We start from the raw sequence: 106,529 nt of genomic DNA, 5'->3' as shown, positions 1-106,529 counted from the left end.
AACACCTCCTGTGCCCTCAAATATGATTCCGTGTGCCACCCGTGGCATAGGTTTGCCATCACAGCCCTATACCATTCCAGACAAGTGTCTCTTCTCTTCTCTTCAATTCTCTTTCTCTCTCAATTCTCTTCTCTTCTCTTCAATTCTCTTCTCTTCAATTCTCTTCTCTTCAATTCTCTTCTCTTCATTCTCTTCAATTCTCTTCAATTCTCTTCTCTTCAATTCTCTTCTCTTCAATTCTCTTCATTCTCTTCAATTCTCTTCTCTTCTCTTCAATTCTCTTCTCTTCAATTCTCTTCTCTTCATATTCTCCTTCCTTCTCAATTTCTCTTCTCTTCTCTTCAATTATCTCTTCTCTTCAATTCTCTTCTCTTCAATTCTCTTCTCTTCTCTTCAATTCTCTTCTCTTCTCTTCAATTCTCTTCTCTTCAATTCTCTTCTCTTCAATTCTCTTCTCTTCAATTCTCTTCTCTTCTCTTCAATTCTCTTCTCTTCAATTCTCTTCTCTTCAATTCTCTTCTCTTCTCTCAATCTCTTCTCTTCTCTTCAATTCTCTTCTCTTCAATTCTCTTCTCTTCTCTTCAATTCTCTTCTCTTCAATTCTCTTCTCTTCAATTCTCTTCTCTCTTCAATTCTCTTCTCTTCTCTTCAATTCTCTCTCTTCAATTCTCTTCTCTTCAATTCTCTTCTCTTCAATTCCTCTTCTCTTCTCTTCAATTCTCTTCTCTTCAATTCTCTTCTCTTCAATTCTCTTCTCTTCTCTTCAATTCTCTTCTCTTCTCTCAATTCTCTTCTCTTCAATTCTCTTCTCTTCAATTCTCTTCTCTTCAATTCTCTTCTCTTCTCTTCAATTCTCTTCTCTTCAATTCTCTTCTCTTCTCTTCAATTCTCTTCTCTTCAATTCTCTTCTCTTCAATTCTCTCTCTTCAATTCTCTTCTCTTCATTCTCTTCTCTTCAATTCTGTTCTCTTCTCTTCAATTCTCTTCTCTTCAATTCTCTTCTCTCAATTCTCTTCTCTTCAATTCTCTTCTCTTCAATTCTCTTCTCTTCTCTTCAATTCTCTCTCTTCTCTTCAATTCCTTCCTTCTCTTCAATTCTCTTCTCTTCAATTCTCTTCTCTTCAATTCTCTCTCTTCTCTTCAATTCTCTTCTCTTCAATTCTCTCTCTCTTCAATTCTCTTCTCTTCAATTCTCTTCTCTTCAATTCTCTTCAATTCTCTTCTCTTCAATTCTCTTCTCTTCAATTCTCTTCTCTTCAATTCTCTTCTCTCAATTCTCTTCTCTTCAATTCTCTTCTCTCAATTCTCTTCTCTTCAATTCTCTTCTCTTCAATTCTCTTCTCTTCAATTCTCTTCATTCTCTTCTCTTCAATTCTCTTCTCTTCAATTCTCTTCTCTCAATTCTCTTCTCTTCTCTTCTCTCAATTCTCTTCTCTTCATTCTCTTCTCTTCAATTCTCTCTTCTCTTCAATTCTCTTCTCTTCAATTCTCTTCTCTCAATTCTCTTCTCTTCAATTCTCTTCTCTTCAATTCTCTTCTCTTCAATTCTCTTCTCTTCAATTCTCCTTCAATTCTCTTCAATTCTCATCTCTTCAATCTCTTCTCTTCAATTCTCTTCTCTTCTCTTCTCTTCAATTCTCATCTCATCTCTTCACTTCAATCTCTCACTCTTTCACTTCTCTTCTCTCAATCTCTCTCTTCAATTCTCTTCTCTTCAATTCTCTTCTCTTCTCTTCAATTCTCTTCTCTTCAATTCTCTCTCTCATTCTCTTCTCTTCAATCTCTCTTCTCTTCAATTCTCTTCTCTTCAATTCTCTTCTCATCAATTCTCTTCTCTTCAATTCTTCTCTTCAATTCTCTTCTCTTCAAACTCTCTCTTCAATCTCTCTCAATTCTCTTCTCTTCAATTCTCTTCTCTTCAATTCTCTTCTCTTCTCTTCAATTCTCTTCTCTTCAATTCTCTTCTCTTCTCTTCAATTCTCTTCTCTTCAATTCTCTTCTCTTCAATTCTCTTCTCTTCAATTCTCTTCTCTTCAATTCTCTTCAATTCTCTCAATTCTCTTCTCTTCAATTCTCTTCTCTTCAATTCTCTTCTCTTCAATTCTTCTCTTCAATTCTCATTCTCTTCAATTCTCTTCAATCTTCTCTTCTCTTCTCTTCAATTCTCTTCAATTCTCTCAATTCTCTTCTCTTCAATCTCTTCTCTTCAATTCTCTTCTCTTCAATCTTCTCTTCTCTTCAATTCTCTTCTCTTCAATCTCTTCTCTTCAATTCTCTTCTCTTCAATTCTCTTCTCTTCAATTCTCTTCTCTTCAATTCTCTTCAATTCTCTTCAATTCTCTTCTCTTCAATTCTCTTCTCTTCAATTCTCTTCTCTTCAATTCTCTTCTCTTCAATTCTCTTCTCTTCTCTTCAATTCTCTTCTCTTCAATTCTCTTCTCTTCAATTCTCTTCTCTTCAATTCTCTCTCTTCATTCTCTTCTCTTCAATTCTCTTCTCTTCAATTCTCTTCTCTTCAATTCTCTTCTCTTCAATTCTCTTCAATTCTTCAATTCTCTTCTCTTCAATTCTCTTCAATTCTCTTCAATTCTCTTCTCTTCAATTCTCTTCTCTTCAATTCTCTTCTCTTCAATTCTCTTCTCTTCTCTTCTCTTCAATTCTCTTCTCTTCTCTTCAATTCTCTTCTCTTCAATTCTCTTCTCTTCTCTTTAATTCTCTTCTCTTCAATTCTCTTCTCTTCAATTCTCTTCTCTTCTCTTCAATTCTCTTCTCTTCAATTCTCTTCTCTTCAATTCTCTTCTCTTCAATCTCTTCTCTTCTCTTCAATTCTCTTCTCTTCAATTCTCTTCTCTTCAATTCTCTTCTCTTCATTCTCTTCTCTTCAATTCTCTTCTCTTCAATTCTCTTCAATTCTCTTCTCTTCAATTCTCTTCTCTTCAATTCTCTTCTCTTCAATTCTCTTATCTTCTCTTCTCTTCAATTCTCTTCTCTTCTCTTCAATTCTCTTCTCTTCAATTCTCTTCTCTTCTCTTCAATGCTCTTCTCTTCAATTCTCTTCTCTTCTCTTCAATTCTCTTCTCTTCAATTCTCTTCTCTTCTCCTCCCCTCCCCTCCTCTCTTCTTCAGTGATGAAGCATCCACCACTTCATCCCAACAACCCACAAGTCATTCCATTAATTAATTGCTCTTTCAGGAAATATCTCTTTAGTTCTAGGCTGGCTCTCTCCTTGCTTAGTTTTCATCCCTTGTTTGTTGTCTTACCTTCAGGCGCTTTGGAAAATGGGTTCAATAGATCCAGAGGGAATCTGAATAGATCTGGGCAGCTTCAGAGCTCTTGTAACTTGAACGGTTGCTAAGCAAACAGTTGTAAGTTGAGGACTGTTGTGAGCCGCCCCGAGTCTGCGGAGAGGGGCGGCATACAAATCTAAATAAACTAAACTAAACTAAACTAACTGCCTGTATTTGACTTTTAGGTCATGCCTCGCTGATTTGGAGGGTACTCAATACTAAAGCGTCTTGCAAGAGAGCCAATGAGGTGTAGTAGTTAAGGGGTTAAATTAGCAGCCCAACGTATTCTCCCAGGTCAACCTACCTCGTAAGGTTGTTGTGCAGGAAAGTAGAAGGTGTGAGTGCTGTTTGTAGCCTTGAGCTCCTCAACAAAAGGAAAGAAATAATTAAATTTGGAAGTGTTAAACATTCAGACATCAGATTAAAAATAGAATAAAACAATCATCGGGGCAAAGGTTTGAACCGTTCGCATTGGTGGTTAAAGGTTGCTTGGGAGAGCTGAATTTTCCTAAAGCTTCCTTTAAAAGCCAGTGTGGAGGATGGGTCCTGAGGATCAGCAATGAGGATGTGGAAGCCCATCTGCAGGAAGAGGGGGTCTCCTGGGGTGGTCTTGGGAATAACAACCGTACAGGAAGAGTTACAGTATTTGCTTTCAGTTGTACATTCCACAACAGCTGCATTTCTTTAAGAAGTTCAGCTGAACTCTTGCTAAGTTGCATTTTTTAGAGCAAATTCCTAAACTTTGGTATCAAAGTGAGATGAAAAGTTCACCCTGTTGAAAAGTTTAGAGAATCAGTGCAGAGTTTGACAATAGAATGGAAAGGAATGCAATGGAATAAAATATAATTGAATAGAATAGAATAGAATAGTTGGAAGGGACCTTGAAGGCAGTGATGGCCTCCTATGGGTACAGTTAGGTATGCAGAATCAGAAGGAAAATTTTGCATTTTTTTCTTTTCTTTCTCTTCTGGGCTCTGGATATGTTTTTCCTATCACAGTACAGTATTCTCTCACTTTTCGCGGGGGATGCGTTCCGAGACCGCCCGCGAAAGTCGAATTTCCGCAAAGTAGAGATGCGGAAGTAAATACACTATTTTTGTCTATGAACAGTATCACAAGCCTTCCCTTAACACTTTAAACCCCTAAATTGCAATTTTCCATTCCCTTAGCAACCATTCAGATTATTACTCGCCATGTTTATTTATTAAAGTTTATTAAAAAAAAATATTTATTAAAGGCAGACGAAAGTTTGGCGATGACATATGACGTCATCGGGTGGGAAAAACCGTGGTATAGGGAAAAAACCCGCAAAGTATTTTTTAATTAATATTTTTGAAAAAACGTGGTATAGACTTTTCGCAAAGTTCGAACCCGCGAAAATTGAGGGAACACTGTAAATGAGGTTGAATGTGTATAATTTTAGAAGAGCTGTACGTGTATGTACGTAGATAATATACAAACCAGACCACACCAATAGGAACCCACCACTGTCTCCGACTTATGAATTCAAAATTTTCATTGCTAAGCAAGGCAATTGTTAAGTGAGTTTTGCCCCATTTTACGACCTTTTGGCCACAATGGTTGAATTGTGAATTTTGCCAGTTGTTAAGAGAATCCTGCAGTTATTAAGTAGATCTGTCTCCCCGCATTGACTTTGCTTGTTGGAGATTTTCCATAAATCTTCCTAGTTGTCTCATAGGATTCCAAGCTCAAGAGTCCACCCAAACATCTAAAGAAAAATGCAAAGGTGTTTTTTCAAAAGGGAATTGTACTTTGTTTTTCCTTTGTTTCCCTTCTCATCCAAGAAGCTTCTTCAGTTCTGACTGACTTCAGTCAGAACTGAAGAAATTTCTTTGGATGAGAAGCAAAAAGGATTCAAGGGAAAAAAAAATGCAGTTTTCTTTAAAAAAAAAAAAACACTTTTGGGACAACAGTGTTCTGTCTGGGTTCCCCCAGACGTCAACACCAATTAAAAAGAGTATCCAGACACGCTGGTAAAAAGCAAAGTCATTTTATATCTTTGAAAACAAACACAGATAACAAAAACTGTTCTTACAAACTGGAATGCTATGAATCTTCACAGAAGAGTCACGACGGCCAGACAATACAACAGGCTTCTTGCTGGCATACACACCACTGTAGATAATAAAACCCATGCCTCCCCCAAGATTTCAGCCTTCGAGGCCACAAGCCAGAATCAGAGATGCCAAGGATCGAAGCAAGGTCACAGGACTCCCAAAAGATAACTCTCCACAATACAGGAAGGGCGGGTCTGCCTTGTCAACCTTTCTGAGGAGAACCACACCCAAACCCAGCTGTTGCCTATTAGGGATGGAAATACCTGGCTAATTGTCCCCTTCGTTGTGCTGCCCTTCTCTGCCTCATATCTATGATGGCTTGTGCATTCTCATCTAATGACTCCAGGCTACTCGCTGGGGAGAGCTCCCCCCCGGAGGTCTCAGGCTGTTCTCCCTCCTCCTCGTCCTGACATTCCTCTTCCCTGTCTGCCTGGTCCTCCTCCTCCTCCTGTTCCTCGTCCTCCCCCTCTGAGCATGGAGCCGGCAGAGTTCCAGCCATTCCCTGAGGAGCCTCAGGCTGAATCACAACAAACAGTGACTTGGAGGACTGAGAATTTCCATAGACATCAGAAGGCAAAGGTGAAAGTGTTGATTTCATAGGAAATGCTCGAGAATATTTGGGGGTACAGAGAAGATCTTGAAATTAATTCATTTCTCCATTTTAGCTTTGGGCAGCAAAAACCCACGCTCTGCAGGTTTCATCTCTGTGCAAGCTCCCAGGTTAGAATGCGTGAAAATACACTGTGTTTTTCACAAGAGTGAATAAATGTGTCGGCCGGATATGCCAAGCCAAGAAATCTTCTCTATCTAACCGCATTTTATTATAGTGGATCCTTTTCAGAATCCAATTCATGATTAAAGCAGCAGATAATTTTATATTAGGTGCCGCAGGAAACTGCCTAATTCTTATACTGTACAGTATAAGGTTAGATGTGTCATCCGTATGAAGTATATTGTCCTTTTCTAAATTTTTCTCCACCTTAAGATAAAACATATATAAATAACAAAACACAATGCCAATATCCAACCATATACACATGCCAGATTTCCATATCATTAATGTGTTTTAAGGAATTTCTTTACTTTCTACCTTCCCCCTCTCTCCCATAATTCCAACTCTGTATGAAGTACAGTGATACCTTGTCTTACAAACTTAATTGGTTCCGGGACGAGGTTCGTAAGGTGAAAAGTTTGTAAGACGAAACAATGTTTCCCATAGGAATCAATGGAAAAGCGATTAATGCGTACAAGTCCAAAATTTGCCAGCCGAAGTGCCCGTTTTTGCGCTGCTGGGATTCCCCTGAGGCTCCCCTCCATGGGAAACCCCACCTCCAGACTTCCGTGTGGGAATCCCAGCAGCACAAAAACGGGTGGTTCGCTGGCAATGGAAGTCTGGAGGTGGGGTTTCCCAGCGAGGGGAGGCTCAGGGGAATCCCAGCAGTGCAAAAACGGGTGCTTCGCTGGCAACGGAAGTTCGGGGGCGGAGCATCCCAGTGGCAGTGGTGGGTTTGTAAGGTGAAAATAGTTTATAAGAAGAGGCAAAAAAATCTTAAACCCCGGGTTTGTATCTCAAAAAGTTTGTATGACGAGGTGTTTGTAAGACGATGTATCACTGTATGTTGCCCTTTAATGTGCTGCATCTTGTTGTATTTGACAAACAATCGTTAGCTATGACGTTCCTTGTTTTTGGCTTAGTACGATTACAAACCAGGCCATTATGGGTTGATTGAAGAAACCACAGTGAACACCCTAACTTGCCAATTACTGTTGAAATCATTGCACAAGAATGATCCTAGATTTCTCTCTAGTGATATGTTTCAGACTCCAGTGTCCAGATCATAATTAGCCAAACGTCAATCCACTTTGATTGGTGCTGTTTACTTACTTACTTACTTACTTACTTACTTACTTACTTACTTACTTACTTACTTACTTACTTACTTACTTACTTACTTATGGCCCTATTTGGACCGGGAGTCATTGCTCACAGTCACTCATGCCCTCATCACCTCGAGGCTTGACTACTGTAATGCTCTCTACATGGGGCTACCATTGAAGAGTGTTCGGAAACTTCAGATCGTGCAGAATGCAGCTGCGAGAGCAATCATGGGCTTCCCAAGGTATGCCCATGTTTCACCAACACTCCGCAGTCTGCATTGGTTGCCGATCAATTTCCGGTCACAATTCAAAGTGTTGGTTATGACCTTTAAAGCCCTTCATGGCATCGGACCAGAATATCTCCAAGACCGCCTTCTGCCGCACAAATCCCAGCGACCAGTTAGGTCCCACAGAGTTGGCCTTCTCTGGGTCCCGTCAACTAAACAATGTCGTCTGGTGGGACCCAGGGGAAGAGCCTTCTCTGTGGTGGCTCTGACCCTCTGGAACCAGCTCCCCCCAGAGATCAGGATTGCCCCCACCCTCCTTGCCTTTCGTAAACTTCTTAAAACCCACCTCTGCCGTCAGGCATGGGGGAATTGAAACATCTCCCCCTTGCCCATGTTGTTTTGTGTAAGATTCGATTGTGTGTTGTTTTTTATATATTGGGGTTTCTTTTTTGGACTTTTTAATCTAAAACTGTAATCTAGATTTTTAAATATTAGATTTGTTGCTTTGTACTGTTCTTCACCATTGTTGTGAGCCGCCCCGAGTCTGCGGAGAGGGGCAGCATATAAATCCAATAAATCTAATCTAATCTAATCTAATCTACTTATTTATTTATCAAACATGTATAGGCTAGTAGTAGTTTGTATAAACACGAGTAAAAAGTAATGATAAAAGAGAACCATAGACAATAGGATAGGGATGGTTGGCACAGTGGTTTGCTTATGCATGCCCCTTACAGACACCTTAAAAAAGGGGGAAGGTCAACTGTGGATAATGTAAGGTTGAAGATGTTGGGGTTAGGGAAAGAAACCACAGAGTCAGGTACAGTGATCCCCTGATCATTGTGAGGGTTCCGTTCCAGGACCCCTAGCAATGATCGGGTTTTAGCGAAGTAGCGCTGCGGAAGTAAAAACACCATCTGCGCATGCGCAGATGGTGTTTTTACTTCCGCAGCGCTAGCGAGGAGCCGAAGATTGGGGGCCGCGCGGCTGTTTTAAAACGTCGCCGCCGGCATGGGGGGCTTGCCAGCACCCCCCGGACCCCCAACCCGGGTTTGGGGGGCTGCTAGGAAGCCCCCCATGCCGGCGGCGACGTTTTAAAACAGCCGCGCGGCTTGCCAACTGAGTCCCGAAGACAAACGTCAAAGGCGAACTTCCGTGTTTGTCTTCGGGACTCATTGGGAAGCCGCGCGGCTGTTTTAAAAACGTCGCCGCCGGCATGGGGGGGCTTCCTAGCAGCCCCCAAAACCCGGGTTGGGGGTCCGGGGGGTGCTGGAAAGCCCCCCATGCCGGCGGCGACGTTTTAAAACAGCCGCACGGCCCCCAATCTTCGGCTCCTTGCTAGCGGGCAGGCAGGCGGCGGACAAGCCGTTCGCTGGTGCCGCTTGCTCGCGCTTCCCAGCTGAGTCCTGAAGCCAATTCGCTTCAGGACTCAGCTGGGAAGCGGCGAGAATGAACGGCGTGGGCGGGCGAAGGGCGGGGCGAGCGGCAGCGAGGAGTTTGTGTGGGCGGTGGGGAAACTCCTCGCTGATGCCCGCCGCTCGCCCTCCCGCCAGCAAGAGGGGGAAGACCTAGGGAAGCCGCCCAGCAGCTGATCTGCCCGGCGCCATCTACGCATGCGTGCCCATAGAAAAAAGGGCGCGCATGCGCAGATGGTGTTTTTACTTCCGGGTTGCAAAATCGCCATATAGCCATTTCGCAATGATCGGGATCGCAATACCCGGGGGATCACTATGCATTCCAAGCATTGATCACTCTATTACTGAAGTCGTATTTTCTGCAGTCGATTTTGGAGCGGTTTATATTTAGTTTGAATCTATTACGTGCTTGTGTATTGCTGTGGTTGAAGTAGTCATTAACAGGAAGGACATTTTGGTATATTATTTCATGAACTAAAGAAATAAAGAGTGTGGTAGCGAAGTTTGCTGACGACACTGAATTGTTCCGGGTAGTGAAAAGTAAAATTGATTGCCAGGAGCTCCAGAAAGATCTCTCAAAATTGAGTGAGTGGGCAACAATGTGGCAAATGCATTTCAACCTAAACAAGTGCAAATTGTGCACATCAGGGCAAATAACTCCAATTATACCTACCAACTGATGGGGACCAAGCTTTCTGAGACAACCCAAGAAAGGGATCTTGGGGTTTTGGTGGACAGCTCAATGAAGATGTCAACCCAGTGCACAGCAGCAGTAAAAAAGAAAGCAAATTCCATGCTTGGAATGATTAGGAAGGGAATTGAAAATAGGTTGGCAAATGTCGTATTGCCTCTGTAGAAATTGATGGTGAGACCACATTTGGAGTACTGTTTACAACAGTGATTTTCAACCTTTTTGGAGCCACGGCACATTTTTTACATTTACGAAACCCTGGGGCACATTGAGCGGGGTGGGGGGTGGGGGGCAAAAAAAGTTTGGACAAAAAAATTCTCTCTCCCTTCTTTTCTTTCTTTCTTTCTCTCTTTCTTTCTCTCTCTCCACCCCTCTTTTTTTCTCTTCCTTCCTTCCTCTCTTTTTTGCTCTCTTTCTCTCCCTCCTTCCCTCCCTCTATGTCTTTCTCTCTCTCCTTCCCTCCCTCTCTCTCTCTTGCTTTCTTTCTCTCTCTTGCTCTCTCTCTCTTGCTCTCTCTCTTTCTTTCTTTCTCTTGTTCTCTTTCTCTCTCTCTTGCTTTCTCTCTCTCTCTCTCTTTCTTTATTTCTCTTTCTTTCTCTCTCTCTTTCTTTCTTTCTCTCTCTGAGCTTCGCGGCACACCTGACCATGTCTCGCGGCACACTAGTGTGCCATGGCACACTGGTTGAAAAACACTGGTTTACAATTCTGGTCACTGCACTTCAAGAATAATGGAACTGGAAAAGGTGCAAAAAAAGGCAACAAGAATGATCAAGGAAATGGAGCACCTCCCTTATAAAACTAGGTTGCAACGCCTTGGTCTCTTCAGCCTTGAAAGACAGCGTTTAAGGGGTGACTTGATCAAAGTGTAGAAAATCATGCATGGGATAGAAAAGGTGGATAGAGAAAAATTCTTTTCTCTATCACACAATACTAGGATGAGGGGACACTCCCTAAAGCTCATAGGTAAGAAAGTGAGGACAAATAAAGGGAAATATTTCTTCGCCCAGAGGGTCATTGGTTTATGGAATTCACTTCCAGAAGTGGTCATGACAATTGTCAGTCATCATGGATGCCAAGTGTATAGGTGGTTATTGAAAGGGATGTCCAAGTGCCGCCTCTACGTTGGGTGAGGCAGGCAGGATTCTCTTTGTTGGGGGTCAAGGGAAAGGGAGGGTTTTGCCCTCTCTTTCTGCTCAAGATCTCCATGTACAATTGGTGGGCCACTGTGTGACACAGAATTTATTTATTATTTATTTATTATTTATTAATCAGATTTGTATGCTGCCCCTCTCCGCAGACTCGGGGCGGCTCACAGCAATAATAATACAATGTAACAAATCTAATATTTAAGTTAATTTAAAAAAAAACAAAACCCCCCAATTTAGAGACCAATCATACATACTAGCATACCATGCATAAATTTTATAAGCCTAGGGGGAAGGAAATGTCTATTCCCCCATGCCTGATGACAGAGGTGGGTTTTAAGGAGCTTACGAAAGGCTAGGAGGGTGGGGGGAAACTCTGATATCTGGGGGGAGTTGGTTCCAAAGGGTCGGGGCTGCCACAGAGAAGGCTCTTCCCCTGGGTCCCGCCAAACGACATTATTTAGTTGACGGGACCCGGAGAAGGCCAACTCTGTGGAACCTAACTGGTCGCTGGGATTCGTGCGGCAGAAGGGGGGTCCCAGAGATATTCTGGTCCGGTGCCATGAAGGGCTTTATAGGTCATAACCAACACTTTGAATTGTGACCGGAAACTGATCGGCAACCAATGCAGACTGCAGAGTGTTGGTGTGACATGGGCATACCTAGGGAAGCCCATGATAGCTCTCGCAGCTGCATTCTGCACGATCTGAAGTTTCCGAACACTTTTCAAAGGTAGCCCCATGTAGAGAGCATTACAGTAGTCGAACCTCGAGGTGATGAGGGCATGAGTGACTGTGAGCAGTGACTCCCAGTCCAAATAGGGCCGCAACTGGTGCACCAGGCGAACCTGGGCAAACGCCCCCCTCGCCACAGCTGAAAGGTGTTTCTCTAATGTGAGCTGTGGATCGAGGAGGACGCCCAAGTTGCAGACCCTCTCTGAGGGCGTCAATAATTCCCCCCCCCAGGGTAATGGATGGACAGATAGAATTGTCCTTGGGAGGCAAAACCCACAGCCACTCCGTCTTGTCTGGGTTGAGTTTGAGTTTGTTGACACCCATCCAGGCCCCAACAGCCTCCAGGCACCGGCACATCACTTCCACTGCTTCGTTGACTGGGATGTCCAAGTGCCGCCTCTATGTTGGTTGAGACAGGCAGGATTCTCTTTGTTGGGGGTCAAGGGAAATGGAGGGTTTTGCCCTCTCTTTCTGCTCAAGATCTCCATGTACAATTGGTGGGCCACTGTGTGACACAGAATGCTGGACTCAATGGGCTTTGGCCCGATTCAGCATGGCTCTTCTTATGTTCTTATGAACTACATTTAGATCACATCGGAGGTGAATTTAGTTATAAATTGTGTAATCCCAGTATTTCAAATCTGGTGGAATAACGTATTTCATTGCAAGTGGAGGAGTGAAGGATTCTTCTTGTGAAATATTTCTGAACTCTCTCAATTATATTAATTTTTCAACTGGCAAGATGAAGCTAGACACAATTTCTCTCTTATTTTTAATGCAGGGTGGGGGAGAAATATATTGCTCCATAACGTTTTGCAGTTTAGGATTTATCATCTTTGAGTTCTTGCCATCCTAAAGTGGATGGAAATTATCATGTTTTGGGAGTTGTAATGTTTGGTGTGTTATGATATCTCAACAGCTGGGGAAAACTACATGAAATGTTTGTGGCTTCTACAGGTTTCTACAAGCAAACAAATGTGGGTTTTGATTACAGAGGAGGGAAGGTAACCCTATGCTGCAGGAACCAGCAGACAAGCCACAGTCAACAAAACTCCCCTTCTTGTTCCCAATTTTTTAGAAATGAAGCGGGTAATTAAGTTGCCACTACCATCAGTCACAATGACAGCTTAGTAGTGCTCAAAACCCTTGGGGACAATCTGCTTCCTGTTCTCTGTTGCTGGAGTTTCTTCCCTGTGCCCCAGTCCTCTCCTCCTCCTCCTCCTCCTCCCCTCCTCCTCCTCCTCCTCCTCCTCCTCCTCCTCACTTGGGGGACATTGACGGTCACTGTGCAAACAAGCAAACCTGCCCCAACCACTAGCTGCCCTTTCTTTCTCTTCCCTTTTCTCCTATTTTTTTCCTTCTTTAGTTTTGCTTCCATCCCTTACTCTCCATCATTTCCTATTTCTGCCTTTTCTGGCAGCAGGTGCTGCATTTTCCCATCCTGCTTTGGTTCCTTTCCGCAGATTAAATGCCAAGGGTGTGCGTGAGAGAGAGAGAGAGAGAGAGAGAGAGAGAGAGAAGGGAGGGGCTGACTCCTTTGATGTTTATCTCAGTGTTTCTCAACCGTTTTAGCATGGGGGGGGGGGACTCCAACTCTCAGAATTCCCCAGCTAGAGAAACTGTGGTTTAGTTGGCAAAAATTGTGGCTTACTGTTTCCCATCTTTCTACAGCCTGCATAGCTTTAATTTGTGTTTCAGCAGAACCCACTTTCCAGTTGTGTGTTTTCTGTAGAACATGTTTTTCTTTTTCCTTCCCTTCTTTTCATCATCTCCTCTCCTCTCCTGTCTCTCCTCTCCTGTCCTCTTCTCTCCCCCTTCTCCCCTTCCCTCCTCTTCTCCTCTCCCATCCCCTTCCTTCTCCTTTCCTCTCCTCTCCTTCCATTCTCCCCCATTCTTCTCTCCTCTCTTCTTCTTTCCCCATTTTCCCCCTTCTCTCTTCCCTTCTCCTCTTCCCTCCCCTCTCTGTTACCCTTCACCCTCTTCCTACTTCCCATCACTTTTCCATTCTCCCTTCCCTTCTCCCTCTCCATTTGCATCCCAACTCTCCCTTCCTCTTTCCTTTTCATTCCTTTCTTTTTTCAGCTAGGCTCCAAAGTCAAAATGACAACTTTCTGCTTTGAAGCATGGGGTTACTTTCAGGACTCTTGATGAACATCTTAGCCAGATCCTATTGCCTTTGATCCTCCCCATTACCCCCATCTCCAATCTTTCCATCTCATCCCTTGGCTTCTTTCTAAATCTCTCTCTTCTACCATATGTAGAGAGCACTTGCCTTCTCTCAAGAAGCTGTTGTCTTTAATTCCATCTCTGTTGGAAAAATCAGAAACAGAGGTGGCATTCTGTTGGTTCGTACAGGTTCGGGCGAACCGGTAGTAGCGCTCTGCAGGTGGGCAAGTCCAACCGCCCCGGTGTTGTGTATCCTATTTACATTCATTTGGTACCAGCATGTATGCGTGCAAGCTGCATGTGTGGAAGGCCGTATGTATGCATGATCGTGCACACGCATTTGTGATCCATGGGGAAAGTAAGTGAATACCACCTCAAATCAAAACCTCACCCTGGGTTATATATCTGTAGTGAAACCAACATTTGCAAACCTGGCCATACCCCTGTATGCATTCTTCAGCTCTCTGTAATTACTGTGGATGCTAGCTGTGGAGTCAAATGAGAACTGGCAGGTGGTGTCACCAAACTTGAGTTGCCGGTGTGTGTTGTTTGTGAACCCCTACATAATCTCTCTTCCGAGCAACACACAAGCAATTAAAATAATTCTGAATTATAGGATGCGTTTAAGCAGGAAAGACTGAAATCACCTTAATTGTTTTCTTTTTCTAGCATTAAAAGTCTCGGGCTTGTCTTTGCTGATACAAAACTGGAAGCCATCAAGGCGGCAAGAATGCAGATTCCTGGTAAGTGTTTCGCAAGGTAGTAGGAATGCTGTAACAAAGAAAACAGTAACTGCAATTATAAAATGCCTTAGAGCCATGATGGCACATGTGCCACAGTTGGCACACGGAGCCATATCAGAGGGCATGCAAGGCGTTGCCCTATGTCCACTCCAACATGCATGCATGCACTGGCCAGCAGCTTTTCAGCTTTGAGGAAGGCTATTTCACCATCCAGAGCAGTGGTTCTCAACCTTTCTAATGCCGCGACCCCTTAATACAGTTCCTCATGTTGTAGTGACCCTCAATCATAAGTCTAGTGCTGATTCTCCCAACAGAACTTTAAGCTGATTGGCAGGAAGGTCAGAGGGACACTCCCATTGTGAATGCCTGATTGGTCAGATTGTAAAAATATGTTCCAAGGCGCCAGAATAGAAGCTTTAGTTCCTAACACCGTAGGAAATTTGTCTTTTCCCATAGTCTTAGGCGACCCCTGTGAAATGGCCATTCGACCCCCAAAGGGGTCCCGAGCCCCAGGTTGAGAACCACTGATCCAGAGGCTTCAGGAGTATGAAAAAAAGCCCAACAGGCATACCGGAAGTTCGGAAAACAGTTTCCCTGAATCCTTCGGAGTGCAAAAACCCAGCAAAACAGGCAAACCAGAAGTCAGTTTTTCTAAACTTCCGGTTTGCCCATTTGGCCATTTTTTTCACCATCCCAGGCTTCAGTGAGGCCTGTGCACATGTGCGGGGATGGGGGGATTGTGCACATGCGCAGGGGCAGTGGGAGGGTTGCAGATGCGTGGCGGGGGGAAGGAAAGGGGTGTGGGCAGGTGTACGTCTTTTGGCAGGCGAACCAAAAAAGATTTGCCATCACTGCCTTAGAATGGATGTCTTATCTTTCCATTCTTTTTCTCTCTCCTGTTATACTACTGAACTTTATAGATCTATTTCTCCACCCATCCTTTATATAATTAAGTAGCGCGGGGAAAAAGACAGAAAGGAAACAATACAAAGAAAGAAAGCAACGCACAACAGTAAGAACAAAATTATATGTACTGTACCTCCCTTTTCAGCTGCATAGTTGTTATGTGGAAATTGATGGTTAGATAATGGAAATGGAATTTCTGCTGTGTTACTTTTAGAAACGCAGTCCTTCAATGCTGGATAAATAAATTTATCGACCAAATTTCATGGTGGTTTGACGTCTTGATGTTCCCTGTGAATCACTTGCAAGCGTAGATTAAGTATTGTTTGGAAAATTACAATGCAGCATGCTCATCCTTCATGAAAACTGTTATGGGAATTTTATACACATATTTATTTGTAATATAAATAAGCAGGGGAAAGGGCTCCAACAGTTCTCAGGAACAACATCAGAGCTCTCTATCCAGAAGAGTGCAGAAGGGTTAAGATCCTGGACGGAACTCTTAATTTCCCAGATTCTGATACATAAAATCGGGGAAGGCAAAAAACATCCACATGGGTGGAAAAGGAATTTTTTATAATATGTTCCTGAGTTTTTTTGTCTCTCCTACCTGAATATTACAAGGGACTCTAAGTCTCTTGCTTTGGGTCTGGAATAAGGGGCAGGGAGATAACAGAAAAACATAGCCTGGAGGGACCTTGGAGGTCTTATAGTCTAACCCCTTGTTTAAGCAGAAAACCCTATACTATTTCAGACAAATGGTTGTTCAGTCTCTTGTTAAAAAATCTTCAATGTTGGAGCATTCACAACATCTGAAAGCAAGTTTTACCATTGGTTGATTGTTCTTACTGTCAGAAAACTTCTCCTTAGTTCTAGGTTGTTTCTCGCTTTGTTCAGTTTCTATCCATTGCTTCATCTATTGTTTTCTGGTGCTTTAGAAAATAGTTTGGCTCCCCACTCTTCAGTGTTGGAGCACCCACAACTTCTGGTGGCAAGTCCTTCCAATTATTAATTGTTCTAAAAGATGGATCCCCTTCAAATGTTTAATTGCTCTAAAAGATGGATCCCTTGTTATTGTAACAAACTCATTTGGTTTTAGGGCGTTTCCTTTTGATTTTGCCCAACTAAATTCTCAGACCATGTCAAACTTCAAGTCTTCTTTTTACAACTTCTCTGGAGCCTTTTACCTCTCTTAGACAATGGCCTCACAGGGCACAACCTGCTACTTCTATTATTAGTGTTGCCGTTGTTATTGATATTATGGTTCATCTAATAACATGGCACAAATATACTTACTTTAGCATCCTTTAGTATTTGAATTATATTAAGGGATGATGATACTGAAGTCGATTAGGAACTCTAGGCTGTTGCATAGACCCCAATTATAACACTGAGACAAGGAAGATCATTTCATTTACAATTGTCTGTTTTATTGATTTCCTGAGAGAGAGAGAACAAAAAAGAGAAGTCACATCATCTTCTTCTATATATATAAAAAAGGGCTGCATGTATGCATAACTTTGGAATGCCTTGAGCAATTTCAGCCAAACTTAGAACACATATGATTTATTATCTGGCAACAAATACTATCGGGGAAAGACACCTCTAGGATCCCTAGACATGGTCTTTCGGGACAACAGCCGTGTTCTGTACACTGAGCCTAGCTCAGCGTTTTTCTGAAGAAGTCTGGATGTTCAGTAATAGTAAGAGAAATTGTATCTCTCTGAGGCGAGGAGAGGACAGGCACTCTAACCCAAACCCTTGACGTCAGTGACATCAAATTGGCCACCTTTAAGCCAGTCACATGATCATCAAGCCGCTCCCACCTGGTCACATGGTTGGCAAGCCACACCCACACCTCACTGTGACAGCCCAATCTCACAGGGAACAGCTTCATCTTCCACTTCAGTAGAGGGCTCTGAGGAAGCATGCCACAGGCTAAGTGGATTGTCCACCTCCACCTCACTGTGGCGGCCCAATCTCCCAGGGAACAGCTTTGTTACCAAAATCGTCCTTCAGTCCAATTCAGGCCTTGCCTCCCTGACACAGTAGGCCTGTGAAACGAAGGGAGCCTGATTAGACTAGTACAGAGGCCTTTCACTGAGTTCACCATGGCCTAAGTGGATTATCCGCTCTCACCTCACAGCTTTGGCCTGTGTTCCCAGGATTGTCCTTTACTCCAACTCGTCATGCGAGGGATGGGACCAGCCCAATCAAGGCAAAAGAGGCATGGAGGCCAAGGAGGAGACCAAGTCTATTTCAGCAGGGGAGGAGGAGGCGTAGCATGGGCCATCTCAGGGATTTATGTTCCAGTCCCAGGCCCAGTTTAAGGAAGTGATAAAATGGGTGGTGGCAGACAAGGTGCTTATACAGTGATACCTCGTCTTACAAACCCCTAGTCATACAAACTTTTTGAGATATGAACCCGGGTTTTAAGATTATTTTGCCTCTTCTTCCAAACTATTTTCACCTTACAAACCCAAGCTGCCACCACTGGGACGCCCGCCTCCGGACTTCTGTTGCCAGTGAAGCGTCCATTTTTGCACTGCTGGGATTCCCCTGAGGCTCCCCTCCATGGGAAACACCACCTCTGGACTTCCGTGTCTTTGCGATGCTGCAGGGGAATCCCAGCAGTGCAAAAACGGGCGCTTCGTTGGCAACGGAAGTCTGGAGGTGGGGTTTCCCAGTGAGGGGAGCCTCAGTGAAATCGCAGCATCACAAAAACACGGAAGTCTGGAGGTGGGATTTCCCATGGAGGGGAGCCTCAGGGGAATCCCCGCAGCGCAAAAACGGGCGCTTCGGCTGGCAAAAGGGGTGAGTTTTGGGCTTGCATGCATTAATCGCTTTTCCATTGATTCCTATGGGAAACATTTTTCGTCTTACAAACTTTTCACCTTACAAATCTCATCCCGGAACCAATTAAGTTCGTAAGATGAGGTATCACTGTACTTTTAAAACCCTGTGAATAAAGTTGCTTTGATTTGATAGATATAATTCACTCTTTTCCCCCTCGAATACAATATTGGGATAAATAAATACCTGGGCAACATAATAAAAAAATGTAATAACTTATTTGATTGGATAAGGAAAAGTCATCTGTCTAATTACATCAAAAGAATTAAAGCACCCAGTAATACTTAATGACAATAATTGAAAAGAGCATTGCATGAAAAGTGTATTAAAAAAGTAAAATGTTAGCATAGGAAAAGACATCATGAGTCCCACAAAAACTGGTGAAAAGAAACAATATCAGCTAAGTTGAAGCTTCGTAACACACAGTTGAAAAAAAGAGCATATTTTATTATTCAGCCTGAGTCACCTGTTATCTTTTTAAAGTTTTGGTGAGTTAAATTGAAGAAGATAAACCCATGGTACTTAATCAGTGCAACAATACTACACAACCCATATCACAAGCATTAAAGTTAATCTTGTGTGCCCTTTAGCAGTCCTTGACATTCGACCACAATTGAATCTGAAATTTCCGACCACAATTGAATCTGAAATTTCCGTTGCTAAGTTGTTAACACAATTGTTGAGTGTATCTGGATTTCCCAATGATTTTGCTTGTCCTTATTGATTTTGCTTGTCATAAAATCCCATTATTTTTTCATCTTGGTCAACTCTGTTTAGCTTCTCAGCCAGATATGGCCACTCTAATCTTGCTGCCTACTGAAATATTTCAAATCAGAGTTTATTTAGTCAGCTAACTTCAATAATTTAGTCAGTCATTGTGCCTCATTTGTTGAAGTACACAAATTCACTCTAACTGCAAATAAACTGCAGTTTAATGTTTCCAATTGTAAAATAATGCACTTGGGGAAAAGGAATCCTCAATCTGAGTATTGTATTGGCAGTTCTGTGTTAGCAAAAACTTCAGAAGAAAAGGATTTAGGGATAGTGATTTCTGACAGTCTCAAAATGGGTGAACAGTGCAGTCAGGCAGTAGGGAAAGCCAGTAGGATGCTTGGCTGCATAGCTAGAGGTATAGCAAGCAGGAAGAGGGAGATTATGATCCCATTATATAGAGTGCTGGTGAGACCACATTTGGAATACTGTGTTCAGTTCTGGAGACCTCACCTACAAAAAGATATTGACAAAATTGAACGGGTCCAAAGACGGGCTACAAGAATGGTGGAAGGTCTTAAGCATAAAACCTATCAGGAAAGACTTAATGAACTCAATCTGTATAGTCTGGAGGACAGAAGGAAAAGGAGGGACATGATCAAAACATTTAAATATGTTAAAGGGTTAAATAAGGTCCAGGAGGGAAGTGTTTTCAATAGGAAAGTGAACACAAGAACAAGGGGACACAATCTGAAGTTAGTTGGGGGAAAGATCGAAAGCAACGTGAGAAAATATTATTTTACTGAAAGAGTAGTAGATCCTTGGAACAAACTTCCAGCAGACGTGGTTGGTAAATCCACAGTAACTAAATTTAAACATGCCTGGGATAAACATATATCCATCCTAAGATAAAATACAGGAAATAGTATAAGGGCAGACTAGATGGACCATGAGGTCTTTTTCTGCCGTCAGTCTTCTATGTTTCTATGTTTCTTGGGGCTTTACAAATGTTGAAAAGGGAGTATTCACATCTGCAATCCTCAAGAGAAATGTTTTTTAAAGGGAGGGGTCACACTTGGAAGCAGAAATGAAGATGATCAGGGTTTATGAACCCTTCTGTTCTTGGAAATATTGACAATGTTTGTTCCTGAGCTAGAACTGTATGTAATCAGGGTGATATCATTTGTTCTCCCACATATCCCTAGATACCGAGGTTGAGGTGAGATGAGGTGAGATATGATATGATCTTCTTCATCTTTAAGATCAGATAACTCCATCCATCAATCTTTAGCAATATTCCATTCATTTTGCAAAGTTTGAAATATCAAAGGAAGGTCTGTAGATTAGATCTGTAGCTGATGAATTATTAGCGTGGATTTTCTAATGTGTTGCTTAACGAGCTAACATATAGTTTCATTATCGAAGTCAACAAAATGAACCAGTGAAAGCGTATGCTTCCAGGATGACAAGAATCCAGTGATGCCAGTTGTGTTTCACTGCATATAAATAGGATATTATGTGAAGTTTTGGAGCCTTGTAACTAAGCTTCCGGACCTTAAGATGGGGAAGAATGTCGGCCAGATTTCAGAATAATTGGGAAAGGGAGTAGGTTGGCTCATCAACCAATAGAAATGTTGGTCATATTGTGGTCATAAGTCAAGAACCATCTCTATAGTTTTTTTCATTCCTATAACTCAAAGTCATATAAAAAGTTTTCTCAAGCTGCAATATAGAAGAAATTTGCCATTTCCATTTGTGTTTGACACTGTAGACTCATTTTAGATCTCGTAAAGCAGGAGTGTTAAACTCAATTTCATTGAGGGTTGCATCAGGGTGATGTTTGACCTTGGGGAGGCCAGAGTGGGTGTGGCCAGGGTAGGCGTGGCCAGCTGAGCATTACTCATGATCCTTCTTCCAGAGAAAACAGGCTCCTGAGTTCTGTTTTTAAGCTCTGTTTTTGACTGTGATGGCCTCCTGCAACCCTCTGCCAGCAAAAAGAGTTCGGGAGGGCCGCACACTCCATTTTCACTGGCAGAGGCACCATGAGCCATTCCTTCTCTGTTTCCAAGATAGCCTAGATCTAAGCACCCTGCAGTCCGAATCCGGCCCCCAGGCCTTGATTTTGACACCCCTGTCGTAAAGGGATTCAATGGCCTCCCATCCCAACAGTTAACCTCACTTGACTTTGCTTAACTTCCCAACCAGAAGTTCCACTGATGCTCCTACCTGCCTAAGGTTATAGTTTAGAATGGGACGTTGTCATCATTCTAAACATTGGATGACATCATAATTCTAAACCTTCTGCCATAGTTTAACGTTCTTCTTGCTGGGAAGTTTGCAGACAAGTGGATTTGCCATGGCCTGGCTTTTACAAGCCTGCGAGAGAACATTGCTAAAATGGCCAAAGAACATAAGTGTTATGAACAAGGGAAACTGGGAAAGGACCCAGTTTTTTTCTTGCTGTACTTGCCAAAACAGATCTCCAAAGGTTAAAATCCTTTTGTTCAGGAGCTGCGTTTTTAAGTTCCTCCAGCTGGTAAGTAGCTGAGTACCGGTAGGAAGAGTTTTATTCACCTTAACACGTCAGTAAGAGTAACAGCATAACAGAGTTGTAAGGGATATTGGACGTTTTCTAGTCCAAACTTCTGTTCAGGCAGGAAGCCCTCTACTGTTTCAGACAAATGGTTGTCCAATCATTTCTTAAAATCCTCCAGTGATGGAGCACTTCCAATTTCTGGAGGCAGGTTCTGACTCAGGAAATTTCTCCTTGGACTACCTATACAGCCCATATGCAAATTAAGTTGTCTTCAGTTCTCATTTAAGAGTTGAAGGGGGACAAATCAAATAAACACGTCTGAAAGTTCTCCTTTTCTGGGTTAGCTACCTTGAGATGGAGAAGTCCTATTTCCTATCTTAGAACCAGACAATTTCCCAACCTGTTTAGAGGAACAGAAGAGGAAAGACAAGCTAACGCGGGTTTAGTCCAGGTTTCAAAAGGACTTGATGCATCTTTCAAAAGAAAATTTTGGAGTCTAATACTATTTGCAGTTCCTCAGCAATTGCTTCCGCAATTGAAGTAGACCCAGAGACAGGGTTTTGAGCAATCGGTACTTTTATTCAGCTCAGAGAACAAGTGACAGCTCAGCAAGGTAAAGTGACAATTCAGCGAGTACCGACTGACCCTGCCTGGAGAAACCGCTCCTTTTATATATTTGCGGTTCCCGCCAAAGCTAGAGCCGGCCGCGTCTGAGCCAATCAGGAGCGACTTCCTGCTTGGGCTCAGACAGCGCTGAAAGAGGAACAAACTATTTACAGAGTTACAAGGTAGCCATTACAGGATACAACACCCCTCCCCTCATAGTTGGACACATCCATCAAGAAAGCCATGTGACAAAGTCGTCCAATCGGTGGGGCCTCTGAGGAGCTCGCGCTGACCTGCGCAGTTCAATTTCTCCTTCGCCACTGACTGTGGAGGATGGCTCGCCGCTGTTCTCCCGGTGTGGCGGACTTGGCCTGGCGGGCCCAACGAAGGCTTCGGAGGACGAGGATGGTTCGGCGTCGCTGGATGGTTCCCCCTGGCCCGATAAGTCTCTTTGCGCGTCTCTTATTTCGGGCAATGTACAAAAGTCTGTTGAAGGGGGAGAGTCCATGTCAGCGGTTTGTGGCAATTGATTTTCTGTTCGCTTCCGAATGTGGTCTATGTGTCGTTTCCACAAACGACCATCCTCTAGTTTAACAACATAGGTCTTAGGTGCATTTTGCTTAACAATAATTCCCTTCATCCAGTTTACATTTCCATCAAAACTTTTTACATATACATTTTGTCCCAAATACATTTCTCTTTCAGGTTTTGTACACATTTGGTTATTATTAACACAGAACCTTGGGTTTAACCTGTCTAGTGGTGACCTCAACTTCCTTCCCATCAATAACTCTGCAGGGCTTACATGTGTGTGCGAGTTAGGGGTAATGTGTTGGGTGAGTAAGAATTGGTCCAAGTTCTGTTGCACATCCCCAGGGCCTGACCTGCGCAATGCCTCCTTTGCCACCCGTACGTAACGTTCTGCCAATCCGTTAGCCCAGGGCGAATAAGGCGAGATGAGGGCATGCCTGACCCCTAGGCCATCTAAGAACAATTCGAATTGCCTGGCTGTTAGCTGTGGCCCATTGTCAGACACTAAGAGATCTGGGCAACCATGGGATGCAAACAGTCTGCTCAATACTTTGATAGTGGCACTTGTGGTTATGTTGTTCATTGCTATTATTTCCAACCATTTGGAGAAGGCATCAACCACTATTAAAAAATACTGAGACCCCACTGGGCCAGCAAAATCAATGTGGATTCTAGACCAAGGACCAGCAGGCTGTTCCCACTCAGCCGGAGTTGTTTTGGGGGGACTGGGCCGTGACTCTTGGCACGGATCACACTTTGAAACCCAACTTTCAATATCAGCATCCAGCCCTGGCCACCATAAATGCCCCCTTGCCAGGCTCTTCATCCTGACAATCCCAGGATGACCCACATGTAACATTTTGAGTACCTTTCCCCTTAGGCTTTTGGGGATGATCACTCTATCCCCCCACAGCAAACAACCTTTTACATATGATAACTCAAGTCTTTTGTTTTTAAAATCACACAATTCAGGTTTCACAACATCATTTTGCCATCCCTTTAGAACACAGTTCACCACTTGTTTAAGGATTTGATCTTGCTGCGTGTGTGCAGCTACCTCTTTTGCTGTGGTTAGTGGGTTTTCCTCGAGTTCTATCATTAACACATCTGTGGAAGGAACAGGGTCTTCCACTAAGTCTGTTATGGGGCATCTGCTGAGACCGTCTGCATGATTGATTTCCTTCCCCCCCTTGTGGGTGAGCTCATACTGATACCCTGAGAGGAAAAGAGCCCATCTGATTAGTCTTGGAGACATAAAAGGTGGAGTGGGCTTGTTGGGGGCTAGCAGGCCTAGTAGGGGTTTGTGGTCAGTGACTAGCTCAAAGCTTCTTCCAAAAATGTAATTGTGAAACTTCTTTACCCCTGCCACTAATGCTAGAGCCTCCTTGTCTAACTGGCTATAATTCCTTTCTGTGCTGGTCATGGTTCTTGAAAAAAATGCTATTGGGGCCTCTGTCTTATTAGGTAGAACGTGAGCTAGGACTCCTCCTATGCCGTACGGCGAAGCGTCGCACGTGAGCCTAATGGGTAGTGAAGCACTATATTGGACTACTACACTTTTAGAAGTTAATAAATTTTTTATTTGAGAAAAAGCTTCACGTTCAGTTTTCCCCCATGTCCAGCGGGCTTCCTTCTGGAGTAAACGATGGAGAGGCTCTGCTACTGTTGCCTTCTGTTTTAAAAAAACGGAATAAAAATTAAGGAGGCCCAAAAATGCCTGCAACTCATTCTTATCTCGTGGCTCTGGGGCTTCTCTAATTGCTCTCAGCTTCTCTGTTGTGGGGTGGATACCTTCCTTATCTATTTTATATCCTAGGAATTCTATACTGTTGGTTCCCCAGACACATTTATCAGGCTTGATTCTTAAACCTTTGTCCTGTAACCTCTTAAGTACTTCCCTTATTCTTTTGTTTACTTGTTCCTGGTTTTCCCCTGCAATTAAGATGTCATCAAAGTATGGAATGGCCCCATTTACCCCTGACAATAGGCGTTCCATAATGCTCTGGAATATTCCTGGGGCTATGCTTACCCCAAACTGTAACCTCGTGCATTTGAAAGCCCCCCTGTGCGTTACAATTGTTTGAGCGTTTGCTGTTTGTTCATCGACCGGAAGTTGCTGGTAAGCTTGCGCCAGGTCGATCTTTGCGAACCTTTTCCCCTCCCCCAGGGAGTGTAGCAGTTGTTGCACAACCGGGATGGGGTAGGGGTGGTGTTGGAGTGCCTTGTTCAGGGTCGATTTGTAATCAGCGCAAACTCTTAAAGAGCCATCTGGCTTCAGAGGGGTAACTATGGGAGTTTCCCATGGCCCCTGTTCCACAGGGACCAAAATACCTTGGCTAATGAGTTTGTCCAGCTGTATGTCTAGTTTGGGGAGGAGCGGCAGGGGGACCCTGCGAGGTTTTAGTCTGATCGGTGGGACCTTGGGGTCAATAGAGAAGGATATAGGGGGCCCCTTATACAATCCCAGTGTGGGGCTGAACACTTCAGGGAACTCTTTCACAAAGTTAGGCATATCATAACAGTTTACATTACACACACCCGAAATCTCGATCCCCAGTGGTTCCATCCATGCTAAACCCAGAAGAGAGTGCTTGGCCCCTGTTACAATAAGCATGGGAAGGGTACATTTAACATTCTTGAATGCGATAGGTACATTTGCTGTTCCCAAGACCGAGATTACTCCCCCCTGAAAGTCTCTAATCACCAAAGAGGTTTGATTTAGGTCAGCCTTAGATACATTAGGCATATACAGTTTAAATTTTTCCCAGGGCATGATGGTATATCTAGAGCCCGTATCCAGCTCCATTGAGCAAGGTTGGTTATTGAGTAACAGTGATATAACAATTTTAGCCCCTTTTTTGGTTGCCGTGTTATTCACGGAAAATTGAGAGTTACCTCTATAGTAGTCGCGGTTAGCGGTTGAGTAGTTCCTTTGACCCGCGTTGCGGAATGGTCTCCTTTCTCGCGCTTGGGGGGTCTGGTTTTGAGGTCGCTGGTATTGCGGTGTGGCAAATGTTTCCTCTGGCGCTGTTGCTCTGCATGCGATGGCGATGTGGCCTCTCCGGTTGCAACGGCGGCATGTAGCGTCTCGGAAGGGGCATCGATGGCGCTGGTGATTTCCCCGGCAGCCCGCGCAGGGGGCTGGGTGAGTAGCTCTCAGGTGTCTCGGCTGGTCTTGCACCAGGAGGCAGTTGTCTCCGCTGGGAATTTGTTGGCTGTTGTCTGTTTCCACGGCGCTGGGAGACGCGGAGTCGATTTTTGCAATGAGTTCTCGCCTTCCGTGCTCTTTCAATTCTCTCGCCGCTGCGTCGGCTGCTTCTGCGGTTTGCGCCAGTTTAATTACGGTTTGTAGGCTCGGCTCTTCTTCGATGAGGAGTTTATTTCTCACCGTGCTGTTTTTCATGCCGAAAACCAAGGCGTCGGTGAGGCGAGCTTCCGGGTCTTTAAACTTGCATTGAGCAAGTACCGTTCGAAGCCGCGTTGTAAACTGGCTGATCGACTCGGTTTCCCTCTGAGCCATCATGTGGAATTGATGCCGAAAAACCATGGCTGGTTTGGTCGGCTTGAAATGGCTCGCCAGTTTTTGTTGTAGGACGTCCCACGCTGTGGCTCTTGCTTGTTCCGGTTCGGTGAGAGTTTGGGCAAGTCTACGGATTTCTGCGCCGCAGTAGTTAAGGAAAATAGCCCGTCTGCGATCGGCTTCGGCGTCCTGCATTCCCGCCGCCTCGAGGAAGATCTCGAAGGTGGCCATGTACTCGTCCCATGTCGATTTCTCGGGATCGAAGAGTTCCGGAGCCTGGCCGATCTGGATTTTGTCCATGTTGCACGCGAAGTTTCTTCCGTCCGTTCGTCGCCAGTGAAGTAGACCCAGAGACAGGGTTTTGAGCAATCGGTACTTTTATTCAGCTCAGAGAACAAGTGACAGCTCAGCAAGGTAAAGTGACAATTCAGCGAGTACCGACTGACCCTGCCTGGAGAAACCGCTCCTTTTATATATTTGCGGTTCCCGCCAAAGCTAGAGCCGGCCGCGTCTGAGCCAATCAGGAGCGACTTGCTGCTTGGGCTCAGACTGCGCTGAAAGAGGAACAAACTATTTACAGAGTTACAAGGTAGCCATTACAGGATACAACAGCAATCCTGGTTACAGGCATGCATGTGACAATGGTTTACTCTGCAAAATTGAACAATCAATTCACGCACCATAAACTTTATTTATTGGATTTGTATTGGATTTATATGCTGCCCCTTTCCGCAGACTCCGCAAACTATTGAGCATGCCAAAAAAATAAAATAAAGTGAAATAGTTCTCAGTGTCAGGAAATTTCTCCTTAGATATAGGTTAGATCTCTCCTTGATAGGTTTCTTTCTTGCCTTGCCCTTAGGTGCTTTGGAGAATAAATTGACCCCCTTCATCTTTTTGACAGTCCCTCAAATATTGGAAGATGCCAATATTTCTTTTTTACTCATTTTATTAATTCATTAAAATGACCCCTAGTCCTTCTTTGTTAAACTTCTAGACCAAAGGTTAGCAACCTTAAACAATCAGAGAGCCATTTGGACCTGTTTCCCACAGAAAAGATAACACCGGGAGCCACAAAACCCCTTTTGTTGAGTTCAGATACTGAAGAGGCAGGAGACTGGCAGTGAGACTTCAGCTTTTTATTGGTTATACAGTAGTGGGCAAATGTCAGCTCCTGCCTGCTCTTGGCAGGGGGGGTTAAATAGGGAGCCCTTTTGGGAAGAAGCCTATCAGAATTTCTCTGCTCCAATTCCTTGTCAGACTGGAGGAAAACTTCCCAGCTTCTCAGGACATAACACTTTTGACATCTGAAATGAAGATAACACTGCATTTTTATATTTATGCTATGTATAAAAAACTATAGTGTGTTGCATTTCTGAAATCAACGAAAACACATTTTTATTGCTGCATGCAACAAAAAAATTTGAACTCTGAAAAAAAAGAGGGATCGAAAAGCTCAAAAAATGCTGGTGGGTGTTGCATATTGTCGGTTGTGATGCATATTTTGAGCAACTGGGAGGAAAGAGCCACCTGTGGCTCCAGAGCCCAGGTTGGCTACTCCTGGACTAAACATAAGCAGTTCCTGCAACTGTTCTTCATACGTTTTACTAACCTCCGGTCCAGTAATCTTTGTTGGTTTTCTCTGCACTCTTTCTAGAGTCTCAACATCTTTTTTTGTATCAAGCTGACTAATCTTTCATATATACACACAGACTATTGTTATCCTCTTCTCCACCATGGTGATTTTTATAAAAGATTTCCAGTTTAGTTTCTAATTTCATCCTCTTCTTTCGTGAGTTTCCTATTTTTGAAATGGTGGATAGTATTTGATCTTTCTCTGTGTTTGTTTATTTTGTGACTGCTGCTAAGAGAGACTTCTTTATATTCTCGGGTTTCTGGGTTGACATTCCTCAGAATTCAATGGAAGCTGAAACTGCTGGTAAATGCTTATTCATTTTGAGAGCTGCTGCTATGTTGCACGCTCTAAATATCTTGAAATCCAATATTTAACACTCTAACCATTCTAAACATTTCTTGAGAAGACTTGTGGTTTAAAAAAAAGCTAAATTAAATAAACTACTCCTGAAAGAGAGAAAACAAAGTTAAAAGATGAAAAATATAAATACAAATAAGATTGTTTCTTCCTGAATTGAGCCAAGACAGTTTATTTTCAATCCAAATATTTATCCTATGGAATTGTTGGCAGGTCTCTATCCATTAAATCAGGATCTGGGGATAGCTGATAATTAATTTAGAATGGACACTAAACAAGTCTTCTTCTTCTTCTTCTTCTTCTTCTTCTTCTTCTTCTTCTTCTTCTTCTTCTTCTTCTTCTTCCTCTTCTTCTTCCTCTTCTTCTTCCTCTTCTTCTTCTTCTGCAGTTTTTTTCCATATTTCTAGTTCTTTTTGAATTTGAAGCATTAATTTGGTATAATTATAATCTTCTAATGTTGTACATTTTGCAGTGATCCAAATCCCTGGGTGTTTTACTTTTTTGGTTATGTTCATATTAGTAATTTCTTCTCATTGCTCTATTTGTTTTTTAGTTTGATTTTTAGTTATAATAATTACATTATTCAGTTTCAATCCTGCTACTTCACCAAATCTTTCTATTGCTTTAATTAATTTTGGGGTCATTTGTAATGGACCCTCTACTATAAATGCCCTGTTTGTTCACCATTTACTATGATTCTTGCAGTTTGACTAGCATAAATGGAGTTAATAAATTTTATAAATTTAGAGCCAAATTCCATCTGTTCTAATTGTATTTTTGATAAGTTTTCGTTATTATAATTGATATTATAATTGATATTAATGTTATCAAGGATTTGGGGGCGTCAAGGAAAACCAATGCCATCTGTTTACCTGGATGCTCTTCATAATACTCTAGTACAGTGATGGCAAACTTTTTTTTCCTTGGGTGCCGAAACAGTGCGAACGCTATTACCCATGCCCTTAATTCAATGCCTGGGAGGGCAAAAACACCTTCCCCCTGCCCCCTGGAGGCCCTCTGGAGGTCGGAAACAGCCTGTTTCCCAACTTTTGGTGGGCCCAGTAGGCTCATGTTTCACCCTCCCCAGGCTCCAAAGCAGGGGTCCCCAAACTTTTTACACAGGGGGCCAGTTCACTGTCCCTCAGACTGTTGGAGGGCCGGACTATTAAAAAAACCTATGAACAAATCCCTATGCACACTGCACATATCTTATTTAAAGTAAAAAACAAAATGGGAACAAATACAATATTTAAAATAAAGAAGAAGTAATTAATAATTAAGTAATAAAGTAATTTATACTTCTTTATTAACAAGTAAATTTAAACTTAAATCAACAAACTCCCTCCATTTCTCCTTCCCTCCCTCCCTCCTTCCTCTCCACTTCTCTCTTCCCTCTTCCTTTTATCTCATTTGTTTCATTTTCCTCTCCCTCATTCTTTCCCTCCATCATGTTCTCATTTTTCTCTATCTCTCTCTCTTTCCATCTCTCCCTCTTCCTTTCTCTCTCCCTCTCTCTCTCTCTTTCTTTTTTCTCTCTGTCCCTCTCTCTTTCTCTTTCTTTCTCTCTCTCTTGCTTTCTTTCTCTCTCTCTTCTCTCTTTCTCTCACTTACTCTCTTTCTAACTCTCCCTCTTTGTATCTCTCACACTTTCTCTCTCTCCCCCTCTCTCTATTTCTCCCTTTCTCTCTCTCCCTTTCTATCTCTCCTCTTCCTTTCTCTCTCCCTCTCTCTTTCTCCCTCTTTCTCTCTCTCTCCCTTTCTCTCTCTCTCTTTCTTTCTCTCTCTTTTCTTTCTCTCTCTTTCTCTCACTCACTCTCTTTCTATCTCTCCCCCTTTGTATCTCTCCCTCTTTCTTTCTCTCTACCTTTCTTTCTCTTTCTCTCTCTCTTTCTTTCTCTTTCACTCTCTTTCTTTCTTTCTTTCTCTTCTCTCTCTTTCTCTCACTCCCTCTTTGTATCTCTCACTCTTTCTCCTTCCTGGCCGGCACAGGGCAGCCACCGCAACAACAACAACAACAACGACCCCGTGGCAGCCGCTGATGCCGAGAGCCCAAAGCCCACTCTCCAGCGTCAATGCCAGGCTTCGGGTGAGCAGAGCTGCGCGCCGGTGGCAGGAGCTTTTGGGAAGGCAGACGCAGCACCTCTGCTGGGAAGGGCTATCAAAGAGGCCCTGAAGGGGGACAGGGCGGTCCCCGCCGCCTGTGTCAGCAGCAAGGTGGCTGTGCCGGCCGGGGCAAGAGAAGGCTGTAGTTGCATGGAAAGCGGCACCCACTGGTGGGGCCTGGTCTGACAGGAGCCGCCGCTGTCGCTGCACCAATGGCAGATGCTGTGGGGGCAGAGTGAAGGGGAGGGCATGGAGGTGGTGCCCACCAGAGAAACACAGAGAGAGAGAAGTGGAGGTGTGCTCGCCTTGTGCCGCGGGGGGGAAGGCGGTGGAGAAGGCGGTGGAGGTCAGGGGTTTGCAAGCAGCCACCTCCCCCCCCCACACACGTAGCCATGGCGCACTTAGCTGTGACTTTCAGTGGAGTTTTTGAATCGCCAATTTCCTGAATCTCCCGTCCACACACTGTGGAGGAGGAGGTGGAGAGGAAAGAGGCGGGGTAGAAAGCAGGCCTACAATTGTCCCCTTTCTTTCTCGCCTTTAGGGAGAACTATTGCTGCTCTGCCATAGGGCAGCAGCAGTTTCTCTCCCTAAAGGCGGCAAAGAAAGGGGCCAATTGCAGGCCTGCTTTCCTCCCCACCTCTTGCCTCTCCACCTCCTCCTCGCTCAGCAGCCAACCCCAGTGAGTGGACAGGAGATTCGGGAGCTTATTATATCGATCGGTAAAGTCTCGTGTGCAGTTAAAAGACCTCAGCGGGCTGCATCCGGCCCGTGGGTCGTAGTTTGGGGACCGCTGCTCCAAAGGCTTCCCCGGGGCTGGTGGAGGGCAAAAGTACCCTCCCCATCTCCCAAGAGGCTCTCCGGAAGCCTAAAATGCCCTCCCAGAGCCTCTGTGCGATCCAAAAAGGAGCTGGCTGGCACACACATGAACATTGGAACTGAGTTGGGGCAACAGCTCACGTGCCAGCAGACATGGCTCCACGTGCCACCTGTGGCACCCGTGCCATAGGTTTGCCATCACTGCACACAACCATTTTTGTTGTGTGCACTCCATGCCCACCTCTGGTCATGTCAGATTCTGAGGCGGATGAGCCAGGCCCCTCTGGATAACCTGGTCAAGTGGGGTTGCCAGTTGATGCAGAGAGTGAGAGTGAGGGGGAAAGTGACCTGAGTGAACCCGAGGAACCACCAGAGGGGGCTGATAAAAAAATGGGCGAGTGGTCTCAGTCAGAAGATGAGGAAGACATTAGAGTGGACAATCTTTTATTAGATGCTAGATATAGATGATTTCTGAGAAGACAATGGGACTTGCATAGTAAAAGGGAATAAGCTTACAGTTTTACCTCTTTGGAGTGTGATGTCACTTACAGTCAGTATAAAGGCAAAGGATTTTAGGTAATTGGGTGTGGGGTTTCCATGCCGTTCATGGAAGAGGTGTCTGAGGGGTGTGTGTGTGCCTGAAAAAGACTCCAAAACATGATTCCTGCTGGATGATGTTTGTCCTAGATTCCAGTGAGCCGTTTTATTCTCTTCAATGATAAATTGCCTCTGATATCACTAAGGAATTAAGCCGAGTTGGCGCTTTTCCCAGACTTTGTTTATGTTTCACTTTGCAGAGAAAAATTGCTCCCTTCTTCTTGCCATTCAATCTGCTTTTGACTTTGTGCTGCTTTTGCCTATAACGAGTGTGATTTTACCATGAAATAGTGGACTTTTGGGTTGGTGGTTTCACTCTGAGAGGCCGTGCACAGAACAATTCTTAAATTATTTTTTATTTGATGGTGCGGAAGAAACCCATTCTGATTTTGATGTATCAGTTCATTTAATTTTTTTTTTACTCTTGCCGCATAAATTGCGATAAATATTTTATAATCTGAGTTTAAAAGTGATATTTGTCTGTAGTTTTGGATTTTCTCTTGTTCTGTTTCTGTTTTAGGGATAAAGATATCAAGGCATCAGACCAAGATGCTGGGAGTTTAGCTTCAGTAGCTGCTTTGTTAAAAATCTCTAACATATTTAGCATAATTATGTTATTTATATAATTCAGCCGGTAGGCCATCTGGTCCAGGTGCTTTATTGCTTTTTTTTGTTTGTTTAATAATTGTTTGCAGTTCTGTCATTGTTATTTACCTATTTAGTGTCTGTTCTTGTTCCTTCGTTAGTGCTTTAATGTTCAAAAAATTCTCTAAACTTCTCTTCTACTTTTTCATTTGCGTATAATTGTTTATAAAATTCTACTACAATGTTCTTCTTTTCTTCTTTACCATAATATATATCTCCTTTTTATCTATTAATTTATCCATTGCTTTTGTTTCTTTTTGCTTCCTTAATTTATAAGCTAACCAGCGACCTGGTTTGTTTGTGTGCTCAAAATAATTTTGTTTATTCTCTTAATTTTCTCTGCCATTTCTTCCTGTAAAATCAAATTTATTTTATGTTTTAAAAAGTTTGCTTTTTCCTTAATGCTTTTGTTCTGTGGGTCCATCTGGAGTTTGGTTTCTATTTTTCTTAATTTTTGTTCTAATAGTTTATATTGCTTTCTTTTCTCCTCATTTCTTTTTGCTACATACGAGATGGTTAAACCTCAAATATAGGCTTTACTAGTGTCCCAGAAATTTTGTGGCATTGTTTCTTCATTTTTATTTATTTTAAAGAAAATTTTTAATTCTCGTTCAAGCATTTCTGTGTATTGTTTCTCTTTTAATATCGTTCGGTTCATAATCCTCCTAATTTGTTTTCTAATTTTTTTCCATATATGATTAGAGGGTTATGATCTGCCCATATATTGCCCTCTATTTCAATTTGTTCAGTACTATTACCTATTTGGGAAGTTGCCCAGGCCCTGTCTATTCTTGGCTGGCTTTGGTGTGGATTTGAATAGTGAGTGTATTGTCTTGTTGTAAGATATCTTTCTCTCCATACATCTTTAAGAGCTAATTCTGAACTCATCTCCCAGAAAGTTTTCGGTAAGTTATTTTTCTTTATACAGTGATACCTTGTCTTACAAATTTAATTGGTTCTGGTACGAGGTTCTTAAGGTGAAAAGTTTGTAAGACAAAACAATATTTCCCAAAGGAATCAACGGAAAAGCAATTAATGCGTGCAAGCCCAAAATTCACCCCTTTTGCCAGCCGAAGCACCCGTTTTTACACTGCTGGGATTCCCCTGAGGCTCCCCTCCATGAGAAACCCCACCTCCAGACTTCTGTGTTTTTGCGATGCTGCGATTTCACTGAGGCTCCCCTCGCTTGGAAACCCCACCTCCGGACTTCCGTTGCCAGTGAAGCGCACGTTTTTGCGCTGCTGGGATTCCCCTGCAACATAGCAAAAACACAGAAGTCCGGGGGTGGTGTTTCCCATGGAGGGGAGCTCAGGGCAGCGCAAAAATGGGTGCTTTGCTGGCAATGAAAGTCCGGAGGCGGGGCAACACAGTGGTGGCGGTGGATTTGTAAGGTGAAAATAGTTTGTAAGAAGAGGCAAAAAAATCTTAAACCCTGTGTTTGTATCTCGAAAAGTTTGTATGACGAGGCGTTTGTAAGATGAGGTATCACTGTACTTTTCTTTTTCCCTTTATAATCAGTTAGTGTTGGCTACTGCATTGAAATCTCCTACTATAATTATATTTTCCAATTCCAATTCTATTATTTTTTCATGTAGTTTTTTATTCAATTATTTTTGCTTCTCATTGTGTGCATAGATTGTTATTAAAGCAATATGTTTCTGCTCTATTTCCAATTGTATTAGCAAGATTCGTCCTTCCTGGTTGTTATAAATCTTCTTTGAATTGATCTCTTTTTTACATATACAGCTACTCCACTTTTCTTTTGATCTGCAAGTGTAACATATAACTCATCTCGTTATTTATTTTTGAGTAACCTTTGGTTTTGTTTATTTATATGTACATTCTGTAGTATAATTACGTTAGCTTGTTTTTTTAATTTTGCAAAAATTTGATTTTTTAAATTATTTAATATATTTACATTAATGGATATTATTTTTATCTCTTCAGTCATTATTACTTATAGTACCTTTTTGGGATCTTTGGTTCTCTTAATCGTCTACTTTGTGTTGCTTCTTGTTGTTCTTGTTTCTTTTTTGGATCCTTTTGTCTTGTCTATTCTTCCATTAATTCTTCCTCTTCTTGACTTGTCTCTTCTATTTCTTCTTTACTCCCCTTGCTTTCTCTACTTGTTTGTTCTTCTCTTGCTAGTACACTTTCTTTATATAAATTTCTTGCTTGCTCTAAGTTGTCAACTCTTATTTTCTTTTCTTGCCATGTTATAGACAATCACGAGGTCTGGTGTATTGTGTTCCAAAACCTTGTCAGTTTGAATTCGAAAGTCCCAAAGTATTTTGGCATGTTTGTTTTCAACTACCTTCTCAGGTTTATGATCCCACTAGGGGTAGTTGTGGTAGTTTAGGTAGTAGTTGTGGCACAGGTTCCAATGAAGCATCTGGTCACATAATTTGCCTCTGTTTGTAGTCTGTGAAATTTTCCTGCAGCAGCTGAGGATGTGATCAACTGTTTCATCAGCTTCCTTGCAAAATCTGGATTTTGGGTCAACATCTGATTTTTCGATCCTGGCTTTAATTGCATTTGCTCTGGTTGCTTGTTCCTGGGCTGCAAAAACCAGACTTTCTGTCTCCTCCTTCCACTCGGTAAAAGACCTTGGAATACTAATAACAAAAGATTTAAGTGCCAAAGCCCACTGCAACAACATAGCCAAGAAGGCTTCAAGATTTGTAAACCTAATCCTACGTTGCTTCTGCTCTGGCAATCTTTCACTATTTACCAGAGCTTACAAAACTTTCCCCAGACCCATCCTCGAATACAGCTCATCTGTTTGGAACCCATATTGCATCTCAGACATTAACACCCTTGAAAATGTCCAAAGATATTTCACCAGAAGAACCCTTCACTCCTCCACTCGAAACAGAATACCCTACAAGACTAGACTTTCAATCCTGGGCCTAGAAAGCTTAGAACTAAGACGCCTTAAACATGATCTAAGTATTGCCCACAAGATCATATGCTGCAACGTCCTGTCTGTCGGCGACTACTTCAGCTTCAACCACAACAACACAAGAGCACACAACAGATTTAAACTTAATATTAACCGCTCCAATCTTGACTATAAAAAATATGACTTCAGTAACCGAGTTGTCAAAGCATGGAACTCATTACCGGACTCCATAGTGTCATCCCCAAACCCCCAACACTTTGCCCTTAGATTATCCACGGTTGACCTATCCAGATTCCTAAGAGGTCAGTAAGGGACGAGTACAAGTGCACTAGAGAGCCTTCCGTCCCCTGTCCTATTGCTCTCCTATATCTCCTATACCTTTCTTCTATTCCTATATCTCTTCTTCTATTCTTTCATTGATGTTTTATTCCTATATCTTCTCTTCTATTCTTTCTTAGATATATTTTATTATGAGTGTATCCTCTATAACCTTCATTATGTATTTTACTATGTGTATACCCACTAAAACCCCTATTGTGTAATGGACGAAATAAATAAATAAATAAATAAAAATAAATAAATATTCTTTGCTGACCATGTTTTCCACATACCCATGTTTGATGTTGATCAATTATAGTATGCCCAGGTATTTATAGGTGTCTGGCTAATGACATTTTATGGCTTGACCATGAGGCATGTTTATGCTTATGCTTCCAGTGATTTTACCCTTCAATGCTACTGTGGCATATTTGTCCAAATCAAACTCCAGGCTGATATCACTGGTAAAGATTCTGACAGTGTTGGTCAGAGAGTGAATTCCAGTTTCAATTTTTCCATACAGCTTTAGGTCATCCATGTACAGCAGATATTAGATTTCTTGGATGTTTGATAGCCAAGGTTTGTTTTCTGCAAGATTGTTGACAATGGCATGGAAACATCATGGCAATGATGAAAAGTAATGGTGACAAGAGTCTCCTTGGAAAATTCCTCTTTTGATGTTGGCAAATTCATAGTTTTCATTTCCAACAAACAGTTCAGTTCTCCAGAGCTTCATCATGTTTTCAAAGAAAGTGCCAATGTTTTCCTAATGGTGTCTAGGCACTTGATGATCCAATTGTGTGGGAGTGAGTCAAAAGCTTTTTTTATAGTCAATCCACATTGATATTTATAATTTATTTATACATACACACACACATCACCACCACCACCTCTACCACCACCATCATCATTATTATTATCATTTTCATGGATCAGAACTTCAAGCATTAAACATTTTGCTTAATTTTAAAAAAAATCACTTCTTTTCAAACAAGTTGTTCTTGTTTCTGCAATTTGTGAAAAGTTGTTAAAATATTTGAAGCCAGGTCAGATTGTCGGATTAGAAGAAAGGGATAACTAAAAATCCCTTCCTTCTGCATATTTAATCTGTTTTTTAAAAAATACCTTCATGATTTATACATCTTGATTTCTATGATAAATGTGCCTCCAGCTTTAGTGGGTGCCTACTGGATTTGATTGAGGTGAAGCAGGGTAATTTGAATTCAATTTTCAGAAGTAGGATGGGCCAAGATGAATTTACTCTGCTCGAGTCCTCAGTGTGATATAGGCCTTGGCATGTTTTTCAGTTCTTTTGAGCACTAAAAAAAGAAAAGATGAGTTATAATTATAATTAATGGCTGATCTCTGTAAATCTAGGGGCGGGGGGAAAGAATGTAGGTCGAAGAGTTTTGCTTTTTGTGATTTACAGATCCATCTCTACATCAAATGATTAAATTAACCAGACAGGCTTGCTTATTCATGTTTTGCCTCCTTATGCAAAAAGTGTTTTTATTACACCATAAAGACATGCTTACAACATTATATACGTTTTTTAATTGTGCATCTTAAGTACAATTTTGAAAAAAAGAAAATAATAGCCTAAAGCTGGTTGGTAATGGGGAAGAGGAATTGTCTTCTGCCCCCAATCCCAGAACAAATAAGGCTGAGCAAAGCAAGGATTAGCTAGGTCTAGAATAGAGCTGGAAAGGATCTTGGAGGTCTTTTAGTCCAGCCCTCTGCTCAAGCAGGAGATCCCCATCCCAGGACAATTTCGGACAAGTGGTGGTCCAGTCTCTTCTTAAAAACTTCCATGATAAAATTCCCACATTTCCTCCTACCTAAAACCACAGGGCTGCCTTGCTGCAACTGTGCTTCAGCTAAATCTCTCTCGGACAGCTGCTCAGCGCACTGACCAACTCCCCTCCAGATGTGTCTAGAAGTGATTCATCTTCCTCCAAGCAAACATCTGGAGAGGTATCTGGGGAAGCGTCCAGGGGACTCATCACACCAGAAATCTGTGAATGGGGTTTGACGATCATTAACTCACAGGGAAAAATGTCGGTGTAACCACAGGTTGCTCAATTAATCAACTTGTATTGCTGCCTTCTCCTTGTTGACATAACGCCCTATTGTTTTGCAGAAAAATGCAAGACGTAAAATACAGACCTATCTATTCCTGTAAGGCTCGTATTTAAATGCCTGTCAATGCCCATAAGTTTCATTTTCCCTTTCTGTTTGAATTATGTTGGCAAACATTGGTTATCAGATGGGTCTACCTCTCCCATGCCTTTGAAGAATGCTGGACTTTAGTTTCCATCATACCTGGTCAGTACACTTTTTATTTTTGCCGTTAACAAAAACAAAAAATTGGTATAAGGATGTTTTTTTTAAGCCCAACTGAGAGCTTCGCTTTCCTTTTTCACAAATTGAAAATAGGTTTGCCATCTCACATGCTTTGGGAGTTTGAAACCATGGTTACTCTAAAATAAATACACATGTATCCACTTTTCATTGTGATTGCAGATGATCCATGAAATTACACCCATTTGTTTAGTGACTGTTTGAATCAATCCGTGTACTTAAGACTGTCACAGAATCTCAAGATCCAGTAATTGGAATTTGGAGACTCAACAACCTGCATGCATATCCAGTGTTTGCAACACCCCAGGACCATGTGACCATCATTTGTGACCTTCCTAGCTAGCTTCTAACGCAGTGTCAATGGGGGAAGCTGAATTTGCCTAACAGCCGCAAAAAGCTCATAAAATCAGGTGTGACTCACTTAACAGCACTTGGTTCCAATTCTAGTCATAAATTGAGGATCCACTAATTTTTTAGTGCTGGGAAGCAATGGCTAAATAATGGAAACTTTTCTGATTGAAGGTCAAATAATTATCATTTCAGATGATACTATAAACCCATGATGGCGAACCTATGGCATGCATGCGACAGGTGGCACACGGAGCCATATCTGAGGGCACGTGAGGTGTTGCCCTATGTCAGCTCCAGTCAGTGAAGACCTACCAAAATTTTTACTACTACATTGTAGGCGTGGCTTATGCATTTTGTTTCAACATCTTTCAGTGCAAATTGTGCGTTCTGGGGTGGAGCTCCATTTTCACTACCCCACTGTGCCCCCCCCCCGTCCGGGCAGTAGCCTATCCCTGGCTCCAGTGCACAAATGCGCACTGTCCAACTTATTATTATTATTATTATTATTATTATTATTATTATTATCATCATCATCATCATCATCATCATCATCATTATTATTATTTATTAGATTTGTATGCCATCCCTCTCCGTAGACTCGGGGCGGCTTACAGCAATGATAAAAGCAATATATAATGACATATCTAATAGTTAGACTCTAAAATAACAATAATACATTTAAAAAGTCTAAAAAACAAGAAACCCCAATATATAAAAACCATACATACAGTCATATCATACACAGAAAACTACATAGGCAGGGGGAGATGTTTCAGTTCCCCCATGCTTGACAACAGAGGTGGGTTTTAAGGAGTTTACGAAAGGCAAGGAGAGTGGGGGCAATTCTGATCTCTGGAGAGAGCTGATTCCAGAGGGTCGGAGCCGCCACAGAGAAGGCTCTTCCTCTGGGTCCCACCAAATGACATTGTTTAGTTGACGGGACCCGGAGGAGACCAACTCTGTGGGACCTAACCAGTCGCTGGGATTCGTGCGGCAGAAGGCAGTCTCGTAGATACCCTGGTCCGGTACTATGAAGAGCTTTATAGGTGATGACCAACACTTTGAATTGTGACCGGAAACTGATCGGCAACCAATGCAGACTGCGGAGTGTTGGAGTAACATGGGCATATTTAGGAAAGCCCATGATTGCTCTCGCAGCTGCATTCTGCACGATCTGAAGTTTCCGAACACTCTTCAAAGGTAGCCCCATGTAGAGAGTGTTACAGTAGTCGAGCCTCGAGGTGATGAGGGCATGAGTGACTGTGAGCAGTGACTCCGGTCCAAATAGGGCCACAACTAGTGCACCAGGCGAACCTGGGCAAACACCCCCCTCGCCACAGCTGAAAGATGTTTCTCTAATGTGAGTTGTGGATCAAGGAGGACACCCAAGTTGCGGACCCTCTCCGAGGGGGTCAATAATCCCCCCCCCAGGGTGATGGACGGACAGATGGAATTGTCCTTGGGAGGCAAAACCCACAGCCCCTCCGTCTTATCAGAGTTGAGTTTGAGTCTGTTGACACCCATCCAGGCCCCAATAGCCTCCAGACACTGGCACATCACTTCCACTGCTTTGTTGAATGGACATGGGGTGGAGATGTAAAGCTGGGTATCATCGGCATACTGATGATACCTCACCCCATGCCCTTGGATGATCTCACCCAGCGGTTTCATGTAGATATTAAATAGCAGGGGGGAGAGGACCGACCCCTGAGGCACCCCACAAGGGAGAGACCTAGAGGTCGTGCATGCGCACTGTAAGTTTGCCATTAGTTTTCTGTATTGTGTCATGCCTTTATTAAGAGGTTGTTTTGTTTCTCCAATGTACAGACTTACTTCATTGTACTGCTTATACATAAACTAAATGATTATCTACTAGGACTCCAAAAATCCCTCTCAGTTGTTACTCCTATTGAGTTAAATACCACCAATTCTATACAAGCATTTGGTTTTTCTTGCCTAAGTGTACGACATTACTTTACATTGAATTTCATCTTGTTAGATATTAGGTTTAAACAGAGATGCTTTTTATATCAACATAATCAATCATATCACTTTGAAAGAATAATTAAAACCCAAACACTGTTTAATGATGAGCAAAAGTAATTTGGTTGAAAACACTCATTAATCAGGATGAAAAATTGCTAGGAATTTTGGGTAGAAAAAAAATCTATCCTTGTTTGCCAACATTCAGATGAGGTCTTGTATTTCAAAATCTCTTTATCAACAAAATAATCCTCTGGACAATTGTGCATCAGAATAAATGAATTTTTAAAAAAGAAGAAATGATGACAGCAGTTTGAACAGAAAGTTAAAATTTCTTCCTTTTCTGATATTTACTGGAGGGAGGAATTAGACAGAAAAGGAACAGTTGCTTTTGCCAAAATAAATAAATAAAATTTGAGGAAATAAATTGATGGAAATAAAATTTCCATCATCTAAATAAAGAATATTTCTCGCTTTCTTCCTTTAAAAACAAAACAAAACCATCCTTCTAAGCTGAACAGGGTGATGTAAAAAAAAATGCATACATTATTATCCCCTGCACTAGAAGAATTGCATCCCTATACAGATAACGTTTCTTCAAAAATAAGACCGTGAAATAAGCGCTTGGCCTTATTGCCATGCGCTCAAAAGTCCAATTGGGCTTATTATCAGGGGATGTCTTATTTTGGGGGAAAACAGGGTAGTTCTCGATTTATGACCACAAAGGAGTAAGGCAATTGTTAAATTCCTTGTGCCTTATTTTACAAACTGTCTTGACACCATTGTTAAGTGAATCATGCAGTCATTAAATGAATCTGGCCTCTCCCAATGACTTTGTTTGTCAAAAGTCATCTGGGAAATGATGATTACATGACTCCAGGATGCTGCAACTCTCAAAAATACATGTCTGTCCAGGTACCCAAATTTAGGTCAAATAATTACGAGGATGCCCCAATGCTCATGTGAAAACTGGTCATAAGTCACTTTTTTCCAATACTGTTGTAACTTTAAAAAAAATATATTATCTATTATATTCATACATAGATCTTGAAATATATCAATAATATACATATATACTTTTTTCTCCATCATTCTAAAATCAACATATTTATTACTTCTATCCAGCAGTCTGTTATTCTTCATTTCTTCAAACTCCCCTCCCTCTTCTTTTCTTCCCCTTCCTACTCCCCTCCACTCTTTCTCTTCTCCCTCTAGAAGTCCAATTAATTAATAAATAGTAAATAAATAAATTCTACCTTTCTATTTCCTCTTCCTCCTTCTTTATCTTTCCCTGAGTGGTTCTTGTTTTAATTCATCTCTTATTTAGCAGACACTTTATCCCCACATATTACCAATATTTCTTCTAAATCTATTACAGTGTTCCCTCGATATTCGCGGGTTCAAACTTCGCAAATATCCTATACCACGGTTTTTCAAAAAATATTAATTAAAAAATACTTCGCAGTTTTTTTCCTATACCATGGTTTTTCCCATCTGATGACGTCATACATCATTGCCAAACTAATAATTTTTGCAAATAAATAACAAAAAAAATAATTATTGTTAATAAATAATTATGTTTATAAATATAAGGATCACTAAATGCCTTATTCAGTGGTGAATACCAGTAATAATTGTGAGTAAATGGTTGTTAAGGGAATGGGAAATGGTGATTTAGTGGGTTAAAGTGTTAAGGGAAGGCTTGTGATACTGTCCATAGCCAAAAATGGTGTATTTACTTCCGCATCTCTACTTAGCGGAAATTTGACTTTCGCGGGCGGTCTCGGAACGCATCCCCTGCGGAAATCGAGGGAACACTGTATTGTTAATCATGTATCTGCGTACAGTTCTTTATTTTAGATATATGCTACTCCTCTAGTGCTGCCTCCTCAAAACCTAGTTTTATCATCTGGGTCTCCCATAATTCATTCTCAATTTTTCCTTTTTTTGTAATTCTTCTAATTCAACGTTTATGCGTATTCATTCTCTATCCAATACCATTAAACAAGTGGGTGTAAGACAAGGACCATCCATAGTGCCATATGCCATAAAGTAGTTTTTTGGTTTCCTCTTCTCCTCAAAATCATCTTATGGAAAGTGATCCAAAAAATGAGAATCTTACTGGAGTGGGCAACCATAATAAATTTAATAAATAACCCCAAGAGGAAGAAAACTTGTTAGATTAGACTTTTAGACTTGTTAGTTAATTTTATAATTGTATTTAGGATATCTTATTGTTTTTTATATGTTGTAATCAGTGATGGACTACCAAATTTTTTACTACCACATGGTGGGCGTGGATTATGCATTTTGTTTCAACATCTTTCAGTGCTAATTGGGTGCTCTGGGGTGGAGCTCCAAATTTTGCTACCGGAACTGCGTTCCTGACCGTTCCCGTAGGAGCCCATCACTGTTGCCCTGAGTCATTGGAGAGGGGTGGCATATAAACCCAATAAGCAAACAAACAAATAAACAAACAAACAAACTATATGATCAAACAATGATATGAACAAATAGCAATACTTAGAGATATACACCACTTCACAAAGCTTCAGGCCCTCTTGAAATAGTTTACAGAGTCAGAATATTGCCCCACACAATTAGGGTCTTCATTTTATTGACCTCAGAAGGATGGAAGGTTGTGTCAACCTTGAGCCGTTGAGAATCGAACTGCTGAACTGATGGCAGTCAGTAGAAGTAGTCTGCAGTACTGCATTGCAACCACTGCGCCACCATGGTTCTTATGGTGGTGATCTATTTTAAAAGTAATTAAGGATCGTACTAAGGTACTCGAGAAGGAAGGACAATAAAAAAAATTAAATATTCAATAAATAGTGCATACATTTACTGGATTAGATTAGATTAGATTTATTAGATTTGTATGCTGCCCCTCTCCAGAGACTTGGAGCAGCTCACAACAGCACAACACAGTACAAATCCAATGATAAAAAAAAAAAAAGTTAAAACCCTTAATTTAAAAAACAGTCATACATCCCAGACAAACCATACATAAAACGGAACAGCCCAGGGGAATCAATTTCCCCATGCCTGACGGCAAAGGTGGGTTTAAAGGAGTTTGCGAAAGGCAAGCAGGGTGGAGGCAGTCCTGATCTCTGGGAGGAGTTGAATCTAGAGGGTTGGGGCTGCCACAGAGAAGGCTCTTCCCCTGGGTCCCACCAGACAACATTGTTTCGTCGACGGGACCCGGAGAAGGCCGACTCTGTGGGATCTAATCAGTCGCTGGGATTCATACTGCCCCCACTATATGTTCGTGTTCTCCTCCCCCTTAGGGGCAGCAGCCCGTTATTGGCTACACATGAGACTAATATTTCCACTGATGGTGTTTGCAGGATTGGATTGAATCTAGGTTTCCCCAATAATTTTTGCAGGATTTCTGTTGGATCATGATTCTTCCTAGAAATGGAAGTTAGCTATTGACTAAGCTTTTGAATAATATGTGGAAGGATAAACTATTCCGAAATGGATTTGCCAGCAGAGTCATCCAGATAGCGAAAAAATTCTCTTCCAACTTCATGAGCAACCAAGTCCACGTGCTTGATTACTTGACAGTACATGATAGAAATATATCTGACAAATTCCAAATCATAAAAACAAAAATAAAGCCCATCCCAATCTAATCTGTCAAAATCAGAAGCCAGATAAATCATTCCCCTCCGTTTCCTGGGAAATGTAACCATAGCTGTTTTTGTAAACTGCCCTGCTGCTGTTTCCTCTATTTTTCCAACATTCTGACATGGGTGTCAAATTGGCAGGATTCTGATCCATGGTGTAAACAGGAGAGTTGGCAGATATATAGCAATAACAAATGGAAGAAAATTTGAGAAAATGGGATGTGGTTTCTGGTTAACTGTACCAGAAATTCCAATGAAATCAGATTGTGTTTTAATCAGATGGTACTTTGTAATATAGATGCTTACCTGGTTTATTTTATAGTTAGCTGGCATGGTGTATTGTCTTCATTCCTGCTTATGCACAGGTTGCCAACTCCTGCCTTCCAAATATTTAAAATACAAGAGGATAAAATATTTAAGACAGTGGTTGTGAGAGTCCTCGGAGAGGGGCGGCATACAAATCTAATAAATTATGATGATGATGATGATGATGATGATGATTATTATTATTATTATTATAAAATCACTTCCCAGGAAATGGAAATTGATGTCACCTGAATTTATCACGGAGAAGTAGTTATTTAAAAGGCTTAAGAGCAACTCTGGTCTAGTGCAGTGATAGCTAATCTTTTTGTTGTCGCACACCGAAAGAGCGTGCCCTGACCCATACCCATAATGCAATGTATGTGCAACCCTCCTGTCCACCTTGTTACCCGTGCATACATGTGCACCTACACCCCCACACCTCTCACTCCCACACGCATGCATGAGACCTGCAAATCAGCTGGCTGGTGGGAGACATGCACGCATGCGAAGTGGAGCTGAGCTCATGTGCCATAAGAGGGGGGCCTGCATGCTACCCTTAACACACATGCCATAGCTTTGCCATTACATGAGGCACCTGGCTATAAATTAGGAGATGTGAGTTCTAGTCCTATCTATTACATGAAAGCCAGCAGGGTGATGTTGGATTTGTACGACCCTCACTCAGCCCTGCCAACCGCAGAGGTTTGTTGTGATGGGAAAATAGAAGGAGGGTGGAGTATTAATATGTTCACTGCTTTGAGTTAGAAACATAGAAACATAGAAACATAGAAGACTGACGGCAGAAAAAGACCTCTTGGTCCATCTAGTCTGCCCTTTTACTATTTCCTGTATTTTATCTTAGGATGGATATATGTTTATCCCAGGCATGTTTAAATTCAGTTACTGTGGATTTCCCAACCACGTCTGCTGGAAGTTTGTTCCAAGGATCTACTACTCTTTCAGTAAAATAATATTTTCTCATGTTGCCTTTGATCTTTCCCCCAACTAGCTTCATTAAAGTTATTTTTTAAAAATAATAAAGGTAGATAAAAATAAAAAAAATATTATTTCATAGAAATTGGTGGGTAAAAAAATGGCTGGAGTATTTTATAACACCAAATCTGATTTTCTTCCTTTAAAAAAAAAGGCTGATTTATTTACTATTTTATTTTACTTTATTTTTTTGGCATGTAGTTTACAGCACGTAAACTGGTTGTGCAATTTTTGCAGAGTAAACTATTGTAATGTCTTGTAAACTATTCAGGAATGTGGAAGAAAATGCTGAGGAACTGCAAATGTTATTAAAACTCCAAAATTTATTTTGAAAGATGCATCAGGGCTTTTTGAAACCTGGACCGCATTAGCTTTCCCCTTCTGTTCCTCTAAACAGGTTGAGAAATTGTCTGATTCTAAGATAGGAAATAAGACTTCTCCATCTCAAGGGAGCTCAGACGAGGAATAACCCAGACAAGGAGAACTTTCAGCCCATGTTTATTTGATTTGTCCCCCTTCAACTCCTAAATGAGAACTGAAGACAGCTTAATCTCTCATTAATCTCACACTACTAACCAGAGCACACAAAACTTTCATCAGACCAATCTTTGAATACAGCTCATCTGTCTGGAACCCACACCACATTTCAGACATAAACACTCTAGAAAATGTCCAGAGATACTTTACCAGAAGAGCCCTCCACTCCTCCACTCACAACAGAATACCCTACGCAACTAGACTCACAATCCTAGGTTTAGAAAGCTTAGAACTACGTCGTCTTAAACCCGACCTAAGCATAGCCGTTAAAATCATCTGCTACAACGTCCTTCCTGTCAACGACTACTTCAGCTTCAACCACAACAACACACGAACACACAACAGACACAAACTTAAAGTAAACCAGTCTAAACTCGACTGCAGAAAATATGACTTTAATAACCGAGTAGTTAATGCATGAAACTCACTACCAGACTCTGTAATATCATCACCTAACCCTCAAAACTTTACCCTTAGACTATCTACTTTTGACCTCTCCCGATTCCTAAGAAGTCAGTAAAGGACGTGTATAAGTGCACCAGCATGCCTTCTGTTTCCTGTCCTCTTACTAGCATCATGTATGTAAACATTGTTATATCTTTGTATACTACCAATTCAGACTTGACAAAATAAATAAAATAAAATAAACAGTCTCCTAGTGTCTAGCCTTATGCCTTTAGTCATTACACCACACTGGCTCTCATGAAGCTTATAGATAATCCTCAACTTGCAACAGATCATTTAATGGCTATTTGAAGTTACAACGGCCATGAAAAAAAATGACTTATTTTTTTACGGTTACAACCGCTGTCGCATCGACATAGTCACATGATTAAAATTCAAATGCAAAATGGTCGCATGATCAAAATTCAGGTGCAATTCATAGTGTCATCGTAGTATCATCACCTAACCCCCTAAACTTTACCCTTAGATTATCTATTGTTGACCTCTCCCGATTTCTAAAAGGTCAGTAAGGGGCGTGCATAGGTCCACCAGCGGGCCTTCTGCCCCCTGTCCTAATGTTTCTCTTTTACTAGTAGCATGTATATAAATATTATATCTTTGTATACCACCAACACGTACTTGACAAAACAAACAAATAAATAAAATAATTTGCATACGGGCTGTATAGGTAGTCCAAGGAGAAATTTCCTGACAATCAAGAACCATCCTCCAGAAATTGTGGGTGGTCCATCGCTGGAGGATTTTAAGAAAAGATTGGACAGCCATTTGTCTGAAACGGTAGAGGGCTTCCTGCCTGAGCAGACGTTTGGCCTAGAAAACCTCCCATATCCCTTCCAACTCTGCAATACTGTTATCCTGTTATTCTGTAGTCTTTGACGTACGAGCACAATTGAGCCAAGGGTGGTGACTTCTAACTTACCTCACTGCCAGTTCATATCTTCCTGTGCCACGAAGTGCTGAAAATTCTGCTTCTGTGCATGCGCAGATGCAAAAAACAAGATGGCAGCCCCTAAGGCGCCACTGAGAGAGGCGGTGTGTGGGCGTGGCCAATCGGCCATCATTCCTGGTTTGGCGAGTGGGGGGGAAATTTCCGCTATTGGTTCTAAAGAGCCAGTCCAAACCAGGAGGCACCCACCTCTGAATTGAGCCGAAAATTTCTGTCACTAAGTGAGACAGTTGTTCAATGAGTCTTGCCCCACTTTATGACCTTTTTTGCCATGATTGTTAAGTGAATTGCTGCAGTTGTTAAAGCTACTCATACAGTTGTCATGCAATGGTCATAAAAACGAGTCTTTAGCCAACTCTCTGAATTTTGATCACTGGCGATGCAATTGGTGTGTGTGTGTGTGTGTGTGAAAAATCAACATGTCACTCTTTCAGTGAAATTATATCTTCAGATGGTCACTTAATGAACAGAAATAGTGATTTCTGACAGTCTCAAAATGGGTGGAGAGTGTGGTCAGGCGGTAGGGAGAGCAAGTAGACTGCTTGGCTGCATAGCTAGAGGTATAACAAGCAGCAAGAGAGAGATTGTGACCCCGCTATATAGAGCGCTGGTGACACCACATTTGGAATACTGTGTCCAGTTCTGGAGACCTCCCCTACAAAAAGATATTGATAAAATTGAACAGGTCCAAAGACGGGCTACAAAAATAGTGGAAGGTCTTAAGCATAAAACTTATCAGGAAAGACTTCATGAACTCAATCTGTACAGTCTGGAGGACAGAAGGGAAAGGGGGGACATGATCGAAACATTTAAATATGTTAAAGGGTTAAATAAGGTTCAGGAGAGAAGTGTTTTTAAAAGGGATGTGAACACAAGAACAAGGTGGCACAATCTGAGGTTAGTAGGGGAAAAGATCAGAAGCAACGTGAGAAAATATTATTTTACTGAAAGAGTAGTAGATGCTTGGAACAAACCTCCAACAGACCTGGTTGGTAAATCCACAGTCACTGAATTTAAACATGCCTGGGATAAACATATATCCATCCGAAGATAAAATACAGGAAATAGTATAAGGGCAGATTGGATGGACCATGAGGTCTTTTTCTGCCATCAATCTTCTATGTTTCTATGTTTCTATTAAATTGAGGACTACCTGTAAAGAAAATCCACAATTGTTTCTTAATCACTAACACTGCATGACGTGGCACCTTCCAAGTACAGATAGTGTTGGACTTACAACAGTTTGTTTAGTGACCGTTCAAAGCTACAATGGTGCAGAAAAATGTGATTTATGGACGTTTTTCATAGTTACAGCCTCAGCTGCATCGCCATAGCCAACGTGATCAAAATTCAGATGCTTGGCCACTGGTTCATTATTTATGACCATTGCTGTGTCCCAAGGCCTTCTGACCAGCAAAGTCAAAGGGGAAATCTGATTCACTTAATGACCGCGTTACTAACTTATCAACTACAGTGATTCACTTAACAACCGTGGCAAGAAAGATTGCAAAATTGGGGCAAAACTCACTTAATGAACGTTTCACTTAGCAACAGGAATGTTGGGCTCAATTGTGGTTGTAAGTAGAGGACCACCTGCATTTTGGACTATATTCTCCATCATTCCTAACCACGGATGGAGCGGGCTAGGGGAAGTTGCCTAAACTTCTGAAGGCCATTGGGTTGCCCATCTTTGAGCGATTCCAGAAATTTTGGGTTGTGATGGGAACTTAGCACGGAGGAAGGAAATGAGCAGTATTACACCTTTCTCATTACAGCATTTCCTTTCTTTCTCGCTTCCTCTTTGCTCTCCTATATGAGAGCTGGTGGTGGGCCTGAGGTTCTGAGCTACGTTTCTGCACCTGGTGATTGAGACTGAAATTCACATCTGCATCTCGCAAAAGTCCTGTCTAAGCGACAACTGCCTCTTTTGTTCTGCTGTCTGATTGTTTGGATTACCAGTATTTTCCCCCATTGAGCTTTTGGCTGGTAAGGCTTTCAAACACTTTATATATACTTCATTGTTTCTACTAATGCACTCATGATAAATCTCGCTTGCATTGTGCATGAACTACAGCGCTTGGGAATGTGTAGAGTTTCTACCTTTCACCTTTGGGAAATATGAACCATAAAGTGGTTTAATTTGAGTAATGTTTTTTAGAATAGAACAGAATTCTTTATTGGCCAAGTGTGATTGGACACACAAGAAATTTGTCTTGGTGCATATGCTCTCAATGTACATAAAAGAAAAATATACATTTGTCAAGAATCATGTGGTACAACACTTAATGATTGTCATAGGGGGTCAAATAAGCAAAGAGGAAACAATATTAATAAAAATCTTAAGGATACAAGCAACAAGTTACAGTCATACAGTCCTAAGCGGGAGTAAAAGGATGGTAGGAATGATGAAAAAAACCTAGTAGAAATAGAAGTGCAGGCTTAGTAAAAAGTTTGACAGTGTTGAAGGAATTATTTGTTTACTAGAGTGATGGCTTCGGGAAAAAACTGTTCTTGTGTCTAGTTGTCTTGGTGTGCAGTGCTCTTTAGTGACGTTTTGAGGGTAGGAGTTGAAACAGTTAATCAAAGCAAAATGCGACATTTGGATCTTTATCAGCTAATTTCAGGGAAGAATAAAATCAAGGACATGTCTAAAAGGATGTTGTTTTTAAGACAGCTGTTAATAACCCCTTCTGCTAACATTTTTGTTTTGTGCTCAGTTCATTGTGTTTTTTAAAAAGTGTGTTTTGAAACAATAATGTGCGGTTGTGAATGAGCATACACAAGCTTTAAATAAATTATATGAGTCACTAAAATAATGGAGGGATTAAACACCATCTAAATAATCTGACATCATTTCTCTTATTATCTAAGTTGTACGTGCCTTGGACTTTCTGAGGCTTTATTTGCCTAGCGTAGCCAAATAAAATAAAAGTCAAGGTTTTTTTGAGTGATTGGTATGTGATAATAAAGACAACATTGTATTGCTTCATGCTTAAAATAAGCAGTTTCTCAAACAGCTCCATCACTGGAGGTTTTCAAGAAGAGTTTGGACAGCCATATGTCCAGAATGGTATAGGGTCTCCTGTTTGGGCAGGGGGTTGGATTAGAAGATTTCCAGAATGCTTGAGTAAAATCTGCTGGATTGTCTGGGACGCTACATATCCTTTTCATAACCCGTTTTCTTGTTACCTTCAGGAAGGAAGCTTTGTGGTATCCAAAGTAGAACATCTATTCTAGATTCAGTCAGTTTTGTTCCATATAACATCAAATTTGTGAACTCTTCTTTCCGTTACGTATTCAAAAAGAAGCAGCACTTTATGTATATGTATATGTGTATGTATATGCATATGTATGTACATATATATAGGTATAGGTTTAGGTATATAGGGCAATAGCAATAGCATTTAGACTTATATACCACTTCATAGTGCTTCCCCAGCCCTCTCTAAGCTGTTTACAGAATCAGCCTATTGGCCCCAACAATCTGGGTCCTCATTTTACCCATCTTGGAAGGATGGAAGGCTGAGTCAACCTTGAGCCGGTGGTGAGATTTGAACTGCTGAACTATAGCTAGCAGTTAGCTGAAGTAGCCTGCAGTGCTGGCTCATATACGTGTATGTGTATGTGTATATAGTTGTGGGCCCCAGCGTCAACGGTGGGGAATGCCGTTCCGGTGACGGCCATGTAGCGCGTAGGCTAGCATGGGTGGCGATGCCAGGCGTGCACACACCGCCGGCGCTTCGCCTGATTTACACCTGCTCTGCCCTGCCATAAGCATTGCCTTCCCCTGCCATTCACCCATTGCTTGCCTCTCACGCCGGCTCCCCCCACCGTGCATACTACCGCCGTTAGCCCCAAGAGCAAGAGGCGAGCGCGGCAAGTGGGCGGGGGGGAAAACGGCGGTGGGCAACGGTGAGCAGACACTTACTTGTTTGTTCATTTCTGTTTTTTAAACGCTTCTGCACGTGTGCAAAAGCAAAACCCCCCCAGAAATCGCACTCACGTGAGATTCAGCTTCTCTGCATATAAGGGGGCGGAAGTGGGGGCACACTCCCGCCCCATTCCAGTAGGGCCGGGAATGGTAGCCCACTCCTGTATTTATATGTATATGTATGGTGCAGATATATATTTAGTATGCATTGTGAATATTATGTTTTTGTTTGGGTAGATATACAATTTCTTTTTAGAACAAGCAAAACAATTTCATTTTTAATGTGAGCCAGTCAGGTCTTTGATCTTGCACTTCGTTAATACAGCGCGAAGGCGCGTAGCGAAGTCATTGGTGGATTCACCTTCAGCTTGCCGCATGTGAGCAAACCGATTTCGGCTGACACGCGCCGGGGTCATTGGCTGGAAATGGTTGGAGAGTTTTATTTGAAGGGTAGACCACGCAGTGGGCTAGAGTTTGAACAAGGCTGTAAACGGCGGAGCCGCAATAGTTGAGGAAAATGGCCCTTTTCTTATGGTCAGATGCATTGTGAAGGTTGCTTGCAGAAAGATCTGAAATTGGGACATGTATGTTGTCCAAGTTTCTCGCTCGTGGTTGAAGAAGTTGGGCACTTGAGCCATTGACGTCTGCATGGTGAGCTAGTAGAGAAAGTTTGCCCACCCCCGTCGACACTGTTAAATCAGTAATACGCTGAGGCTGTTGAAGTTCAAGTTATTTTACCAGAACAGGAACTGTAACATAATACTAACCAACTCCAAAACTCAACTCAGCAACGGTCCAAACGCTGCCCTATTTATAGTCTCTTAAAGCGCGGGTAAAACCAAGACAGCTGTTTAGTTTTGGCTGCGTCTGTCTGCTCAACGCGCGGGAGCCAATTAAATTCGATCTCTCTTTTTAACCTACCAGACATAACAATGACAGTTATCTTATCTTATTGTATCTCATCTCATCTCATCTCTTCTCTTCTCTGTTATCTTATCATCGTATCCATCTTATGGTATATCTCTTCTCTTCTCTTCTCTTCTCTCTTATTGTTACATCTTACATCTTATCTTACTTTACTTCCCTTTCAACCTGTTAATCTATGTTCTGTGTTCTGTATTTAAATTGGCAAGCAGATAACCCAATTAATGAATCAATTAAATCCCTCTGGGGCTGGTATCTGTTCAAATCAGGGAATTTGAACAGATACTGATGTTGCTGATCCATAACTCCGAGTGCTCCTCACCAGAACATTACTACTCTTGTGGAGTTGTTTAAAGTGCTTTGCTAAATGCGACTGTCTCCCTCCCTACAATCCTCCCCCTCCAGTTAGATGATGAGACCCAGTTAAGCAAAGAAATGAAATTGGTGTCTAGACTAAGAGGCATGTTTTTACTTGTGATGCTGAACAGTTCAAAATAGAGAGTAGATGATCCATGATTTATTATTTCAGTGATATTTCCTTGATGCTTTCAACACTGAAAGAGCTTCCAATGTAGGAAATGGGACAATTTGCTTCGGTGCCAACTCACTGTGGCCATTTCACTGAGGCCATTTTGATGGTGCAGCCAACTAGTCAGGAGACAACTTGCTATGGCCGCAGGTCCACTATCCACGGAAATTTTCACGGGGGATAATTCAACAAAATTAATGTTATCCGCCACTGTTTCTTTGGCATTATTTCCTTTCACAAAAGTTATCTCCTGTGGAATTTTCTGTGGCAGGTTGTCCCACAGCAAGTTGACCACGGTGAGTTGTCCTGTGGCGAGTTGGTCATGGCGAGATGACGTGGCAAGTTGGCCACAGTGAATGTCCTAGGCCAGAGTCCCCAATCTTTCAGAGTTGGCAGTCCAAAAGGGGGGAGATACCTTCCGATATGGCTCCACATACCACCTGTGGCACATGTGCCATAGTTTTGCCATCACTGCCATAGTTAATGATCAGGACTTGTCCTCAGGATACTTAAATACTTTTTGTGGCCACAGAGCATGGCCAAGGACTCCCAAGGTCTAACTCAAGTTTAAATCGTAACGTTTTTTCATGATATCATTGCGGGGGGGCCCAGTGGTCTACGGACTACAGCTTCAGAATTAATACATTTTGACATTTTTTGTTATGAAATGTTTTATATGTTTTGCCAAATTTCATTTCCACAGTAGTCATCTGTCCTTGATTTTGGACAAATGACAAATAGTTGAAAAATTGTCGCTCTACTATGTACCGCTTCACCCCATTAATGCTTACACAGAGACAAACAGGGGTAAAAAACTTTGTAAGACCCCAAAGAATCACTGAGAGTTTGTATCAATCTTCTAAATCAATAAATCAAAAGATCAATCCGTCAGAAGTAAACAACAGCTTGTTTTTGTATTTATTTGTCAGCGGTGTCTTAACTAAGAAATATCTGGGCCTGGTATTTCAATTAACTCAGAGCATCCAATAATTGGGAGAAGACTGAGATGTTCCAATTGGCAGCACAGTGGTCTAAAGTTTGCACATTCCTGCCTGCTAAAGTGACCTTTCCATGAAATATTCAGCCCAAACATCTTCCTCTGAACATCCTAGATAGGGATTCTCCAGAAAGCAGCCGGAACCTCATTTTAGAGAAACACCACCCATGTTGATCTGAATACCAGAAATATCAGTGGTTTTTTAAATCCTTTTTTTCACTTAGCTAAAAGGAAACTGTTAGCGGACTGGTTTTTGTGAAGGGGAATCTGATTTTGTGTTTTGTTTACAGCCTGCTTGTGTGAATTTGCTTTCCCCTCCCACCACCTACAGGCTCTTAGCCTCTTCTTTCAGATGGTTACATCTGAAAGGTAACGTCTTGGAGAAGACAGGTATATTTTTAAAGATCTATTTTTCTCTTCTCACTGACTATGGTGACTGGGGGATTCTGGGAGTTGAAGTCCACACATCTCAATATTAATAATAGTAGTAGTAGTAGTAGTAGTAGTAGTAGTAGTAGTAGTAGTAGTAGTATTAGTAATAATAATTATAATAATTATAATAATAATTATTATTTATTAGATTTGTATGCCGCATATAAAACCCTATCATATTTAAAAACCAAACAGCACATACATACCAAACATAAAATATAAAGAGCCTGGGGAAAAGGTGTCTTAACTCCCCCATGCCTGGAGGTATAGGTGGGTCTTGAGTAGTTTATGAAAGATAAGGAGGGTGGGGGCAGTTCTAATCTCCGGGGGGAGTTGATTCCAGAGGGCCAGGGCCGCCACAGAGAAGGCTCTTCCCCTGGGCCCCACCAAACGACATTGTTTAGTTGACGGGACCCAGAGAAGGCCAACTCTGTGGGACCTTATCGGTCGCTGGGATTTGTGTGGTAGCAGGCGGTTCCGGAGATATTCTGGTCCAGTGCCATGTAGGGCTTTAAAGATCATAACCGACACTTTGAATTGTGACCAGAAACTGATCGGCAGCCAATGCAGGCCATGGAGTGTTGTAGAAACGTGGGCGAATCTGGGAAGCCCCACGATGGCTCTCGCGGCCGAGTTCTGCACGATCTGAAGTTTCTGAACACTTTTCAAAGGTAGCCCCATGTAGAGAGCGTTGCAGTAATCGAACCTCGAGGTGATGAGGGCATGAGTGACTGTGAGCAGTGACTCCCTGTCCAAATAGGGCCGCAACTAGCGTACCAGGCGAACCTGGGCAAACGCCCTCCTCGCCACAGCTGAAAGATGGTGTTCCAATGTCAGCTGTGGATCGAGGAGGACGCCCAAGTTGTGAGCCCTCTCTTAACCCACACATCTTAAATTGGCTGCAGTTGAGAAAACGTTGCTGTAGCATCTTGTTTGTGCTATACAACGAAATTTGTTTAGAGGAAATAAGATATCAGACATTAGTACAATTGAGAGAGTCCAGAAATATTTCAGGAGAGTCATTCACTCCTCCACTTGCAAGAAAATACCTTATTCCACTAGACTTGAAATAGACAATTTACAACTACGTCGCCTCCGATCTGATCTAAATGTAGTTCATAAAATCGTATACCAAAATGTCCTTCCTGTTAATGGCTACTTCACCTTCAACCGCAGCAATACACGAGCACGTAATAGATTCAAACTTCACACTCAACCGCAGAAAATACAACTTCAGCAGTAGAGTGATCAATGTCTGGAATGCACTACCTGACTCTATGGTTTCTTCTCCAAACCCCAAAAACTTTAACCTTAGATTGTCTACAGTCGACCTCTCCCCATTTCTAAGAGGTCTACAAGGAGTGTGCATAGCCCACCACTGTGGCTACCATCCCTGCCCTAATGTCCTATTGTCCTCTTTTATCAATAATTTTTACTATCCGTGTTTGACAAATAAATAAAATAAAAATAAATAAATAAAAATAAAGATATTGTGGAGATGTTTTTGGAGCACATCCAACTAGAAAGAAAAAATTCTTCTCTGAAGTTTGTCAGGGTGATAAGAAATAAAAATTAAAGAAAAAAGACAGAACACAGGCAAATTAATCCATACTTCTTCAAAGTCCTCTTCTTTGGTCTTTTAAAACTAAGATATAATTAGTCTTTGATGTTCAATAAGAATTGAGCCCAAAATTTATATTCTTAAGCAAGGCAGTTATTTATTAGATTTGTATGCCGCCCCTCTCCAAAGACTCGGGGCGGCTAACAACAATATAAAAAGACAATATAAACAAATCTAATATTAAAAATAATCTAAAAAACCCCAATTTAAAAAACCACTCATACATACAAGCATACCATGTATAAATTCTATAAGCCTAGGGGGAAGGGAAATTTCAATTCCCCCATGCCTGACGACAGAGGTGGGTTTTAAGGAGCTTGCGAAAGGCAAGGAGGCTGGGGGCAACTCTGATATCTGGGGGGAGCTGGTTTGAGAGGGTCGGGGCCGCCACAGAGAAGGCTCTTCTCCTGGGTCCCGCCAAATGACATTGCTTAGTCAACGGGACCCGGAGAAGGCCGACTCTGTGGGACCTAAACGGTCACTGGGATTCGTGCGGCAGAAGGCGGTCCCGGAGATCTTCTGGTCTGATGCCATGAAGGGTTTTAGAATTCTTTATTGGCCAAGTGTGATTGGACACACAAGGAATTTGTCTGCAGATGCTCTCAGTGTACATGAAAGAAAAGTTACATTTGTCAAGAATCATAAGGTGCATCACTTAATGATTGTCACAGGGTACAAATAAGCAATCAGGAAACAATCAATTAATATAAATCGTAAGGATACAAGCAGTAAAGGGCTACCAAATTTTTTACTACCACACTGTGGCCGTGGCTTATGTAGGATGCCCTGAATTTTATTTCAACAACTTTCAGTGCAAATTGGGTGACCTGGATTGGAGCTCCATTTTTGCTACCCCTGTGTTGCCCCCATCCGCAGCAGCCCACCCCTGGATACAAGCAACAAGTTACAGTCATACAGTCATAAGTGGGAGGAGATGGGCGATAGAACTGATGGGTAGGCTAATAGCAATAGTAATGCAGCCTTAGTGAGTAGTTTGACAGTATTGAGGGAATTATTTGTTTAGCAGAGTGATGGCGTTTGGGAAAAAACTGTTCTTGTGTCAAGTTGCCTTGGTGTGCAGCGCTCTATAGTGTCATTTTGAGAGTAGGAGTTGAAACAGTTTATGTACAAGATGCAAGGGATCAGTAAATATTTTCACCCCCTCTTTTTGACTCAGTATACAGGTCCTCAATGAAAGGCAGGTTGGCAACAATTTTTTTTTCTGCAGTTCTGATTCTCCTCTGAAGTCTGTCTGTCTTGTTGGGTTGCAGAAACAAACCAGACAATTATAGAGGTGCAGATGACAGACTCAATGATTCCTCTGTAGAACTGTATCAGCAGCTCCTTGGGCAGTTTGATAATAATGCCTTGGATTCCAATAGTAATTAGAGAAGCACACACATCCTGCAATTAGGGTTGATTCATTGAGTTCTCAGTTCTCTCTGAGCTTGGTTGGGTTTTTTGCAGATATTTCATTACCCAAACTAGGTAACATCATCAATGCTGGGGTTTGCTCTTAGTTTATGTTTAAGTGGTTTGCCCTGGGATGGTCTTAGATAGTCTTTCATTAGGTTATTTATTGTTAACTTGTTTGGCAGTTTTTTTATTGGATCTCTTTATTTGATTGCCACACGAATCCCAGTGGCCGATTAGGTCCCATAGAATTGGCTTTCTCTGGGTCCTGTCGATGAAATAATGGGGAAGAGCCTTCTCTGTGGCGGCCCCGGCCCTCTGGAACCAACTTCCTCTGGAGATCAGAACTGCCCCCACCCTCCTTGCCTTTCGCAAACTCCTAAAAACCCACCTCTGCCGTCATGCATGGGGAAATTGATTCCCCCTGGCCGTTTCATTTTATGTATGGTTTGTTTGGGATGCACGACTAATTTTTATAATAAGGGTTTTAAACTGGTTTTTTTTTAAACCATTAGATTTGTACTATGTATTGTTGTTGTAAGCCGCTCCAAGTCTCCAGAGAGGGGCGGCATACAAATCTAATAAATGAATGAATGAATGAATGAATAAACAAACAAACAAACAAACAAACAAACAAACAAACAAACAAACAAACAAACAAACAAACAAACAAACAAACAAACAATGTTAATCTTAGTGTTAATCTATGCTCATCTGGGTGCTGATTGCTTCTGGAGAGATGTTTTGGCCTTTTTGTTCCTTTTTTTTGGCTTGTTGGTTGTCTCTTTTGCACAGTCTATAGGTATTATTCATATAGAAACAGAAACATAGAAGACTGACGGCAGAAAAAGACCTCATGGTCCATCTAGTCTGCCCTTATACTATTTCCTGTATTTTATCTTAGGATGGATATATGTTTATCCCAGGCATTTTTAAATTCAGTTACTGTGGATTTACCAACCACGTCTGCTGGAAGTTTGTTCCAAGCATCTACTACACTTTCAGTAAAATAATATTTTCTCACGTTGCTTTTGATCTTTCCCCCAACTAATTTCAGATTGTATCTGTGTACTGATAGCTAGTGCTAGGCTTCTAGAAATTCCTTAGCATTTTGGAACTTGGTTCGCTCGAGGATGGTCACAGTTTCTCCCATTGAAACTATGGGCTAAGAACTGATTCAAACCCATTCCCCCCTCCCTGCTGTAGCCTACATCCAGAAGTTCCAAGACAAACAACTTAGAAAAAATGCTCAACATTTGAGAACTTGGGCAAGTAGGAGAGTTATTGTCCTTCTGGTACACAGCAATGATGCCAACAATCGCTAGGAGCAATTCCATGAAAGGCAGCGATGATCTGTGACTGTTGGTTCACTGCCTTTCTACTTGGAAAATGTCACCTTGGAAAGTCACTGCATTTCGTAGAAATGGTGGGAAATAACAGATGCATTCCAGCGGTTCATTTTATTTTACTCCTACCCCCACCTTTCCGTTTGGATTATTGTCACAGGATCTTTCCTTTTCCCCCACATGTGACAACATATGATTCTTACGATTACTCTTGAGCTCATGTTCTTAATCTCTGCCTAGGGAATCTACTATTCCTGCTTTTGTTGGCTTTTATTTATTTATTTATTTATTTTGTCCAATACACAATGAGGGTTTTAGTGGGTATATATCACATAGTAAAATACATGATGAAGGTTATAGAGGAGATACTCATAGTAAAATATATCTAAGAAATAATAGAAAAGAAGATATAGGAATAGAATATATCAATGAAAGAATAGAAGAAGAGATATAGGAATAGAAGAAAGGTATAGGAGATATAGGAGAGCAATAGGACAGGGGACGGAAGGCACTCTAGTGCACTTGTACTTGCCCCTTACTGGCCACTTAGGAATCTGGATAGGTCAATCGTAGATAATCTAAGGGTAAAGTGTTGGGGGTTTGGGGATGACACTATGGAGTCCGGTAATGAGTTCCACGCTTCGACAACTCGGTTACTGAAGTCATATTTTTTACAGTCAAGTTTGGAGCGGTTAATATTAAGTTTAAATCTGTTGTGTGCTCTTGTGTTGTTGTGGTTGAAGCTGAAGTAGTCGCCGACAGGCAGGACGTTGCAGCATATGATCTTGTGGGAAATACTTAGATCTTGTTTAAGGCGTCTTAGTTCTAAACTTTCTAGGCCCAGGATTGAAAGTCTAGTCTCATAGGGTATTCTATTTTGAGTGGAGGAGTGAAGGGCTCTTCTGGTGAAGTATCTTTGGACATTTTCAAGGGTGTTGATGTCTGAGATGCGATATGGGTTCCAAACAGATGAGCTGTATTCGAGGATGGGTCTGGCAAAAGTTTTGTAAGCTCTGGTAAGTAGTGCCTACTTCCACTCATTCTGACTTCTTGTAGTCCCAATTTAAGTGTGGTCTTCGGTTCTCCCTTTCCAGCACAGATGAGGATGACTAGCAAAAACCAGATCTACCTGGTGACAGGAGGCTGTGGTTTCCTGGGAAAACGTCTGGTTGAAATGCTTCTGGAACAAGAGCCCCAGCTTGCCGAAATACGAGTCTTCGATTTGCACCTGGATCAAAGTATGCACAGCTTGGACAGAGGTGAGTCAGCCCCTTTTTCCCCCCTATGCTAAAGGAAAGTGCAAGAACCTGGTCATTGGTACATGCTCACTGGCATGAAATCATCATGGCGTTTCTGAGATATCTTCCTTTCTCTGAAGGATTGTTCATGTGCATCTCCGACCGAGCCGGAGAGATCATGGAGAAATTATTCTTTCTGAGTTTGGGACCCAAGCTGCACTTATTATTTCTCCATGTTCTTTGTTCAGAGCAATTTGTTTGTTTGTTCAGATGCTAAGACAGTTCTGACCTTTTGTGATCCCATGGACCATAGCACACCACACCTCCCTGCCTTCCACTGTCTTCATTGTATCAATGACACTATTGAATAATCATCAAAATTACAACAACAGAGTTGGAAGCACCTTGGAGTCTTCTAGTCCAGTGGTCCCCAACGTTTTTTCCACCAGGGACCAGTTTCAGCAAGACAATTTTTCTATGGCCCAGTGGGGGCGGAAAGGGGCGTGGTTTATTTATTTATTTATTACTTAGATTTGTATGCCGCCCCTCTCCGAAGACTCGGTTGGGGGCGGGATTAAGCATGGGGGTGCTGGTCCTCCCCGCCCCTCTTTCCCGCCATCGTCCTGTGGCTGGCAGAACCTGCCTCCCAAGCCCTCTTGCCCAGCGGGAGCTAAGCGCTGGAGAGAGGGGGTCAGGCTGGCCCTCCTGCCTCCCCCCAGCCAAAAACGCAAAAGCGCCCCGCGGCAGAAGCCAAAAGAGGCTTGAGCCTCTCGGTCCTTCCCGCCCCTCTGTCCCATCCATCGTCCTGTGGCCGGCAGAACCTTCCTCCCAAGGCCTCTTGCCCGGCGGGAGGCGAAGCGCTGGAGGGAGGGGGTGGTGGCATGAGGGCCGGCAGCTGCTGACTCCACGGACTGGTGCAACATGCCCCGTGGCCCGGTACTGGTCCGCGGCCCGGTGGTTGGGGACCCCTGTTCTAGTCCAATCCTGTTTAGGCAGGAAACCCTACATTACTTCAGACAGATGGTTATCCAACCTCTACTTAAAAAGTTCTAGTGTTGGGGCATTCACAAGCTGTTCCACTGATCAATCGTTCTTAATGTCAGGACATTTATCCTTAGTTCTAAGTTACTTCTCTCCTTATTAAGTTTCCACCCATTGCTTCTTGTTCTACCCTCAGGTGCTTTGGAGAACAGCCTGACTCCTTCTTCTTTGTGGCAACCCTTGAGATACTGGGACACTGCTATCATGTCTTCCCTGGTCCTTCTTTTCATTAAACTAGCCATGCCCAGTTCCTGCAACCATTCTTCATATGTTTTAGCCTCCAGTCTCCTAATCGTCTTTGTCGTTCTTCTCTGCACTTTTTAAAGAGTCTCAACATCCTTTTTGCATTGTGGCAACCAAAACTGAGTGCAGTATTCCAAGTGTGGCCTTGCCAAGGCCTTATAAAGTGGTATTAACACTTCACGTGATCTTGATATTCTTGATCTTCTATAATAATTGTATCTAGGATCCTTTCTGCTGACCACAGTCCAATACAAAAGGGTTTCCGTGTTCCAATATTTCTGGCATAGGTGTGATAATACCATTGGAATAACAGCATTAAAGGGGAGGCAACTTTTTTAAAAATATATATTTTGTGGGTGATTTATTTAGATTCTTCATTTCTAATGATTTTAGGTAGCAAATGAAGTTTGTGAATTCATAAGACATTTGTGCCAAAATCTGGATCCTTGGAAAACTTTGTACAGTACCCCAAATTGTTGGTTTAATATTACTTGTCATTGCTTGGCAGTGAGGAGAATGTGTTTTAAGTCATTCTCTCTTCTTTCCCTACTTATTATCATCATTAGTTTTATATTTATATCATTTGGTCTTCAGAAAAAGCCCAGGGCAGAGTACGAAAGGAAAAACATTAAAACAACCCTCAATTAAAAAAAAAAACTTAATAAAAAAACTCAGCACTAAACCTATCTGGCTTTAAAAAGACCTTTAAAAGCTATAAAAATATAGCCATTAAAATAGGATTTGCTTTAAAAAGGCAATCTAGTCCTTGAGAAGTTGTTATTCTATCTTATTCTGCCAGATTCTCTTACAGAGCCTTAAGTTAAATTGTAAGCTTTTATATAACTGAAAAAAATTAAATATTTTCCCCACCACTTTTGGTGATGAATGTATGTCTTACATTCTACCATGTTTTCCCCAAAATAAGACCCTGTCTTATATTTTTTTGAATCTGAAAATAAGCGCTTGGCCTTATTGCCATGCTCTCAAAAGCCCAGTTGGGCTTATTATCATTGGATGTCTTATTTTGGGGAAAACAGGATATCAACCCAAACAATTCTAATTTACTTTAGGTTTTTGGATGAGATGCTGTTCTTTAAATGAGGCCAGCATCTTCAGATACAAAGATCCTTTAAAAAAGAAAAAGGCAGCTGGTTTCATTTTTTAAAATTTCTCTTCAAGCAGTCTCTTCAAAAATAAGCTTACGAGTAAAGTCTATATATATGATTTGTAGCTCGTAGACATAAAAATGCATACTGGCAGCCAATAATTCATTTTTTCTCTCTCAATGCCTGACCTTTGAATTACTTTGGCACAGCTGAAATTTGCACGTTGGGGCATATTTTAAAAGAAAATGGTTAACCTTGGAAAGATTGTTGCGGTAAACTAAGCCCGTTAGCTTACTTGAACAAGGGACTTATTTTACTCCTCAGTGAACATTGCTCTACTTGTTCCAGTGGGACCAGCTTCAAGTTAATATATTCAGTGATTGGCTCCTACGGGTACAGTCAGTTATGCAGAACCGGTAGAAAATTTTTGGTCAAGTACGAAGAACCGGTAGAAAAAGTTTGATTTTTCTTCTTTTTTTCCCTTCTGGGCTCTGGAACCTGTCTGAAATGCTATAGGGACTCCTGCTTGAGCAGGATTAGAAGATCTCTAAAGTCCCTTCAGCTCTATTCTGGTTCAAAGATAAATTAATGAGGGATATCTCCGAGACCGCCTTCTGCTGCACGAATCCCAGTGACTGATTAGGTCTCACAGAGTCGGCCTTCTCCGGGTCCCATCAACTAAACAATGTCGGTTGGCGGGCCCCAGGGGAAGAGCCTTCTCTGTGGCGGCCCTGACTCTCTGGAACCAGCTCCCCCCAAAGTTTAGAACTGCCCCTACCCTCCTTGCCTTTCGTAAACTCCTCAAAACCTACCTTTGTCGTCAGGCATGGGGGAATTGAGATATCTCCCTCGGGCCTATATAATTTATGTATGGTATGTTTGTAGGTATGTCTGCTTAAAAATGGGGTTTTCTTAACTACTTAAATTTTTAAATTGTTAATTATTAGATTTGTTATTAATTGTTTTATTATGTTGTGAGCCGCCCCGAGTCTGTGGAAAGGGGCGGCATACAAATCTAATAAATAATAGTAATAATAATAATAATAATATTTGTTGAAGGTTGTTGGTCTTCAGCTCTCAGTGTTACCTTCAAGTTGGTGGTTGTAAACACTACTTGTAGGAGAACAAAGTGAGAAGAAGAGGATCTCTCTCTCTCTCTCTCTCTCTCTTTCTCTCCCTCCCTCCCTCCCTCCCTCCGTTTCTCTCCCCATCACATTCACAGTTGTGAGACCTGAGAAGTATCTGGTTGTACTTTCTTAGAAACCAATCACTATTTTAAAATTCTTACAATGGCTATGTATGTCCTATTCAGAATATACATGCTTATAACTAATCTATTTGATTTTGATTTGTGAATAATAATAATAATAATAATAATAATAATAATAATAATAATAATTTTTATTATTTATTGGATTTGTATGCCGCCCCTCTCGCAGACTCGGGGCGGCTAACAACAGTAGTAAAACAACATGAACAATCCAATTAATAAAAACAACTAAAAAACGCTTATTATAAAAAACCAAACATACACACAAACATACCATGCATAACTTGTAATGGCCTAGGGGGAAAGAATAACTTAACTCCCCCATGCCTGGCGACAAAGATGGGTCTTAAGTAGTTTGCGAAAGACAAGGAGGGTGGGGGCCGTTCTAATCACTGGAGGGAGTTGGTTCCAGAGGGCCAGGGCCGCCACAGAGAAGGCTCTTCCCTTGGGGCCCGCCAAACGACCTTGTTTGGTCGACGGGACCCAGAGAAGGCCAACTCTGTGGGACCTTATCGGCCGCTGGGATTCGTGCGGTAGAAGGCAGTTCCGGATGTATTCTGGCCCAGTGCCATGTAGGACTTTAAAGGTCATTACCAACACTAATAATAATAATAATAATAATAATAATAATAATAATAGTAATAATATAATGATAATAATAATAGTACAGGTAGTCCCAGTAGTAATCGGCACATTGGGTGCTGTGCCAAAAGACCTCAGCCAGCATTTGAAAACAATAAACATTGACAAAATCACGATCTGTCAGTCGCAAAAGGCCACCGTGCTTGGATCTTCACACATCATACGAAAATACATCGCACAGTCCTAGACGCTTGGGAAGTGTTCAACTTGTGATATTGTAATACGAAATCCACTATATCAATCTCATTTGCTGTGTATTACTGTTTCTTGTGAATAAAATAATAATAGTAATGGTAATAATAATAATAATAAAGAACCAACATTGGGTTTATTCTTAAGGTGGATTGAAGATGGAAAAACTCCAGTCTTCATGGAAGTTTGGGATGTCATCCAACCTTGGAGACGTGTCTTCCATGAAGACTGCCAACTAATATGATTTATTTTCATCACTGAACTGCCCTTTGGCAACCTCCCAGCTGCTGCCCAGCTGTTTAAAAGCACAATGATATCCTGAGATGAGATACTATTCTATAGTATCCTAAGAGGGTTCAGTAATGCAACGAAGTACCTTGCTGTACTTGAGAGTCACGCAAGGAAGTGTTCTGACCTCCTTAGGACCTTTGTGATCGAAGAAAACATGAAGCCAAGCCACCCACAAATATATAAAATGTGCGTACGAGCGAAGAAGCAGAGAAGAGTCAGAGCTAAACAACAGATGGTTCTAGTTTACCGTCAGACACACGCCTGGCCTGCATCCTTCACCAAACTTCCTTTTTCTTGGCAAAATGCAAACAGTCTTCAGTAGCTAGCAACTCTGCAGAGAGATGATAAACAGGAAGAAGGGAAAATATGGACAATTTTCCTGTAAGGATACTGCCAGCATCAATGCCCCATAGGATTGGCTTTGGATGAGATGGCGTGAACTCACATTTGGACTCTTTCCTCTTCTGATTTTGCTGCAAACCAGCTTGGTCTTTGTCCAAGGCAAGCCCTGCTCAGCCTGAAAAATGTATTTAACTTTGATTCTAGGAAGCGAAGCCCATTAAACTCCATTAAACAAAATAGCCGAATAAAGAAATTGCAGCACAGGAAAGCCACTGAGGTCTTTTGAATCAACATTCAATGCTGTAGCCTTTAATTTAAACTCTACACTATAATATTCCGTCATTAGATACCATTTCTTTCTCTGCAAACAGTTCTATGTATGCAGTTGTATAACTGCAAACAGTTATAAATACACGCAGTAGATGCAGGCCCAAAGAAGGAGTCCAAAAGCTTGCCAACTTTAAGCCTGGAGAATTTCTGGGAGTTGGTCCTCCAGGCTTAAAGTTGCCAAAATTCCCTGGCCCAAAGGTTTGTGAATGCCGATCATGCATCCTACTGTGTGTCATTTCCTTTGGCTGGTGAAAGATGCTTCGTATGTGACATACTTCTCGATAACTGAAAGTTGAAGCTCATACCACTGGGCTTCAGTCTTTGGTGTGATGGTTTAATTGGGGGGTGAATCAAAGTTCAGACATGCTTGGAAAGAAAGCAACTGCAGCCCTTCGAGGTAGGCCAGGTCAGGAAACTGACTCTAGCCAGAATTTTGCTATGAAGACGCCTGAAACATGATCTAAGTACGTATTGCCCACAAGATCATATGCTGCAACATCCTGCCTGTCAACAACTACTTCAGCTTCAACCGCAATAACACAAGAGCACGCAACAGGTTCAAACTTAATATCAACTGCTCCAAACTTGACTGTAAAAAATATGACTTTAGCAATCGAGTTGTTGAAGCGTGGAACTCATTACCAGACTCCGTGGTGTCAACCCCCAAACCCATAGTTCCCTCTAAGCTGAGCAGTGAGCAATCGCTCACTTAAAAATCATCATCAACTCAGAGTTTTCCAAACCTGCCCAGAAGCCGAGAGGGAAAGAGTGAGAGGGAAGGAGAGAGAGAGGAAGAGAGGAAGAGAAAGAAACGGATAGAAAAAAGAGAGGAAGGAAAAGAAAAAGAATGGGAGTAAGGAAGAGAGAAAGAAAATCAAAATCTAGTTTGAAACTAGCTCAACTATTTAAGTGGCATTTTGATATTGATAGAGTTGCCCTATTATGAGCTCACTGTTATAGACACACAGTACAGTATTTTATTTTGAAATTCTCTGAGGCAAAACAGGGTGGGTTTTTAATTTGTTTGTTTTTTTATTTTTTTATTTTTTTATTTATTATTTCTGTGCCGCCCAGTCCCGAAGGGACTGCCACTCAGACACTATACTTTTCTGCCCACCCCCCAAAAAAATTAGAGGGAACACTGCAAACCCCCAACATTTTTCCCATAGACTTTCCACGGTTAACTTCTCCAGATTCCTTAGAGGTCAGTAAGGGGCGAGCATAAGTGCACTAGTGTGCCTTCCGTCACCTGTCCAATTGTCTCTCCTATATTTTATATATCTTTTCTCCCATCCATATATCCTTCCTCTACTCTTCATTGATGTATTCTATTCTCATCTTTTCTTCTATCCCTTCCCTGATATTTACTACTACACGTTTTTATTCTCCTTAACTTTCAATTTGTATTGAACAAAATAAATAAATAAAATAAAAATAAATAAATAAATAAGATCAGCTGTAATAAAGATTTTACCTTCCCTCCCCTCTTTTAGGTCCATGAATGATGTTAGAACCAAACTGAGCCAGGCTAAAATGATACATCTTTGGAAATCTCATTACTGTACTGCCTTATTTCTTGTGGTTCTCTACAGCAGGATATAACTATAAAGCTTAGGACAGATGCACTCCAAATAGCAATAGCAGTAGCATTTAGACTTATATAAGAACGTAAGAAGAGCCAGGCTGAATCAGGCCAAAGCCCATCAAATCCAGCATTTTGTGTCACGCAGTGGCCCAACAATTGACCATGGGGATCTTGATTGGAAAGAGAAGGCAAAACCCTCTCTTTCCCTTGACCCCCAACAAATGGTACTCAAGGGAACCCTGCCTGCCTCAACTAACATAGAGGTGGCACTTGGACACCCGTTTCAATAACCATTGATACACTTGGCATCCATGAATCAAATATATATAACGCTTCACAGCCCTTTACAGCCCTCTCTAAGCAGTTTGCATAGAGTTAGTCTATTGCCCCCAACAATCTGGGTCCTCATTTTACCGACCTTAGAAGGATGGAAAGCTGAGTCAACCACTGCGCCACCGAGGCTCCTTTCTGTAAGATTTAGTTCTTCTGAGTTGTTCTTTTACAAGTGGGAGAAATGAGGCCTAGAGGTCAAGGGTGGGTTCTGGTTTACCTCGCTGCCAGTTTGCTTCCTGACACGCTGCATGGTGTGTGCACATGCTTTGGATACAGGCATGCTCATGCGCAGTACTAAAAATTCAGCTTCTGTACATGCACAGAAGCAAAAACCAAGAGAGCTGGTTTCGGGGCGTGTCCAGCTGGCATAGCCGCTGAGTTGATGAAAGGGGTGAGGGAATTCCCACTACCGGTTCTATAGAAACAGCCCAAATCATAAAAAGAATTATAAATAAGTGAAGACTTGTCTATCAATGTGTCTTTCTCTGTCTGTCTGTCTATCTGTCTCTCTATCTGTATGTATCTATTTATCTGCCTACATCTCTCTCTCTCTCATCTGTTTGTCTGTCTATCCAGCCAGGTACCCTCCAGCTATCAATCTATTTATCCAGTCATATCTCTTTCACTCTCATCTATCCATCTATCCATCCATCCACCTACCTACTCACCTACCTACCTATCATCCCTGCCTTCCTCCATCTATCATCTACCCATCCTTCATCCACCCACCCACCCACCAATCCTCAGAGAGATGTTACTTACAACCAGACAGCTAGCCCCTGGAGTACAGGTAGTTTTTGATTTAAAACAGATTAATAATATTTCTTCACCTAAATACTTCTGAAACCTCTAGGTTCTACTAGACTATGGAAGATGGTATGAACTGTTGTGGACATAACAGCTAGTAGGGCCAGTTGGGAGGAGCACTTGAAGCATTTCCAGAAAGTAATGACTTATTTAGGTTTCACTATAAATCCAGCTGTCATTGAAGGGTTCATTGCAGGTCATTGAAAAGAGAAAATGAAGGCAATTCGGGGAATAAACTCGCCAGGGACAAGAAAAAAAGAGGTGTGAGGTTATTCTTAAAGATGGACCGTTTCATATTCCATTGTTCAAGCAGATTGCATGTTCTCATAGCTTGGCTAGCAGATTCTAACTAAGTAAGCTGAGGTGAACAAGTCCATGCCAGGAAGGATCTGAAGATGGAAAAAGTCTAATTTAACCGGCCATTATCAGAAAACATTCCTAGGCTATTTTAAACGACTAAATTATGTAAGCAAAGATTGCCATAAATTGGAAACCATGGACAACTGCTACCATTCTTGATTATTCATGTTTTACGGAGATATAGAATATTTTAATGCTATTTTTGCCAGGGTTCTTGATCAAGATCCAACTGGAAATTTCCAGCCTCTTAACTTTTTACACCTCAGTGGTTCTCAGCCTTCCTAATGCCGCAACCCTTTAACACAGTTCCTCATGTTGTGGTGACCCCCAACCAGTGACAGGCTGCTGCCCCCATGGGGGGGAGCAACGACGTAATGAGGGTAGTAAGTTTATGCACCATTTATTGAATACGTAATAGTTTTTTTATTGTCCTTCCTTCTCTAGTACCTTAGTATGATCCTTAATTACTTTTAAAATAGGAAATAATTAAATACTATGTTTTTACCCATAAATGCTTTAATCATTTTAATCATTATCTAGAACTGAACTTTTGAAGCAATTAAAGAAAATTGAGCTATTTGCCTAATATCTGTAATCATACTGAACCTTGTGGATTCAGTACAAAACCTTAAAATGTTACTGTGCTCCACAACAAATAATGCTGTCTATCATTTGTCCTTTTGGTGGCTATTCAAATAACGTGACTTAACCAACTGAAAAAGAGCCCAAGCGTCTATTTGAAAACTTAGCTTGGTTGGTATGCCACTTCCGCCCAATCACATGATCTTTAAGACATTCCCCGGTCACATGATTGTCAAGCTACTCCCACCTGGTCACATGACTGGAAAGCCACTTCTACCCGGTCACATGACCATCAAGAACACATCGACAAAATAAGCCACGCCCACAGTATGGCGGTAAAATTTTTGGCAGCCCATTACTGGGTGTATCTAAGAATTAAGCTTGGCTTGAGGGCTACCAGGACTGTGTTTTTTTAAAAAATCCCAGAACCCAAGAAGTAAATAAAGTGTGGAAGTGAACCTTCTGGCCATCTGGAGAAAAAGATACACGTGCAAGGCCCTTTCTGAACTCAGGGGCTAGAAGGCTGGTGGTCGGAAAACGAAACAGAGCCGTGAAAGAGACCTGTTTTCAGGAACAGCCATGGAAAAACCCTGAGATCTGGGTTCTTGGCATGTTGTCACGGCAGGATTTCCTGGGAGGGTGTCAAAGGTTTCCGGTCTACGCAATGGAAGAGGAAGAGTGAATTATTTTCTGGACCTGATCAATCTCCATAAATTCCAGGGAAATTTTTGTTTTGTTTTGTTTTACGTCTTCCTGTTTCCCCGGCTGTGACCCACTTTGACACCTCAAAACCCCACAAGGATTTTCTTTCTGTTAAACACCAATGGGGCCGATCTCATTTTTTGCCATGAAAACTTATCAGTCTTGAGCCACCTGCAAGACTAGCAATTACGACTATTATTACTACAAGCAGTCTTTGGCTTAGGACCGCAATTGAGGCCGACATTTCTGTTGTTAAGTGAGACATTTGTCAAGTGAATTTTTGCCTTTATTATTTATTTATTTTATTTTATTTTATATTTTATTTTATTTATTTTTTTATTATTTTATTTTGTTTATTTTATTTTATTTTATTTTATTTTATTTTATTTTATTTTATTTTATTTTATTTTATTTTATTTTATATTTTATTTTATTTTATTTTATTTTATTTTATTTTATTTTATTTTATTTTATTTTATTTTATTTTATTTTTAATTTAGTTTAATTTAGTTTAATTTAGTTTAATTTAGTTTATTGGATTGGATTGGATTGGATTGGATTAGATTTGTATGCCGCCCATCTCCATGGACTCAGGGCGGCTCACAACATGTCAATAAAACAATACACAAATTGCAATTGGATCCAATTGATATAGATAATTAGTTAAATATCAAAACCATTCATTCAATACAACCAAACATAGTAAACATTCAATGGCCAGAGGCTGGAGTCTAATGACCCCAAGCCTGGTGGCATAAATAAGTTTTCAGGTTCTTACAAAAGGCAAGGGGGTGGGGGCAGTGCGAATCTCTTGGGGGAGCTGATTCCAGAGGGTCGGGCCCCCCACAGAGAAGGCTCTTCCCGTAGGCCCCACCAAAGTTGCTAAGTGAAACAAAGTTTTTTCTTGCCAAAGTTGTTAAGTGAATCACTTCAGTTGTTAATGTAGTGGCAGGGTTGTTAAGTGAATCTAGCTTCCCCACTGACTTTGCTTGTCAGAGAGTCACAAAAGGGGATCCCATTTAGTGACTCCAGGATACTGCAAAATATATATATAAAACTGACTCATATATCAATATATCAGTCATTCAGAGGTTTGGCAACTGACTCATATATTTACAGTGATCCCCCGTTTATTGCGTCCCCAACCATTGCGAACAGGGTACTTCGCTATTTTTCAATCCGGAAGTCAAAATACCATCTACGCATGCGTGCCCGGGGCACGCATGCGTAGATGGCAACCGGGAGATCAGCTGCTGGGCGGCTTCCCTGAGTCTTCCCCCTCTTGCTGGCGTCAGCGAGGAGTTTCCCCACCGCCCACGCAAACTCCTCGCTGCCGCCCGCCCTTCGCCCGCCCACGCCGTTCATTCTCGCCGCTTTTGAGCTGAGTCCGGAAGCGAATTCGCTCCCGGACTCAGCTCGAAAGCGCCGATAGCAAGCGGCAAGGAACGGCTTGTCTCGGCGCTTTCGAGCTGAGTCCGGGAGCGAATTCGCTCCCGGACTCAGCTCAAAAGCGCCGATAGCAAGCGGCAAGGAACGGCTTGTCTCGGCGCTTTCGAGCTGAGTCCGGGAGCGAATTCGCTCCCGGACTCAGCTCAAAAGCGCCGATAGCAAGCGGCAAGGAACGGCTTGTCTCGGCGCTTTCGAGCTGAGTCCGGGAGCGAATTCGCTCCCGGACTCAGCTCAAAAGCGCCGATAGCAAGCGGCAAGGAACGGCTTGTCTCGGCGCTTTCGAGCTGAGTCCGGGAGCGAATTCGCTCCCGGACTCAGCTCAAAAGCGCCGATAGCAAGCGGCAAGGAACGGCTTGTCTCGGCGCTTTCGAGCTGAGTCCGGGAGCGAATTCGCTCCCGGACTCAGCTCAAAAGCGCCGATAGCAAGCGGCAAGGAACGGCTTGTCTCGGCGCTTTCGAGCTGAGTCCGGGAGCGAATTCGCTCCCGGACTCAGCTCAAAAGCGCTGAGAACCAGCGCCCCCCGGACCCCCAACCCGGGTTTGGGGGGCTGCTAGGAAGCCCTCCATGCCGGCGGCAAACAGCCGCGCCGCCCCCAATCTTCGGCTCCTCGCTAGCGCTGTGGGAGTAAAAACACCATCTGCACATGCGCAGATGGTGTTTTTACTTCCGCAGCGCTACTTCGCGAAAACCCGCTCGTTGCGGGGGGTCCTGGAACGGAACCCTCGCAACGAGCGGGGGATCACTGTATACATGAGTCAGTTGCCCAACCTATGAATTTTAATCACATGGTCAGGGGGTGTTGGAATGGTCTTGAAAAACGGCCACCAGTAGTTTTTGTTGTTTTCAGTGCTACTGTAACTTTGAACTGTCACTAAATGAACTGTTGCAAGTTGAGGATTTCCTGTGCATCAGTGGTGGATTGCTCCTGGTTTGGCAAATCAGTAGCAGAGGCGGTGGGAGGCTCCACCCACCCACTCCCCTGGGATGCTCTGCCCACCACCTGGGACACTTGTGTGCATGCGCAGAAGTATTGCGCATGAATGTGAATGTGCGTGCAAGTGAGAGAGAGCAAACCAGTAGCGACAGGATTTACAAGCCAATACTCCTGTACATCTGCCACTATTACTACTACTACTGCTACTACTGCTACTGTTTTTTTGCACATTGTACAAATTCAGCACAGGATCGCATTGGCTTGAACAATGTTGTCTGAATGTCTATGGAGATTCTCAGTCACCCAGGTCATGATTATCCCAAAGATGCTTTTTCTCGTGGGAACTGAACTTTCTAGTTTTTCAAAGGGGAAGGTTTGATAGGGAAGATTTGTCTATTTGCCGATGACTCTAAAGTGTGCAAAAGGGTTGATATTCCTGGAGGCGTCTGCAATATGGCAAATGATTTAGCTTTACTAGATAAGTGGTCAAAGCAATGGAAACTGCAGTTTAATGTTTCCAAATGTAAAATAATGCATCTGGGCAAAAGGAATCCTCAATCTGAGTATAGCAAAAACTTCAGAAGAGAAGGATTTAGGGGTAGTGATTTCTGACAGTTTCAAAATGGGTGAACAGTGCAGTCAGGTGGTAGGGAAAGCAAGTAGAATGCTTGGCTGCATAGCTAGAGGTATAACAAGCAGGAAGAGGGAGATTGTGATTGCTTTTCTCCTGAACTTTATTTAACCCTTTAACATATTTAAATGTTTCAATCATATACCCCCCTTTCCCTTCTGTCCTCCAGACTACAGTAGTCCCTCAGCTGGTGTTACGTTCCAGACCTGGCCGCGATAGGTGAAATCCGCGATGGGGAATTTATAGACTGATAGTACTTATTTAAGTATTTATATTGTAATTGTTTAGTAAGTTTTCATTGTTTTAAGTGTTTATAAACCCTTCCCACACAGTATTTATTTTAGATACAGTATTTAAATACAGTATTTACAATTTTAGATTTTTTTAAAAAAATTTTTTGGAAAAACCTGCCGATCGAGTTCGGCGGGCTGTTTAAATCTGCCGATTGACTTCCTCAGAAACCCGCGATGAAGTGAAGCCGCAGTAGGTGAAGCGCGGTATAGCGAGGGACTACTGTATACAGATTGAGTTCATGAAGTCTTTCCTGATAAGTTTTATGCTTAAGATCTTCCACAATTTTTGTTGCCTATCTTTGGACCTGTTCAATTTTATCCATATCTTTTTGTAGGTGAGGTCTCCAGAACTGAACACAGTATTCCAAATGTGGTCTCACCAGCACTCTATATAGCGGGATCACAATCTCCCTCTCCCTGCTTGTTATACCTCTAACTATGCAGCCAAGCATTCTACTTGCTTTCTCTATCGCCTGACTGTACTGTTTACCCGTTTTGAGATTGCCAAAAATCACTACCCCTAAATCCTAACAACAACAGCAACAATAATAATTGACAACAACAACAACAGAGTTGGAAGGGACCTTGGAAGTCTTCTAGTCCAACCTCCTGCTTAGGCAGGACATCCTAGACTAGTTCAGACAAATAGTTATTCAACATCTTAAAAACTTATAATGTTGGAGCATTCACAACTTCTGGAGGCAAGCTATTCCACTAATTAATTGTTATAATTGTCCAGAAAATTTTCCTTAGTTCTAAGTTGCTTCTCTCCTTTTTTAGTTTCTACCTGTTGCTTCTTGTTCTACTCTCAGGTGCTTTGGAGAATAGGTTGACTCCCTCTTCAATGTGGCAAACCCTGAGATTTTGGAACACTACTATCTCCCCTGGTCCTTCGTTTCATTAAACTAGATATACTCAATTCCTGCAATCCTTCTTCATATGTTTTAGCCTCCAGTCCCCTAATCATCTTGGTTGCTCTTCTCTGTACTCTTTCTAGAGCCTCAACATCATTTTTGCATCTTGGCAACCAAAACTGAATGCAGTGGTATTAACACTTTACATGATCTTAGAAACATAGAAACATAGAAGACTGACGGCAGAAAAAGACCTCATGGTCCATCTAGTCTGCCCTTATACTATTTCCTGTACTTTTATCTTAGGATGGATATATGTTTATCCCAGGCATGTTTAAATTCAGTTACTGTGGATTTACCAACCACGTCTGCTGGAAGTTTGTTCCAAGGATCTACTACTCTTTGAGTAAAATAATATTTTCTCATGTTGCTTTTGATCTTTCCCCCAACTAATTTCAGATTGTGTTCCCTCCTGAACCTTATTGAACCCTTTGACATATTTAAATGTTTCGATCATGTCCCCCCTTTTCCTTCTGTCCTCCAGACTATACAGATTGAGTTCATTAAGTCTTTCCTGATACGTTTTATGCTTAAGACCTTCCACCATTCTTGTAGCCCGTCTTTGGACCCGTTCAATTTTGTCAATATCTTTTTGTAGGTGAGGTCTCCAGAACTGAACACAGTATTCCAAATGTGGTCTCACCAGCGCTCTATATAGTGCGATCACAATCTCCCTCTTCCTGCTTGTTATACCTCTAGCTATGCAGCCAAGCATCCTACTTGCTTTTCCTACCGCCCAACCACACTGCTCACCCATTTTGAGACTGTCAGAAATCCCTACCCCTAAATCCTTTTCTTCTGAAGTTTTTGCTAACACAGAACTGCCAATACAATACTCAGATTGAGGATTCCTTTTCCCCAATTGCATTATTTTACATTTGGAAACATTAAACTGCAGTTTCCATTGCTTTGACCATTTATCTAGTAAAGCTAAATCATTTACCATATTACAGATGCCTCCAGGAATGTCAACCCTATTTCACACTTTAGAGTCATCGTCAAATAGGCAAACCTTCCCTACCAAACCTTCCCCTATGTCACTCACAAACATATGAAAAAGAATAGGACCCAGAACAGATCCTTGTGGCACACCGCTTGTAACCTTTCTCTGCTCAGAATACTCGCCATTAACAACAACCCTCTGATGTCTATGCTTCAGCCAGCTGCAAATCCACTGAACTATCCAGGGATTAAGTCCAATCTTCACTAACATATCTATCAGTTCTTTATGTGGAACCATATCAGAGGCTTTGCTGAAGTCCAGATAGGCAATATCCACGGCACCACTTTCATCCAACACCTTTGTGACATAGTCAAAGAAATCAATGAGATTAGTCTGACATGATTTGCCTTCAGTAAAGCCATGCTGATTTGGCTTTACTGATCTTGATTCCGTCCCTCTGTTAATGCAACCTAGAACTATGTTGGCTTTTTTTGGCAGCTGCTTCACACTGCTGGCTTATATTTAAATGGTTGTGTACTAGGACTCCAAGATCCCTCTCACAGTTACTACTGTTGAGCAATGTACCATATATCAATCTTGCAAGTAATCTTCTCTTTTCCAATGAGAAGAATTTCAGGCTTCTAATGCTCAAAGGACTCTGTTGTCTGCCAAGCATCTGGCAACAATGTTGTTGCAACACAAACCGCCAAACTGATGTGAATCTCATGGGATTAGCCAGATAGGAATCACAATCACGCAATCAGAGGAGCGGATTCTAATCATTTACAGGGAACCCTTGACTTAACAGCGGTTCATTTACTGATCGCTCGAAGTCTTAATGGCCCTGGAGAAAAAGGAGGCGTGAGATTATTTTTCACACTTACTAATGAAGCATCTCACGGTCGTGTGATTTGCATTTGGATACTTGACAACTGGTTCATAGTGTCCTCCCGGAAAGTGTTTATGTTTATGTTTATTAGATTTGTATGCCGCCCCTCTCCGTAGACTCGGGGCGGCTCACAACACAATAAAAAACAATTTATAACAAATCTAATAAATTTACAATTTAAAATATTTTTAAAAACCCATTATTAAACAGACATACATACAAGCATACCATGCATAAATTGTATAGGCCCAGGGGAGATGTCTCAGTTCCCCCATGCCTGACGACAAAGGTGGGTTTTAAGGAGTTTATGAAAGGCAAGGAGGGTAGGGGCAGTTCTAATCTCTGGGGGGGAGTTGGTTCCAGAGAGTCGGGGCCGCCACAGAGAAGGCTCTTCCCCTGGGGCCCGCCAACCGACATTGTTTAGTTTAGTTTAGTTTAGTTTAGTTTAGTTTAGTTTAGTTTAGTTATTTAGTTATTTATTTAATTTATTTAATTAATTTATTTAATTTATTTAATTTATTTAATTTTATTTATTTATTTATTTATTTATTTATTTATTTATTTATTTATTTATTTATTTATTTATTTATTTATTACTTAGATTTGTATGCCGCCCCTCTCCGAAGACTCGGGGCGGCTCACAACACGTGGAAACAAATCATAAATAATCTAAATTTTAAATTTTAAAGATTTAAAAAGACCCCATATACTAACAGACATAGACACAAGCATACCATATATAAATTAAACATGCCCAGGGGAAGATGTTTCAGTTCCCTCATGCCTGACGGCAAAGGTGGGTTTTAAGGAGTTTACGGAAGGCAGGAAGAGTAGGGGCAGTTCTAATCTCCGGGGGGAGTTGGTTCCAGAGGGCCGGTGCTGCCACAGAGAAGGCTCTTCCCCTGGGGCCTGCCAACCGACATTGTTTAGTTGACGGGACCCGGAGAAGGCCCACTCTGTGGGACCTAACTGGTCGCTGGGATTCGTGTGGCAGAAGGCGGTCTCGGAGATATTCTGGTCCAATGCCATGAAGGGCTTTAAAGGTCATAACCAACACTTTGAATTGTGACCGGAAACTGATCGGCAGCCAATGCAGACTGCGGAGTGATGGTGAAACATGGGCATACCTAGGTAAGCCCATGACTGCTCTCGCAGCTGCATTTTGCACGATCTGAAGTTTCCGAACACTTTTCAAAGGTAGCCCCATGTAGAGAGCATTACAGTAGTCGAACCTCGAGGTGATGAGGGCATGAGTGACTGTGAGCAATGAGTCCCGGTCCAGATAGGGCCGCAACTTGTGCACCAGGCGAACCTGGGCAAACGCCCCCCTCGCCACAGCTGAGAGATGTTTTTCTAATGTGAGCTGTGGATCGAGGAGGACGCCCAAGTTGCGGACCCTCTCTGAGGGGGTCAATAATTCCCCCCCCAGGGTAATGGACGGACAGATGGGATTGTCCTTGGGAGGCAAAACCCACAGCCACTCCGTCTTATCCGGGTTGAGTTGACGGGACCCAGAAAAGGCCCACTCTGTGGGACCTAATCGGTCGCTGGGATTCGTGCGGCAGGAGGCGGTCTCGGAGATATTCTGGTCCAATGCCATGAAGGGCTTTAAAGGTCATAACCAACAAGTGGTGGTGGAGTCCCGCGATCAAAGTCAACTGGGAAGCCGGATTCGCTTAAGAATCATGTGACAAACAACTGCAGGGGTTCGCTTAACAAATCTGGCAAGGAGTGTGGTATAATGGGAAACAAGTCACTCAACCAATTTCCTACGTAGCAACCTAAATTTATTATTTATTTATTTATTGGATTTGTATGACGCCCCTCTCCGAGGACTCAGGGCGGCTCACAACATATCAAAACAATGTACAATATACATATCTGAAGAATCCAATTAATACAGCTAAAAAACCTTAAAAACTCTAATAACTATTAGAAACATAGAAGTCTGACGGCAGAAAAAGACCTCATGGTCCATCTAGTCTGCCCTTATATTATTTTCTGTATTTTATCTTAGGATGGATACATGTTTATCCCAGGCATGTTTAAATTCAGTTACTGTGGATTTATCTACCACGTCTGCTGGAAGTTTGTTCCAAGGATCTACTACTCTTTCAGTAAAATAATATTTTCTCATGTTGCTTCTGATCTTTCCCCCAACTAACTTCAGATTGTGTTTCCTTCTTCCTTGTCCACTATCTTGCTGCTAGCTGTACCACTCCTTATCTGATTGCTTATCTGCCAGCGTCCCTCCACCCATTCTCTCCCAAGGCCTCTCCCACATACCATTACACCACACTGAGTTTTAAAAGTTGCCCTACATTTCTTTCCTGAAGTATCCTGGGGTATCAGGTGAATGCAGGTGGTGTTGTAAAAAAAGGATTTAAAGCAGGCGCTAGGAGAGACAAAAAGATAGTTTGATTAAAACAGGGTTGCTTTTTTCTTTATGTCCAATATTTACACCATACTTCTTAGCCTGAGCAGCGTAAATAATATGTAGTCCTCCCTTTAATATACAGGTAGTCCTCGACTTACATCAGTTCAATTCAAAGCTACAATGGCACTTATGACCATTTTTTATACTTACGACCATTACAGCAACCTCCGGTCACAAGATTGAAATTTTAATTCCTGGCAACTATTTACGACAGTTTATTTATTTATTTATTGGATTTATATGTCGCCCCTCTCCGAGGACTCAGGGCGGCTTACAACATGTAAAAGGAAACAGTGAAATGCAATAGATAAATAAAATTAATTAAAACTAGATAAGCTAATCTAAAATCCCAAATTTCGTTTAAAAAATCTATTGCACCCATTCAAACAACAGTCATACATAACATTTGTCAGCCAGGGGGCTAAGATCTAATCACTCCAAGCCTAGTGGCATAAACGAGTCTTAAGACTCTTGCGGAAGGTGAGGAGGGTGGGAGCAATGTGAATCTCTGGGAGCTGATTCCAGAGGGCCGGGCCCCCCACATAGAAGGCTCTTCCCCTAGGCCCTGCCAAGCGACATTGTCTAGTTCAGTGATTTTCAACCTTTTTTGAGCCGCGGCACATTTTTTTACATTTACGAAACCCTGGGGCACATTGAGCGGGGGGGGGGGGGGATTGCTAAAAAAGTTTGGACAAAAAAATTCTCTCTCTCTCTCTTCCTACCCTTCACTCTATTTCTTTCTCCCTCCCTCTTTCTCTCCCTTCCTTCCTCTTTCTCTCTCTCTCTCTCCATCCCTCTTTCTTTCTCTTCCTTCCTTCCTCTCTTTTTTGCTCTCACTCTCCCTCCCTCCCTACCTCCCTCTATGTCTTTCTCTCTCTCTCCTTCCCTCCCTCTCTTTCTCTCTCTCTCTTGCTTTCTTTCTCTCTCTTGCTCTCTCTTTCTTTTTCTTGTTTTCTCTCTCTCTTGCTTTCTTTCTCTCTCTCTCTTGCTTTCTTTCTCTCTGAGCTTCGCGGCACACCTGACCATATCTCGCGGCACACTGGTTGAAAAACACTGGTCTAGTTGACGGGACCTGGAGAAGGTTGACTCTGACACCTGACCGGTCGCTGGGACTCATGCGTTGCCATATCCCAGGATCACGTGATTCCCTTTTGTGATCTTCTCAAGAGCAAAGTTGATTGGGGAAGTCAGGTTCACTTAACCACCGAGTTTCTAACTTTACAACTGCAGTGATTCACTTAACAACTCTGGCAAGAAAGATCGTAAAATGGAGCAAAACTCGCTTAACAAATGTCTCACTTAGCAACAGAAATTTCGGGCTTCAGTTGCGATCCTAAGGATTACATGTAAAGATATCAGAAGACATAACATAAAAGGAAAGTAAGAGAAGAGCGAAGTTTGCGCATTCTGGGGCCCAATTGTTGATCTCTCTCGGAACAAGCGCTAATTGCTACATACTCTCCAGAATAGCAGCCTAGAATTGTACCATGTTGTCATTCAGGGTTACAAAGTTGTATTGTGTCGTTTATGGACAGTGTTGCCAGGAGTTCCCACTGAACAATTCGTGCTCTCCCCTGCTTCCTGTTCTATATAACCCCAAGCCAGCGCTATTTTAGGGAGGAAACACCTGTTTTATTGCTCCTTCCTTCCCTTCCAGAGCATGGTGGTTAATGCAGTTTGTGACTAGGATTAGTCAAAGCTGTTGAAATACTTCGCAGTTACAATTGTTTACTGAGGATACCCTATGAGACTAGACTTTCAATCCTGGGCCTAGAAAGTTTAGAACTAAGACGCCTTAAACAAGATCTAAGTATTGCCCACAAGATCATATGCTGGAATGTCCTGCCTGTTGGTGACTACTTCAGCTTCAACCACAACAACACAAGAGCACACAACAGATTTAAACTTAATATTAACCGCTCCAAACTTAACTGTAAAAAATATGACTTCAGTAACCGAGTTGTCGAAGCGTGGAACTCATTACCGGACTCCATAGTGTCATCCCCAAACCCCCAACACTTTACCCTTAGATTATCTACGGTTGACCTATCCAGATTCCTAAGAGGTCAGTAAGGGGTGAGTACAAGTGCACTAGAGTACCTTCCATCCCCTGTCCTATTGCTCTCCTATATCTGCTATACCTTTCCTCTATTCCTATATCTCTTCTTCTATTCTTTCATTGATATATTCTATTCCTATATCTTCTTTTCTATTATTTCTTAGATATATTTTACTATGAGTATCTCCTCTATAACCTTCATCATGTATTTTACTCTGTGTATATTGATATATACCCACTAAAACCCTCATTGTATATTGGACAAATAAATAAATAAAATAAATAAAATGTGCAGGGGTGCTTGATAAGGAAGGTGGAAGTGGGAGAGAATCGAGGGCCGGGTTTTGCTAAACTGCACAGAAGTTTATTCCCATTATTCATTTTCCCTGCAGGAATCCACACTATGATCTGAATTTTTGAGATATACCATATCTCAAGGTCCACTGAAACACCTTAGTTTTGGGGGAGGAAAATTGGGGGGGGGGGAATCTACCTACCAGGTATTTATTCCCTGTTGGGGCTGAGAAAAAAATCTTTGAATGGGATAGGAATGAAAACAAACCTGCAAAGACTTAGGGCTGGGAAAAAACTTATTTGAGGGAGTAGGAAGCTGAGAAGATTATTAGCATCTTGTTAGGGCTGTGGGGAAAAAAAGCTTTGAAAAAGCTACATTCAGAGTTGTTCTGTCTGGGTCCCCCCCAGAAGCCAACACCAACCAAAAAGAATAGCCAGACACACTGGGAAAAAGCAAAGTCAGTTTATATAATTCCAAGCAAACACAGGTAACAAAAACTGTTCTTACAGACAGGAACACTCTGAAGCTTCACAGAGGTTTCACGAAGGCCAGGCAATAAAACAGGATTCTTGCTGGCAAAAACAATGCTGGAGATAATAAAACCCACGCCTCCCCCAAGTCTTCCAGACTTCTAGGCCACAAGCCAAGATCAGAGACGCCGAGAATCGAAGCAAGGTCACAGGACTCCCAATTGATAACTCTCCACAAGACTGTAAGGGCGGGCCTGCCTTTTCAACCCTGCTGAGGAGAACCACACCAAAACCCAGCTGTTGCCAATTCAGGGATGGAAATACCTTTCTAATTGGTCCCTTCTTTGAGCTGCACGTCACTGCCTCATGTCTATTATAGCCTGTGCGTCTTCATCCAATGAATCCAGGCTACTAGTTGGGGAGAGGCCCCCCCCGGGGGTCTCAGGCTGCTCTCCCTCCTCCTCTTCCTGACGTTCCTCTCCCCTGTGTGCCTGGTCCTCCTCCTCCTGGTCACTGTCCTCCTCCTCTGGGCATGGATCCGGCAGAGATCCAGCCAGTCCCTGAGGAGCCTCAGGCTGAATCACAACACAGAGTATAAGACGCACCCAAATTTTCAGCCTCTTTTAGGGAGGAAGAAGTTGCGTCTTACACTCCAAGAATTATGGTAGGTAGTTTTCGATTTGCAACCAGTCATTTAGCAATCCATCCGTTCAAGGTCTTAGCATCACTGAAAAAAGGGATTTATGACCAGTTCTTGCACAACCATTGCAGCATCCCCACAGTCACATGATCACCATTTAGCACGTTCCCAGCCAGCTACCCACAAACAAAGTCAAAGTGGGAGAGCCTGATTTGCTTAATGAACATACAATTCACTTAACTAAGTTTAATAGCCATGGGAAAAAATTTGTAAAATTTGCCATGACTTACTTAACAACTTCTGGTCCCAATACCAGTCATAAATCGAGGACTATCTGTAGTTCATTTTCTTCTAAGAAGGAAAAATGCCTCTTTTCTAAACTGGTGGTCTCCAAACTTTTTATGTTCACTTTATCCTGAGCAATAAAGAGATTTTTTTTTGATACTCCTAGTATCAAATGCTGGCAGCATTTATGCTTCTGGTAGCACCCGTTCACCCAGCTACCCAGCCTAAGGTGGGGGGTGCACCCAGAAAGGAGACTGTAGGAAACATTTCATATTTCCATTTCAATTTTATTACTCTTTTTTAAAATTTTAACTCATATTTAAACAAATTCTAATCTTATCACCGCACTTCCATCCTTTGGTTAATGACATTATCAACTTCCCAATATATACTAATAATTTAAGAAAAAAACCTAATTATCAAAAATCTCTATAATAAAAAAATCCAATTTATAAATTATCTAATCTTATATAAAGACATTTAAAAATGTTTATACATCTTGTAACATGCCAATTATTTCAGTAATTATCTAACTCCTTTTCAACATTAAATCAACATTAAATCAAATTTATAAGTTATACAAATTTTATATTAAAAATCTTGTAATGAAAAATAGGAATTATTCAAAATTTATAACCTTCCCACAATTGATCTACTATAGTCTAATTTATTTCCCTTCTTTTCTTTATTCTTTTTCCCCCTTTCATCATCAAAATTTAATTCAAAGCATCCTATACCAATCTAATATAGAATTATTAACTTATAAAAACCTATTAACAAGATAATTGTGCTGATTAATTATACACACTTATACACAGGTAACAGTGTTGATATGATCGAATGTAAAATAATCATTCTAAAAAAATTTATCACATCCCACCATTTCACCATTTTCAGGCACCATTCATATTCCGACCTCCTATATATAGCTGTTGCTATATTCCCTATGTCCTCTTGTTTCTCTTCCGTTCATTTGATCTTGCCAGGGGAAACGAAGAGAACAAGTCAACAATACTGTACAGTATCTGTTTTATTGCACTGTGTGTTTCTTGCTTCTGTGTCTTTTTCTCTGTTGGTATAGCACTGCAAGCTTCTAGGTATCACTTAAAAACCTCATTCATTCATTCATTCATTTTCTCTTTCTTCTGTTTTTTAATAGGATTTTTATTGAAACTTTTAAAAAAGAAGCAAAGAAACCTAATCCAAATTAATATAATTAATTAGTTAATTAATGTAAAATACAGGAAAAATAACTTAGAACTAAGGACTAACTTAGTCACTTAGAAGTAAGGAGAAATTTCCTGGTAGTCAGAACGGTTGATCAGTGGAACAGCTTGCCTCCAGAAGTTGTGAATGCCCCAACACTTGAAGTTTTTAAGAAGATATGGATAACCATCTGTCTGAAGTAGTGTAGGGTTTCCTGCCTAAGCAGGGGTTGGACTAGAAGACCTCCAAGGTCCCTCCAACTCTGTTGTTATTGTTGTTGTTGTTGTTAGAAAAAGGAAGAAAACGAAAAGCAAAAATGGCCAGAATATTAAAGAAAAAGAAAAGAAAAAGATATAGAGAAATGGCGTCTGACATTATTCACAGCGGTTTTAGAAACAATTGTATTTTATCCCCCATCTCTAAAGTTATTTCATAATACAGTACTCTATTTTCTATCATCTATCTAGTTATAATCATCAAAGCTGTACAACACAATTTTATTTTTCTTTTCATTTTTATGCAAAAAGTCCTTAAGTTCCTAATCACCCATTGATGTCGATTGTGTCTCTTTTTTTAATTAAAAAAGTTAATTTATCTCTTTCTCTCCGTTTTGCTTTTTGAAAATTAAAGTGACTCTCATCCAAGGAGACATCAGCAAACCAGAGGATGTGACGCCTGCAGTCCAAGGGGCCCATGTGGTCATTCACACAGCCGGTCTGGTGGACGTCTGGGGCAGAGTCCCACCCAATAAGATCATGGCCGTTAATGTGCAAGGTACGTTTTGGTGGGAAAACCTTCAAATGTCTGATCGCTTTCTCTACACAGCACAAATCAGATCAAGATCTAAGTTTGTGGAATATGTTCCAGGGCGTGGCAAGTGCACAAAATTAATTGCATAAGGAAAAAAATCATTTTGTTGCTGAATCTGCTTGCCTTATGGAGGTTGATGGAATTTTGTCATAATTGCATCCATTCACTCACACCCTCCATTTTGTGGAATCGAACCTTCAACGCTGTGCTTTTTTCAGCCCATGGGGAAGATTCTTCCCCACAAAGCAGTTGGGAGCAGATAAAGTCCTTTTTACACATATATTTGATTAAGGGGGTGTTATTTCTTGTATGTTGGGCTGTTTACTCCATCTGTCACATCAAACATTAAGTTTAGAAACGCCTGGAATAAATTGGGTGTATATTCCATGGCTTAGGCCAAGCATAATCCTTTTTATTTGTCCTGGCTTCCCAAAAATGTTTTGGCTTTTTCTAATTTATCTCTTTCATCTGTGGTCAGAAGGGATGTGGAATGGTGGAACAGCATGTATGGATCTCAATGAATCATTTATAGTTTTTCTGAGCCATCCCTTTGCTATTTTTCTGAACCCAGAGTATACGTGTTAGTGTAACACTAAGCTATGAAAGGGGCTCTTTGGTTCAGAATCTTGAATTAGAACAACAGCAATTACTTGCTACATCCTTGATAGCACTTACTTTTAAAGTCTACAGGTAACTCTGTCTGTCTGTCTGTCAAAATATTTAGCCCATTTAGTAACCAAAGTTACCTGACTGGTTATAATAAAATTAACCAAACAATACAATTTAAATATAAGCATACTGTATATACAGTAAAATCAAATAAAATAATGGAGGAAAATTAGGCCATGGTAAATCTAAAACAGCATAAATTAAAGTACAGTTGAAGACAATTCAAAAGCCTCATTTTAAAAAAAAGTTTTTGGCTGCTAATGCAGCCACCAGATGGGCCTCTCTCATAAATAGCTAGGCCGTTCCAGTAAAACTACCTTTTTCATTCCCAAGAAGCAATAGGCAAATCAGATAAAAATCTTGTCAGAGCCAGAAGTGAAGTTGAATACTGGAAGAATGGAGCCAGACAAAGGGAAGTTCTTTTTCTTCCCCAAAGCCTAGGATTGTAAGTCTAGTTGTGTAAGGTATTCTGTTGATAGTGAAGGAGTGGAGTGCTCTTCTAGTAAAGTATCTCTGGACATTTTCTTCAGTGTTTATGTGTGAAATGCAGTGTGCGTTCCATACAGATGAGCTGTATTCAAGGATTGGTCTGGCGAAAGTTTTGTTTGCTCTGGTTAGTAGTGTGAGATTACTGGAGCAGAAGCTACGAATGATTAGGTTAAGACTGTGAGTTCTAATTCTACCTAGAATTGTGGGACTCTCGGCCAGTCATGACCTTTAAAGCCCTTCATGGCATCGGACCAGAATATCTCCGAGACCGCCTTCTGCCGCACGAATCCCAGCGACCGATTAGGTCCCACAGAGTGGGCCTCCTCCGGGTCCCGTCAACTAAACAATGTCGGTTGGCGGGCCCCAGGGGGAGAGCCTTCTCTGTGGCGGCACCGACTCTCTGGAACCAACTCCCCCCGGAGATCAGAACTGCTCCTACTCTTCCTGCCTTCCGTAAACTTCTCAAAACCCACCTCTGCCGTCAGGCATGGGGAAACTAAACATCTCCCCCTGGGCCCGCCGAATTTATACATGGTATGCTTGTGTGTGTGTATGTTAGTATAGGGGTTTTAAACTTTTTAATATTTTAATTAATTGGATTATGTATTGGATTGTTTTTTCACTTGTTGTGAGCCGCCCCGAGTCTTCGGAAAGGGGCGACATACAAATCCAAATAATAAATAAATAAATAAATAAATAAATTCTTTCTCAGCCCTACAAATGAGGCAATGGTGAGCTGCTTCTGACACCTTGCCAAGAAAACTTCAGGGATCTTATCCAGGCAGTCACTAGGAATTAACACTGACCTGAAAGCATACCACACACACAAAGTGCTTCTCACTTAATCCAAAGCAACAAAGCTGCCTGTCAAACACTGTGAATATTTATAGGTTGAGATTGAGGTGATAACCATCTGAAACAGGCATGCTGTCAGGGACATTATGGCGAATTAATCCACTCCTCTTAAAGTTTGTGTGGTTGAGAAGCACAGGTTTAGATCAACTCAGTTGAGGATAGGAAGGGCTACTAAAAGTTTTACTGCCACCCTGTAGGCGTGGCTTATGCTGGACGCCCTACATTTTCTTTCAACATCTTTCAGGGCAAATTGGGTGCTCTGGGGTGGAGCTCCATTTTCGCTACCCCACTGCATCCCCCCCGCCCGTCCGGGCAGCAGCCCATCCCTAGGTGTAGCTGGAAAAATCCAGTCACTAGAAAGCAGCAAAGAGTTGGATTTTTCTGCATTTCTCTGCTGCCATCTAGTATTTATCTGTATTTTTGAAACTTTGCTAATGATACCCGAATCGATAGCACATTTTTAAGAGGCTGTGTCTTCTGTGGTACCAATTTGGAAATATGCTGCAAGTCCTTTTTGGCAGCCACTTAAGAAGAGCCATCTTTCTAGCTATTCAAAAATCCAAAGATCCTCAGAGTCACTACTTTGTACAAAATGTTATCTGGGACAAAAGCTTCTATCCCAGCTTTCTCCAAAATTCATCAATGGTCCAAGTTGCAGAATCTTTCCATGTGAAAACATTTGGTAAATAACCTCACCCCCATTTTGAAATTTCCCAGCAGGGTAAATCTCTCCTAGCACTTTCTGGTTGAGGAAGATAATTCCATTTTCGGATTCAGCTGCTATTTTTAATAGATAGATAGATAGATAGATAGATAGATAGGTAGGTAGGTAGGTAGGTAGGTAGGAAGGAGGAAGGAAGGAAAGAAAGAAAGAAAGAAAGAAAGAAAGAAAGAAAGAAAGAAAGAAAGAAAGAAAGAGGTTTTTAAAATGGGTATCATGGCCCTATACCTTAGGCCAGTGATGGTGAGCCTTTTTTTCCTCGGGTGCCAAAAGAGCGTAGGTGCGTGCTATTGCACTTGCCTATTGCACTTGCCACACCCATCACTCAATGCCCGAGGAAGACGAAAACAGCTTCCCTTGCCTCTCGGAGGCTCCCTGGAGGCCACAAATGGACTGTTTCCCAAATTCTGGTGGGTCCAGTAGGCTTGTGTTTCGCTCTCCCCAGATGCCAAAGGCTTCCTTGGAGCTGGGGGAAGGTAAAAAGGTCCTCCCCCATCCACCCAGAGGCTCTCTGGAAACAAAAAAAATGCCCCCCCAGAGCCTCTGTATGAGCCAAAAATCAGCTGGCCGGCACACACATGCACGTTGGAGCTGAGCTAGGGCAACAACTCACATGCCAGCAGATATGGCTCTGTGTGCCACTTGTAGCACCTATACCATAGGTTCCCCATCATTGCCTTAGGCTGATTTTTATGCATGTGATGTTTAGGCAAGGAAATGCGGGAAACAATTCCTTTGAAATAATTCCATTTGCTTTTATTAAAATGTTTTTTGGATGATGGTGATGATAGCATGAGATTTATTCCATGTAGAAAGGAACAAACAACCAGAATAGTTCATTGAACGTGATGGGGAAAGAAAATGATGTAGATGTTGTTTGTGCAACAAATGTGACCAACATTTCCAAGAACAAAAAAATTTATACCTCTGGCTTACTAGGCCTGACAGGATTATTGTTCATAACTGGAAATATTGCTTAATTATTATGTGAGAACAGAGGTGTCTTTTTTCAGCTGCCAGATAGGGCTGGGGAAGGATCTTCTAGTAAGCCCCAGAATTAGAGCTGATAAAAATTTGGTAGAGGAGAAAAGCAGAAGCTTTAAATCCAGGTTTTCTTACCAAAAGTTTTTTAAAAATTAATGTTAAATAATACAGGGTGGGATGGGGTGAGATGGGATGGAACAGGATGGGACAGAACAGAACAAAAAAGCCAGAATGGGATGGAATGAAATAAAATAGAATTTGTAATTGAAATATATCTTCTAGTTTTATTGTTTTGTTTGATTTTATTTTTAACATTCTCCTAACCTCAAAGAAAGTGGCTCATCACCCAGGGCCCCAGCTGGAATGCCACAGGTTTCCGCCCTTGCCTTTTGCCGTATGCCAGCCTCCAAGATCTTGCCTATTTTTCTGGCCTTTCTGGAGCTAATTTTGTTTGGCTCCCCGAGGCCCATTGTGATGATCCAACTGAGCATTTGGGAGACGCTTCCAGGGGCTTTTAAGAGAGACATTCTGCTTTTAAAGTTTGTGCCTAGGATGAGTCAGTAGCAAAAATAACAAAATCCACACACGAGGCATCTTTATAGTTTTGTTTGCATGATTAATCTCCCAGGGTGGATCAAACAAAGAAAAGGATGATCCAAGAGGCATTTTGTTGTTTTCCGTTTAGATTTTTGCAACAATAGTTTGGAATCAACTAAAAGGCTCAGTTGTCAGGATGAAAAATGAAATGAAAAATGACTATTTTTAAAAGAAACAACCTGTTGGGAAGTAGAATGAGAGATCTTTAGAGGAGAAATGTCCCGCTTTTCTATTTATTATATTTTAAACACACACAGTTTTTTTAAAAATAATGACTCTGTGAGGTAGAATCACAGCTAGGCTGTTCAGAGTGAATTTTCATTAGGCTTTTCCTGAGTTCTAGTTTTAAATCTTAACAAATCCCTTCTTCGAATCTGTTGTGGTTGGCTCGCATCAGGCTCCTTTGATCATGGACATTGAGGAGAATGAAATGGGTACATCTGGGTATCATAGGCCAGTGTTTTTATCAGAGGAATTGGAAAGTGAGAGTGAGGAACCCCCAGCTGTGGTAATGTTGAAGTCAGATGAGGAGGGGGATATTGTGGACTCAATATTAGACACTAGAGTAAGAAGAATGTGAGGGAGACAAGAGTATCTCCGGCAACGTAGATCAAGGCATTGAATACTTCTACGCACAGTTTGTCATCACAGATAGTATAAAAGGAGAGAATTATGGGAATTTCTGGTGTTGAAGTTCAATGTTCCTTTATGGAGAGAGAGAACTAGTAGCCGAAGAGTCTCCCTTTAAATCTTTCTGCAACCCTGCAATCCTAGTTTTGGAAGGCTTTGGGAGTACCTGTCCACACCGAGAATTAATGACTTGAATTAATGACTTTCTTTTCAACGGCTTGTTATCAGCTGTGCTGATAACGCTGGACTTTTGGCAGTCGAACTGACATTCCTCTGACTTCATTGCTCTTTCCAACACGTTTTTTTGTAAACGGACAAATATACATAGTGTCTCTGCTTCTGAGTCTTCATTGGGGCTTAATCACTGCTAATTAACTGAGCCGGACAGAACAGAATCCACTAAATGTAAAGATTATTGTGAGTTGATGTCCATACAATTGGAAGATGTTAGCTAGGAAAATAATATTAAAATGTGGCCGAGACTCCCCTAAGATCGTACCAGGAGGCCTTGAAGTTGAAATCATTTTCCAACCTATGTTGAAATATAAAGGTAGTCATTAACTTACAACAGTTTATTAAGTGATCATTCGAAGTTACAACAGCATTGAAAAAAGTGACCTATGACCATTTTTCACTCTTGCAGCATCCTCTATGGTCATGTGATCAAAATTCAAACTCTTGGCAAATGACTTACATTTATGACCATTGCAGTGTCCCAGGCTCACATGATCCCCTTTTGTGACCTTCTGATGAGCAAAGTCAATGGGGAAGCCAGATTCACTTAACAACCGGGTTACTAATTTAACAACTATAGTGATTCACTTAACAACTGTGACAAGAAACATCACAGAATGGGGCAAAATTCCCCTTATCTCACTTAGCAACTTAGAAATATTGGGCTCAATTGAGGTCGTAACTTGAGGACTACCTATCGTACAGTATTAAAATCCTATCAAACAGGCATGAGAAATTGTCGTAGCAAAAAATTTCTAAAATTAATTTTCATTTTCAATATTCTTTATATCTCTCTTTAATTGTTATGATTTATATTCAAGGAAGCTCTGCTCGAAAATGTTTCCCAGAATGAACAAATAAACGAATGAATGCAGTATGTCAGTATATCTTAGGTTGAGATTTGACTTTTGACACACACTTGATCTTAAAACCAGCATGTTTGTTTTAAAATGTTGAATGTTTTAGGCAAGACCAAGATGATTTAAATAGCAAAGCCATTTAAAGATAATAGTTTCCAACCCTATAAAATCCACCTTCTCAGGGTTAATCTGTTGCAAACAGGCTTTCATTTGAAAGCCAGAAATAGAGCCCTTCAGTTCATCCAGTGATTGACACCTTTCAGTCTCCTATTGTGTTTGATTTTAATAATAATAATAATAATAATAATAATAATAATAATAATAATAATAATAATAATATATTAGATTTGTATGCCACCCCTCTCCGAAGACTCGGGGCGGCTCACAACAATATTAAAAAACCAATATTATAGCGAAACAAATTTAATATTAAAAAAGAAGCATATAAAACCCTATCATATTTAAAAACCAAACAACACATACATACCAAACATAAAATATAAAGAGCCTGGGGGAAAGGTGTCTCAACTCCCCCATGCCTGGCAGTATAGGTTGGTCTTGAGTAGTTTATTTTTTTATAAAAGGAAGCCCACGTCAAACTCAATTGTTTGGATGATATAATAATAATAATAATAATAATAATAATAATAATAATAATAATAATATTGACAGGAATGACATTGTAGCAGATGATTTTATGGGCTATGCTTAGGTCATGTTCAAGGCGATAAAACTCCAAGCTTGCTAAGCCTGGTTGCATAGGGTATTCTGTTGCGAGTAGAGGAGTGGAGGACTCTTCTCGTAAGTATCTCTGGATGCTTTCTAATGTATTTATGTCCAAAATGCGGTGTGGGTTCCAGACAGATGAGCTGTATTCAAGGATTGGTCTGGTCTTTTATGGAGTGAGGGTTGTTTGTAAGGTCTTGTTTATTCAGCTTGTATTTAATGTTCTGATTCTTTTTGCCAATGTGCAGGACAGAGCATTTTTTGGTTGAGATTTAGTGTTGCCAGATCTTTGACCATTCTGATACAAAATCAACGTCTTTTGGAGGGTAGCTGTGTTGTCGGTGATTTTGAAGAGTTTTTCATCATCAGCGAAGAGAACACAGTTGCTTGTAATGTAGTTGCAAAGGTCATTTATATAGAGTATGAAGAGTGTTGGTCCTAGCACGCTGGCTTGGAATACACCACTGCTGACAGGAACAAGATTAGATATGGCGCTCCCTGTTTTGACAACTTGTTGTCTGTTTGATAGGAACACAGTTATCCAGTTATGTAATGATCCTGAGATGCCATAGGATTTCAGTTTTAGAAGTAGTTTATCATGAACCACTGAGTCGAAGGCTTTACGCAAGTCTATGTAAATTGCGTCTATTGATTTGCCCTGATCGAGATATGCTCTCCATATGTTTTTGAAGTGAAGACTGAGCCAAAGAATGTGTTGAAGAAGTTAGCCTTGATTGATTTGTCATAGCATTCTTTGTTGTTGGGCCCTTTTAGTGGTGGGATGGGTCTTGAGTCCTTGAGTTTGTTATTTACAAAGTTGTAGAAAGCGCGGTTGGATTTGATGCACAGGAGGTTTGCCTCTTGTTTGCTGTGATAGTTGAAGCGTTCTGTATTCCCTTTTTGTTTTGTTACCTTGACAAATCTAATTTTTGTCTCAAAAATTTGTCCCCATCACTTCTCCCCCCCCCCCTTTCCCTTTGCGAATCCATAGATCAGTGTTTTTCAATCTTGCGATTTTAAGATATGTAAACTTCAACTCCAAGAATTTATGAACTGACATGCTGGCTGGAGAATTCTGGGAGTTGAAGTCCACACATTTTAAAGTTGCCAACATTGAAAAGTCCTTCCAGAGATGCTATTGAAAGGAAGTGCTGTAATCCTTGCTGGCTGACTTCTCATGACACCCGGACCCACAAACCAGCCAAACAGTAGTGGGTTCTAAAACCCTTTACTACGGATTTGCGCATGCGCAGAAACATCCTGTGTGGATGGGCGAAGCCTCCCAATGCCAATTCTTAGAACTGGACCAAACCAGGAGCAACCCACCGCAGCAGCCCACTGCTCTAGCAGTGTCCTGCAAACACAACTGCTGTAGCTGGTTTAGGGCTATATATGTCAGGCCTAACATCTGTTTTGTCCAGCACTGACAATTTGCTCATGATAACATACTAATTAGACTAAACAATACATAATCCAATCTATTCTTACATGATGGTGCTATATTTACATGGACTAAGACAGAATTGCTCTAACTTCGGAAGTGAGTCAAAGAGTGTTTGGAATTAGTCGACAGACCTACCGTAATGCACACAGAATTAGTAACTTGGGAGGACAAAAGGGACCTAAAAAAAAAAGATAATTGACCAAAAATGTAAACCGAGATCTCTTATTCCCTGAAAGAGTAGGATCAGGGTTAGAAGGAGAATGGATCATAGGAATACTAAATAGCTTCCATAATTGGTTAGACCATCTGACCAAGTCCTGTAATTATCTCTCCAGAGGCTAGGACTGGATCAAGTTATCGTTATAATGCCAAATTTGAAAGGCAGCTGTTGTTTTCGGTAACCTTGTGTAAATATAGCCTCTGGGTCCCACACTTCTCCTAAGGACCCTTCTGGAATTCAGGCTTCTTGTGGTTCACAAACATGGGTAAGTGGGGTTTGCCGCAAATCCCTTCCAAATCTTTTACTGTTATCATTCACGCCTGCAGTCTAGAGACACACACCGCCTGGCTTGCCTTGCATCCTTGCGATACAATCGTGGCATGGGAAAAATCATACGGCTGACCTTGTTGTCATTCCAGGCAGCCCCAGGGGCCTCTTTCTTTTCCCAGGACCACAGGAGAGGTGGGGTGTGCAACCACTCTCAACAATGGATGTGTTGAGTTATAACAATACGCCTTTCCGTTAGTTGAATCATCCCCAATGTCCGATATGAGACAAATGTATAGGAAATGGCTCGATTTGCAAAAAAAAAAACCCTACTTGAGCAAGGTCAAAAGAATCATGGCATTTACAAAATAACTTCCCCAGTTACCTCCTTCCAAGATCCCTGCTGCAAAGAATAGAGTAGAGTAGAGTAGAATAGAATAGAAGGAATATAGTAGAGTAGAGTGGAATAGAATAGAATAGAATGGAATAGAATATAGAATATAGAATAGAATAGAATGGAATAGAATTTATTTATTTATTTATTTATTCATTCATTCATTCATTCATTCATTCATTCATTCATTCATTGGATGCCGCCCCTCTCCGCAAACTCGGGGCGGCTAAGAACAGCAGTAAAACAGTATAACCAAATCCAATACTGAAAAAAACAGTTAAAAACCCATTATATAAAAACCAATCATACATACAAACATACCATGCATAAAATTGTAAAGGCCTAGGGGGAAAGTGTATCTTAGCTCCCCCATGCCTGACGGCAGAGGTGGGTTTTAAGGAGTTTGCAAAAGGCAAGGACGGTGGGGGCAATCCTAATCTCTGGGGGGAGTTGGTTCCAGAGGGTCAGGGCCGCCACAGAGAAGGCTATTCCTCTGGGTCCCGCCAAGCGACATTGTTTGGTTGATGGGACCCGGAGAAGGCCCACTCTGTGGGACCTAACTGGTTGCTGGGATTCGTGCAGCAGAAGGCGGTCCCTGAGGTAATATAGAACAGAACAGAACAGAACAGAACAGAACAGAGCATAATAGAATTCTTTATTGGCCAAGTATGATTGGTCACACGAGGAATTTGTCTTTGATTCAGAAGCCGAAGTTACACAACCACAAATTGTAGGATCCTGCAGAGCAGGAGAATGGTAGCCTGCAAATTGATTTGGCTTCACGTTCATTTTGCTTTGCAAATCATCTTTAATATTCCCCAAGGAAACTCAAGAGGCACGCTGGCGGGTAGAACGGCATTCAAACGCCAAAGGCAGTATAGGTAGTCCTCGGCTTCTCAATAGTTCATTTAGTGACCAACAGCACTCTGCCTCTCTTGATTGCGGGAAAATGGGGTGTTAACACAATTGGTTCCTACGCAATGAAAACCCCACGGATTTCATCCTTCCTTTTTCATTCCTGGCACAGCTGTTTCTTTTCCAGCAGGTGAGGGCTGTTGTGGATGGCTAGGTTTTGCATAGTGTTTCCTCCTTCTCCCCTCCTCATCTTGGCCCTCTTTTCCCCCCTCTTTCTCTCTAGGAACCAAAAATGTAATTGAAGCCTGTGTCACGCAAGGGACCCAGTATCTGATTTACACCAGCAGCATGGAGGTTGTAGGACCTAACATAAAAGGCCATCCTTTCTACAGGTATGATTTGCGTATTTTTCAAATGGATGATGATGATGATGATGATGATGATGATGATGATGATGATGATGATAGAAACATAGAAGACTGATGATGCTCTCTATTGTGCCAAGAAAAATGGGGAGTTTATGTTGCCTGTAGAGAATCTCAGCCATCCAGTTTGTGGTTGCCCAAAAGGTGCTTTTTCGGTATAACATTTTTATTTTCTCCACCATAAAGGAAAACAATATATAGTTATAAACACAACAACAATGCTTAAAATCAATCATATATAAACCTTTCTTTTCTTATTACTTCCTCAATGGAGACTCCTATCTCTCATTGTCCAAAATTTTCTATTAATTTTATACATTGTCAATTCTTAAAAATCTAAATAAAAATTCTTCCTCTCCGTCTTACTCTAAAAAGTTACATTACATCAATGCAAAGAATAATAAAATCTCTTTCATCTAAATTTTAATATTGTATCATATAGCTAATTAAAAATTCTGTGTATACCGTATATATATCTTTAGTAAAAGAAACTATTCATAATATATCACCTACTTCATAAAATAAAGTGCTTTTTCAAGAGGCAACCAAACTTTCTTATTTTTTCTTTGAAGACATTTCGCTTTTCACCCAAGAAGCTTCTTCAGCTCTGATAGGATGGTGGGGAATGGAAGGATTGATACTCCTTGCAGACAGCTGGTCATTTGCATCCTTTTTTTAGAGGGTCATTGAGAGAACTTGGATGTTTATCTCTGTCTTCTGGGTCATTTGAGTAGTGCACATGGGTGTGGAGCCTTGTTGGAACTGCTAAAAGAAAAAACAATTGCTGCCAACCTGCCTTCCATTGAGGATCTGTATACGTCACGAGTCAAAAAGAGGGCGGGGAAAATATTTACTGACCCCTCACATCCTGGACACAAATTGTTTCAACTCCCACCCTCAAAACGTCACTACAGAGCACTGCACACCAAGACAACTAGACACAAGAACAGTTTTTTTCCGAACGCCATCACTCTACTAAACAAATAATTCCCTCAACACTGTCAGACTTTCTACTAAATCTGCACTTCTATTCTACTATTTTTTCTCATCATTCCTATCACCCATTTCCTCCCAGGTTGACTGTATGACTGTAACTTGTTGCTTATATCCTAAGATTTTTATTAATATTGCTTCTTCATTGCTTATTTGACCCATATGACAATCATTAAGTGTTGTACCACATGATTCTTGACAAATGTATACTTTATTTTATGTACGCTGAGAGCATATGCACCAAGACAAATTCCTTGTGTGTCCAATCACACTTGGCCAATAAAATTCTATTCTATTCTATTCTATTCTATTCTATTCTATTCTAAAAAGCTCTGTGTTGTGGAGCTGTGCTTTCTGTTTTTCCTCTGTTGTCTGCATCTCAAACTGGCAACACAGACTCAACCCCGACAGCTTGTGCCTGTGTTCATCAAACATAAATCTTTCCGTTCCCCACTATCTAGCCAGAGCTGAAGAAGCTTGTTGGATGAGAAGCGAAACGTCTTCGAAGAAAAAACAAGAAAACCCAGTTGCTTCTTGAGAAATACAACCTCTGCTGAATTTCCCTTGGGTTGGACTAGAAAGCGAGCAAGGACTCTTTCAACCCTATTATTCGATGTTTTAATTTGGCCAACTTTGGAATATCTTATTCTTTTGAGTCTTCTCACACTGTTTTAGCTATCGAAAGGACTAAAGAGATTACAAATTGTGCAAAATGCAGCCACAAGAGCAGTTATAGATATGCCGAGATGTGCCCACATCTCACAATCACTGCATTGGCTGCTGATCAGTCTCCAGACACAATTTAACATGTTGGTTATGAGCTATAAAGCCCCAGATGGTATGGGACCAGACTACCTACGAGACCTATTTTGCCTCAGGTATCCCAGCAGCCGGTTACGTCCCACAGATTTGACCTTCTCCAGGTCCCGTCAACCAGGCAATGCTCTTTGGCAGCACCTAGGGGAAGAGCCTTCTCTGTGGCAGCCCTGTCCTTTGGAATCAACTCCCCCAGGAAATTCGTACTGTCGCCACCCTCCCAGCCTTCCCTAAGGCCTTGAAAATGCATCTCTGCCGACAGGCTTGGAACCACTGAAACTTTAACATTCACCCCCTGGCCTATGAGTGAAGAATGATAGAATGAATGTGAATGATTGGTTTTTAAATATATAGTGGTTTTAGAGTATAACTTATATTTAGATATTTATTTGTCTTAGCATTGAGATTTTAATGTATTTTAATATTAGATTTCTTCACATTTCGTACTTGTTTATTGTAAGCCGCCCTGAGTCCCAGGAGAAGGACGGCATAGAAATCTGATTAAACAAACATAGAAACATAGAAGACTGATGGCAGAAAAAGACCTCATGGTCCATCTAGTCTGCCCTTATACCTTTTCCTGTATTTTATCTTACAATGGATATATGTTTATCCCAGGCATGTTTAAATTCAGTTACTGTGGATTTACCAACCACGTCTGCTGGAAGTTTGTTCCAAGGACCTACTCTTTCAGTGAAATTATATTTTCTCACGTTGCTTTTGATCTTTCCCCCAACTAACTTCAGATTGTGTCCCCTTGTTCTTGTGTTCACTTTCCTATTAAAAACACTTCCCTCCTGAACCTTATTTAACCCTTGAACATATTTAAATGTTTTGATCATGTCCCCTCTTTTCCTTCTGTCCTCCAGACTATACAGATTGAGTTCATTCAGTCTTTCCTGATACGTTTTATGCTTAAGACCTTCCACCATTCAAGCAAACAAACATGCATATTTTTTTAAATAGAAGCAAATGCCTCAAAAGTTAAGTGAGTTTCAGTATTGGCTGCAAATAACAGGGAGTTCCCCCGAGACCCACAGGTTTTGGCCCTATTCAAGGGTTTCCCTGGGTTCTCCTAGCACTGCCATGGCAACAAATACTAACAAATACTAACAGCCAGGGTGGAGACACGCTAGGAGGGAATTATAAAGCCCTAGCGCGCTCTATGTGTGTGGGCCAGTGGCTCTGCTCTCCCTTCCAACAAATAGGGAAAGTTGACTGTTGTTCATGGTTAGAAGCTTAGTCACCCCAAAGATTTGCAAATTTGAACTTTTTTTCACCGCAGGGTGAAAGGGATCCTCAACCATTCCATTACAATGGCAGTGAAAAAGGTGATTTATGACCGTTGCAGCATCCCCAGGGACACATGATCAAAAGTTGGATGCTTGCCAACTGGTTCATATTTATGATGGTTGAAGGGTCTTGAATTCAAGTGATCCCCTTTTGCGACCTTCTGACAACCAGAGTCAATGCGGTATTCAGATTCTCTATGCAACCGTATTACTAAATTAACCAGCTGCAGGGATTCACTTAACAACTGGGGCAAAAAAGATTGTAAAATGGGGCAAAACCCACATAATAACCATCTCGCTTAGCAACAGAAATTTGGCGCTCAATTGTGGTCATATGTCGAGGATTACCTGTATACTTCTACAGTGGTACCTCTACCTAAGAACGCTTCTACTTATGAACTTTTCTAGATAAGAACCGGGTGTTCAGGATTTTTTTTTGCCTCTTCTCAAGAACCATTGTCCACTTACAAACCTGAGCCTCCGAAACTGTAACCGAAAAAGGTGGGGAGGAGCCTCTGTGGGGCCTCTCTAGGAATCTCCTGGGAGGAAACAGGGTTGGAAAAGGCAGGGAGGAAACAGGGCCTCCACTCTCCCTGTGGTTTCCCCAATTGCATGCATTACAGTATTTGCTTTTACATTTATTCCTATGGGAAAAAATTGCTTCTTACAAACTTTTCTACTTAAGAACCTGGTCACGGAACGAATTCGTAAGTAGAGGTACCACTGTACTTTTAACGGATTCATATAGGAAAAACCTGTTGGATGCAACACTTTCCGTCATGGGAAATAAAGAGAAGCAACCCCCCCACACACAAACACCTTTTCTTCCTCATATATTTAAGGGTACTTTTCCCGCGTAATGCAGGGGAAAGCAGCCACTGTAGCAATTGCACTGGATTTAAGTGAACTGTGCTAAAGTGTATTTAAAACTTTGTTAACCGTAACCTGGCTAATTTATCTTGGTCTGACCTGCTTTCTTCCTTGCTTGCAGGGGCAACGAGGACATGAAATATGAGGCCATCCACAAGCATCCTTACCCGTTTAGCAAAGCCAAGGCTGAGCGTCTGGTCATCGAAGCCAATGGGCAACTGGTAAGCTAGAAATTGAAGGAGGAGTTTTAATGTCTTCCAAGTTAACTGACCAGTGAAGGGCTACCAAAATTTTTACTATCATATTGTGGGCATGGCTTATGCAGGACGCTCTGCATTTTCTTTCAACATCAGAATATCTCCGGGACCGTCTTCTGCCGCACGAATCCCAGCGACCAGTTAGGTCCCACAGAGTTGGCCTTCTCCGGGTCCCATCGACTAAACAATGTCGTTTGGCAGCACCCAGGGGAAGAGCCTTCTCTGTGGCAGTCCCGGCCCTCTGGAACCAACTCCCCCCAGATATCAGAGTTGCCCCCACCCTCCTTGCCTTTCGCAAGCTCCTTAAAACCCACATCTGTCGTCAGGCATGGGGGAATTGAGATATTCCCTTCCCCTAGGCTTATAAAAAATTTATGCATGGTATGTCTGTATGTATGATTGGTTTCTTAAATTGGGGTTTTTTTACATTACTTTTAATATTAGATTTGTTCATATTGTCTTTTTACTGTTGTTAGCCGCCCCGAGTCTGCGGAGAGGGGCGGCATACAAATAAAATAAAATAAAATAAAATAAAATAAAATAAAATAAAATAAAATAAAATAAAATAAAATAAAATAAAATAAAATAAAATAAAATAATGAAATGAAATGAAATGAAATGAAATGAAATGAAATGAAATGAAATAATAAAATAATAAAATAAAATGAAATGAAATGAAATAATAAAATAATAAAATAAAATGAAATGAAATGAAATAAAAAATAAAATAAAATAAAATAAAATAATAAAATAAAATAAAATAAAATGAAATGAAATGAAATGAAATGAAATGAAATGAAATAAAATAAAATAATAAATAAATCTTTCAGTGCAGATTGGGTGCTCTGGGGTGGAGATCCATTTTTGCTACCCCACTGTGTTCCCCCCCCCACCGTCCAAGCAGTAGCCGACCCCTGTAAATGTCCCATGCTTCTTGTCATCCTTCTATCTCAAACCCTGCCTGTTCCTTGGTCAGTGATGGTTTCTTTGAAACTGGCACTCTGCAAAAGATTCAGGCAGCGTGTGGTGACTGTGGATTGATCTGTGCACAGCAGGTCACGTTATCTGCAGAGCACAGGGGCGGAGAAGATTATTTGAAGCAACTGTGCCCATGTATATACACATATGGTTTATTTATTTGGCCAAGTGTGGTTAGATGCACATGGTGCAGAGGCACTTGGTGTACTTGCAAAACAGCATAGAAAGACAGTAGTACTGACGTGCAAGCCAATAAAAAGGAGGAAGTAAAAAAATAATAAAAGGGATAAATAATAATCCTGCAGCCACACCCCATGAGTTCATATACATGACACATCAGGCAAAACAAAATAAAACTTAGTAGTCACTTTATTTTGTCAGCTGCAAGAATTAGGCGTTCAGTTATGTGGCCTTCGTTGTCAAGTTTGGAAATAAACAATCACCAGCCAAAACGTGCAAGAGAAAACAATGGAAATTTTATTCTTCACTTTGCAAAGTGGGTGAACCATGCATGCCCAGGTACTGTAGACACACCCTAAATCATCAATACATTCCCTTATATTCTCTGGTGCCATTACAAATTTACCTCCCACCTCTTTTTCATTGGCTGAATTAATAATGATGTCACGACCTTCCCAAACTATTTAAAATGAATGCATTATCTCTGTCCTTGATTATATCTCCCACTACTCTAATTCTATCCCCCTTACCCTTACCCGAAGGAAGGCCCAGATTCAAATCCATCCTCAATGATGGACTTTCGTGGGATGACTCTGGGCCATGTATAATCTCTGCGTAATCTACCTCATTGAGCTCTTAATGGAGTTGATCACAGAAGCCCAGGTGTAGTCCACTTTCAGCCATGAAACTTCACAGGGGAAGTGACTTTCAGCCTTGGTGTTCCTCTCCATTGGCCCAACCTACCTCTCACACACTTATTGTTAGGGGAAGCCAGAAGGAAGGATGGTTTATTTTTTATTTATTTATTCTTTGTCCAATATACAATACATATGGAAGAGAATAGACATTAAGTAATATATATGACGATAGAAAGTAAAAAGAAGAGAAGTAGATGGGAGGGAGAGAATATATATGATATAAGAGATAAGGAGAGAATACTTATGATATATATATATATAATATATATATATATATGACGGTCTTGGTATATTCGGGTTTCTTCCCGTGTAGGATTTGGGAATTTCTGGCGACGTTTTGATGAGGTCCCACTCATCATCTTCAGGCTGATGTTTCTGTCCTTGTTCTAAGGCAAACACCTTAGAACAAGTACAGAAACATCAGCCTGAAGATGATGAGTGGGACCTCATGGAAACGTCGCCAGAAATTTCCAAATCCTATACGGGAAGAAACCCGAATATACCAAGACCTGTACCCGTGAAAATCTACGAATATATATGTCAAATGTTTTTTTTAGCTGGAATTTTAAAATTAAGGGAGATAGATAGATAGATAGATAGATAGATAGATAGATAGATAGATAGATAGATAAGGAGAGAATATATATGACATATGAGATAAGGAAAGACAATTGGACAGGGGACGAAAGACACACTAGTGCACTTATGTACGCCCCTTACTGACCTCTTAGAAACCTGGAGAGGTCAATCGTGGAGAGTCTAAGGGAGAAGTGTTGGGGGTTGGGAGTTGACACTATTGAGTCCGGTAATGAGTTCCACGCTTCGACAACTCGATTGTTAAAGTCATATTTCTTACAGTCAAGTTTGGAGCGGTTAATATTAAGTTTGAATCCTTTGTTTGAATCTCGAGGGAAACCTGGGAGGAAAGTCCAGCAAACGAACACCTAAGTAAAGACTTTGCCACCAACTTCTAACTTTGACTCAGTGGTGGATTGCCCAACCATAACATGCTCAGATGTGCCAATCAGCAAGAGAAAATCTTTCTTTTCTGCAGATGTCGAACGGGAAGCAGCTCGTCACTTGTGCCCTTCGTCCAACGGGCATCTATGGAGAGAACCATCTGCTGATGAAGGAGTTTTATGAGAAAGGGCTGATGACAAGGAAGTACATGTTCAGAGCCATCCCAGCCTCTGTGGAGCACGGCAGGGTGTATGTAGGTAAGTTATTGTTGTGGTTAGCTCTGGCCCAGCTCCTGCCCCAAGGACTGTGGATGTGGGGGAGACATCCACATGCCGCAGGACTGTTTTGCTCCCGGTGGAATCTGCTGATGAAGGCTACTCTGACCAAGAAGACATGAGTGACAGGGAGGAGGAGATTGGGGCAGACAGCTCAAAAGATCAATTATCTAGCTCCTCCTTGGATTCGGAACAAGAGTTAATGATACAGCCACGCATGCGGAGAGCGGTGCATAGGCAGCAACAACTGAGAGATTATTATCAAAGAAAATGAGGCCACCTGTGGTTGGGTGGGGCTGTGGTAATTAGTGAGGCTGCTATAAATAGCAGCCTGTGGGTTTGGCCATTGTGGAGGATTATCTGATCGTTGTGTTTCGTGCCTGCCTTGCTGACTTCGACCTTGGTGTGCTGATTTTTCCCCGCTTTGAAACTAAACCAGAGCAAAGTGTGTTTCACTTTGTGAAAGAAGAAGGACTGTGAGTTGCCTCACAGCTGCAAGCTAAGTATCTCAGAACTGATAAGGGACTTGTACAAATTACCAGTTTGTTTGGAGACGAGTGCTCTTTGCTATACAAAAAGAGTGCTTAGTTTATTTGAATTTTCGGTATAAAGAACATTGTTTTGAATTTTCAAGCATGCGTGTGTCTGAAATTTGTATCTGTGAATTTTCGGAAGGATTCTACCAGAGAGCTCGAGAGAACAGTTATGATGGTGCCTGACGCATTCTTAACCCACCTTCTTTTATTTAGATACTTTTACTCTTCTTGGGCATGTCCCTATACTTCTTTATAACAGGTTTTGAACTTATTAGGAAATGTGGATTCCTTGGTGTCCTTGGAACTTGGTTCTTTGCTTGAAGACATTTCATTACCGAACTAGGTAATATCATCAGTGCCAGGAAAGGGGTGGATTGCTCCCTGTTTAAATACAGTAACTTCCCCTGCCTCTGTTGATGGGCTTTTTTCCCTGGGTAGTTGCTTGATTAGGTATTGTTTTCTACTTGATTGTTTCTCAGATGTCACACCTCCACTAATACTGACAAAGCAAATTCCTATAAATAAACAGGGAGCAAACTCATGCACTCTTTCACAATGATAATATTATCTAATCAGGTAGTGAAACATCTGAAAGCAAACAACCAAGCTCAGAGCATTAGGAACCCCACAATTTAACCCTAAGCTGCTGATATTGAAAATGAGTGTCTTTTATGGACTTCGGGTTTTTTAGATTATGAATTAAAATTAATTGGATTTTGGATATTATATATTGTTCCGTTATATGTTGTAACCCACCCTGAGTCCTCGGAGAGAGGTGGCATAAAAGTCCAATAAATAAATAAATATTATATTTCATCGCGACTTCTCAAGAACCATTGCCCTACTCTCTACTGTCAAATACATCTTGGAATGATCATTTAGTGGTCAGAGCTCTTGGATATAAATTTTAGACCCCAAAAACAAGCCTGATATGAATTCATATTAATTTGATATATAATTTAGAGCAGGTTCTCAAAGTTTGGAATACTCTGAGTTAGTTGGGGGAAAGATCAAAAGCAACATGAGAAAATATTATTTGACTGAAAGAGTAGTAGATCCTTGGAACAAACTTCCAGCAGACATGGTAGATAAATCCACAGTAACTGAATTTAAACATGCCTGGGATAAACATATATCCATCCTAAGATAAAATACAGAAAATAGTGTAAGGGCAGACTAGATGGACCATGAGGTCATTTTCTGCCGTCAGACTTTTATGTTTCTATGTTTCTAAAATAAATGTAAGCAAACTTTCCTCTCCCCTTGAATAGAAATGTTTAGATTATTTAGGTTAGATGAAAAACAAATTCACGCCTTAGTATTTCTCACAGCATGTCTCAAACTTTCCAAACCAGCAGCCACTTTTCCTTTGCAAGGAAAAAAAGGAGCAAAGTTTGCAGTGAGTCTTGATATTGTTTGCATTTTGTCTGCCTGATCACATTTCAGGGGTTGTTTTTAAGGTGTGTAGCCCCCTATCAGTTAGTTATGACTCCCTAAGGGATTCAAATAGGAAACTTAAAAACCCATGTTGTAAGAATTTTTTCTTTTAAAGAAAATGACTTCAATTTAGCTGCTGGATTTATTTGCTATCTCTATTGCAGTATAAGTAAAAGCAAAGCCTAACCCAGGAATGTCAAAATCATAGCCTGCAGGCTGGATGCATCACGCACTGGCCACGTCCAGGCCTGGTTTAGCAAAGGGGTGGGGAAGATTAGATTAGATTTATTGGATTTATATGCCGCTCCTCTCCGCAGACTTGGGGTGGCTCACAACAATGGCAAAAACAGTACATAGTAACAAATCTAATATTTAGCAATCTAATTTACAGTTTTAAGTTAAAAAGTCCATAAACGCAACCCCAATATATATAAAAAACAAGCACACAATCAATCATAGACCAAAACTACATGGGCAAGGGGGAGATGTTTCAATTCCCCCATGCCTGATGGCAGAGGTGGGTTTTAAGGAGTTTACAAAAGGCAAGGAGGGTGGGGGCAATCCTAATCTCTGGGGGGAGCTAGTTCCAGAGGGTTGGAGCCACCACAGAGCAGGCTCTTCCCCTGGGTCCCGCCAGACGACATTGTTTAGTCAACAGGACCCGGAGAAGGCCAAGTGATATGCCACATGCAGTATTGTGTTCTTACCTGGACGGGGAGGGAACGGCATTCCAGTAGCGAAAATGGAGCTGTGCGCGCAGTTCCAGCTGATCAGCAGGTAGATGCGCATGCCCGAGTGACATTTTGCTTTTGTGCACGCGAAGGAAGCAAAATCTCATTAGAGGAGACACAGGCGCATATATTTTGGTGATTTTCGGTGATTTTTTAAAAGACCGCCGGAATCTTGTGAGTGCATGCATCCCCTCAAGAGGTCTTGCTCCATGCGCATGCCCAGAAGTAAAAACCCGCTCAGGGTGTGTGTGTGCCTGCTAGAGGTGCGGAGAGATGTGCAGTGCTCGCAGGTAGCTGCAGGAGTCATCAACCTTTTACTAGTCACATGACACTATGACGATATAAGCTTGAACCACTTCCCCCAAATCCCTGTGAACTTAGAAATAACAGAATAACAGAATTGGAAGAGACCTTGGATGTCTTCCGGTCCAACCCTGTTCAAGTGGGAGACTCCAGACAAATGGTTGTCCAATTTCTTCTTAAAAGCCTCCAGTGTTTGTGGACACTCATAATTTCTGCAAGCAAGTTCATAATTGCTCTAAATTTCTCTCTCTCTCCCTCCCTCCCTCCCTCCCTCCCTCCCTCCCTCTCTCTCACACACACACATACACACAAGCAAATGCAATCCCTATTTCAGTGTCTGGTGTGATCGGATCTTGTGTTTAAGACTTTTAATTTGCAGAGTGTACACAGCCCTATTTTTAGAAATAACATTTGAGATCTTATCCCCGCTGTGCTGGCTTGAGTAAACAGCGCTGTATTACTGTGTCCCCACATTACCTCTAGCATTTTCACAAAAGTGACTTGTTGGCTAGTGAAACCTGTTTCTCACGCGATTATCTTTCTGGTTTCGTGTCTTGCCCCTTCTGTAGGCAACGTGGCTTGGATGCATCTCCTGGTGGCTCTGAAGATGCAAGAGGACCCCTCAGCCGTCGAGGGCCAAGTCTATTTTTGCTATGATGACTCTCCTTACATGAGCTACGAGGACTTTAACATGGAGTTCTTGAGGCCGTGCGGCTTCCGCCTCTTGGGGTCCCATCCTCTGCTGCCGTACTTCGCCCTCTATCTGATAGCTCTGCTCAACGCTGTCCTGCAGTGGATCCTGAAGCCCTTCTGTGTGTATGCCCCCATCCTCAACCCCTACACCCTGATCGTCGCCAGCACTACCTTCACCATAAAAACCGACAAGCCCCTGAGACACTTTGGATACAAGCCTTGTTTCACCTGGGAGGAGAGCCGGGATCGCACGATCAGGTGGCTCCAAGAGGTCACAGTGAAGAAGGAGGTAGAGAAGTAGGTCCCAGCAATACAGGTCAACATGAATGGGGCGATGCTGTGGAGGAAACCCAGTTGGGGATTGGAAAGCTCCTGGATTTCTGATTGATAAACTCACCACAATTGCAATATCACGCTATGGCCTTACATTGACGGGTTTGAGACACTGATGTTAGATATTTGTACAGTCGCTACCTTTGCTCTTAGGTGACCTTTGGAAGCCTATACCTTTGCAAGAATGGGTGGACCTGGTTTTTCCAGGTGGAAATACCAAAGAAATACATGTTGGCTGAATGCACCAGTGTCTCATTCTCAAACTTGACAAGGGCTTCTTTTTTCCCCCAGCCAAAGTCTCAAACTGTTTTCAAAATGACTTTTGATGATGATCTTCGACGTTTCCATCATGTCATACATTCCCACCTACCAGGTTCAATTTCTTACTTCTATCCCGGTGTGTTTATCCATCTGCCTGCCTGGCTTTGATTTAGCACGCTCCAAAGATTATTTGCAAGACATCAAGGTCCAGCTCATCTTCTACCATTCCTTAACTTTAGAAGATGTATTGTTGATCCATTCCATTATCACTACAGCCCAGTTCCGTGTTTCTCTTCCTACCTCAATGACTTCTAAGTGCAATAAGGATCGAGGTTCATGTTTCTGATTTAATCTAACTAGTCACTAGTTATCTGAGTAAGCCAATAGATTGTTAAGTATGAAAGGAGACTAATATGATATCCTACGTATTATCTTACAACAATTAGCTTATATGGCTTGTGCAATAGAAATGTATGACTGGAAAGCCTCCTTGGTGGGCAACAATTAAGTTAAACAAGCAAATAAATATATTATATCCTCATTAGAACTAGAGTTATTTTTCATGCTGTCTGTGAGAAAAAGATTTTAAAAATAAGAAAGGGGGATATGGACAGTACTGGGATTTGAAATTTTTCACTGCTGGTTTAGTGGGTGTGGCTTGGTGGGTGTGGCAGGCAAAGGATACTGTAATTTCTACTCCCCCCACCCACCCACATTCGAGGGGAAGGTTACTGCAAAATCCACATCTCCTCCTGATCATCTGGGACTTGGGAAGCAGAGAATAGATGAGGGCAGGGCCAGTCAGAGGTGGTATTTACCGGTTCTCCGAACTAACTCAACATTCATTCATTCATTCATTTATTAGATTTGTATGCCGCCCCTCTCCGGAGACTCGGAGCGGCTCACAACAAAACAGTACAAATCCAATAGTTAAAAACAATTTTAAACCCTTAATATAAAAACCAATCATACAAGGACAATTCCATCTGTCCGTCCATTACTCTGGGGGGGGGGAACTATTGACCCCCTCAGAGAGGGTGCGCAACTTGGGCGTCCTCCT

General features: G+C 41.6%; 1 protein-coding gene across 4 annotated transcripts; it reads left to right on the top strand.

Annotated features, from left to right (window-relative positions):
* Window positions 1-14,289: 14,289 nt before the first annotated feature.
* Window positions 14,290-106,010, top strand: HSD3B7 (hydroxy-delta-5-steroid dehydrogenase, 3 beta- and steroid delta-isomerase 7). 4 transcript variants are annotated; one of them, XM_070726797.1, is made up of 9 exons: window positions 14,290-14,365; window positions 15,286-15,377; window positions 30,008-30,104; window positions 59,261-59,425; window positions 83,307-83,450; window positions 93,715-93,823; window positions 97,949-98,048; window positions 100,995-101,157; window positions 104,752-106,010. In XM_070726797.1, exons 4-9 carry the CDS (start codon window positions 59,266-59,268, stop codon window positions 105,174-105,176), a joined length of 1,101 nt encoding a protein of 366 aa, XP_070582898.1. In that variant the 5' UTR covers window positions 14,290-14,365; window positions 15,286-15,377; window positions 30,008-30,104; window positions 59,261-59,265; the 3' UTR covers window positions 105,177-106,010. The 4 variants fall into 4 exon arrangements, with proteins under 4 accessions (XP_070582898.1, XP_070582896.1, XP_070582897.1 ...); XM_070726796.1 differs by lacking the exon at window positions 15,286-15,377 and having other exon boundaries at window positions 14,296-14,365; XM_070726795.1 differs by lacking the exons at window positions 15,286-15,377; window positions 30,008-30,104 and having other exon boundaries at window positions 14,291-14,365.
* The last annotated feature ends 519 nt before the right edge of the window (window positions 106,011-106,529 follow it).

Source organism: Erythrolamprus reginae, chromosome Z, assembly GCF_031021105.1.
Source record: "Erythrolamprus reginae isolate rEryReg1 chromosome Z, rEryReg1.hap1, whole genome shotgun sequence".
NCBI classification, from domain to species: Eukaryota; Metazoa; Chordata; class Lepidosauria; order Squamata; family Dipsadidae; genus Erythrolamprus; species Erythrolamprus reginae.
This window is presented reverse-complemented; position numbering and strand designations above follow the sequence as displayed.

Excerpts from the sequence above, each read along its gene's own strand:
- HSD3B7 (XM_070726795.1), top strand. Across the intron at positions 93,824-97,948 it reads AAAGGCCATCCTTTCTACAG|GGGCAACGAGGACATGAAAT; the intron begins GTATGATTTGCG and ends CCTTGCTTGCAG. Across the intron at positions 101,158-104,751 it reads GCACGGCAGGGTGTATGTAG|GCAACGTGGCTTGGATGCAT; the intron begins GTAAGTTATTGT and ends CCCCTTCTGTAG.